The following is a 144,179-nucleotide window of genomic DNA, read 5'->3' as shown; positions in this document are numbered from 1 at the left end:
CCTAACCAGGTCTTCTATATCTCTAGTAATCCACGGTCCCCTAATCCTACCTTTCCCATCCTTTCTCCTAACCGGCACATGCCTTTCCTGCACCCATTGCAGTTTTCCCTTGAAAGACTCCCACATGCCTAACGTAGTCTTGTCTTCCAACAACCTATCCCAGTCTGTATCCCTAAGCTCCTGCCTAATCCGGCTGTATCTAGCCTTCCCCCAATTTAGCACCCTCCCCTTAGGACAGCACTCATCTTTTTCCATTCGTATCCTAGAGTAGACGGACTTGTGGTCACTATTAGCCACATGCTCGCCTACTGCAACCTCAACCACCTGACCCGGCTCATTTCCCAGAACTAAATCCAGTATCGCCCCCTCTCTAGTCGGGCTATCTACATACTGTTGCAAGGATCCTTCCAATACACATCTTACGAATTCCTCCCCATCAAATCCCCCAGCTCTAGGCACCTTCCAATCCACCCCAGGGAGATTAAAATCTCCCACTACAACAACCCTATTCTTCCTACACTTATCCAAAATGTCCCTACATATACCCTCTTCCACTGCCCGTGGGCTATCGGGCAGCCTATAGGACACTCCTAGCATAGTAATGGCCCCCTTCCTATTCCTCAACTCCACCCACACAGACTCAATTTCCAACCCCTCCATGTTATCCTCCCTTTGCACCACTGTGATCTGCTCCCTAACTAAGAGCGCCACTCCCCCTCCTCTTTTCAACCCTCCCCTATCACACCTAAAACACTTATACCCTGGAATATTTAGCTGCCAGTCCTGCCCCTCCTTTAACCACGTCTCTGTCACTGCCACCACATCTAAATTCCTCGCGAACATCAAGGCCCTAAGTTCATCCAACTTTCCTGTCACACTCCTCTCATTAAAATAGATGCAGCTAAGACCCTCAGTCCCTCTCGGATCCTCCTTCTCCTGGGGGATTTCCCTATCAACTAGACTTACCCTGACCTCCAACTCACTCTCAGTGCCTGAGCTGTCTCTCTCCTCCCCACCCCCCCCTCCATACTAGTTTAAACCCTGCCTAAACACTCCAGCCAACCTCCCAGCTAAAATATGTGCCCCCTTCCCATTTAAGTGTTCCCTATCCCTCTTATAGAAGTGCCCTTCCTTTGCAAAGACTTCCCAATGGTCAACAAAACTAAAACCCTCTGTCCTGCACCAATCCCTCAGCCATGCATTCAGCTGCAGGATCTCATTATTCTTATCCCTGCTATTGCTGGGCACTGGCAGCAGCCCAGAGATCGCCACCCTGGAGGCCCTACACTTCAGCCTGGCTCCCAACTCCCTGAACTGCGTACGTATTTGCCCCCTACTCTTCCTTCCTATGTCCCTCTCTCCTACATTTATAATTACATCCGCCTGGGTCCCTTGGCCCTTCAAGATTCCCTCTACCCTCTCCGACACATCCTGTACCCCAGCTCCAGGGAGGCAGACCACCATCCTGGAGTCCCGCTTTTGCCCACAGAACCGCCTATCAATTCCTCTAACCCTCCCGTCCCCCACCACTATCTCACATCCAGCCCCCTTCCTTCCCTCTGAGGCATTTTCCTCTTCCCCTCGTGCCCTTTCCACCTCAGTTGGTGCCTTACCCCTGCTATCTTGAGAGACTACCCCTGGGGTAGCCTTTGGAACATTACTCCTCTTCTTTTTCCCCTTCCTAACTGTAACCCACCCATTCCCCCCTCCTTGACTCTGAGATCCCCTCTTGAATCTGGTTCCTATTCATTAATGCCTCATTCTCCCTCACTAAAAATAAATCCTCCAGCCTCAACTCCAGTTGCCTAACCCGAGCCCTCAAACGCTGCAACTCCAGACATTTGGTGCAGATGTGGACTCTCTGGAGATGCTGTGTCTCCAGGAACTCCCACATATTGCACCTTACACAGCTGACACGTCTCCCCATGGTCCCTGCCATTTATTTGACTACCCTCAGACCTATGGATACACTTTGAAAAATTTGACCAGTAACTCACCTTGCCTAACCCTGCCTCGCCAAAGCCCTTGCAGTACTCACTCAGCACCCACCCACCTCACTCTGCTGCCCACTCCCAACACTGCCCACTATCTACTGTGGCCTTGTTTTTATACTCCCTCACTCCCTTCCCAACAGCCCTTGCACCTAGGACCCTCTATGGAAAGCACAAAGGGAAAAAAATCCCCACAACCCAGCAATGCAATTTAAAAAAAACACAGTACACTCGCAGTTTACACTCACCAGCCACCAGTACACTGCTCCAGAGAACAATGAGCTTGGTGTCAGGGGGATAAGCTAGGGTAAATGCATGGGGTTATGGGGACAGATGAGTTGTGGTTGATGCAGTCTCGGTGGGTTGAATGGCCTCCTTCTGCACTGTCTGGATTCTATGATCTCTGATCTATCGTTGAAAGAATTAGGGCGGTGAGCCTATTGTTGAACATACAAACACCATTCAACTGGCGCCTGACTTTGACTGGGCAGGGACACATGAGAATGACCCCAGACTGATTTTCCCTTCAATGTTCCCTCACAACCTACGGCAGAGGGCCTGACCTCACAGCATCATGACTGATATTGTGAACTCAGTAAATGGAAGATCATGAGAAGAAACTAACATGTTAGGATTTCATCATGGTAACCGCTCTGAACTCCCGCCATGGGTTACCCAACAGAGGGGGCGCGGTGGGGGGGAATTCAATGGGAAATCCTATGGACAGCGGCGGGATGAGAAGACCCCCCACAGCTGGTCAACAGTGGGCTGCCCCCCTCCATCGAGAAACCCTCCACAGGGGATAGGGAAAATCCCCCCTTTGGTTCATTTTGGGGTAGGTACATTATTTGACAAAACATGGCTGACAAATGGAAAACGTCCCTGATACTCCCTTTGTAACTTTTGAGTCAACGTTGTTTATTTGTTCTGTGTCTGGTTTTCATTCAGATTTCGATGCTGTATGTTTCAACGACAATGATCTTATAGCTGGGAGCCACAGTAATTACACAGGTTACAGCCGAGCTGAACTCTGCACTATTAGCTGCCAATGAGACCTGAAGGGTTCAGTCCCACAAGTCAGGCTAAATGAAAACCACATGCCCACTGCCAACAGGCTTCCAACATCTGCCCAAGGTAGGCCTGCTATTAATTAGTGGATACAATCGACTTCAGAATCAACCTTCTGTGCAATAAAAGGTATTGAATCCAGCCATTAAATGTGACAATGTTAGCACTATTTGAATATCACTGCAAGGCTTGCAACTGGAGACAGAAAGTGACAAGTAGACTATCACCTCAGGAAGGATATATATATATGCCTTAGAAAGAGTGCAAGAAAGGGTCACTAGATAGATTCCCGTTGTCCTTTAAGGGGAGCGTACGCTGTCGGTGGGATTCTCCAGTCCTCCCCATCAGCAGGATATTTTGCTCCTGGTGTAAGCAGTGCCTCGCCAATCCGTGGTGGAATTTCCCACGGTAGACCTGGTGAACGAGGCAAAATCCTGTAAAGTTCGGCTAGAGCAAAGAACCCGCTACCAGGAAGCACGCTGGAAAATCCTGTCCTACATACATATTCCCTAGAATTCAGAAGAACGACAGGTGATCTTCTTGTAACATATTCTTAGAGGGCTGTGAGACTGTTTCCACTGGCTGAAGAGTTTAGGATTTTCAGTCCCAAAATATGGGGTCAGCTATTCAGGACTGAGTGCAGAGAAACTTCCTCACTGACAAGGCTGTGAATCTTCAGAATTCTGAAACCCAGATGAGTGTGGAATCTCAGTGGTTGAGTATATTCAAGACTGCAGTTGGTAGATTTTTGGGGGCTAAGGGAATGAAGGGATATGTGGATACAGAGGGAAAGGCGAGGTAATGTTTTCTCCCACACTCCAAAGATGTGCGGGTTAGGTGAACTGGCCATGCTAAATTTCCCCTTAGTGTCAGAGGGACTAGCTAGGGTAAATGCATAGGGTTTTGTGGATAGGGCCTGGATGGGATATGGCTGGTGCAGGCTCGATGGGCCAAATGGCCTCCTTTTGCACTGCAGGGATTCTATGATTCTATGATAAAGGTTTAGTCATGATCATACTGAATGACAGAGGAAGTGTCGGGGCTGTAATGCATATTCTGCTCCTGCTCTTAGTCCTTCTGTTTTTATGTCCTTGTCACCTCGTACATCAGGCTCCTTAAATAAAAATGCAAGAATAAAAGAAAAACCAAAAAATAAAATGAGTAAGAGTTTATTCCCTCTGGATATTTTATAACCCTAATTAAACTATTGAATAATGCAGTTAGCTTAGCTGCACCAACAGAATTTTATATGATAAATACTAACCCTTTCTTGCCATCCAGTGGTAGGAAATAGGTTTGTGGCTGTGGTAGCTGTGCACAATGAGCACTGATTGCAGCTGAGCTTATGGTGTGGTATGGCACAAAGACAAAGCATGAGGACTGAGACATAGCAGCTATTTCTGCAACACTCTCATTTATCATCCAGTGGCCATCTTATCAGTGGTACATATACTAACTTTTTCCTTCTGAAAGGACAAAAAAAATTCAGGACAAAGTGAACTAATATAGTTCTAGTTGCTTTGTGGTACAGAACTTGAGCGTTGCTGAAAAAAAGTCACAGCCTATTAAAGCTTTTGGCCTTGCACTCCTCAGGACAGACACACGAATGCCAAATTTCAAAAGAAGCAACAGTTAATGCGGCATGAGAAAACGGTGCTATTTGGCTGGCGGGTCAACTCTGGTCAGGGCATTGCCCTGGAAATGCACTAGGGAGATAGTGTGTCCGATGCTTTTGCTCAATTCAAAAATTGTGCAATGCCCTCATGTTCCTTCAGCTTCAGAGGGCAGCTTTCTGGGTATGAATATCATTATGGACTCCCTACAGTGCAGTAGAGACCATCCGGCCCATCGAGTCTTCACCGACTCTCTGACTCACCTTATCCAAGCTGTCTCCACTGCCAATGTAACACAACACATTTATCATGGACAATCAATCTAATCTACCCATCTATGGACACTGAGGGAAAATTTAGCATAGCCAACCCATCTAACCCACACATAATATATATAGCCTGTAGCAAACATAAGTGTGTTCACAATTGCGGCAATGTCTTGACCGATCAGAGTCAACTTGCCAAACGATCAACACTTTTTTCTCAGGCAGAATGAAATTTGGAATTCTTGTATTTGGCCTGATGTGTGCAAGTTGAAAAGCTTCAGCGGTGTGTCTTTTTTTCAGCTACATTCTCATCATTGTATAACAAGCAGGTATTTTTCCCTGTCCCTCCTCACCCAATGGCCCTGGCTTTCCTGCAACATGAAAATAATAGTTCATCACTAACGATTTGTTGGTATTGGCTTTGCAAAAACACTGCAGGTATCTGGAGCTGATAGGGTTAAAATTAAATTCCGCCTGACCGCTTTGCAAGACCCGATCTGGATCCCATTTTGTTGGCACTGATTTTTTTTCTCTCACTGTTCATCACACTAAGAGAGCCAAAGGCAAAAGAAAACATTTATACCAGTCAGTGTATAAAACCTCAGGGGTTAAAGGTCAGTGGCTACAGGAAATATGGCCAAAAGTATTGTGTGCAGTTAAGGGGAGGGGGCTAGGGGATCCAGTTTCAGGCCACAGGATGTGAGATGTTAACAAGTGGGAATGGAACAATGTAAATCTTTGGTGAACTAAACCTTGGTTCACCTCTGACCCGGACATAAATATTGCAGCTATCAGTTTTAATAAATAACACAGTTTAGTAATTGTTTAAAAGACCACCCATTGTCAAAGTATAAATACCACACATTCCCTTTAAATTAATGCAGTGGAAGCATTTACTCCATTTAAATAAAGAACCTTGGTTACAAGTTAAGCAACCACTTTTGTGGTTAGGTTATGTATTGTACCTTTATACAGCCAGACTACACATGGTCACCATCTGTACAATATATTGTACAGTCTCCAAGCAGGTAACGTAAGAAGTAAAAATAGCATAAATCCTTTTTACCCATTGCAAGTTCAGTGCTTTATTTAAACCCTCCAATCCTACTCCCACACCTCCATCCCATTGTACTGAGCAATGCATGTCAGAAAGGTCCCCAGACAATGCTGTGGTTTGATGCTTGCTTTGTACTGAGTAAGCTAATCTCAGCTACACGACAGTACCCATACAATAGGTATGTGACCATGATGTTAGTGACTGCAGCTGGAAAGTGCGCACATGTTGGTATTGAATGAGAGAGAGAGAGAGATTGTTAGGATGTGATATCTTTCCTGGTCAAATGTCACGATGCTCCTAATTGTTCAGGCTCACATCTACAGTAATCACCTGAGTGAACTTTCGAATGGGGCTTTCCATCCATGGAACCTAATCCCAACCAAGGCCTGTCCCTTCAGGAGATGAAGAGAGCAAATTGGTGAAAGTCTTCCTCTTGTCTTGATTACAAAGGTGAATCTGAGCTGTTGTCGTTCAAGACACTCCTGTCCTGTGTACTCTTTTTATTATTTGTACTATTTTGCCCAATCCTGTTCCCCACAATTTCCTGTCCTCTGCTGTGTGACTGATCCTACTAGCCAGAAAAGATGCCCCATTCTTTCTCAATAAAATAAATTGAGAATTTTTTTAAAAGACAGAGCATTTGTAGCTGACAAGAAAAGATTGAGGTTTCTACTTCTACCCAGAGATAATAATTGATTGAGAATCAGCCAGCACGCTTGAGAATGAGTTGGATCAGTATGGCTTGTGTTGTGGAATGGGATGCTGAGTGTCGTAGAGCTAGCAGGGACTAGCACGATGAATATGAGGGGTTACAGGGATAGGCTTTGGGTGGGATTGTTGTCGGTGCAGTCTTGATGGGCCAAATGGCCTGCTTCTGTACCACAGAGATTCTATGACACATGTCTTGCATTGTTTTCTTGCTCTTCACTGTTTAATGGATGAACCCTGATGTGTATTAATCCAAGTTGAACCTACTGCAATAATAAAAATCATTTCCTGGTGGAAGTTTGGAGCTTAAAACTATAATCGAGGCTTATCAATTCCAGTTCAAATTGTAAGGCAGATTGTCAGAGTGCAGTTGATGCAAACTCCTTTTATCCTGTTTCATTGAATGTGGTAACAATGGAGACACAGGCACAGCTTCTGAAAATGCATTTCACAAGCTACTGAGCAGTGTAGGGATTGCCCCGCCTCAGTATTAAGAGAGGAGTTGTATCCTGGATGGCAAAGTGTTGTTTAATAAATCTGCTAAAGCAACACTGCAGTCCAAAGCAGTAAAACAAATCCACAGCTCCACCTAGTGACTGGTTACAGAGCGCACCTTGGAATGTTCCCCATGTGTCAAGCACTTGGGTATTTATTTCTAATTTGTACTTCTGGGGAGCCGGTTTTCCTCCTCCCCAGAAGGCTCGTAACTTCATAAAATATAGGAGCAGAATTAGGCCATTCAGCCCACTGAGTTCGTTCTGCCATTTAATCATGGCTGATATGCTCCCCATTCCCATTTTCCTGCCTTCTCCCTGTAACCCTTCAACCCATTACCAATTAAAAATCTGTCCAATTCCTCCTTAAAGTTACTCGTTGTCCCAGCAGCTTTCCCTAGGGTTCTGAAAGGTCTTTCTCCAAACCTATAAATCCCAGGCTATGAGTATCGTCATTTTCCTGACTCGTACTCACCAATTCTCCTGTGGGTCTGGCCAGCTGGAATTAGAAGCAGAGACCCTGGTGATTGTCCCCTTCTATGACCAGGTGCTGAGGCCAATCACAGTGCCCCTATTGGAAGTTCAGCATAGGGAGGAATTCTATCCACCCACCTCAACCCCAGAGCAAAATGTGGAAGGGCATAAAATCAGATGCTTTGGCATTTTGCCAGCAGCAGGGCAAGTATCAAATGGCCCATGAGCCCTTGGATTCACTGAGGTCCAGCTAAAACACAGGGGCATCTTTGTAAGCTGGAAGGTCCTTCCTCTTTGGGAACTCTTTATCCAATAGAGACCTTCCCCCCATCTTCCCCCACCCCAGAACTCCCAACTAACCCCCTCCCCAACCACCACACCCCCCACCTACCGCCCCCACTCTCCCCCTGCTGTTTTTTCACCCTCCTTGTTGGGGCCTGCCAGCCCAGTGAGATGCCAAACCCATTAGCCTCCATGGACCCTCCATAGTCTTGTCTGCCTTCAGTCCCACCAGTGGCCAGCACTCCCCTGGGTGCTGCTGGTACAAAAAAGCTGCCACCCATCCCATTGGACATTCCTCGCAGATGGGGGCAGGAGTCTTGCACCAAGCCATTTAATGTCTGAACACCCCTAGAACCAGCTCAGGGCTTCCTGGCACAGTGGTGACCCACTCACTGCTGACTTTTTAAATTGCTGGGGGTGTGAGGCAAATGAATGGTCATCTAGACTGGAAACGTTGACTCTATTCTCTCTCCACAGATGCTGTCAGACTTGCTGAGATTTTCCAGCATTTTCTATTTTTCCCTCAGATGTATTCCTAATCATAACCTCAGAGGCAGCACGGTAGCACAGTGGTTAGCACTGCTGCTTCACAGCTCCAGGGACCTGAGCTCGATTCCTGGCTTGGGTCACTGTCTGTGTGGAATTTGCACATTCTCCTTGTGTCTGCGTGGGTTTCCTCCAGGTGTTCTGGTTTCCTCCCACAGTCCAAAGATGTCAAGTTGATTAGCCATGCTAAAATTGACCTTAGTGTCCTGAGATGCATAGGTCAGAGGATTAGTGGGCAAATATGTGAAGATAGGGCCAGGGTGGGATTGTGATTGGTGCAGATACGATGGGCCGAATGGCCTCTTTCTGTGCTGTAAGGTTTTGTGCAATCACAGAATTGTTCAACAATGGAAAAAGACGCATTTGAAAAAATTCAATACAAGTTTTGCTCATGATTTTTGTTGGCTGTGGGGTAAAGGCTCGGGGGAACGGGGGGTTGCATTTTAGTTTTTAACTTTCCCTTTATATAGAGGTGACCCAGCAACAAGGTTTGGTAGGATGGCTGGGTACTTCTCTCAGGAAGCCACCAACAACCCAATCCCAGTCGCTGGCCTTTCATTAAATAGAAAAAAAAATCCCAAAATGTTTCAGTAAAACAGCAAATTATGCATTTTCCTGCAAGCTGTTTCAAGTGAAGATTAGTCTTGCCCCCATCTGGCCCACACATGCACCAGACACACACACTTCTTCTATTCACCTCTGCTTCCCAGAGCTCCCACCCGCCTTCAAATAAATTGTCTGCTGTATTTCCTTTCGAACTGAAGCAGGACTTTTAAGCTCAGTAATATTTCACGACAATCTAAATCCAGTCTGCATGAATTGCCTTTGCCTTCCTTCAAGGTTTTGATTGATTATTCAGTTTGCCAACTTGTCTTTAGTCTGAAAACTGAATGAAAACACAAATAAATTGTGCTTTTTCAAAAATTCCACCACCCCCCCTGCCCCCGGACACAACTTAATTTACAAACTTGTTTCCCCACACCCACTGCCCCCCACCCCAGCCCTCCATTCTTCTCTTGGTTCACAGTTAACCCAGTTTAACAATTAAATGAACCAAGATTCCTACTCCCGATTGTCCTTACAGGAATGTACACTTCTTGTCACACAAACCTTCAGCAATTTCCCTTTGGAATCATTAATCATTAATTATTTCTGCTTCCACTCGCAGCGAGTTCCAGGCCACTATCATTGCCACATGAAGAAAAGTTCCTCCCTGCACCCCTGCACCCTTTCACCAAAATCTTAAACTTATATCTCCTAGTCATTGAGGGTAGCATGGTGGCAATGTGGTTAGCACTGCTGCCTCGCAGCACCAGTGGCCCAAGTTCAATTCCTGGCTTGGGTCACTATCTGTGTGGAGTTTGCATATTCTCCCCGTGTCTACACGTCTTTCCTCCAGGGGCTCCAGTTTCCTCCCACGGTCCGAAAGACATCGTAGTTAGGTGCTTTGGTCATGCTAAATTCTCCCTCAGTTTACCTGAACAGGCGCCAAAGTGTGATGACTAGAGGATTTTCACAGTAACTTCATTGCAGTGCTAATGTAAGCCTACTTTTGACACTAATGGATAAACTTAATCAGTTACTGGGAATAGTTTTCTTCCTGTCTACCTTATTCAAACTTTTCATAATTATCAAATTTCCCCTTAATCTCCTTTGTCCCAAGATGAATAACTCAGCTTCTCCAACCTATCTCTGTAACTAGAATCCCCTATCCATGGAATTCTCCTGATAAATCCCTTCTGTAACCTCTCAAGGAACCTCACATCCTTCCGAACGTGTGGTGACCAGAAGTGGACACAATTCTCCAGTTGGGACCTAACCACATTTTGATGGAAGTTCAGCATAACTTCCCTGCATTCATATTCAATAGTCTACTTATGAAGCCCACTATCCCATCTGTTTTATTAACTATCCTTGCAATATGTCTTGCATCTACAAAGGATTATGATCGCAGCCCAGTCCATCATGCAAACCAGCCTCCCATCCATTGACTCTGTCTACACTTCTCACTGCTTTGGAAACACAGCCAGCATAATATGTCTGGGATGTGTATGTACCCCGACACACTCCCTTCCACCTTCTTCCAACGGGAAAAGATACAAAAGTCTGAGGTCACATACCAACCAATTCGAGAACAGCTTCTTCCCTGCTGCCATCATTTGAATGGGTGGACCTTATATTAAGCTGATAGTCCTCTACACTCTAGTTGTGACTGTAACACTACATTCTGCACCCTCTCCTTTCCTTCTCTATGTGTGGTATGCTTTGTCTGTATAATGTGCAAGAAACAATACTTTTCACTGTAAACTAATACATGTGACAATAATAAATCAAATTGTCTTCAAAAAGCAATGCACGTGTGCTTGTCATGACTGCTGAACTTTACAACATGGCTATGTTTTGAAACGTACCTTTAACTCAAAGTAATACAGAGAACTTCAGATAATCACCTCTGCTCAGAGTCATGGCCATGTGACCTTTTTGCTGTGGGGAGAGAAATCCAAAGCGAAACTTGTTAAAGTGTTGGCTGTCCATTTTAACACTTTGCTCAGTGGCTCACAGGAGAAGAACAGCTGCTGTTTGAGACGCACGAGGACAAAAAGGCAATTGCGTTGTATTCCCGACAAACCAGGATAATGGTGAGACTTTGGCTTCTGTTCTGAAGGAAGAGAATAGAACAGACAAAGCTTTTGAAGATTTAAGAAACAGAGTTGCCAAGGTGTGCCTTGCTGTGGACTTTTCTAGAAGTTTCAATCTGGTGTGGTAGGCTGCTGATGATCGAGGACATATACATATATTTCCAAAGTATGTGGTTCGGTGGAAGGATTTTGTGACATATTTTTCATTAGTTCTTGCAAAACCTTTTTTTTGTTGTTGATTTGATGCATTAGTTGTCTGCTAATTAATGTTTGATCTATGTGTATTTTAGTTTTTTGTTACAATAAAACTCATGAAACATTAAGTTTTATCCTTTGGTTCTTTCCATTGGTCACTGGGAAATATGTTTTCGGTTACTTGTATGGGGATCCTAATGACCTTCAGGTTCCTCTCTTCCTGCACACCCAGAAGAAGTGTCACTAAGTCTACATTGCCTCTCCATAATCTTTCTGCCAAAATGCATCATCTCACTCTTTTCTACATTAAATTCTATCTGCCATGTGCTTGCCCATTTTACTAACCTATCGATGTCATTTTGCAGGCAATTTGTATCATCCTCACTGTTTCCCTTTCCTCCAAGTTTGGTGTCACTGGTAAATTTTGAAATTCTGTGCCCCAAGATTCAGGTAATTACCAATAACAAAAATAATTCAGAACAGTTAAGGACAAAATTGTGTTCAACCTCCTGGTTGTGGGGGATCTGGTCTCTGTATGAGATGTAATAAAATCATAAGCTTGTTTCTTCTTGACCTGGTCATTGTTGTACAAAAGACATCTTCACACTTGCTAGACAAATGGACTCTGCACACCAGAGAGGGTAACATCTATGGAATTGTATCCCAGCATTAGAACATAGAACATAGAACATTACAGCGCAGAACAGGCCCTTCGGCCCACGATGTTGCGCCAACCAGTTACAAAACAATGACCCACTAACCTAAACCAATCCCTTTTCGTCCATAAACCTATCCACGGATCTCTTAAACGCCCCCAAACTAGGCGCATTTACAACTGCAGCAGGCAGGGCATTCCAATCCCTCATCACCCTCTGGGTAAAGAACCTACCCCTGACATCCGTCCTACAACTACCCCCCCTTAATTTAAAGCCATGCCCCCTCGTGCTAGATTTCTCCATCAGAGGAAAAAGGCTATCACTATCCACCCTATCTAAACCTCTAATCATCTTATATGTTTCAATAAGATCCCCTCTTAGCCGCCTTCTTTCCAGCGAAAACAACCCCAAATCCCTCAGCCTCTCCTCATAGGACCTCCCCTCCATACCAGGCAACATCCTGGTAAACCTCCTCTGCACCCTCTCCAAAGCCTCCACATCCTTCCTGTAATGTGGGGACCAGAACTGCACACAGTACTCCAAGTGCAGCCGCACCAGAGTTGTGTACAGTTGCAACATAACGCTGCGACTCCTAAATTCAATCCCCCTACCAATAAACGCCAAGACACTGTATGCCTTCTTAACAACCTTATCTACTTGATTCCCAACTTTCAGGGATCGATGTACACATACACCTAGATACCTCTGCTCATCCACACTATTCAAAGTCCTCCCATTAGCCCTATACTCGACACATCTGTTATTCCTACCAAAGTGAATTACCTCACACTTCTCCCCATTAAACTCCATCTGCCACCTCTCGGCCCAGCTCTGCAACCTGTCTAAGTCTTCCTGCAAACTATGACACCCTTCCTCACTATCTACCACACCTCCGACTTTGGTGTCATCAGCAAATTTACTAATCCACCCAACTATACCCTCATTCAGATCATTTATAAAAATTACAAACAGCAGTGGCCCCAAAACAGATCCCTGAGGCACACCACTCGTAACCGAACTCCATGATGAATATTTACCATCAACCACCACCCTCTGTCTCCTATCCGCTAGCCAATTCCTGATCCAATTCCCTAGATCACCCCCAATCCCATACATCTGCATTTTCTGCAGAAGCATTCTCTTGAGAGAAAATGGGAGAACAGAAAAAGACTTAACACATAGATTTTGAGAATTTAGTCTGACTGGCATTCTCCCTCTGCCACCATATATATACATTCAAATAATCACGGGTTGAATATCAGTTCAGGGCTTTAACACTATTATTTACTGATGTAACAACACACCATCTTGCATGATTGTCACCACAGCATTCCACTGCATGGGTTCTATTCAACTACCCTACTCAGTAATAATCAGTAAATTAAATGATTTGAAGTATTTTATTAGCACAATAAACTCCTGTTGTGATGTCTGCACAATGCAAAGTACCCCAGGCAAAATTCTAGTCAGCCTACTCCAGGAGTTTGAGTGATGCTTTCTCACATTTATCATTCAGTAGTGTGCCCGTTTGGCCTCGGATGACTTTATCTTTCACCTCCCTCTTCTTCTGTGGTGAAACACCTGTCTTTATTTTGCACATTTACGTGAGATCATGGAATGGAAAGAAAAGTTAGATAGATTCTTTCATGACCTTACATCACAGCCAATGAACTACTTTGAAATCTTACTCACTGACAAACACAGAATTTGCACACAGCAAGGTCCCAAATAGAGGCATGAGATAAATGGCATGGTGGCTCAGTGATTAGCACTGCTGCCTCACAGTGCCAGGGACCCAAGTTCAATTCCAGCCTTGGGTGACAATCTGTGTGGAGTCTGCAAATTTTCCCCATGTCTGCACGTGTTTCCTCCGGGTATTCCGGTTTCCTCCCATAGTCTAAAGATTTGCAGGTTAGGTGGATCAGTCATGCTAAATTCTAGAACCTGAATTCAAATACTCACACTTCCATGATTCTGAACTCTCGTACTCTGCATTATGAGGCCAGAATTGACTAATTATACAATCACTCTATTAACTTCCCAGGTGGAATTCTCCCCAGCCCCATCAGCATGGTCAATGGATGGCGCACAAGGGGAGAATATGGTGGGAGGCTTAGAAATCGCTTCACGCCAGCATTTATTTACAGTGGGACCATCCGCTATTGCCCACCATGGCAGGTCAAAAAACTCACCACAGGCTGGCACGAACCTCATTTGTATCCCATTAATAGGATGCAGATGTGTGCTCAACATCCCCAACGCGATTTTCCACAATGTCAGCAGGAAAATACACTGGAGTTAAACGTGCCCGAAATACGGCATGCAGGTGTCAAGACTCACTAGAACGATGGGGGCGGGGGAGGGGGGGCTGCCTCCGGGCTTCAGGATGGAGGACACAGGCCAGCAGTAGATGGGGGAGAACATCTACAGGTAAATTTTCCACATTAGCTCTTCGAGAGAGAGCCCGTCTTCCAGCCACAGAATGTTCCTGGAGTCCACCTTCTTTCTTCAATGGTGGGCCGGTGCTGTTGGGCACCTTTTCAATATGGGACCGTGGACAACATGACATCCAGGTCTGGCCCATCACTGAATATGATCTAAAATACCCGGGTGTATCATTAGCAAGGCCAGGTTAGATTTGCCGTTTTCCTGTCAGCTGCTGCAGTGGGAAACACTCCACATTTCTGACCCACCATAGGACTTGGCCTCAAAATGTCAGAATTCCACTCACTGCTTTTTGATTGAGGTTTTTTTTATCTATTTAACCTGAAAATAAATAATTATTTCTGGGTTCTGGCAACACAGTTATTACATGTGTGTAAATTTGCTTGTGAACTTACTCCATTTCTGAATCTTCACTACACTCCTCAATCATTGAAACATTGACGCAATTCCTCCTCCCCCATCCCACCCCCAACACCAGAGTATTTTTGGAATCAGTTTCCTGATTTGAAAGTTCTGACAGAGGCAGTAGAAGGAAATGCCAATATAGCATCTCATAGTTAAAAGGAGATGTGCTCTGAGGAAATCAACCCAACACAAAGTATTTCCTCTCAAACACATCAATGGAAAGACTTCCTCAATATTGGAAATGTCGATATCTATTAGCATGCTGTCGAAATGCAATAATTTTAGAGAATCCAGATGGGCCTGTTAAGCATTTAACTGTTCAGACAGCAAATTTTTAATATTAATTTCTAGGCTGTGGGCACCGCTGGCTGGGTCAGCATTTATTGCACATCCTTAACTGTCCTTGAAAAGGTAGTGATTGATGAGCCAACTTCTTGAACCACTGCAGTCCCTGAAGTGTAGGTACACCCACACTGCTGTTAGGGAGGGAGTTCTAGGATTCTAACCCAGCGACTGAGAAGGAATAACTATATAGTTCCAAGTCAGGATGATGCGTTACTTGGAGGGAAACTTCCAGGCGGTGGTGTTCCCAGGTGTCTGCTGCCCTTGTCCTTTTAGATGGTAGCAGTCATGGGCTTAGAAAGTGCTCATAGATTCACCTTCCCAGTGTTCCTGGATGTCAGGTCTGAGGAGTTCATCCTAAACACATTATAATATAACCAATGATAACATGCTGTGGGGCTGACCCAATAGACAATGTAACCAATGGCAAAATGATGTGGTAGTCAGTTGACCCGATATACATAGAAAGCAGGTCAGGACTGTGGGGAGCTTTCGTGGCGTGGTGGTGTAATGAAGTTTCTTTGATTTACTTTAAGTTAGTTCTTTTATTGCTTGCCACTGGAGTATCCTCACTGCTAGATAAGCAACTTATTCTGATAAACAATCTGTTGTCAGAAACACCTCCGCTCCTTACTGAGTTTTATTTCTAATATTCAGCAGTTTTATCTTTGACCATCAAACAGCAGGCGTGGGTACTGGCATACACTCAATCGATGACCAGCAGGAGGCCTGTTTCTGAGGAAGAGTGAGAACAAGGACAAATATGGAATTGTAAATGTCGGTGCTTTTAAAACTTGTGTACATGGAAGTAAACTCTGAGCTGGACCCTCCACCTTTGTAAATATCGGGTAAATGACTTCAACAAAGGAATACATCTGCTCAATTTAGATTTTAATGCCTACAGGATAATGGCAGCAATGTGAACAGAACCAGATTTCTGGGGCTAATGGAGTTAATTCCAGACTGGAAATAAATAAACAAAATAAAATCAAGAAAGCAATATCGTGAACGTAAGATATTAATAATACATATCGAATTCAAACAAAGTATTCAATTCAAAACACTATGAAACAAAACTGTTTAAGAGTTTAATATTTTTTAAGGATTATAAAACATTACTAAATCCAGGCAGCCAAGTACTTTGGAAAATCTCTCAGTAGTTAACTCAGTAACTGTTGAGGAATTGTTACTGTCTCATGTGTACAGGTTGCTTTGGATTGTGCTCATATCCACAAGTTGTTTCAGTATTTCTGCACTTCGGGAGGTATCCTGGAAGGAAACAAAGGAACCATTCACAAATGCTTCAAATGCCAATGCATTTTAGTCTCAAAGGACCCCAGGGCTAGGGATGATTGTACGGAGCAGAGGGAAGGGGGAAGGGAAATCAACCAACATTCCCACTCCTATCCACTGATGCTTGCTGAAAGACTGCACTGCAATCCATTCCACACCAAGCCCCAATTGTCTAACATTTTTGACCTCGCTGATTAACACTGCCCCAAACAGCCCAAATTTACAAGTCTCGTCCCATGATTTAATTCTCTGATGGCTCTGCTCCTTTCTGTGTAACCACCTTCAACGATACAACCTATCATACTACCCCTCCCCCCACATTTCTCTGTTCCACTGATTCTAGCCCTTCATTTGCCCCATCAGTGGAGGCTGTGCCTCCAGTCGCCCCAGTTGCACAGTCTGAAATTCTCTCCTTTAACTCTGCCACCTCTCCAGCTTTGCAACATTTCTAATACCCACTCATATCTTTAACCGAACTTGTGATCGCTCCTCCCAAAACCTGGCTGGCCTCCTTTCTCACTTAGACCTCTATGCAGCTCCTTGGAAGGGTTCTTAATATTGGAAATGCAAGTTGTTACACAGAAACTGTGGTGCAGAAATAGGCCATTCAGCCCATTAGCTCCATGCAGGTGTTTATGCTCCAGGTATGCCAGATGTTATATAAGCCAGGGGAGACTCAAATATGATCCTTCCAAGGTTAAGTATCCTGCCAAAATTAATTCTCCAGTCTCACTGAGGAAGAAGAACTCCTTGGATGAACAGCCGGGTAACTTTCAGCAACCACGAGGACAGGATTAATCTTGGCAATAATGCACCCTGCTTCGCTCTGTTGAATAGACTTCAGGAACACTTTGTATAAACTCACACACACCGAGCGGAGAGCTGGTAAACTATTGGAGGGCTGCTGATTAGACTAGTAACCCACTAACCGTCAACCCACTTACCGTCCCTGATCTATTTTAGAACCACAGAAAAGTTACAGCACTGAAGGAAGCCATTCAACCCATCTTGTTCATGCCAACCTAAGAACCAAGGTATCCTTTTTAATCCTACCTTCCTGCACCTTGCCCACTGCCCTGTAGCTTACAGCGCTTGAAGTGCAGACTAAGGTACTTTTCAGAAGAGTTTAGGTCTCTGCCTCTACCAACTAACACCATCTGGACTGGAGGATTAATCAAAGGGAAAAAATGGAATCTAGTTCTGGTTGTGAAGTTAAGTAATAAAGAGGATTTAATTAAATATTATTTAAGAATGCATCACCAAACAGACCACTGCTATACATGTAAATGTTTAAACGGCTTGTATGTGTTTCAAGATATATACGCAATATATTTTCCATACACAATTCTGCATTGTGCAAAGATACAGCCCCTTTACAACACAAGTAAAACATAAATAGTCCTTACTTTTACAAAGGAAATCAGACTCTTGCAGGTAAGGAGTGGCCGGAAAGCTTCTATCGTCAGAGAATCTATAGTTGTGACGTCACTGTAGCAATGATAGAGCACAGCAGGTATCTGCCGAACTTGACAATAGCTCAGAACTGGAGAGGAAATCACAGGAAAACTCAGTGATCAAAGCAACAAGTGGGCCTAGTTCCTGAAGCATCCCACCCAGGCCACCCCCAACTCTCCACAAGACTAAATTCAAGTTCCCTACTCACCCACGCAAACCAAAGTTTTTTTCCTATTCCTTCATGGATGTGGGTATCGCTCATCCCTAATTACCCTTGAACTGAGTGGCTTTCTTGGCCATTTCAGAAGGCAGTTAAGAGTCAATCACATTGTTGTGGCTCTGGAGTCATATATAGGCCAGACTGGGTAAGGATGGCAGTTTTCCCCTGAACCAGATCAATGAAAAAAGTCAATGATAGTTGTCATTAATGAGACTATGTTATAACTCCAGGTTTGTTAGAACAATAGAACCCTACAGTGCAGCAGGAGGCCATTTGGCCCATCGAGCCTTCACCAACCACAATCCCACCCAGGTCCTATCCCCATAATCCCATGCATTTATCCTAGCTAGTCTCCGACACTAAGGGACAATTTCGCATGGCCAATTCACCTAACCCGCACATCTTTGGAATGCGGGAGGAAACTGGAACACCCAGAGGAAACCCATGGAGAGAATGTGCAAACTCCACACAGACAGTGACCCGAGGCCGGAATTGAACCTCGGTCCCTGGCACTGTGAGGTAGCAGTGCTAACCACTGTGCCATCACACACACACACACACACACACACACACACACACACACACACACACACACACACACACACACACACACACACACCACATTTGCTCCATCACTGGTGGCTGTGCCTCGAGTTGCCTGGGTTGCACACTCTGAAATTCTCTCCCTTAACTCTGCCACCTCTCCATCTTCGTAACATTTCTTATACCCACCCAGATCTTTAATCAAACTTGTGTTTAACCCAACAAGGTTAAATTGAATTTAAATTTTGCCAGCTGCCATGGTGCGATTTGAAATCACGTCCATACAGCATTAGTCTGGAGCCTCTGGATTACTGGACCAGTGACATTACCACTGCACCACCACCTCCCCACAGCATTTCTACACTCCACCCTGGACTGAACTGAGTTGGCAGATTTGATACTGGGGGGAGGGGGTGTGTGTACCACAATTGGGTTCAGTACCCCTTGCGAAATAGCATTTGGGGCAAACGGGATCAAAGGTTATGGGGAGAAAGCAGGATTAGGCTATTGAGTTTTATTTACTGTGAAAATGCCCTAGTCACCACACTCTGGCACCTGTTATGGTACAATGAGGGAGAACTTAGCATGGCCAATTCACCTAGCCAGCACGTCTTTGGACTGAGGGAGGAAACCGGAGCACCCACAGGAAACCCACACAGATATGGGGAGAATGTGCAAACTCCCCACAGGCAGTGACCTGAGCCTGGAATCGAACCTGGGTCCCTGGCGCTGTGAGGCAGCAGCACTAACCGCTGTGCCGTCTCTTTTCTTTTCTAAGTGAAACTGGAAGAAAAAAGTTACTGCCCATGTGTGAAAGGAAAGAAGAATGAAAATGATTTATCCCAACTGAAAACATGACTCAATAATGGGGAATTTGGGCTTCCCAAATAGAAATTCTATATCAATCCCATTTGGTTTTGCTCAAAAGCATCACCACAGATTAAAATCCAACAACTGCAATCACTGATGAAGATTTTGATATCAACTTAGTCTCCCATTCTTGTGGAATTCATCACAGCCCATACCTGCTGCGGGGAGACCTGATATGACATTTGGTTGCTCGAGTAATGGACAACAAGGCATCTCCCGGAACATGCTAGTTTTCAAAGCTCGGAGGAAAGGCACAGTGATGCTGGAAGTGGAGCTGGAAGATTTATATTCGGTCACAGAGCAGCTCGATAATACAATCACTTCTAGATTCCTTTTCTGGATACTTCCAAAGACCTGTAATGATTCCAAACATTTCCTCCATTGAGTTGCCAGACACATAAAAATACCACAGGATAAAACTACATGGCTCATTCTGAAATGGTTACTCTCACTGTGGACATTATTATCATATCCCAACTCACAGCTGCATCAAAAATCTAGCATTCTCATGTGACAGATTGTCTACTTTCGTACGACACAGGACTTTGGAAACATAAAAAGCCCCCCATCCCCCACCCCTTCCCATCCAAGATCAAGGGTGAGAACTTCTTCAGTTTTTAAACATTTTTAACTTCAAATTTTCCTCAGAAATTGAGGCTGGGCAGGAAAAGGTCCTTAAGTGTCATCATGTGGTCAGTGAAGGGCCTTAATAGGAACAAGGAGCGAGGGTGTGTGTGAGAGCGAGAGAGAGGGTGAGAGAGAGGGTGAGAAAGAGAGAGTGAAAGAATGAGAGAGAGGAAGAGAGGCTGAGAGAGGGTAAGGATGAGAAAAAGTGAGAGTCAGAGGGGATTAGAGAGAGTAAGAACAGTAGAGAGGGAGAGGGTTAAAGAGAGAGAGGGTTAGAAAAAGAGAGGGTTAGAAAGAGAGAGAGACAGTTAGAGAGAGTGAGGGTTACAGAGAGTGAGGGTTAGAGAGAGAGAAGGGGTTAGACAAAGAGAAAGAGTTAGAGAGAGAGAAGGGGTTAGAAAGAGAGGGGTTAAAGAGAAAGAGTTGGAGAGAGGGTCAGAGAGAGAAGAGGGTAAGACAGAGAGAGAGAGAAAGAGAGGGTTAGAGAGGGTTAGCAAGTGCAAGAGGGTTAGCAAGAGGGTTAGAAAGAGGGTTAGAGAGAGCGGGTTGGCAAGAGAGAGTGGGTTAGAAAGAGAGAGTGGGTTAGAAAGAGAGAGCGGGTTAGAAAGAGAGGGTTAGAAAGAAAGAGAGGGTTAGAGAGAGACAGGGGGTTAAAGAGAGAGGGTTAGAGAGAGGGAGAGGGTTAGAGAGAAAGAGAGGGTTAGACAGAGGGTTAGAGAGAGAAAGAGAGGGTTAGAGAAAGAGAAAGAGAGGGTTAGAGAGAGAAAGAGAGGGTTAGAGAGAGAAAGAGAGGGTTAGAGAGAGAAAGAGAGGGTTGGAGGGAGAGAGGGGGTTGGAGAGGGGGTTGGAGAGAGAGACAGAGAGAGAGTTAGAGAAAGAGAGAGAGAAAGGGTTAGAGAGAGAAAGAATTAGAGAGAGAACGAGAGGGTGGGCGAGAGAGAAAGAAAGGGTTAGAGAGAGGGTGACAGAGAGAGAAAGGGAGAGACAGGATGAGAGAGAATGAGAGAGAAAAAGTTAGAGAGAGCATGAGAGGTAGAGTGTGAGTAAGAAAGAGAGGGGGATAAGAGAGAAAGAGAGGGGATAATAAACAAAAGGTTAGCGTGAGAGAGCGAGGGCATGAGAGGGAATGTGTGTGTGGGGGGTGGGGGTTGAGAAGTGCCCGTCAGCTTTCTTTTATCAATGGAAGAGGTTTGGTTATCAATGGAAAACCTGCTGCTGGGTGTTACTCTGCAGAAGAACAAGGTGGAGCACAGATAGGAGGGCAGCACCATGATTTGGATCTGGAGTCACATGCAGGCCCAGACGGGGTAAGGATGGCAGCTTTCCCTCCCAAAAGGACATCAGGAACTAGCTGGGATTTAATGGCAGTCTGACCATTTCATAATCGCTTTACAATTTATTTTAAACTGAACTTAAATGTGTGGTGGCTGGAGATGAACACAAGCTCCGTGGGTCATCAGTCCTGTTGCTGAATACACTGTCCAGCCAGGACTGAAAGCCAGCACCCAGTTCCCTAACGCAGAGCTACAACTGAAGATATAAAGCACGCCTATTCCACCTATACATCCGCGAGTTCACGAGAAAACACAGCTACAAAAACATACCTTTTCAGTCCACTGAAAGAGCTGACCTTCCGCAACGTAGCAACTGCAATGGCAGCTCAGAATCTAGTGACAGAAAGATAATACATGACAACAGTAAAATAACACTCTCAAGAGAAGGACTTGCATTTCTCTCACATCTTCCATGACTTCAGGCTGTATCACGACGCTTTGCCATCACTGAAGTACTTTTCAAATACTGTTCTGACTACAAGTTTCACACACTGGCATGGTGAGAAAGTCTCTCAGCTGGGTCATTACAGGCTAGTGAGACATCAATATGAAAAACAGCAACATGCACACACATAAATGGAATTGATGCTAATGCAGATACTAATTCATTCACAGCATTAACCGTTTTATCATGTTATTGAATGAATTTGCAGCATGGTGGTTAACACTGCTGCCTCACAGCGCCAGGGATCCGGATTCGATCCCTGGCTTGGGTCACTGTCTGTGTGAAGTTTGTACATTCTCCCCGTGTCTGCATGGGTTTGCTACGGGTGCTCCGGTTTCCTCCCACAGACCAAAGTTGTGCAAGTTGGGTGCGTTGGCCGTGCTAAATTGTCCCTCAGTGCATCTGAACAGGCACTGGAGTGTGGCAAATAGGGGATTTTCACAGTAACTTCATTTTAGTGTTAATGTAAATCTGACCAGTAAAAAAAAACTTTGGGATTCAGCCGCATCTACTAACAACAGCTTCTAACTCAACCTCGAAAGGGTAAGTTAACCACCGGAGGGTTATTCGGGATCTTGCTCCGCATTGTCAGTCAACCTCACTCAGCTTAGTGAGAGGGACATTGACTTTGAACCCAGCTTCAGCTCAGTCATCACTCTTCAGCCAATCTGTGGTGGACAGTCTGAGAAACAAAAAAAGTCAGCCCCCACCCCACTGCCCCTCGCTTGTCACAAAGTTCACACTTTGGGATACCAACCAAGGGTCAGATCAGATCTGGCTGCGATCATTCCACAATCAAATCACTTACAGGTCCGGGTCATTTATAACTGCCCAAGTAACCTGACTTATTTTCAGCAAAGACAGGTTGCGGGAGGGAATATTTGCTGGGCGTTTTTCTTGCTCGATGTGGCTGTTGCTGGCTGGGCCAACGTTATTGCCCATCCCTGAGGATATTTAAGAGTCCACCTCATTGCTGTATCTTCAGAGTCACATATAGTCCAGACCAGGTAAGGATGGCAGATTTCCTTCCCTAAAGGACATTAGTGAACCAGATGGGTTTTTACAATAATTGGCAATTGTTTCATGGTCATTAGTAGACTTTCAATTCCAGATTTTTATTGAATTCAAATGTCACCATCTGATGTGATGGAATTCGAACCCAGGTCCCCAGCGCATTACCCTTGGTCTCAGGATTACTAGTCCAGTGACAATATCACTACACCACCACCCTACAGACTTGTATAGCTAGTCTGTCATCCCCACTCAGAGTCAGTACACTCTGCAAATACAATACCCATCAGGTCAGACTGATATTGTGAAGGATAAATGTGATGCACTTGAGCAGGAATGAGATTTATATACAGTGGATTGGGCAGCTCTTTGTAAACTGTCACATATTCAGACACACTCATTCAATCATAAAACTGACCGTTGGATTGGACGTCAGTCGATAGAGAAGACATGATGAATCTACTGGGAACTGTCGATTGACAGTATCTGTACCCTTTACTCTCTCATTCCAGAATGTAACAGCTCCAATAACCTCCCAGTTCCCACAGCACTGAACAAAGGAATTCAGAAACCCTACCAGAACAAATAGCAGAAAATGTGTGGTCAATAATAAAATAATAATAATTCAACCACGGCTGTATAACGAGGAGTCGAAACAAAGGAAATCGGAAGCAGTGCTGAAAGCAGTGATCAGCTGGCTGCATTTAAAGAAAAAACCAAAGAGATAGAAAATGGCCCGAGGGGCACGAGGCAGAGGCCCGAGGGGCACGAGGCGGGGGCCGAGGGGCACGAGGCGGGGGCCGAGGGGCACGAGGCAGAGACCGAGGGGCACGAGGCGGGGGCCGAGGGGCACGAGGCGGGGGCCAAGAGGCACGAGACAGAGACCGAGGGGCACGAGGCGGGGGCCGAGGGGCACGAGGCGGGGGCCGAGGGGATCCCGGCGGGGGCCGAGGGGATCCCGGCGGGGGCCGAGGGGATCCAGGCGGGGGCCGAGGGGATCCAGGCGGGGGCCGAGGGGATCCAGGCGGGGGCCGAGGGGATCCAGGCAGGGGCCGAGGGGATCCAGGCGGGGGCCGAGGGGATCCAGGCGGGGGCCGAGGGGATCCCGGCGGGGGCCGAGGGGCACCAAACAGAACCTGAGGGGAACTAGGCAGAATTGGTTTCCACAATCCTGGAAAAAAATTGAATTATGAAATGATGCGATGATGAGAATTGTCTTCAGTGTAGCCAGGTTTGTATCAAGACTAGACGTACAGCGCAGCAAAGGCTGCAACACAGTGACTGGGCAACAATAGTGCATTGATCTGGCAAACAGACACACGACTGAAGGACAGGCACATCCAACAGCAATTCTTATCTGGAGACCCTTCGGCCCCCTCTTACTTTACTCACCTACAGCATTCTGTCCAACAGCAATGAGAAATGTTGAACAGGTAAAACTCGGCGTTTCAGAACTTTCTGTTGATGTTTTGCTGTGTGTGCTCCATTGGATTGTAATCTCTCTAATGGGGAAGATATGAAGACAGTTAATATTCAACCAGAAGAGAGACCACATAACACTGAATAAATGGTTAAACTTCGAGCTATTTGCAGAATGAATCAGAAAAGCTCAATGATGGCACAGGAAAATGAAGTATAAACACAGGTTAACTTTTCAAATCTTGTCCAACCTGGTCAGGAAATTCTGACCCCAGCAGGGCTGACCAGAAGGCAGCAAAAATTGTTTTATTATTTGTTCACAGGTCATGGGCATTGCTGGCTGGCCAGCATTTATTGCCCATCCTTGGTTGCCCTCCAAGGGCAGTTGAGAGTCAACCACGTTACTGTGGCTCTGGAGTCACATATAGACCAGACCAGGTAAGGACGCCAGATTTCCTTCCCTAAAGAACATTAGTGAACGAGATGGGTTTTTGCGACAATCGACAATGGTTTTGCGGTCATCAATTCCAGATTTTTTTTTAAATGCCGTTTAGCAATTCACACCTTTTATTCCCTCTATGGGCTGCCATTAGCAGCCTTTCCCCTTGGTTTTGTGGCGATGACTCATCTCTCATTCCCTCACCCTGCAGTATAAATATCTGCCACTTTCTCTGCCTTTTAGCTTTGACGTAGGGTCATCTAGACTTGAAATATCAGCTCTCTCCTCTCGGCCTTTGGAGTAAGATCAAGTGCAGTTTTGTTGTCTTGCACTCAACACAAGTCAATGAGGTTACATTTGAAGCAATTTTTTGAAAGCAGCACCTGGGCCTTTTGTCTAAGGTGGAAATGGGATCGAGCTCTGCAGGGGATGCAATGTCTGCTCCAATCGGCTGGGATCACATCGAGGAAGCGGCCAGACTGTCTCATCAGCTTGGATCGGGAATGTTTCATTCGTTAAACTGAACTTTGATTGGATTGAATATAGACAAAAAAAACTTTTCTCTCCTTACAGATGCTGCCAGGCCTGCTGGGGTTTTCCAGCATTTTCTCTTTAGTTCCAGATGTTTTTTTATTGAATTCAAATTCCACCAGGAGTGGTGTGGGGCATTCAAGCCCGGCTCCCCCTCCCGGGTCTGTCCCGCTGATCCGGCTCGGGCTCACCATCGATGCCCACAGCGGTGCCCCCACTCTGCCCTCAACCCCACTTTCCAAACACAATCCCAGGGCATTGCCCCTCTGCTCACTTCATAGCCGGGGATTAGCCAGGACTCAGAGAATCCACACACAGGCCACTCAGCCCATCCAGCCCGCACCAAACTATCCCACCCAGTCGTCAATATAATTGGTCCGGGATTATTCACTCAGACTCCGGGATTGATCCCAGCACGCGGATCAATCCCGGAGACTCCGGCCTCACCGGTGGCCCAACTCCTCAGCCTGGATTTCCGCATCTTCCTCCTCATCATCCTCCACCGCCCGGGAAAAAACCGGCACAACCTCCCCGAAAAACGTGGCCATTTCCCAGGCCCGTCCAGCCGCTGTACTGACTCCTCCACGCCGCCAGAGGGTACTCCAACCCACTGCACCGACTCATCCCAGCCGCCAGAGGGTACTCCAACCCATTGCACCGACTCATCCCAGCCGCTAGAGGGCGCTGCGACACACTGCAGCAACTCATCTTTTCCCGCCAGAGGGCGCTCCCAGCCGCCTGCACCGTCTCGTCTTTGCCGCCAGAGGGCGCTGCTGTCCGCCGCGAAACACCGCGGTCTACACCAACGGTGTTTTTGAAAGGTGCAATCCTATAGGTGCATCTAGAAAACGTATAGAGATTCATAACCATTACAAAGGTATAAACTATAAACAGAGTTATAACTGTTACGGACGGAGATATATAACTATTATATTAAGTGAGCTGAACTCAATAATAAATGAACTTTAATGCCTACTCAGTTATAAGTAGTCTTACATTAACACTGCAATGAAGTTACTGTGAAAATCTCCTAGTCACTACAGTCCAGTGCCTGTTCGGGTACAGTGATCAAGAATTTAGCATGGCCAATTCACCTAACCATCACATCTTTAAGACTGTGGGAGGAAATCCATACAGACATGGGGAGTATGTGCATACTCTGCACAGACAGTGACCTAAGCTAAGAATTGAATCTGGTCCTTGATGCTGTGAGGCAGTGGTGCTAACCACTGTGCCACCCAAAAGTGGCAGAGGACAAGTGCACTACCACAAGACCGACTCCAAATGTCTTACTGACAAAAACTGACCGCGATGCACGAAACAGCAAATAATAGTGAATTGGTTTCTAAGCAGGAATAAACAGGTCTCCCCACATTAAGAGCACTGTTCTTAAAGTGTATTAATGACCTGGATTTGGGTATGTAGGACTTCATTTCAAACTTCATAGATGACACATAGAAGGAAAATATGGTTTAAGCAGTCAGAACACAGATTGGTCAAATGGGCAGACATACTGATAAGTGCCATTTATTCATTAAATTTCATTGTTTCTTAAAAGAAAAGAACAAAGCAATCTGCCAAATTGGCCAATAGTGGCAGCAAGGGTCAGCAAGTATTTTTCTATCTGTGATCCAGTTTGGATTTCACAGGCTCAACTGGTAGGGTGAGACTATAGTCAGCTGGCAAGTGTGGTTCTGGGCCTTTTGGCTAAGAGTCAGATCAAGCCCAAGATGGGGAGCCATGTCTTTTCTTGTCAGCTTGGATTTTGTATGTCTCTCTTTTAGGGACTATGAATTGGATTCAATTTTAGTGCCAGGGGCTTGGACAGGTCAGAGTTTGTTCAGTGTTTCCAAGAGTACTTTGAGGGTAGAAAGTGCAACCTGGGCAGGGGCTATCTTAGACCTGGTTCTGGTGCCTGATGAAGGGGCTAACCCAAAAGCTGGTGAATTTACTATCAAATAAATCAGTTGGACTGAAACCTGGTGTTGTCAGACTTTTTACCCTGGTAAACAAGCCCAGTCAGGTGATTGAAAAGTTAACTTGTGAGCTGTTTTAAATACGTTACATCTCCAGTTCACCTCACTGTGAAAATGACATCAGACCACCATATCCACCAATATTTTGACACCACACACACATCTTGGTCTGGTTTCTACTGTGTGCACAGCATATTGCCTTTATAACTTTAAGAAAGGAATACAATTTTAAAAATATAAATCTCATCAACAAAACCTGTTGGCCTCCCATCCAAATAGTTGTTCCCAATCGAGTGTTGCATGTTGGCATATTCCAAAGCCCAGGACTATGTGCCATAATGGGGAATGTTACTGCTCAAGGCCTTTTAGCCATAGTAAAAAGAGGGGAGGGGAATTGTATAGAACACCCTTGTGCTATTTGACTCGCATTGAATGTACACAGTGAATATTACATGTATCACGATTGTATAAAAGCATCTCAGAATGCGACCTTATCTATGTAGACAACTTAAATACCTTTGTATTATTTCTAACAAGCATTTTGAAATGTCTATTGTTTCTTTGACTTCTTAAATTTTATTAGTCACAAGGCTTACATTAACACTGCAATAAAGTTAGTGAAATTCCCCTAGTCGCCACAGTCCAGCGCCTGTTCGGGTCAACCAACACGTCTTTCAGACTGTGGGAGGAAACCTACGCAGAAACAGGAAGAACAGGCAAACTCCAAGCTGAGAATCGAACCTGGGTCCCTGGCGCTGTGAGGCAACAGTTCTAACCACTACACTACCCACCTTCTTGACACCTAGGTTCAATTCCCAGCTTGGGTCACTGTCTGTGTTGAGTTTGCCTGTTCTCCCTGTGACAGCTCAGTCTTCAACATCATTATTCCTATGAAACCCATCTCCTAATTCTGTTGCCTGGGCCTTGACTTCTCCCTCTGCAACTGAATCCTGAACTTCCTAACCCACAGACCACAATCAGTAATGACAGGCAACAACACCTCCTCCATGATCATCCTCAACACCAGTGCCCCACAAAGCTGTGTTCTCAGCCATCTAGTGTACTTCTAAAAACCAATTACTTGTAACCAAATCCCTCTCCGACTCGAATTAAGTTTGCTGACAACACCACCATAGTGGGTCGGATCTCAAACAATGACGAGACACGGAGTATAGGAATCAGAGAGAGAATCTGGTGAGGCAACAGCTCTCCTTCAATGTCAACAAAATGCTGGAGATTATCATCTGGGGAGAACATGCCTGTCTACATTAATGGTCAAAAGCTTCAAGTTTTTAGGTGTTCAGATCACCAACAACCTGTCCTGGTCCCTCCATGCAGACACTATAGTTAGGAAAGCTCACCAATGCCTCTACTTTGTCAGAAGACTAAGGAAATTTGACACATCAGCTATGACTCTCACCAGTTTTTAAGATGCACCATTGAAAGCATTCTTTCTGGTAGTATCACAGATTGGTATGGCTACTGCTCTGCCCAAAACCACAAGAAACTACAAAAGGTTGTAAATGTAGCCCAGTTCATCACTCAACCCAGCCTCCCATCTATTGATTCTGTCTACATCTCCCATTGCCTTGGCAAAGCAGCCAACATAATAAAGGACCCCACACATCCCGGACATTCTCTCTTCCACCACCTTCCGCCGGGAAAAAGATACAGAAGTCTGAGGTCATGTACCACCTATTCAAGAAAAGCTTCTTTCTTCTGCCATCAGACTTTCAAATGGACCTATTTTGCATTGAAGTTAATCTTTCTCTACACTCTAGCTATTGCTGTAACATGACATTCTGCACTCTCTCATTTCCTTTTCTATGAACAGCATGCTTTGTCTGTATAGTGTGCAAGAAACAATACTTTTCACTTTGTTAATACACGTGACAATAATAAATCAAATCAAAGTATGTTCAAATCATGATAGATATCATCAATTAGACACAAACTCCCATCCTAATTCTGTACTTTCAAGTTTATTAGTATAGCACCCAGCAACTGTGTACACCTTTGGCCAAAATAACCCCTCGCATATATTCATTATTCCATTAATTTCCTTCTGTTGACAATCTCTCCATTAGTTTACACACCATTCCTGATTCAGAAATGACACGTGACAATGGTACTCAATATAGTCACAAAATATTTGAAGCAAAAAACACAAGCAGAAAACTTTTGAAATGCCTTTTATTTTTAAAGAAGGAAATCTGTGTCTTTTTTTTGTACAGGGGCAATCAGTTTTCCACATAAAACTTGGAAAATAGCATAATCACAACCACATACACTATTCATTTGTACAATATGCTATGCTGCTAATGCAAAAATTGCAGGTTTTCCAAACTTTTACATATGTACAATTTACAATAAACTGCCAGAAAAATGACAAAAATAAACTGCCAATGTTTTTCCTTGCATATCAAAGAAAACTGAAGTTTGCCATTTTGACAAACACCTCTCCCTGAATAGTTTTGATTCTTCAGTTTTTACATATAAACCGTCCTGAGATCAAAATAGAAACATTTTGGCAAAAGCAATGTCCTAGGAAAAGGAATAAACACATTCTCAATTTTTAAATCGGGGAGTGTAAAATTATTCAGAACTTTACAAGAAATCTGCACTAACAAAATTATTCATTAATCTTAACCCAGTTATTCCTCATTACCCCATCCCCAACTTGTGCAGTTTTGCCTTCAGTCACAAATGAGGAGTGGTCTGATCCTTGGATTGGTATAGAATAGCTGCTGGTCTTCTGCAGTATAATAATAATGTCCTGTTGTTTTTCTTTTATGCTTCTCTCCAAGATTAAATGTTCCACTTAGAAGCTCAACCAATAACTTATTCATAAATTTGCCTACAAAGAGAATTTAGAGACGGATCAGGCCTCAGGCACTCCAACTTGGCAATGCAGCACCATATTTCTGAACTTGTAAGATTGCTGCTTTCCTCCCCAAATAAAACTCAACGCCAAAATCACATTCTCTGGAACATTGCTGCTGTAATACACATGCATAAGTTAACAACCTCCAGGACTGGAATCCTGTGGACATATCACCCACTATGTTGCAGAGGGCTCAACACAATAAAGCATGGCACATCATCCAAAACCAATAGCTTTATTTACCAGTTCATATTAACTCAAAATCAACTGATGGTTTAATTTTTAGATCGTACTTTGTTTTTCATAAAGTGTTACAAAATTCTGTTTCTTTTTTCCAATATTGTACTTGTAATCAGAATCCCGAATGCATAGTCATTTAAAGGTTCCAAAGCATTACGAAGTTGCTGATCAAGCTAACAAAAAAGATTTCGTAGATGATGTCAAGTAAGTAAACAAAATTTTGCTGTATTCAATTTTTCTTCTGTTTTCTCAGTTTTCCTTTAAATTGTTATCCGAAAGAAATCTGAGCTTCAACTAAATAATATTACAATTCAGCTGGATATAAGATATTTGGGGGAATTACTTTTAAAATTAAAGTTAAATTCATTCCTAAACAGCTATCATTTTATAGCTTGTCTTGCAGTCAGATGAAATGCTTGCCATAATGCTCCTGTGTCAATGATGTTGGATGTGAATGCATTTTGAAATGGTTAAAGAAATGCTGCAAATATACAATAGGTCTGCAGTATAAAGAAAGGTTGATGATTTGGGTGGCAGTCTTTGGAAAGCCCGTCTCGCCTCAAAAAATAAACCTCTTTATAAAAGAGGTAGGATCTCCAAATCAACTGTGCATAATTTATATAATGCAAACTGTAAGTGGGAATCACTGTTATTGCTATTACCCTTTACTCCATCATGCTTCAGCATACAAAAAACTCAATTCAAGCAATACATCCTGAAAATTAATTCACTGCAACTATTATTTCATTGACTGACAAGTGCAAATGCTTGGTACAGTAGCTTAAAATTACATTTTCTGGGCGAGTGCATTTTTATTATATTGTATCCATAAAAGAATACTGGAAAGAGAATGACGATAATTCATAGTCAGAAAAACAGTTCTAATATTGTCACTATAAGTTACCTTGAATTTTTCCCCTTACTAAACAGAAAATAGGCAGCAAGTGCAACAATTGTCTTTGAATTATCAAAAGAAGAGTTTTAGCTGTACAGAATGGTACCTAATTGTCCCAATGTGTTTATTACAAATTAAAAATTCAATTCTTGTGCTGTTAGCCAATGAGGCAGAGTAAAGGACTATGTCAATACAACTGCTCACAGGTTTCCTGGGCAAAGGTCAGAGTTCCTATTCCAAATGGCAATCCGTCTTTTCCCAAATTGTCTGTGAACACACGGTTCAGGAAGAACCATAGTGCTGCCATTTAGCTAGGTTTCTGACACTAACTGTCTAGGTACATGTGAACAGCTCATTGCAATCAATGGGAATGTTATTACAAAGTGAGCATTCAGGATCATTCTTGGCTCTACTCAACCCACAGTCAAATAAGCCTGCTGACACTCAATATTAAGGCTAACAATTAGTGAGGGTGCCCAAGAAGCAATGAAATTGTACCTTGCAAAAGCCAGCATCTTATTACTTGGATGTTAACATGATTTTTCTACAGATGGTAGCTGACGTTTGGCATAAACTGCACAGCTTTGGGGGGAGTCAGGCACTATTTTTGTTTTTTTTCTCAAGTAAATATACATAACCTAAAGAATGTAATGTAGTAAGATCTGGCCTCTACAAACTGTGTATTTTAACTGGCAGTAGCAGTGTTAGAACAAATCCACTGGTATATATGACTGGTTTCATGCAGTACAGAATTAGAAATGGTAGGTCAGTCACAGCACACTAGTCTGATTATGGATTATGGAATGGTAGGGTTATGAAGTGTTGGAAGGCAAATATTAGCCAAAGATGTTCTTGTGCAGCTCCTTGGTATGAGAGTGTCGTAGACTACGTCATCTATCAATACACTGTTAGAAATACTGTCCCATGCTCTAAAGGGAAAATGATGTTCTTACAATCGACCAGGTTAGGAAAGAGTCACAAAGGAATTTCAAAACTAACAAGATTAAATTTCAGTTAAGGTGCAGGTTATGCACAGATTTGCAAAACATTAGATGGAAGTATTCTGCTGCTCAGCTAACTATACTAAATCAAAAGAAAACTTCAGGCTTCACTATCCAAGGATTTACTAGTGGAAATATGCAAGTTGAGCGCTGGTTGATAGCTACGATATGTGAAGACTAATTTGGGAACTCAGGCTTTACCATTTTTCTTTCAATCATCTTTACATTCATTGGAATATAGTTGGGAATAAGACAGAGAGCTTCCTGCTTCTCTACTGATGTGTTTATTGTTCAATTAAAGTGGATCAAAAGTGTTTATAGTCAGTTAACAATAACTGGATGTTAACACGATTTTTCTACAGGTAGAGCTCACATTTGGCATAAACTACTTTACACAGCTTTGGGGGAAGTCAATCTATTAGTTTTGCTGTAAATTATTGGACTTTCATGATTACACTATTGTGACATTTTCTAAATCCATCAACTGATGCAGAATTAGCATCAATTTTCCACAGATCTAAACAATGTTCAATATTGCGGGAGATTTAACCCACAACAACATTTCTAACTGGAAGACAATTCACATGTTTAGATTCTAAGTTAACACAATCAAATAAAAACATTAGATAAACGTATGGACAATTTTTAATATAACTTGCCCACCTGGAATTCGATGCCACACTAGTGATTTTACTATTGAAGGAAGGGTAATATTGGGCCTTGGATAAAACCAGAGCTTCACCTGATCCCATGAGCTTTCTGTCTGGGGAGTTAGGTTAAAATTAGCCTCAAATTTTGCATACAACCACATCAAAATTATCCCTCCAATTTAAAGTGGACAATATGTCCAAATATTCAGCAATATTCGAATTGTGGTGTTAAGGGTGGGGTTGGGGGACGTGGTGGCTGGGGTAAAACATTTGGTTTAATGTGCACCTGAGGACAACCACCACATAAAGATAGAAACATCATCTTTTATCACTGTAGGCACAGACAAAACTGAAGGCACCAATTTCTTTTTATAACATAATTCCACACTAATAAACTGTGGATGAGCTAAAAGGTCACTTGCCATTACAGGTTTAAAAAAAAATTAGACTGAACAAAACTGTCTGCTATCATAAATTACGTTGCATGTCAGAAGTTACATTCTCTCATTCAAGTGAGTTTATAGATATTTTAACCATCTCTTCTTCAGAAGTGATCATCTGGCATCCCCAAAACATTTTGCACATGACAAACGCAAAGCTTGGCTGCAATTTAAAATATATTTTTTAAAAGACAGAACTTCATAAAAAATAATTTTAAGGTGACTTGTTCAGTCTCTACCTCATACAAATATATGTATGCGGTAAAATGGGAAAAAACGTAGACAAGCTATCCCAGGTATAACTGGATCATGTCTCTAAAGACTGGTGGTCAATGGTCTGCTGTGCCCAAAATATTGGCAATTTTATAGATTCACCGGTTTGCTGTGTGCCTTTTAAAGCCTAATGTTCAAGGTTAGGATGTTTAATTTCACTGTCATCATAGATTTTTATAAAGATGAAAACTAAATAAATGAAAGGATGGGTTGGTCTGATACAATTGGTAGGAAAAACAATAATTAATCTGACCAAAAACTGGTTTCAGTACAGATTCAAAATAAAAAGGCTTGATGACAAGTAGCTAAATGATACTTACACATATTATAAAATAACAAGACTGAAACAAAACACCATAGTTTTGTATGAACCTGAAAACAGTAAATTAAAGCATATATACTTCTTGGAACAGTTAGTAGTGCATAGATGGCTTCAGTAAACAACAGCCAATTTTAGAGCAGGGAGATATAAATTTAGACAGTATTCGATAAATGGGCAGAAAAGTTAAATCAGGTGCCATGCCTGTTAGTAACTTGGAAATTTACTTAGATGCGTTGCATTGTTTTCAACGCAAACAATATGGAATTACTTTTCTTGTGGTATCTTAGTTTGTGATCTGCAAACCGTAACAGAGTTAAATATTTATTTATCAAGGGATGATCTTGTTTAGCAACTTTTGAACAGTGGTGATTGTTGTGGGTCAAGCCAAAACATTTACGCTCTGTCTTTTGTGCAAATTGGGAAGCAGTTTGGAATTAAAGATTTGCACAGGAATTTCTCCCATGAATCATTAGAGTAGCATTTTGATACTGAATGCAAGGCAGCAAAGTTCCAAGTCTGATACCTGTTAATTTATGTTGGCTCATATCAATTTGAGCAGGCTCTTTAGTTAGACTGCAGAAGAAAAACAGCCATTGTTCCTACGTTAATTTCAGACTAATGTTGAAAGATATGTGCATGTGGGGTGTGGAGTCAAGATCATGTTCCAAGATCAGCTAATATTCCCTCAACATTTTGATTGAATAAGCCTGTGAATGCTCATTAAATAGACACATTATGGATATTCAGACAAGGTATCAAATGGTCGATGGAATCACATTTCAGTGGAAATCACTTCCTTCAGAAGTGGAGGACAAGAAGAAAGTTCTTCTACACAAATCTAATGAAGTCTGTAAAAGGATGTAACTTCAGTGTAAAAATAAAGATTGAAAATACTAATAATGTACTGTACACCAGCACACTGATGATCCACAGTTTAGGAAGATGCTTTCAACTTTGACATATTATTTTGGAACATTCACACAAGATTTATCATAGCAAAAGAGGACTTCATAGTTAATCCATGCTTCCTGAATTCATTCAGATTAGCTCCCTCTTAAATAAGTATTTTAAAATTGTCTTTAATGAGTTTTTTTTTTAAAAACTCTCCCCTCTTCTAAATTTGATGGCCAGCATTAAAACATTTGGATAGGTGTTGAGATATTAACAAAAAGTAATTTAATAAGCCAAATATGATCCACTTAAAACAAAAGACAGTAAACTGGAAAGTAAATTAAAATGGGGGTAAATTTGATTTTAAACCAGACTGTCAATTAAGTATTTTGTCCTGCATATAACTTCTTAAGCTTTTACTCAACTTTGTGCCAAGCCATTCCTCACATTCCAAATAAATCCACACTGTTTCTGCACCAGCAATTAGATCACAATCAGGTCGATACTGTAAATACTGATTTTCCTCTCCACCTTTTAATATATTCGGAAAAAGGCTCCGATCAGGAAAGCCATTAGTATGACATTGTTCTTGTTCTTTGCTCAAACACAGGAAACAGCAAATTGATTAGGCACAGACAATAGCTGCCAATGCGACAGAAATTTAAAGGATTAGAATTATCCAATTTACTACAAAATTAAACTATTGCTCGTTAATGTAAGCAAGCTAGGGATAGGACAAAGAAAGTTACAGGCTTTTGAATAATATTGTACATCTACTTGAAAAGAAAATCTGTTTTTCCTATCCTTACTGAAGAAGAATGATTTCCATTTCTTCTACCCTGCACCTCCAAAACAAATCTCTGCTCTACACACTAACTTTAGGCAAAAATATTTGTATTAAACATAAATTCAATTAACGCAGAGATATCATTACAAATTAGGAAAAGAAAATGGATATAAAACTCGTGTTTCTTCCTGCTGCCATTATCCAGTGTCTAAATGTGAAAGATGACCACTGGTGAGACAAATATATGCTGTTCAGTTGGCTTAAAATACATGCAAGGAAGCAAAAAATAAATAACTTCAGCTGTAGTGCTTAATAGTAGAAAAAAACTAAATTACATATTTTTCTAGCATGATCCACGGACATTGCTAGAATTGCCTTATGTACTACTGCAGTTTCTTGTGCTGTTACTACATGTTCCTTAATGGTTGCAATATCGGTCGTGATTTTGTGTCCGAGCACAGCCAGCTGCCCCTTCTTCCCCAGAAAATAAACCCAGAAAAATATAAATATAATCCCTGAAATTTTAGAGAAAACGAATTCACAGTGGTAGAGTGCCAATAAATGGCTGCATCTCAGTCTCTCACTCTCATGGGTATTCGCCGTACCCGTCCAGACCTGGACACTCCATGGTTAGCAATCTCATTTTGTAAAACACTATCTGTATCTGAATCATAATCATCATATCTTACAGTTCTTCTGCCTTGATTTCTGGTCCTTATTGCAGATGGTCTACAAACACAATCTCGTTTTACATAATCAGAATCATCATCATCATCCCCTTCTTCATCATCGCTGTCCAAGATGTTTTGCTGCTTCTTATTTTCAAACCTGCTGGTGACTTTTTTGGAAACAGCTATTCTGCTTTTACCTCTCCCTTTAACTTTTTTAGGTCTCCCTCGCTTCAATTTTGTCTTTGCTTTCACTTTTATCTTTGATTTCACTTTAGTCTTTGCTTTCACATCGTAATCGCTGTCCAAATCAGAAACGGATCGCAGTTCAGAGTCTGACTGGGATTTTGAATCAGAACTGCAGCTTGAGCTGCTTTCAGTCCCAGAACTGGTACTGCTACGCGAACTAGGCTTTTGGCTGTCTCCATCCTGCTGCTGGCTCTCAGACAGTGAGTCATCTTCTTCCAAAACACAGGCATACTTTCTTCTCTTAACTGCACTTAACATTTCCTGTTCCTTCTCTGAATGGGAATCATCTTCCTCAGAATCACTCAAGATCTTGCGTTTCTTAGCTGCCATTGTCTGACGGACCAATTTTCGGTTTTCTCCATTTACCTGAGTACCACTTGTTTCTGTTTCTGAAACTAAAAAAAAACATTATTTTTACCTTTAAACACCTTCAGTTAGAAGAGGGTTTAAACAAACTCAAAATAAGAATGAGCTGAATTAGTACTTTTAGTAACCATATCATTAAACTTAACCCTTTCAGAGGGTCAGAATGGTAGTGAATGATGACAAAGAAAAAAAATAACAATGTGTCTCAGAAGCATTTCATACAAAAAAAAATGGACAATTTCCACCTTGTGCTGTTAATCTCTTTCTGATAATGCTGAATGAGAAGAAATTTTGGCCACTGCACCAAGACAGTTCCTGCTTTCAATCAAAATAAGTCCATAAGATCTTGCTATATCCAAATGAACCATTGGAATAACAAAGGGCTACAGTTTAAAAAGCTCAGCAAAAGAATAGCATATCATCATGTAGCCTCTCTCAATTTTGGACCGAAATATCAGCAAATACACATGCGAATTTTAATGTGTGCCTTGAACCATCAATATTCTAGTTCAGTAGAGTACATGACAAATGAAATCATACCAACACACTGACAAGATAGAAACCAATACCTCAACAAAACAGGAGAATTAATACAGAAACGATCATTCAACTCTCCCTCGGAAAAATATAACTAAACTTCAGTGACAGGCAGAGCCGAGAAATAGCAATCTGTGGTATTCAAACAATTATATCAGATGTTCTGGGTTGCTGGCCTCTACTGAACTAGTATGCAAGTGAAATGTTGTGCAAGTGAAAGTAAAAACTGGTGATACTTTTCAGATGTGTATTTAAATCAACAGATCCATGTAATTCAATCACATATAAAAAGGCTCAGTATGCTCACCTGGTTTTTGTTTAGGCGATACATGCTTTCTTACTGTCTTACTGCTGCCAGGCACAGACTCTGTCCAAGCACCATTCAGAGAAGAGGCTGTAGACCTCATAGTACTTTCATTCTCTTCAGCAGAACTTTCACTGGAGTCTTCATGTTCCGATGCTAAAAACACAACATCATAAAAAGCTCTTACTTCCATCATAGGTTATGCAATTGAGCCGTTCTCTACGAACATCAAGATATTTGTTCTGAATCCAAACACTATATTTTCACTCAAAACATTGGTCACTAGCAAACTTTACACAAAGGTGTTACTGCTCATTTTAATTTTAACAAGGCTATCCAAATACCTTCAACATCATTTCTCTAACTTTCTGAACAAAAATCAATCTCAACTTCCAGTAACAAGCACTTATCACTGAAACCTGTGTTTTGTATACAAAAAAACCTGCTCAATTCAAAGAAACCAACCCAGAGACAGTAAGGAACTATGCAATTGCCCAGAATCCTCGGCTTGTGCTGACTGGTAAATGGAAAGAATGCTAATAGCACAAATTTACAGACGGCAAGTCTGATTGTAAACATAAAAAAAGTACATCAGTATGATGATTTCTCATAAATTTTCTGAAGTTTTTAATGCAAGGATGCTGCCAGGAATGGAAAATTTTCACTACGAGGGAAGATTGGATAGACTGTGGTTGTTTACCTTGGAATAGAGGAGGGTGAGAGATGACTTACTTGAGGTATACAATTATGAGGAGCCTAGATAATAAACTGGGATGACCCCGGGTCAAAATCCAGAGGTACAGATATGAAGTAATTGGTAAAAGGATTAGAGAGATAAGGAAACAATTTTTCACCCAAAATAGGGACCTGGAATACAGTCTGACAAGCTGATAGAGACTAAAACTCACACCCTTCCCAAGTGTGGTAACTAGGACTAAATGCAAGACTCTACTTGTGGTGTAATGAGCGCTTTAAGGTTGAGCTGAACCCTCCTGCCTTTATACTCGGTGCACCCATTCATGAAGTCCAACATTTCATTTGCTTTCCTAACCACTCTCTCTTTACGCCATAGAAACTAACTGCATAGAAACAACAGACTAATGCTTTGACGACATGCATTCAAATCCCACCACAACGGCTGGTGGAATTTAAATTAAACAAATCTGGAGAAGAAAGCTAGTCTCAGTGATGGTGATTATCGTAAAAACCCATTTGATTAATTAATGTTCTTTTCTCAAAGGAAATTTGCAATCCTTATCTATTCTGGCCTAGATGCACCTTCATACATGCCTTCAAAATGGCTAAGCAAGCTACTCAGTTTAAGGCCAAGTTAGGCAACAAATGCTGGCCTTGCCAGCAATGACACAACCCATGATTTCTTTTTAAGTTCACATGCATTTCTGGAACATTATGAAGGGTTCCACTATGTTCCTAAGCAATCAAGGTTCCTGCCTCTACTACACGCTCAGTGAGCCAGATCCTGATCACCTTAAGTTCATAGAATTTCTCCTTGAATTCTCTCTAAACTTCCTACCTACAGCCAGAATTCTTGGTCTTGCATGCCCCACTACAAACAGAATGGAGAATGCCAGCTGTGGGCGATCTCAGAGAATTTCAGTCTACATCTACGGCAATAGGTCACTCCTGTGCATTATCAAGACCTTTGAATTTTACACACTTCAATTAGTTCTCCCCTCAGTCTTACTTGTTTCCAAAAAGATAATCTCAGCTCATCCATACTTTCCTCCCAACTCAAATTCTCCACGCCAGGCAACATCCTCCTAATCCTCCTCTGTATGCTCTTTTGTATGATCACATCTTTACAGCAGTGATGAGAACTGAATGCAGTTTTCTAGCTGTGAACCAATTAGTGTTTTATGCAGTCCTACCATCTTCAAAGATCTATGCACAAGCACCTCCAGGTCCCTTTATTCCTGCACATCTTTTAAAACATTGCCGAAGAATGAATATTGCCTCTTCCAAAATGACCTTGCACTTCTCTGTATCAAATTCCATCTGCTACTTGTCTGTCCATTCTGCCAGTCTATGTCCTGTTGCAGTCAACCAGTATCGTCCTCACGATCTGCCACTCCTCCAAGTTTGTTGACATCAACAATTTTTGTAATTTTGTTCTGTATTCCAATATCAAAAGTCATTTATGTATATTTTATTTAGATACTTTTTGTTTTATATCCTTATGGCAATTTTTAAAATTCAATTTGATACTGACCTTCTACGACCCTCAATTTTGTTAACCAGTTTTGGTAGTCTTATGGTACTCTTCCAAAGGTTTTCATAAAATCCACAAAGGCAACATCCACTGCATTCCAATCAATCTTCACTGTCACCACCAAAAAATTCAGAAGATTAGTCAAGCATGATCTGCCTCTTACAAATCTGTGATCATTCTTAATTACTCAGACCTCTCAAATGTTTATTTACTTTTTCCTCAGATTTTTGTTACCAAAACCTCACCCACAACTTATGTCAAATTAAATAGCCTGTAGTTGTTCAGAGTAACATAAGAACTTAATAAGTCAGAGGAGGCCTCTCCATTCAGCCTGATCTGATTGTGGCCTTAACTCCACTTTCCTGTTTGTCCCAAGAACTCTTGACTCTTTAAAACTAAATGCTTCCCAGACCAAGTTAGACAATGACCCTGCTTCCACCCTTTACTGGGCAAAGAATTTCAAACACAAGAGAGAAGTAATATTTCATCCGCCTTAAATTTTGAAACTGTAGCCCAAGTTTAAGATTATTCCATGAGAAGAAACATCTCCTAAGCATCTACTCCATTAAGTCCCCTCAGAATCTTGTATGTTTCAATAAGATCACTTCTCCTTCCTTTAAATTCCAATCAGTATAGGTCCAAGCAGCTCAACCTCTTCGCGTGAGACAAAACCCTCATCCCAGAAATCAGCCAAATGAACCTTCTCTGAACAAGTATGTCTCTCCTTAAGTAAGGAGGGTGACCAAAATGGTCCAAAGTACTTCTTACACTCTTTCATGAATAATTATGTCACATTTGCCACTCTGCAGGCTGAAGTTCTCTGTAAAGAATTTCCAAGATAGTGCCAAAGTACGGCAACTTCTTGCAAGCTGTGCTTAGCATACCCTCTAATTCTATCTTTTGCTCTCATTCTGTGCTTCTAAAACTTTATTATAACTATTTCAAACTCTCTAACAATATTTTAGTTCAATCTCTTACAGATTTCACACAAGAACAGCCTCTTCCCTGTTACTTTCTGACTTTCAAATGGACCTCTCTCATATTAAGTTGATCTTTCTCTACAACCTAACACTACATTCTACACACTCTCCTTTCCTTCTCTATGTGCAGTACTTCCCTGGAACAGAGATACTACGACATATTCTTCGAAGCCTTCTTTGAAGCATCACCGATGAAGGTGAACATCTCACCAAGGCCATCGTCACACCCACACTACTTGCTTTCAAACAACTGCCCAACCTCAAATAGATCACTGTTCGCAGCAAACTAGTAAAAAGTCTGACAACACCAGGTTTTAGTCCAACCTATTTATTTGATAATATACTCACAAGCTTTCGGGGTTAGTCCCTTCGTCAGGTGAAGGGACTAACCCCGAAAGCTTGTGAGTATATTATCAAATAAATAGGTTGGACTAAAACCTGGTGTTGTCAGACTTTTTACTGTGTTTACGCCAGTCCAACGCCGGCATACCCACATCGCAGCAAACTACTCAGACTTCAGGAGAACAGCAACCATGACACCACACAATCCTGCCACGGCAACCTCTTCAAGATGTGCCAGACCATCAACATGGATACCACCATCAGACCCGAGAACACCACCCACCAGGTACACAGTGCATACTCATGCGACTTGGCCAATGTTATCTATACGCTGCAAGAAAGGATCTCCCGAGGCATGGTACATCAGCAAGACCATGAAGGCGCTACAACAACAGATGAACAGACACTGCACAACAATCACTTAGTCAGAGTGTTTCCTTCTAGTCAGGGAGTAGTTCAGCAGTCAAGGGCATTCAGCCTCCAATCTTTGGGTAAGCATTCTCCAAGGCGGCCTTCAAGACACAAGACAACGCAGAATCACTGAGCAGAAACCGATAGCTAAGTTCTGCACGCATGAGGACAGCCTCAACCGGGATCTTGGGTTCACGTCATACAACTTGCAACCCCCACTGCCTAGATTTGCAAAATCTTACTAACTGTCCTGGCTTGAGACAATTCACATTGCTTTAACCTGTGAATATCCCTCTCTCCACACACACAAACTGCCATACCTGGAAAAACTCACATTCCAACCATTCTTCACATCCAATCTGTAATTATCTTGCAATCCTAACCCTGTATATGCCATGTTTGTGAACCTACCTCCACTTACCTGATGAAGGAGCAGCACTCCGAAAGCTCATGATTCCAAATAAACCTGTTAGACTTTAACCTGGTATTGTGAGACTTCTTACTGATCTCTAAGTATGGTATGCTTTGTCTGTGTAGCGCGCAAGAAACAATACTTTTCACTGTATACTGATACATGTGACAATAATAAATCAAATCAAACCAAGCTCTATGCTCCTTGGACATGTAAATTCAATTTTGTCCAAACATCACCATTTTCACACGTTTTGTTCTTACTATCAAAATGAATAAACTCACTCAATTCCCACATTATATTCCATCTGCCACTACCGTGTCCACTCACTTAATCTGCCCTTTTCTCTTTGGAGCCAATTTGTATTTTCTTCAGAGCTGACATTCACACCTTGCTTGTATCACTGGCCAATCTGAATAAATTTCACTTGCTTCAGTCAATACAATGGATTGCAAATAACAGAGCCCAGACCGGATCCTTGCAGCCCTCCACTATATGCAGCTGGTCAACTTGAAATGTCTCATTTATCCCAACTCTGTAACTCATGCCTACGTAAATTAGCCAATCTTCCATCTATGTCAAATATATTACCCCAACTCCACGAGCCCTTACCACGCAAATTAATCTTCTGAGAGCTTTTTCAAATGCTTTTTGGAAATGCAAATGTACAACATCAACTGGTTTGCATTCATTTACTTGTTACAACCTCAAAAAATCCTTAACAAATAATATCAAAGACAATTTTCCTTTCATAAAACTATGTTGGCTCTGTTTGATCATACGATGATTTTCTAAGTGCATTAAGACTGCTATAATAACAGATTGCAGCATTTCCCAGCAAGTAATGTAAGGCTATTGGTCTCGAGTTCCCTATTTTCTCTCTCCCTCCTTTCTTGAATTGCAGTGTTACATTTGCTAATTTCCAATTTGTTGAGACTGTTCTGGAATTTAAGGCATTTTAGAAAATCATAACCTACTATCCCTGCAGCTCTCTTTTAGATCTCTAGGATGTAGGCCATCAAGCTGATTTGAAGAAATAGTAGCTTGCTTGTACCACATGATCAGCAAACAAATCTGCTGGTACTCCCTTCTGTGTGCAAAGCTCACCAGTAGAGTCACAGAGCGAACACCAGACTGAGCCAAAAGCAATGATACTGAAAACATGCTAGACAAGGTGAGTCAACAAATTTTTGCCTCGCCCACTTTGATCTAACATGTGCAGTCATACCTCAAAACAGACCCCACATCCAGAATCAGGGGACACAAACCTCTTGCCTTTAAAGTTTTCACTACAGAGATCATTAGATGTCTCAAGGCTTTCATCAACAGCATTGGCGAGCATCCATGCAACTTCCACTATGTCAAAACTTGCATATCAATAATTCATGAAGGCTTCAAAAGTGTTTCCAAATACCGATAAAATATGATAAATGAAAACTGTAGAAGCAGTTACAGAACTACATTGCATAGCGGCTTGCATTTGTATAGCATTTTGAACAAACTAAAATGTTCCACTTAAGAATTAAGCTGAATTCAGTTTGTTTGCTCACCAGTTGTTGATCCAACTGACCCATTAGGCAAGTCTTTTCTTCTTTCTTTCTTTATGATTTGGACAGTTGTCTTGGCCCTCATGTTCCTTACTCTGGGTGATGTAGAAAAATGCTCAGAAGCATCGCTGCAGGTACTATCTCCAGTACTTGTGTTGTTCTGAGATGAATGTAACGAGGTAGATCTTTTGGAAAGGTGTTCCATTTTTGCCGGAGGCTTCAATGGTTTCCGTTTTCGTTCTGGACTAAAGATTGTATAAAAACAAGTACACAGCTCAAGATACTTGTTGGCTATATTCTTGAAATTATAAATCAGGAACAAACAGTAATGCTTTAAAGAATGCAGATCTTATGGATTTAGACACATCGACATATACATGAAGTTTTAAATCTCCTTTACTTCCTGAAGTTTTAAATCCATGCAAGTTACATTCTCCAGACCAGAACTGTATCTCTCTATCCATAATGCTCGAGACCACTGTAAAATTCCCCTTCTAAACGTCACACAGAATTTGTTCCATGTTGCCAAGTCTCTCACATGCAACTTGCTTAGAACGCATCAAGAAACCATTCGTTTTAAGATTTTTGCATTTTAAAATCACAAAATTCTTATCTCCTGTGTATAACTTTATTTACACAACCACACTTGGTTCTCTTTCCCCAGAGGCTGGGGCACCTCTATTTTGAACCAAATTCAAACTGCTCCTAATTATTAGGTAATAAATGCCTGCCATGACATAGCATAATTGACATTTGCCTCATAGCTAGCAAAAGAACAGCCATAATATTCCTAATGATTAGACTTTATGTTCAACTTGTGTGGCAGTCTGAAGATGCAATTGCGACAAATATATATCAATTATAATGGAAACATCTAACACTGACATGCCTGACAGGATGCATCTGTTATTTGATCATTCCATTTTACTACTTTAAACATTAAGCTCTCTTATCACCAGCAAGTACTTTTTGAACATCACCTTTCAAATTAATCTTCCACTGTCCCCACCAAAAGAAATAGTAGTGTTATTTTTTTCCAAAATTTACTTTAAATTTAAATAGACAAGAGGTGTAGATTTGACATGGTACACCACAAGCTGATATAACACAATATTATGTCATCATTGTGTACAATTCTCCAAAAATGAGTTTCAGAAGTGTTGTGTGCACAGATTTTCTGATCATTTGGAGCCAGCTCAATTAACTCCCCGTCCACAATCTGGCAGGGGGGATTCTCCCGGCACTGCAAAAGGAGACTTGAGCAGAGACCGTTTGGTAGGCACCCGCTGAGCATCATGGCTACTGCGAGTCTCCAGTGCTGCTAGAGATTGGCAGAGCTGTATAATTTATTCAAATTAGAAACTAAATCTTTAGCCCCCCCCCCCACACTCAGCCCCACTGGAGTTAAGGGGAGAGCCACTGAGGCCCCCAGGAGGTCGAAACTACGGGGAGAGTGTCCACTGGACATTGCCAGCCTGACCCTCTGACACTGCTGAAGGGGACACCTTGGCACTGCCCACTGGACAGTGTCAAGGGGGTGGGGTTATTGCCTCCCACTGCCACTCCACAGTCAGCTGTAACAGTGGTAGGGAAGCCAGCGATCAGGGAACGCCCACACACATCCAGTGAGCAACGAATGGGATGTGGGGGTCTGTGTGACAGCAATGCAGGATTTGTGGGGCTGGCCAGCTATCAAGAGACCAGCAGTGTGGGGCTACTGCACATGCGCTGATCTCCGCTATGACAGATCGATGCATGCGCAGTGGCCCGCTCAGTGCTGCGCTGCCAGCCTCTCTAGCAGGAATAGGCCTCATCTGCGGATTTTTCGTGAGATTCACGCAAGTGCACTCTGAAATGCACAGAGTGTGGGAGATTCATTTCGGTTTACTCTAGTTCTTATACGAATTTGACAATCATCCAGCTACATAACTAAGGCCTATCAATTTAACTGAGTGGCTTAAAAAATAAATGATCATGGCCTTTATTTTAATTGTGATCCATTTAAAGAAAATGCCACTACACAAATAACATACCTGGAAGCTCTGCTACTAGACCTGGAAGCTTCAGAACTATGTAGGCGTTTCTTGTATCTCTGCTTGTGCTGACTCCTTTTACTGTAATTTAGAGCTGTTTTGTAATCGGAAACAATGGTTCGAATTTGGTCCTCAAAAAATGCAGACAACCTCAGAGTCATACTGTATATCTATATTTTTTAAGAAAAAAGATGGCTGTTAAATATATTCTAATACAAGTCATAAGAGGGCAATATTGTATTCAAATATCTATTACAGGTCGCTACCCAATCCTTTCAAAATTAGCATTAAATGGTTTCAGTTTATAATTCTCTCGAGAGAGAGAGAGAGAGAGAGAGGGAGGGAGAGAGAGTGCTAATTAATAACAATCTGATTTCATAATTAAGAGCCTCACCCAAGTAACTGTTCTTGATCTGTGAGCCTTGACATTGAGTATCGGGAACATATTTGGAAAGGTGGAATAGGGACCTTGAAACGGGTGGGATGGACATCACTGTTGAGGCCAGCATCAAGACAAGCACAATTTTGCAGGCCACAACTTAATGAACCATCAGCACAAATCTTGGAAGGAGCAGGATAAAAGAGATGGTGGGGGGAAAAGACAGATGGGGTGCTAACAAAGAGAGAAAAAGGTATCAGTGTGTGTGTGTGCGGAGGGCAAACAGACAACAAGATAGACAGTGACAAAAGGGATCAGCAGTGAGGATTAATGTGAGGGACAGGGAGCCAAGGAGAGAAAAGGGATGGCTGGAGAAGCAACAGCAAAAAAGAGTGGTGCACACAGTGCTTCATCTATAAGCCTTATGTCAGAAATATGCTGGGAACTTCCTGATTGTGTGTTTTTTTTGATTGTTCAGTAGCAACTCACCAAGGTTACTTTGGCAGCACATATGCTCTATGACATTTAACATCAAGGAGTAAAGTAGCAGCGATGCTATGGCAATACTGAGAGAAATCTTGTTGACTGTGTTATGGAATAATATAGTGATGAACTTGCAGCCCATTCTACAGGTCCCTATTTTTATTTCCACTGACTTCAAAAAACATATGCATCCGAAAAAGAATGAAAATTTTTCCACATAAATGATTACACTCGCAAAGTGCAATATTTAGATTACCTTTGACTTTTTATTTGGGGAATAAGCTTTAGCATTGCTGAAGATTAATCGTACATCTTTACAAAGTTCTATAGGGCTTTCATAATTTTCCATTTCTAATGCTTCTTTTATAGTTGCCAAGTCCATTGGAGTGTGTATAATATTCCTGTAATCCTAGATATGACAAAACATTATCAAAAGTAAGTGATGAAACCAGCATGAAATGCTCAAAAAAATTCACTTTGCTGAAAACCTAATATGCACTCTTTCCATGAAACAGAGTTCTTGTCCCTTTAGGAGATTTTTGCATAACCACAGTGAAATATTTATGCCCATTTTTTTTTCTTTCAAATGCATTATGAATTCTGCTATTTACAGCTTTACATGAGCATTGGAACGTTGCATTGTATGCCAGTTATCCAATAACTTCAAATTGACTATTTTGGGCAGCATGGTGGCACAATGGTTAGCACTGCTGCCTCGGTGCCAGGGACACAGGTGAGATTCCTGGCTTGGGTCACTGTCTGTGCAAACTTTGCACGTTATCCCAGTATCTGCGTGAGTTTCTTCAGGGTGTCCCGGTTTCCTCCCACACTCCGAAAGACATGCTGGTTAGGTGCGCTGGCCATGCTAAATTCTCCCTCAATGTACCCGAATAGATGCCAGAGTGTGGTGACTAGGGGATTCTCACAGTAAATTCAGTGCAGTGTTATGCCTACTTGTGACCAATAAATAAGCTTTAAACTTTTATCTTGTTTTGTAGAATATCTGTGTTCATGAAAGGTGCTTATTGGGTCACAATTCTATTTACCTCATGCACTAAATTTTGGATTTCCAATGCAAACGATTAGAGGGGGAAGTCGACGTCTAAAAACATTGGAAATCCACCCCTCCCCACAAAGCCAGAAAAGTCTCACCCTAATCTTTATAAAATTCCATGACATTATTCCCAGATTTACTACGACCAGCAAGAATCCTGATGAAAACTTTACTTAAAAATTCTAATTCTTCAAAAAAATTAAAAACAAAAATATATGCTGTTTACAGAACTGTGCTTCAGTAATTTAATGTATTGTGCAATAACATGTCTGGCTGATCTGCAAAATTCTTAGCATATCAATGCAGTAGCAATGCGCAGCAAAAAAAATCTAAATTGTAGTGCTCCTAAAATCGATGCTTAAAATATATTAAAACTTTTCAAATCAAACCTTACTGAATGAAAGTTAAATGCAAAATAAGTTTTATTTAGAAATACTTTAAAGTGTGAACTTCAAGTAAAAAAAAATTCTCAAGAGAAAATGCATATTTATTGCTTTTAAAAAATCTTTCAGGTGAGGAACACTACCACATTTCCTTTTTCTTAAAAATCAGTTTTTTTCTTTCCTTTTATTTTACCTTTGTTACCCTCATTAGGAAAGGTAATAATATACTGCATATTCATCTTTCGGAGTGCCGCTCCCTTGTCCTCACCTGATGGAGCAGCGCTCTGGAAGCTTGTGCTACCAAGTAAACCTTGTTGGACATTAATCTGGTGTTGTGAGACTACTTATTGTGCCTACCCCAGTCCAATGCTGGCAATTCAGGATGGTGAATTCGGGATGGCAATTCATCAAGTCAGGATGGTGAGTGGCTTGGAGGGGAACTTGCAGGTGGTGATGTTCCCATTTATCAGCTGCCCTTGTCCTTCCAAATGGAAGTGGTTGTGTTTGGAAGGTGCTGTCTAAGGATCTTTAGTGAATTGCTGCAGTGCATCTTGTTGATAGTACACACTGCCGTTACTGAGCATCAGTGGTGGAGGGATTGAATGTTTGTAGATGTGGTGCCAATCAAGCAGGCTGCTTTGTCCTGGATGGTGTCAAGCTTCTGGAGTGTTGTTGGAGCTGCACCCATCCAGGCAAGTGGGGAGCATTCCATCACACTCATGACTAACATCTTGTACATAGCAGACAGGGTCTGGGGAGTTGAGTGAGTTACTCACCGCAATATTCCGAGCCTCTGACATGTTCTTGTAGCCACTGTGTTTACGTGGTGAGTCCACTTGAGTTTCTGGTCAAATAACAACCCCAAGGAATTTGGTAGTGGGGAATTCAGTGATGGCTACATCATTGAATGTTATGGAGCGGTGGGTCAGTGTCTCTTATCAGTGGTGGACATTGTGCCACACAAATGCCAGGCAATGTTATTTGCCACTTGTCAGCCCAAACCTGGATATTGTCCAGACCTTGTTGCATTTGAACATGGACTGTTTCAGTATCTGAGGAATTGCGAATGATGCTGAACATTGCACAATGAACATCCCCACTTCTGACCTTATGACAGTGGGAAGGTCATCGATGAAGCAGCTGAAGATTGTTGGGCCTAGGACACTACCCTGAGGGAATCCTACAGACATGTTATGGAACTGAGATGACTAACCCTTCACAACCACAACCATCTTCCTATGTATTAGATATGACTCCAACCAGCAGAGAGTTTGCCCCCTGTTACGCATTGATTCCAGTTTTGTCAGGGCTCCTTCATGCCACACTTGGTCTAATGCGGCCTTGATGTCAAGGGCTGTCACTCCCACCTCACCTCTGGAATTCAGCTCTTTTATCCATGTTTGAACCAAGGCTGTAATGAGGTCAAGAGCTGAGTGACCCTGGCAAAACCCAAACAGAGTGTCACTGAGCAGGTGCTGCTTGATAGCACTGTCGATGACCCTTCCATCATTTTACTGATAATCAAGTGTACACTGATTGAGCGGTAACTGGCCAGGTTAGATTTCTCCTGTTTTTTGTGTACAGGGCATACCTGAGCAATTTTCCACATTGTTGGGTAGATGCCAGAGTTGTAACTGTTCTGGAAGAGCTTGGCTAGGGGAGCAGCAAGTTCTCAAGTAAAGGCTTCAGTACTATTGCCGGAATGTTATCAGGGCCCATTGCCTTTGCAGTATCCAGTGCCTCCAACCATTTTTTGATATCACATGGAGTGAATCAAATTGACTGGAGACTAGATTCTGAGATGCTGGGGACCACTGGAAGAGGCCGAAATGGATCATCCACTCAGCACTTCTAGCTGAAGGTTGCTGCGAATACTTCAGCCTTACTTTTTGCACTGATGTGCTGGGTTCTTCCACATTGAGGATGAGGATATTTGTGGAGCCTCCTCCCCCAGTGTTTAATTGTCCACCACCATTCTCGATAGGATGTGGAAGGACTGCAGAGCTTAGATCTGATCGTTGGTTGTGGGATTACTGTTTTAGGGATCAAAATGGCTGTTTTTGCCATTTGAACATAAGAACACAAGAAATAGGAGCAGGAGTAGGCCATCTAGCCCTTCGAGCCTGCCCCGCCATTCAATAAGATCATGGCTGATCTGTCGTGGCTCAGTTCCACATTCCCGCCCTCTCCCCATAACCCTTAATCCCCTCTTTTATCAAAAACCCATCAACCCGCTTCTTAAAAATATTTAGCGAGGCAGCCTCCACCACTTCAACGGGCAGAGAATTCCAGAGATTCACCACCCTTTGAGTGAAGAAGTTCCTCCTCAACTCCGTTCTAAACCGCCCCCCTTTTATCTTGAGGCTGTGCCCCCTAGTCCTACTGTCTTTTTTGAGCAGGAAGAGTCTCTCCACCTCTATCCTATCCATCCCATTCATCATCTTATACGTCTCAATGAGATCTCCCCTCATTCTTCTAAACTCTAACGAGTACAAGCCCAGTTTATTCAGCCTCTCCTCATAGCTCAACCCCCTCAACTCCGGTATCAGCCTAGTAAACCTCCTCTGCACTCCCTCCAAGGCCAAAATATCTTTGCACAGGTGCGGCGCCCAAAACTGCACACAGTACTCCAGCTGCAGCCTCACCAATGCCCTATACAGCTGCAGCAAGACCTCCCTACTTTTATATTCAATCCCCCTCACTATGAAGGCCAGCATCCCATTCGCCTTCCTGACCACCTGCTGCACCTGCAAGCTGGGTTTTTGCGACTCATGCACAAGGACCCCGAGGTCCCTCTGCACCGTCGCCTGCTGCAGTTTTTCGCCCCGTAAGTAATAGTCCTTCCTACCAAAGTGGACCACCTCACACTTGCCAACATTAAATTCCATTTGCCATTTCCTAGCCCATTCGCCCAGCCTATCTAGATCCTTCTGCAGACTCTCCACACCCTCCGCACAATTTGCCGTTCCACCAATCTTGGTGTCATCAGCAAATTTCGACACTCTACACTCGGTTCCCTCCTCCAGATCATGTATATAAATGGTAAAAAGCTGAGGCCCCAGCACCGACCCCTGGGGCACTCCACTAGTCACCATCCGCCAATCCGAATAGCACCCATTGACCCCCACACTCTGCCTCCTATTTGACAACCAATCCTCTATCCACGCTAACACCCTACCCCCAACTCCATGTCCCTCGACCTTCTGCAATAACCTCTTGTGAGGTACTTTGTCAAACGCCTTCTGAAAATCTAGAAAGACCACATCCACCGGCTCTCCTCTATCCACCGCCCTAGACACATCCTCATAGAACTCCAGTAAATTTGTCAGACACGACTTCCCTTTAATGAAACCGTGCTGCGTCTGCTCTATCAAGCAATTCCCTTCAAGATGCCTCGCAATTTCCTCCTTAATGACAGATTCTAACATTTTACCTACCACAGACGTTAAACTAACTGGCCTATAATTCCCTGCCTTTTGCCTGCCACCCTTCTTAAACAACGGCGTAACATTAGCCGTTTTCCAATCATCCGGCACTTCCCCGGAATCCAGCGACGTCTGGAAAATAACCACCAAGGCATCCACTATCACCTCCGCCATTTCTTTCAGGTAGTCTGTTTAGTAACTTCAGCAGGTTGACACCTCATTTTTTTAGGTATGTCTAATGCTGCTCCTGACATGCTCTATTGAAAAAAGTCTTGACAACACCAGGTTTTAGTCCAACCGATTTATTTGATAATAGACTCAAGCTTTCGGGGTTAGCCCCTTCGTCAGGTGAATGGAGAGTTCTGGCCTCAGACAGAGCATATAAAGCACCAACAGTTTAGAGATTACTGATTAGAATGCGAATCCTTACACCTAACCTGCTGTTCAAGACCTGAAGTAAGGTTAGGTTAGGTGTAAGGATTCGCATTCTAATCAGTAATCTCTAAACTGTCTGTGCTTTATATGCTCTGTCTGAGGCCAGAACTCTCCATTCACCTGACGAAGGGGCTAACCCCGAAAGCTTGTGAGTCTATTATCAAATAAATCGGTTGGACTAAAACCTGGTGTTCAGACTTTTTACTGTGTTTACGCCAGTCCAACGCCGGCATACCCACATCATGCTCTATTGAACCAGGGTTGATCCCTTAGTTTGATGGTAATGATTGAGTGGGGATATGCCAGGCCATGAGGTTGCAGATTGTGGAGTACAATTCCACTGCTACTGATGGCCTACAGCGCCCCATGGGTGCCCAGGCTTGAGTTGCTAGATCAGTTCGAAGACTATTCCATTTAGCACGGTGATAGTGCCACACAATATGATGGAGGTTATTCTCAACGTAAATGCAGGACTTTGTCTCCACAAGGACTGTGTGGTGGTTACTCTTACCATTTGTGCTATTTTCTTATTGCTAGATCATAGAATCCCTACACTGCAGAAAGAAGTCATTTGTCCCATCGCGTCCGCACTGACCCTCCAAAAGAGTATCTTAACCATGCCCACACCCCACCCGATCCCCTTAAACCCACGCACTGACCCCATTAATTCTTCTAACCTGCACATCTTTGGACTGTGGGAGGAAACCTAAGCACCCAGAGGAAACCCATGCAGGCAGGGGAAGAATGTGCAAACTCCACATAGACGGTCACCCAAGGCAGGAATTGAACCTGGCCCCTGGCGCTGCGAGGCATCAGTGCTAACCACTGGCGATACCTGAATATACACTAAAACAATGTTTTCTTGACTCAATTTATCTCAAGAAAGAAAATAGTCTTAAGTAACTTACTGGGTATTCAGTAAGGTCCACAGGCTGCCTGAAAGGTTCAGAATCTTCACACTGAAACAGGATCTCCAACAGTTCTCTACACTGAGTTTTCCATAGGCTGACATCAAAGCTTGGGTTCCGTCCCAATTGGTGCCTTACATGGTTCTTCACAGGAAGAAAGTAGAATAGAACAAAATAATCAATAGGCTTGTATTGCAAAAACAAGCATTACAAGTCACTAATAGCAATACCAAATACACAAATAATCAATATGGCAATGTGTTGTACCAGAATTCCATGTTTAAACACAAATGTTCAGACCATAACTTAAGGAATATAATATATTAAATGAATACAGAACTGACAGCATTTATAAAGAAAGCTATGACCTTGTTAGATCATTCAACAATCTCAATAGAGTCATTACCAAAACATTCAATTTTTATCGCTTGGAAACAGCAAAACATTTCAGAAGTTTAGGAAATAAAAATCCTTCATTTATGGGAGCTCATTAGGGCTCAGGAATCAAGGACTTTAGTTATTGAACCACAAATTAGTCACCTGTCTGTTTTATTTAACAACTGGCAAAGTCACTTCAATATCATAAATACTGGGAGCATGAGAATTGTCTTCCTTAAGTTTAAAAGAGTCAAGAGAACTGCTAAAAAAAAATTAGGACTGATATAAAATGCACATTTTTTGTTGCAAGCTGCACTTCCCTTTTTCCCATTTCGCTCATAGTTAACTTTTGACATTTAGCAATATGGGTTATATGCAAAGCCAACCATCAACCATTGCATTCTCCTGATTGTGTCCAAAAATAAAATAGAATAATGTTATTTCAGAGCACTGTGCCAACTTGCCTTAGTTGAGTATTGTAGAAAGCTCTGTTGCTGAGTTTATAATATACACAGTTATTCCTTGTCTACAACCCTCAGATATTTGTGACCCTCTAGTTCACATCCCCCAATTTTTCTAATTTCATCACAGGTGGCAGTGCTTCACATGCCTGGGCCTCAAGCTCCAGAATTCCTTTCCTACACAAAAGGCAGCAAGTTCCACAGGGGAAAGACTGCAAAATGTTGAAGTGGGAATATGAATGAGTACCCATTGTGGAAGCCCTGTGAACCAAAACTAGAGCTAGACCAATAACCAAACAATATTTTTGCTAATGGTACATTTATATTACTCACTCTTCTAGCAGTAGATGTTCCAGCAACAGCATTCACTGCCTCATCATCTTCCTAAAATCAGACGACATTTGAGTTGAAGTACAGTAATTTATTCAAAGAAACACAATTGTAAAATTCCATGTTTACAGAATAAACCAAATCAGTTCAGCTAATACTATCACCATTTAATGGTAAGCCTTTTGCTTAGTACCTCATCCTCTTCTTGAGAGTCCAGTAAACAGTTCTCCATGGTATTCCAAATCTCAAGAATGTCAACACAGTCTTTATTCCTGGAAATAAATACAATTTATTTCTACATACAAAAATGCTGTACCTTTGAAAAGTAACATGTTAATCTTTAAATTATCAATAACCTCTCTTTCTGATCAATAGTGTACTACGCTGAGAAGCAGAAGTGTACAGTACAGAATTTGTTGTGCAAACTTGGCTTAGTCGAACATTGAGGAAAGCTTGCCACCATGTGTTGTGTTGATAACATACACAGTTATTCCATAGCCACAACCCACAGATATATCTATGCTCCTCCAATTCGGACACCCAATTTTCTTTGTTTCATCATTGATCAACTTACTACATTAAAGATACATTAAAAACAAACTTGCGTTTATATTGCAACAGGAAAAGCCAGGGTCAAAATACCAACCCCCTGGGGAACACCACCTCAAACCTTCCTCCTGCCCAAAAAAAATAGATGCTGCCAGATGCTACGCAATTTTCCCAGTATTTTCTGTTTTCATTTCTATTGATGAATCAGGAGTTGAGGGAGTTCAAGTCGAAGACAAAAGGTGGGACTTTCCAGCTACACTCATCCCAAAACCAGAAAATCCCACCTGAGGTGAACGGACCTTGATCACTGGCCCGCACCCACCCCCATCTGCTACGATTCCCGTGGCGGACATCATAGGAAAATTCCCTTTAAAGGCGCGGTTGAGGAGCTCTTCGAGATGTTCTTTCCAGTGATCACTGACCACATCCTTGACACTGAACTCCCCTCCATGCATGGTACTCAGTGGCTTAGGCCCTTGAGTGCTTGAGTCACAGATTACGTTGACAGTGCTGGAAGTCGCGCATGTCATTAGTTTGCACAGGTTGTCGGATTTCCCGTGCTGGCTCTACCACCATTTTGAAGGCTTGGAACAAGTTGATTCCAGGCTTGGGTCACTGTCTGTGTGGAGTTTGCACATTCTCCTCATGTCTGCGTGGGCTTCCTACGGGTGCTCCAGTTTCCTCCCACAGTCCAAAGACATGTGGATTAGATTGATTGGCCATGCTAAAATTGCCCTTAGTGTCCTCAGATGCTTAGGTTAAAGGGATTAGTGGGTAAATGTGTAGGGATTTGGGGGTAGGGCCTGGGTGGAATTGTGGTCGGTGCAGACTCGATGGGCCAGATGGCCTCTTCTGCACTGTAGGGATTCTATGATTCTAAGTCTTAGTCATCTGACATGCATTTGCATGTCATGGGTTTTTGGACAACTGAAGGACTCTCACTTTGAGGTGTGGTAAGGTTCGCAGATGCGCTGCCACTAGAAAAATATGTTTTCGCCCATGTTTTAAAAAAGGAACAGTACTGACTCCAATGAACCTTGACTACATGTCAAAGAACAAAGAACAACCCAGCACGGGAAACAGGCCCTTCGGCCCAATGAGCCCGCGCCGCCGCATCACCCTACACCTATTCTACCCTGCATATCTACGAATGGAACCCCTAACTTAGCCAGATTCAGGGGAGAATAGTGTCAATTTGGTAAAACCAATCAGCCTAAGAGCACATCTTTGGGGTGTGGGAGGAAACCGGAGCGCCCGGAGGAAACCCACGCAACCACAGGGAGAATGTGCAAACTCCCACAGACACAGGCCCAAATCCATGTATCTGCACAGCTAGCAGTGCTAGTCACTGAGCTGTTGCGGCGCCCGTCTACCGGTCCAGGATCAAGCACACACACCGACACGAAGTGCTAGGCCACTCCCGGAACTTCCAAGAGCAGCCCACGCACGACCCACCGTGTGCATGCCCCTCGTTTGACACGAGGTGGACCTCCACCTGCGGAATAAAAAGACAAAAACGTTAATCTTACAAGCCTGCTTTTCTGGTGTCTCCCGAGGTTCTAACCTTATTTAATAGCCCCTACCATAACCCTCCATCCTCGTTTCACTCATGTGTCTATCTAACTGAACCTTAAACGAGTCCAACGTTCCTGCCTCCACCACCCTACTCGGTAGCGCGTTCCATACCCCCACAACTCTCTGCGTAAAGAACCTTCCTCTCGCTTCCAAATTATACCTCTCCCCCCTCACCCTTAAATCATGACCTCTCGTGTTTGTACCCAGTCTAGGGAGCAGTCTCTCACTATTAACTCTATCTATTCCCTTCAGTATCTTATATACCTCTATCATGTCCCCCCTCAATCTCCGTCTTTCCAAGGAGAATAGTCCCAGTTTCTCCAACCTTTCCTCGTAACCCAGCCCCTCCATGCCAGGCAACATCCTGGTAAACCTCCTCTGCACCCTTTCCAGAGACTCCACATCCTTCCGGTAGTAAGGTGACCAGAACTGGACGCAGTACTCCAAATGCAGTCTAACCAACGTACTGTACAACTGAAGCATTAGACGGCAGCTTTTATACTCTATACCCCTTCCTATAAAGGCTAACATTCCATAAGCCTTCCTAACAACCTTCTCCACTTGTGACGCAACCTTCATGGATTTGTGAACCTGCACTCCCAGGTCCCTCTGTATGTCTATACTCCTAATCTGTCTACCTTTTATCACATAGCTCCTCTCTGCATTATTCCTTCCAAAATGCATCACCTCACATTTGTCAGGATTAAATTCCATCTGCCACCTATCTGCCCAACGCACCAACCTACCTATATCCTGTTGTATCACCTGACAATCCAGTTCAGTACCCGCCAACCCTGCCATCTTGGTGTCATCAGCAAACTTGCTGATCACACCACCTACGCTCTCTTCCAAGTCATTTATGTATACTACAAAGAGGAGAGGTCCCAGTACTGAGCCCTGTGGCACACCACTGGTCACTGGCCTCCAGCCCGACAAGGTCCCCTCCACAACTACCCTATGTCTCCTATTACCCAGCCAGTTCTCAATCCACCTAGCTACCTGGCCTCGTATCCCATGCGCCTTAACCTTTTCTACCAGCCTACCATGAGGGACTTTGTCAAACGCCTTACTGAAATCCATATAGATGACATCAACGGCTCTCCCATCGTCAACCGTTTTTGTCACCTCCTCAAAGAATTCCACCAGATTCGTAAGGCAAGACCTCCCTCTAACAAAGCCATGTTGCGTATCCCTAATCAGATCGCAACGCTCCAAATGCTCATACATCCTACCCCTAAGTATTTTTTCCATTAATTTCCCTACCACCGATGTCAAACTCACCGGTCTATAATTTCCAGGGTTGTCCCTACTACCTTTTTTGAACAGCGGTACCACATTTGCTACCCTCCAATCCTCTGGGACCTCACCTGTGTCCAAAGAAGAGACAAAGATTTGCGCCAGAGGCCCAGCAATTTCATCTTTCACCTCCCTAAGCAGCCTGGGATAAATACCATCAGGCCCCGGAGCTTTATCCGTCCTTACGCTACCTAAAAGCCCTAGCACTTCCTCCCTCGTAATAGATATCTCATGCAACTGATCCTCAGCTCCCTTCAAGAGACCGCATGATTCCGAACCCCTCTCCTTCGTGAATATCGACGCAAAGTATTCATTCAGGAGCTCCCCCATTCCCTCCGACTCAATACATAACTCTCCACTCTTGTCCCTAAGAGGACCAATTTTCCCTCTAACTACTCTCTTGCCTCTAATATAGGAATAAAATACCTTTGGATTTTCCTTAATCCTACCAGCCAAAGCCATTTCATGCCCTCTCTTTGCCCTTCTAATTCCCCTTTTTAGCTCCCTCCTACTCTCTCTATATTCCTCCAGCGCACTCTCTGTACCCAGTCGTTTCGACCTAACATACGCCTCCCTCTTCTTCCTGACCAAGTCTTCAATACCCCCTGTAATCCATGGCTCTCTAATCCTACCTTTCCCATCCTTCTGCTTAACCGGAACATACCTCCCCTGCAACCATTTCATTTTGCCCTTAAAAGCCTCCCACTTGCCAACCGTGGACTTTCCAGCTAACAGTCCCTCCCAATCAGTGTCCTGCAGCTCCCTCCTAATCCTGCTATAGCTCGCCTTTCCCCAGTTCAGCACACTCCCGTTCGGCCGGCACTCGTCCCTTTCCATTTTTAACCTGAAGTAGACGGACTTGTAGTCACTGTTAGCCACATGTTCGCCTACCTCTACCTCACCCACCTGCCCCGGCTCATTACCCAACACTAAATCAAGTATAGCCCCTCCCCTAGTCGGGCTAGTTACATACTGCTCTAGCGACCCTTCCAAAACACATCTCACAAACTCCTCTCCCTCCGTACCCCCAGCTCTAGGCCCCCTCCAATTCACTCCTGGAAGATTAAAGTCACCCACTACAACCACTCTATTCTTCCTGCACCTGTCCAAAATGCCCCTGCAAATGCCTTCCTCCACCGACCTCGGGCTGTTGGGTGGCCTATAGTACACCCCTAGCAATGTGATCTCTCCCTTTTTATTCCTCAACTCCACAATCAGTTGTCGTATAAGGGGTGGTTAATTAGCATAGTCAACCACTGATGATGACGGACGTAAAACGATGAGTGGCAGATGGGAAGACACCAACTCCTTTACAACTGGATCTCCTTGAAGATGGATTTTAAGCTTGACCAGGCACTACAGACACACTGTAGATCCTGGGGGCCAGAGGTTAGCAGATGCTGAGAACAGCTGCCTTGGTGGAATCTTTGACGTCTTCAGTGTTAATTTTCTTGTGTAATTGCTTCTGTTGCCTCCATTGCTTGGGGGTCAGGCTGATGGAGATAGTTAGTTAGATAAGGCCAGCAGTCAGTGTCTGTCATGGCTTAGGTAAAGTGGACATTTCCTTGGTCTCTTGCGTGTATGGATGATGTAGATGCAGTCAAGCAGATGCCAATGATTGTCATAAAAATTTATTGGTTTGCTAATGCGATTCAGGGAGGGAAACCTTCACACTCATACCAAGTTTGACTTATAGGGGCAGCAGTGATTAGCACTGCTGTCTCATAGCACCAGGGGTCCAAGTTCGGTTCCAGCTTCGGTCCCTGTTCGTGCAGAGTTTGCACGTTCTCCCGTATCAATGGGTTTCTTCTGGGTGCTCCGGTTTCTCCCACAGTCTGGGAGATGTGCTGGCTAGGTGCCGGAATGTGGCAACAAGGGAATTTCACAGTAACTTCATTGCAGTGTTAATGTAAGCCTTACTTGTGACTAATAAATAAACTTCAAATGTGTCTAGGTGTAGGGAGAGAATTCTAGCGCTTGAGGCCTGTGCAATTGAAGACATGGCACCCAATAGTGGAGATAATAATGCTTGCTAAAATGAAACAACAAAGCCAGTCGATCAGATGGATTCCCTGCTGAAATTATGAAACATTTCAAGGATGCACCTCTGGCACTGCTACAAAACCAGATTTCCCTCAACCGGAGGGGGCTGCATGCCAGCGGTTCTCAAGGATGGAGTGAACATGTTCAAAGGGGAGACGTCCAACTAAAATAACAAAAGAGCTTCCCTGTTTGTCTGCCACAGGGAAAGATCATTGCAAGGATCATCCTCAACTGTCTCCTCCCACGGACTGATGAGCACTTTCCAGTGCATTTTTGCCCATAAGCACCACCACAGACTTGATCTTCAATGTGTGGCAATTCTAAAAAAAACCGATTCATGGGATCAGAGTGTCATTAGCTGGGCCAGTATTTATCCCAACTGTCTTTGAACCGGAACTGAATGGCTAGACCATTAGAGGGCATCTGGAGTCCCATGTAGGCTAGGTCACGTGGGGTGGCAGATTTCCTTCCCTACAGGGAAAAATCCAAGAAAAATGTAAAGAGCAGCACCAATTGCTGTACGTGACCTGATCAACGTGTCTAAAGTTATGAGGGGCTTGGGCAGGGTGGATAAGGAGCAGCTGCTCCCCTTATTTGAAGGGTAAATCACGAGGGACAGAGGTTCAAGGTGAGGAACAGGAGGTTTCAGGGATGTGAGGAAAAACTTTTTTACCCAAAGGTTGATGACGGGCAGGAATATGCTGCCTGGGAGAGTGGTAGAGGTGAGTTGCCTCACATCCATTAGAAAGTATCTGGACGACTGGCACATCATAACCTTCATGGCTATGGGCCAAGTGCTGGCAGATGGGATTAGGCAGGAGTTCAGATGTTTCTAATATGTCGGTACAGACTTGAAGGGCCTCTGCTGCGCTGTATGATTCTATGACATGATCCTATCAGAGCTCACAAAAACCCTTGGCTGTCAACCAGGCTTATGGAGTACCTTATATTTGGCTGCCTTGGAAATTTGTCACTATCCTCTGCCCACTCCTTGAAGACATGCAAGCCACAATCCTCACCAACAGAGCGACTATGGACTCTATTTCAGTGAAACTGAGGTCAAAAAAATACTGTGCAAAAGAACCAACCCTCTTCTTCAGCTTCCTCACTGCAATCCTGCATTGCACCTCACCTCCAGCAACCTTCCCACAGGTGTGGGGATGATTTACAGAAGTCAGGAAACTGCTCATTCTATGCCAGTTCAATCCTAAACCAAAATCACTTCAACCTTGGTCATTGATCTGTAGTATATAGATTGTGCTAGTGTGCACACATATGCCTTGCAGCTCGCGCACTGGGCGTATCAACTATCACTCCATATCAGAATGGAAGAAGTCATCCTTTGATCCTCTTTCCCAAACAATCTAGCTGCTTCCAGAATTATTATCTGGGCTAGTTTGCGAACTATTCCATTATTGAATTCAGTTTCATACTTGCTATGATAGAACTTGAACTTTAACCTTTTGGGAATAAAAATGAGATTACTCACTCAATGAACTTAAGAAGCAGGTCAGTGATTTTTCTAGCCGATGTAACAATAGGACTGTCTGGTTCGTTGAAAGTTCTTGCATTATGCTCTATGTACCTCACCTCCCACACAAGTGCACTGATCCTCCTGCAAGTTATAGCACAAGACATACAAACTACTATTTCAAAATCTCAGTATAACAGTACTGCAACACAATTTATTTGCAGGATACAAAGATTGATTACAAAAATGTCAGCCTCTCAAGTAATTTCTAAATACACGTAAATCCAATACAGAACTACAATCAGCAGTCATTGAATATTTCGCTCATGTGAAATGGAGATTTTCCACTGATAGTAGCCATTAATTATTTTATCACAGAACATCTCAGTTTGTTCTTGACTAAAAAAATTGCATGGAGCACAAAACTTTTCTCCTATTCTCATATCTAAATATGGTAAGTAAAATCATAACTGTAACTATAATTGGGGGAATTCATAGCTGAGTGTTTTGTCAATTATAAACTATGGTCAGATAACAAATGGACAAAAATGGCAAAAATCAGTCTCCAAAGTTAGTCCAGCTAACAGCAAACTCCAAGTAATTAAAACAAGTCATCAGCAAAGCTGCTGGGAAGAATTTTTGAATCACTGCAATATGTAATCAGCACAGTTACCTTTTCTCTTCTTCCCTCAAACAACCTGGCTAAGACTGACAATATTTATTTACTTGGAAAGACAAACAACAAATGTCAAATCAAGATTCAGATTCCAATTTAATTCTTCTAATTTCCATTTTTCAGTTAATTGTTTAGTTGCTAGGTTAACAAAAAGTTTAGATGTACTCAAACATTTGCGGCCTTGACAACAATTTTATTTATCTTAGCTTTGTCCCTCTTCTTCCATGATCACCAACCCCCACCAAAGAAAATGCAATATATACATAGAATTCAATTCTTCTCCACTGTTATATTCTCTTCTCATTTCCTGAAAGCTATAATTCAGCTCAAATGCACATGAGCCAATACTTTACCCAAATGATCATTGCTCAGGTGAGCATCAGTATTTTCATGCTTGGGCACAAAATTACTGAAGAACCAAATTATGGCCTTACTTGGTATCCACACTAGATACAAATCAGACACAGAAACCTGAGGAATTTTCTCTTGTAGGCCAAACACACAGGCACATTGTTGTTTCTCCATAACAATCTAGCTGACAATTAGTTAACTCCACAGGCTAGAGAAGGATGCTGGAGTATTTTTGGGCTGTAAATTTTCATACATATTATCTAACTGAGCATGGTGGCACAGTGGTTAGCACTGCTAGCTCACAGCACCAGGGATCCGGGTTCGATTCCCGGCTTGAGTCACTGTCCATATGGAGTCTAAATGGGTTACCTCCAGGTGCTCCAGTTTCCTCCCACGGTCCGAAAGATGTGCTGGTAAGGTGCACTGGCCATGCTAAATTCTCCCTCAGTGTGCCAAACTGACACTGGAGTGTGACGACTAGGGGATTTTCACAGTAACTTCATTGCAGTGTTTTTTGTAAGCTTAATTGTGACACTAATAAATAAACTTTAAAACTTTAAAAACAGCATTTGTTATACATGAAATACGAACATTTCAGATAACGAATGGGTATAAAATTGCTATTTCCCTTCAAGCCATATTAGAAAAAAAACTGTAGCCATGTTTATACCATGCCAAAGCAGCAAGCAATACCAGATATTTCAAAACTCGTAGCCAATAATAGCCACTAGAATCAACATTGCTGGCTCCTGGCCATTGCAAGTCTGGCAAACTGGTCTCTGATGTTACTGCAGTAGACCTTCACATGACATATTAATGACTGTTACTCATAGGTTTTGTTTAATGATCTTTTATTCACTATCAAAAAAGGCGGCAATATTCATTAACAATGTTTGTAGTTTTGTTTTAAACTATTAGATGATTTTTGCAACTAATAAGAACATACATACTTTATTTTTGAACAAGGAACGTCAACAAACTCAGTGTAAGGATTTTTAAGAACTGATAGGTTACAAAAACGTATATAATTTCTACTTTAATACATGTCCATATTTAAACTTCCATTCTTTAAACCTTCCTAGAACAAAGAACAACACAGCACAGGAAACAGGCCCTTCAGCCCAATGAGCCCGCGCCACCGTTTTAACATTGTGAGTGCCCTCCTATACCTATGACCTTTGTCTGCGCCTATTGGAAGATTGAGAAAAGACTAATTTAGGGACAATTTGTTACACCAATCAGCCTAAGAGCACGTTTTTGGGGTGTGGGAGGAAACCGGAGCACCCAGAGAAAACCCAGCAATCACGGGGAGAACGTGCAAACTCCCGTAGACACTGGCCCAAATCCACGTATCTGCATAGCAAACAGCGATAGTCACTGAGCTGTCATGTTGCCCATCAGAAGGTCCAGTTTAAGCATACACTAACAATGTGAAGCACTAGGCAACTCTCGAAACAACATCCAAGAGCAGCCCTCGCACGACCCACCGCGTGTAAGCCCCTTGTTGAGCAACAAGGCCGACCGAATCACCGGATTCTTGAAACATCTTCTACTTACAATTAACATAACCTTAAAATTAGTTACGCAAACTTTGAATATTCAAACATTGTTAAAAAACATTTATTTATAGTAGTGAGCACTTTTATATCTCTATGTGGAGAAAACACACATACCTGTAAAACCTATTGACCAGCCTCATTCTGATGGTGCTGAGGTCTGTAAGATAGGAAACCACCATACAATAGACAGGATATGTCCGAAGATCCACAGGAGCATTAAAGGGGGTTGCTATTTCTGTTAATAAAATAGCACATCCATTTCTGTTACTTCCAGTAGTACTGAATAGTGGTATTACACTGGCATAAGCCACTCCAAGTATCAAAGAGCTAGTCCAGAAAATAAATGCTATTAGTGAACCCACCAAGTGTTAGAAGGTCATCAATGCCCCTTATAATACGTTCACATTCTTCATCTCGTGATCTTTCTCCCCACTCTCCCTCTTGAGGTTTGTAGAGCAGGGATTCTAACTCTTCCACGGTCACAGGAACACCGGCACTAGGATCATCAGGATATTCAGCTACAATTTGAACAGTAGTATAAAAGATAATCAAGCCAATACAATGGACAGTTATCAGAAATTTATAGGGTCAACTAAAGCAACTTTGAGAGGAGCTGACTGTTTTTGAGCATGCAGTTATGATTTGGACATTCACTATATGCCTCCTACCAATACTCTACATGTGAGCACAGCAAGGCAAACTTCAAGCAAAATTCATTAGATTCAAAACATACAATCTTGTTGATGAAGTCAATAGTTTGGTGTGAACCAAAATGAACAAGCAACCCGTTCAGAGATATTTTATACTGGAAGTCATTCATGATGCCTATCTACACTGCTAATAAGCAGAAGAAAACCAAGACTCGGTCAGGCCATTTGAACAGAGTGCTAAGTTCAAACATTTCCAAGTGCCTTAACCCACACTATGGGGGTTTCAACTATTGATATAAATGCTCTTGAAGGGCAGATAAAATCAGTTTCATGGCAATGTTTTTTAAACTCCCTACTCCTTAAAATAAAAAAAAACAGGCTTTAAGCTGTCAATGAGAGTTAAAACAAGTCTGCTGGAGTACTTTCATTGACTTATAGGTGCAGGTTAGAAAAAAAATTCTGTCCATGAAGTTCTACGTTCGTATTTCTCAAGAGTTATTATGTCAATTTGACTGCTTGCCTTTCAAAGGCTTCATTATGTCAGAATTCAGTTTGACATTTTAAAGATGCTAGTAAAGATCTTTGATGTGGGATCCAAAATAGAAATGTTTGTTTTTAATGAGATGTGGAACAGTTGAGGAAATTGAAAAGCTTGGGATTTCATGTATGGCAACATCAAAAAATGTTATACTTATGTTGATTTGAATTCCAGTGGATATCATAATTGACTCAATCCGTCCACATGCACTGTCCCATCATCTCAGGAATCAGTCTGTTAAACCTTCACTGCAGTCCCTCCATAGCAAGAGCATCCTTCCTCAGAAAAGGCGACTAAAACTATGCACAATATTCCAGGTGTGGTCCCACCAAGGCCCTGTATAACTGCAGCAAAACATTCCTGCTCCTGTACTCAAATCCCCTCTCTAGGAAGGCAAATATACCATTTGCCTTCTTCACCACCTGGATGATAACTTTCAGTGGCTGGTGTACAGAACATCCAGGTCTCATTGCAGATTCCCCCCCTCTCAATCTGTAGCTATTTAGAAAATAATCTGACTTCCTGTTTTTGCTGCCAAAGTGGATAGCCTCACACTTACACACATTATACTGCATCTGCCATACATTTGCCCATTTACTCAATTTGTCAAAACCACACTGAAGCATCTCGTCATTCTCCCAAGTCAATCTCCCACCTAGTTTTGTGTCATCTGCAAATTTGAAGATGTTACATTTAGTTCCCTCATCTATATCATTAATGTACATTGTGAATAGTTGGAGTCCTAGCACTGATCCGTGCAGCTTCCCTTTATCAACTCTACAAGTTACATCCTTGAAGAATTCCACTTTGGTGAAGCAACTTAGGATGTCTTATAACATTAATATAAATATAAGTTATTGTTTTTTCTACTCCCCTTGTAGTGGAACTGTTTCTCATTGATAATTTTGTGGAGCCTGTGTGCTAAACATAAACAAAGGATTTCAGCTGGTTTACCATTTTCAGAAATAGGTTCCATATCCCAAGGACTGAGCCTTTCAATTTCATTATTCTCCCAGCTGTGGAGACAAAATAAAAGAGACACACAAGTTATTCATCATAGATAGTACATATTCACTCCCATTAAATATATACTAAGGAGGTTGTATGTTCAAGTCTTGACTCCAAGGCTTGATGCATATATGTTTGCTTTTCAGAGTGACATCTGGAGAAGAGCTATATTGTTTTGTCCAAAAGGTAGCAACTTCATGCATTTACTAAGACCTTTCAAATAGCAGGAAGCTCTCCTAATAGTCTGGTCAACATTCCTCCATCAACCTAAATGAACAAAACAAGTTAACTGGTTATTTATTGCCTCAATGTCTTTGGGACCTTAGTGGGTACAAATTGGCTATTATGTTGCCTACATAAGTGACTACACAAAAATAATGCATTTGCTGTGAAGTGCTCTAGCATATGGTAGCTGCTCCAAGGTTAAGTATTTCTTTCACAATCTTATTACAATAACAGAGTTTCAATGTATTATGTCAGAGTAATAGTGTTATACCCATAACTACTCAAAGATGATTTACTGATCTCGACCTACTCCAAAAAGGCAAAGGAACTTGCACTGCATCAGCTCACCCTCCCCTTTGTAGATTGCTGGCTAAAGCCTTAGTGTAGGCAGTTGACACACTCATATCAGGGAATATTTAGCCTGGCAAATCCAGAAAAAAAGGAAAATAGGGAAGAAATATAATAAAGTGAAGTTCAGGTTACAATTCAAAAAAGTTAAACCAGAATAAAAACGTTGGTTTAATTGAATGCCAAATATTTCTGTTTGCATGCAACTTCTGAGCAATTCGTAACAGACTTGAGGGGTCTTCTTCAAGGAGCCTAGAAATACTCATCACACAAATGCAATGAAAGTAGCAAGTTCCTACAAGAGTGGCTAAAGAGACAAAGTATCAGTGTTTTGTTCCAGAAGTTGAATCCAACTCAACTGAGATAGCACAATGTCCAATGGCACTTCATCCAAGTTAAAATGCACAATATAAATGCAAGCTGTTATTGATAGATTGGGAAAGTTATTCCTCTACTAGCTTACAAGTTGTACAAGTTCAGGCAACCTAAGCCCTGTTTTAAATGGGATCACATCAACCTTCTACAAATCATAACTGGTCACTACTAATATGAATCTTCAAGTGGCAATAAAAATGCACCCTGCAAATTGTCAATGTTTCCAAGACTGAATATAAAAACACAAGAAAAAAAACTTGGTAAAGTTGGGAGTGAGGCGAGTAGCACGATCTGTGCCTGCCTCCCCGCCGGTTCCCCTTTACCAAGTTCCAAAAATGGCCTTGATTGGGACCGCACTGGAAACAACTATTTAAATGCATTTGCATGTATTTAAATTGACTTAATGGGCTCTACATCCAACTATACCAGGACTTCTCCCTTTATCACCACGTTCACCCATCCAGAATCAGCACGAAACAGACATGCTCCATACAAGTCAAATTCATGCGCTCCAGTTAGTGAGGAGTTAAGTGCCAAGTATCTGACAGCTCTCTGCTTGAGATCAGTTGGGATGAGGAATCCACTGCCACTTTGCCCAAGATCAGTGGGGGGTCCACTGCCACTTTGCCTGAGATCAGTGGAGCAGAAGGGGGGTCTGCTGCCACTTTACGTGAGATCAATGGAGGGGAAGGGGGTCCGCTGCCACTCTGCCTGAGATCAGTGGAGGGGAAGGGAGAGGAGGAGCCCATGATTGGTCTGGGTGGCAGCGGGATGGGTGGATGGGGGTCTGAAATGTTACTGAGGTGAGGCAATGACTTTGGGGGCCGGAGGAGGCATTATCTGGCCCAGGAGCAATGTGGTGAAGGGGCAGCATTCTATCTTTTTTTTCTGCACATGTGCAGTTGGAGGCACTGATCGGAGCTGCAGGGTTTCAGGCATGTTAAGCCCCGCAGTACGACTCAGAATCGCTGATTTTTTTTTAGGCAGAGTGCGTGTAGGGGCGCCTGAGAACGGGTCTAAAAGTCGGATATGAAACCAGTTTCAAGTCTGCAGAGCACTTAGGGCCCTATTTTACCATTTTGGGTCTATGAGTGGGATTTTATGGCCTCACTCATCCCAGAACTATAAAATCCTGCTCAAGGTCAACTGAGCTTTCCATTGTCCATCCCTTGCCCGATTGAACTCCCATAGTGGGCAGGGTAGTAAAATTCCAGCCTATAAAGGCCAGTTCTAGACTCTCCAGCCTCAGCTTCTATTCTGTCAAGCCCTCCAAGTATCTTCTATGTTTAAATGAGATTGCCTCTCAACTGTTTCTTGCCTCACCCATTGTTACTGCTGGCCCCATTTTGCTGGTGAAATCAGCTTGGGGGCAAAGTTGATTTCAATATTAATAACATGATTATCATTAGCAAGTCAAATTTCCATATGATAACCAGTTCTGTGCCAATTTCCAGCACAGAGCTGATTGCACTAACAAAAAGTGCCTGGGATGCATGCGACCGGTGAACCTCACTGCTGTCTCCTAGCCAGCTGCACCACTCGAGCAGCGCAGTGGGCCAGGAGAATCCCAACCCAGCCACATTCCCTCCCAACTTACCGAACAGTGTAACACTGGAAATGACTATCAGGGTATGCTGACTGGAATGGTTCCTGACTTAATGCAGTGCCAAACCACCAAACATCATCTATTATAGATCGAAATTTGTCACCTGTAGCAACAAAAGGAATACAAACGATAAATTAATTATTTTGATGACGTGATAATTATCTATGGTCAGAATGATATCAAGCTTAAAATATTCAACAATTTATAATAAATGCAACTATAGGCTTCCAATGTAGGAAGTGACAACCTGTAAAAATGTGACCATTACATTCCTGTAGGAGACAGTTCCAACAAAAGATCAGGCACACCCCTTCAACCTGAAGAGGAGCGCTGGCTGAAATTTTAGCTATTGTTAGGGGAGATGTATGCATCAAAGAGCACATTAATTATTTTCCAAAACCGCCTTCAGGTTAATCATCTTAAGATACAAATACTGAACCCAAGCAAAAACTTTTAAAGGGTATTTCTCAAGAACTGTACTGTGTATACAATTAACCATTTCCAGCCTTATCCATACATGTACCGCAATAAATTTCAAGGTTAAAAATCACAAAAGTAATGTTTAATAGCATTCATGAAAGATGAGTGCATTGTGGACTGACTGAATTAATTGAATATGGCCACAACTGTGATGTTGTGCAGAAGAACCAAGCTGAGAGGTCGTCATTGGAAGGCCTTCTGGAAGTTGATTATATCATATCATATGTGAAAGTTGTGGAGCAGATCTTGAGCTGAACTTCCAGACAAATGACAAATATCCTGTGCGAGGTAACCTCACAACAACAGAAATAAAATTCCAGACTTTAACATTACTAAATATATTTATGTTAGATTTACAAGATCACATTCATTTAGCAGATTTAAACAAGGAAACAGAATTAAAACTTACTGGCTTTCCAATTCCTCTCCCTTGCTTCATCATAAAACTGACGTAATACAAGGAAATCAATCACATCAGGCATGTCATGATACCTGAAACAGAACAACATCATTCTACTTTTCCTTAAAAAAAACAATCAGGTTGATAATAGATAACTGTCCCTAATTATGCACTTGAGGGTTGGTGGGAGTGGTACTTAAACTAAGATTGGGATTAACTGGAGCACAGTGAAAACCTATGCTCTGCATCTTATCTGATTTGAAATACAACAAAAACAAAGAAAAATTAAAACAGACAGCCAAGTTAAAAATAACAATAAATTCATTAATTCCAGCAGAAGTGCATACAGAGAAGATCACTGAAATAGAAGTGGACTTTACAGATAATGTATTAATGAAATATTAAATCTAGAACATTGAAATTGGTGAGGTTATCAACACTCTCTGATGCCGTGGAACAAATCAGATGTCAGTTTTCAGGGTCCACATCAGTTCAGTTAAATAAGGAAATCAAGCTGTCTGATTTCCCCTGCTTCTCCACAAACTTTGCTACATTGGTAGATCACTGATCATTGCTGAATCACTAGCTTGCAAATACTCCAGCAAAAGTTAAACCTTCTCCATTCAAATCTAGGGGCAGCACAATAGTTAGCACTGCTGCCTCAGTGCCAAGAACCTGGGTTTGATTCCAGGATGACTATCTGTGTGGAATTTGCACACTCTCCCCATGTCCGAGTGAGTTGCGTCTGGGCGCTGTGGTTTCTTCCCACATTTTGAAAGACATGCTGGTTAGGTGCATTGGCCCAAACAGGTGCCGGAGTGTAACAATTAGAGGAATTTCACAGCAACTTCATTGCAGTGTTAATGTAAGCCTTACTTGTGGCTAATAAATAAACTTTAAGTACTTTAATTATTGGAGGTTTTTAAAAAGCTACTTTATTCTCTGTAAAACAGATCTCACTTTCCCTTACTTTGTTTCCTCTACATGGTTAAGCGCGGAATTAAATAGTCTAACTTACATTTGCTGGTATGGACTCAAAGACTAACTCCCATTTTTTGGGGTACTACAAGCAGTTTCAGAATGGTGCGCGCTTGTGACTCAGAGTGCCTAATGCCATTAATGTACACCCATCAATTCCTTTACCAGAATGCCAAATGCCACTTTGGTAAAGGAATTAATGGACGTACACTTGCAACTGCCAGATGTGGAAGCAGCTGAGATTATGTAGAATGTTAATTTTATGCCAATGCTGCCATTTTGGAACTTCACACACCAAATGACACCATCTCTGAATGAATGTGCAGCTACAGAAGATTAAGCTACACAAAGAATGTCACCCCATTCACTGTCCCACTCACAAACAGCATATTTAAATGAATTATCACTACTTGCAGGTTAGTTGCTGTTTAATTTATTCTGGCTGTTAAAACTTTACACGTTTTTGGTGCTTTCTGTAGCTGCTTCAAGTTTCAAAAGTCTATAGGGAACGGTGGACAAAGCTTGTATATGGAACAAGGTCACAGCTTATCCATGACTGAATGGCAGAATAGGCTCAATGGCTAAGTTGGTCTACTCCCATTTCTTAGTTTCTATTTTTCACACGTGTAGATTTTAAATTTGCAAAGAGATAAATGCTGTGCTTCTCATTGTCAGTGGTTGCACTGGCTAACTTCAATGCATCGATGGTTCTCACTGAAGAAGAATTAAGGAAGGCTGATAAATCAATATCAGCTTCAAAACAAAGGATAATTTCACAAGCTCCTGAATATCAGTTCTCAAAAATGGATTTGTGGTCATGTTCTTAATTGCAGCAACAACTTATTAAGATCATGTTCATATGTACAATTTTGTTAAATTAAAACAGTTAACCAAAAATATTAAGACACAGTGAACATACTTCAGAGAAAATGACTTATCCACAATTTTGCCTGTATCCTGGTCTATGAAGGCAAGTTTTAGGCAGCATAGGGTAGGAGGGCCAACTTCATATTTTAGTCCAACAATTTTTAAAAATTCTTGATCCTGTTTATAAAACATAAAGAAGTTCAAAATTCCCCCAGGTTTGATAAGTAAATTAATTCCTGATAGTAGAAAGTTATAGATTCAACATATTCAAATCTCAGCCAACACTTGATATACAAAATGCTACTTAGCTGGTTAATAGTCTAATAACATTTTATTGATACTTCTCCCATTAGTAAAAACATAACTCGTAAAATGATCCATCAGATTTAAAAACAATGAACAAATGGAGGAAAACATTTGTCAATTACAAATTATGACTCGCCTTTATGACCTAATGAGTAGAAACACCATAAAATCTGACCCTTCTGTTGATGTAATTTCCATTTTCTATTTCATTTCTAATTTCAGCATCGTAGGCTAAATGATCAGTAGCCAGCAATGATGAAAGCTATTATATATTGAGTGATACAATGTCAGGTACTGAAATGCAAGCATATTGATATTGGTTAATGCTCACACAATGGTTATATGTATAGAATGATTGCCAGAAGTGCACCCCAGTTGGCATCTTCAGTTGTGAGAATTCTAACAAAAACACGTGTACCACAAATTTCAAGAAAAAAAAATACAGATAACTGCTGTCCTTAAAATATTATTCCTGACTTGGCAGTGGTAATGAAATATCCACATTCAAAAAAGTTTAATTTTTAAAAAGCTGATATATTTAATATCTTTGAGCATCTAGATACTATAAAGCTACACATGCATAATACATTATTTAGCATTAACTAGTAAAATTTTGCCATTATATACAATGTGTTGTGAATTTCAATTTTTATTTTAAAACATGTCAAACGACTGCAAAAGTGGCTGCCCAATGGGTCACCTGACTCTGTGGATTGAAACTACTCCCCTGTCTAAAGGGGGAACAAAATTGAATAGACAAAACAAAGACATTGGTTGTCTCAAACTCAAGGTCTGAAAGGCATAACACAAGACGTATATATAAATCAACATAATTATTAGTAACCTTATTTGGAAAATTTGTATGCAAGCAGCATTTAGCTGGTTTAAAAACAGACAATAAATATGGCTATCTTATTGTGAGACATTTTACAAGCTCAACGTTCCACCAAAATCCATCTAAGCTGCAAGTCATCCAAGCAATAAAGGTAATAAGCCTTGAAAGTGAAAGATCCTAAAAAGAGAGGACTCTTCAACCAGCTGCACATGAAGTTCACATGAGATCCAACTTCCTGGAAATGAGACAACAAGAAACTTCACAGCTTATGAGAATCCTTTGCTTTATACCAGGCCTTCATTTCAACTAAAGCATCATCTTCATCCAAGAAATTAGAGGTCTGTCACGAAAGAGACTAAGATAAGCTATAACAGTCCATTATTTTCACCTGAATCTTATAGTATGTAAAAGTATGTGCCAGATGAGCAAGTGAAACGTTGCACGAAATTTGGAGTAAACAAGAGATAATAAATAACCTCCTTTATTTTAAGCTTGCTGTTAAAATTTAATTGGGACACTCAAGAGGGTACGAAAACACACTCCTCTTTCATACAAACATACTGATCGTGGGCAGAAAACAGAAACATAGAAATTGTGACAATTCTTAATGCATTCTTCATGTCAAATTTTAATTCTATAAATTCATTCTTTCTTCTTACCCTAAGTTCCAGTTTATGCCATGGCTGCTTTCGTAAACTAATGGTGTATATTTTTGCTTTTTTGACAGCTTCAACATAAGCCTCATGGCCTTGACGAAAGTAGACAACCTGTTGAAACAAATTATTCTCAGGAATGTTTGAAATGGCCCAAAGTGCATGATTTTTAAATGTTACTGAACGATAAATATACTAGGTCATGCTACAGTATGTTCTGTCAAACAAATTTTTATATTTTAAAACTGAACATATTGTCCTTCTGTGGGTGAATAATGAACATCACCATTGGTTTTCATCATACTTTACAGTATTAGCTGAAGCATAGGATACATGCCATAACTGTACAAAACACTAATTAAGCCACAGCAAGAATACCAGGTATAGTTCTGCTCACTCCATTATAGAAAGCATATAATCACATTAGAGAGGATGCAGCAGAAATTTACAAGAAATGCTGCCAGAAACTTAGTATGAGGAAAGACTTGAAATGGTGTGGTAGCTTTCTGTGGAACAGAGAAAGCAAAGAGATTAAAGTGAGGCGCACAAAATTACAATAGGGTGGGTAGGAAAGATTTATTTTCTTAGCAGGGGGTGTGATCATAATTGACATTATTAATTACAAATAAGGTCACAAATTTTGAAAACACTGATGAAAAGAATATCACAATTAACAAAATTATTGGAATACACAAATAGATACTGAATCATTCCACAGGTATAAATGTGAAAAATTGGGATACCTAGTAGACATGACATTAGAGGAGATCAAATAAATAAAAAACACTTAAGATAAATGGCAGGGGGCACACACACAATTTAATTATTTTGTGTAAACAAACAATCTCCACAAAATTCTCTTATTTACACCTGAGATCATTTCCTCACGTATAAACATAGTAATCTCATGTCATTGTTTTCTTACCTCATCACCCATCTGTGGAACATAAGGTGACCTGCGCGGTACTGTATCTGTGATCCATTTTGGTGGATGCCATTCCTCTAAAATTGTACCTTCCCCAGTTGGCACAGGATTTGGTCTCTGCAATGCAAGGAGGAAAACAGAACTATGTAATTGCAGAGACACACCATTGTGCACATGACTATTCTCTCCCCAACTTTAAACTGTTTATTTGTTGAAAACGATAGTTTCTTAGCACCAGCTATAACATTATATGCTGGTGCGACATTGCACATTGGGAATTTGCATTGTCATTAATGGATACAGGATTTAGATGAACATACAAACAGCTTTTTAGAGGAGTAGGCCACTCAGCTCTTTGAACCTGCTCTGCCATTCAATGAGATGATGGCTGATCTGATTGTAACCTCAACTACACTCTCCTGCTTATCCCAATAACCTTCTACCCCTTGCTTACCAAGGATCCATCTCTGCCTTAAGAATATTCAAACATTCTGCTTCCACCATTTTCTGAAGAAGAGTTGAAAAGAGTAACAAGCTGCAGAAAAAAAATTCTCCTAATCTCCGTCCTAAATGTGCAACCCCTTATCTTTAAGCACTGGCTCCTAGCACCAGGTTCTTTCCTAAGAGACAACAACCTCTTCACATCAATCCTGTCAAGACCCCTCAGGATATTATATGAGCAAAATAAATGATCCAATTTATAAGACTTCATTAGTGTTAGCCATCTGTATTTTAGCTCTTTAATGCAGGAAACAATCCTGTTTGTCGCACTCCATCCGAACAGTCTCATTCAAATGAGGGTGTAAAATAATCCGAGCAAATTTTATCAGGAATAGAAAAACCATAATGAAAACAGAAGAGTGGAAACATGTGATAGGCTTGCCAGCAATAGTAGAATGTAGCAGGCCTGAGTATTTTCAGCATTGTTTTTATTTCAGATTTCCAGCATCTGTATAGCAATATCGTATTCATGGGAAGATGAACTAACTCAACATTTTTAATTTCACAAAAGGAAATTGATTTTTCAGGTTAATGGCCCTTCAGCAGCAGCTTTTGCCTCACCCAGAAGAGTCACTGATCTGAAACCACAATGCTATTTCTCTCTCCACAGATGTAGCAGGACTGAGTATTTTCAACACTGTTTTAATTTCAGATTTCCAGCATCTGCTGTACTTGTATAGCAATATTGCATTCACAAGAAAATGAACTAACTCAACATTTTTAATTTCACAAAGGAAATACTGTGGGCACAGATGCACTTAGAAACTTTAACCCATGTTCGGTTTATTTGTCATGCAATATCTTAGCAAGTGTCAGGTGGCTATTTGACTGCAGGAAATATTCCAATCAAAAATCAGAACCCTACCCTGGTTTGCACGGCTCAGTACAAAAGTAGGATGTACATTAATTCACAAAACTATCTGGCAAGTTTTGTTTTGAAAAACTCATTTAAAAGTTATAACTACCTTTCGTGGTCTTCCTTTGGGTTTCTTTAGCTTTTGATTCCACAAATCTTTAACTTTATCATCTTGTTCATCCTCTGAGCTGCTCATTATGCGTGGGGCTCGCCGTCTGGTTGGTCTTTTGGGTGGCTGAAGATTAATTCCTGCATTTGCTGTCCAATCTGAATACTCACTCGAAGAATCACTAAAGACAAAACAAAAGCCAATTTAATTTCTATTTATGTCCAGAGTGGAGGTTGGGTTTTTCAATGTTTTTAAACAAAAAAAATGTAATTTTTAATTTATTTTCTCTTGGACACAATATACTGAAATATTTGTTAGTTTGACTTACCAGGACAGCTTATTACCATGGTCATCACAGCAGAACTCAAGACAAAGCAATATTTTCATATGCAACAAATCCAAAGTTACAGTGCCATTCTCATAGGAACACAAGAAATAGGAGCAGAAGCAGGCAAATTTAGGCCTTCGAGCCTGCTCCGCCATTCAGTCAGGTCATGGCTGATCTCTCCCTGGTCTCAAAACCATCTGCCACCTGTTCCCCATATCCTTTTATCTATTTTTTTGAAAAATATATCTATCTTCTTATTGAAACCATTCAACGATTCATATTCTACTGCGCTATGGGGCAAATAAATTCACCACCCTCTGCAAGAAGTAGTTCTTCCTCATCTCAGTTTTAAATCTACTGCCTCTCAACCAACAGCTGTGACCTCTTACTCTAGATTGCCCCATAAGAGCAAACACTTTATCTACATTTACTCTTATCGATTCCTTTTAAAATTTTATATATCTTGTTCCGATGTCCTCTCATCCTCCCCCCTCACTATGCTCCCTCCATCAACTTTAGTTCAACCAAAACACTGCCGCTGATGTCCTAATTTGCACCGAATCCATCACGTGCTCAGTAATGTACACTGTCCCCCATCTTGGCAGCACTTCAATTTTAAATTCTCACCATTGTTTTCAAATCTCTCCATGGCCTTGCCCTTCACTAACCTTATCCAGCACTACAATCCTTCAATATTTCAGCACTACACTAATCCTATGCTCTTGTGCAACCCCAACCTTCATCGGACACTGCGCCTTTAGTTGCCTAGATCCTAAGCTCTGGAACTCCTTCCCTAATCCTCTCCAGTTCTCATCTTCCTTTAGGTCAATCCTTGGAAGATATCTCAGACTAAACATTTGGCCATGTCTCAACAGCTCTGTATGTGGCTTAGTGGAAGTTTTGTTGCTAATACTCCAATTGAAGCACATTGGCAGAGACTATTTCCTCGGGTGGAGGTAGCTGTTACTAGGGGACATAACTTTAAGGTTCATGGTGAGAGACATAGGAGGGATATCTGAGGTAGATTCTTTACTCAGAGTGGTTGGGGTGTGGAATGCACTGCCTGCTGTGATAGTGGAGTCGGACACTTTGGGAACTTTCAAGCAGTTATTGGACAGGCACATGGAGCACACCAGAATGATAGGGAGTAGGATAGCTTGATCTTGGGTTTGAACATAGCTCGGCACAACATCGAGGGCCAAAGGGGCCTGTACTGTGCTGTACTTTTCTATGTTTCTATTAAGAAGTTTTATTACATTGAAGATCCAACACAAATTATTGTGGCTGCACCAAATACCCACAAAAGCAGTACATCTATGCAAGTAACCCAGATAAAGAAATTTCACAATATATTTTTCCTTGCTGGCAATTTTGCAGGGCACTCATGATTCTGAGTGCCAATCCTGAAAGCTTTGGGGCAATATTTGAAGAGTGCTCATCATTTTATCAACACCATCTATTTCTACACAGAGAAAGGAAAATGCAACTTAAAACGAAGTCTGTACTTGACAACTTAAACACCTAAGAATGAAAATATATAGTGAATTGTTTGCCATATTACCTTGAGCTGTTAGATTCACTCTGCCATTCCTCTGAAGAACCTCCACTGCCCTCTGCTGAATTACTTTCCTATATATAAGAGACACATTTAAATATATATTCTTCATTATTTCCCTATAAATTTGAATTGAAATACATTACTTATTTTCTTCCCTTCATAATCTCACATCTCCAAATGAAGTGTCAAGTTATAACAGATACAGCTTTCTCTTGTCTGCTACCTGCAAACATCAGAAGCAGTCCCACTAGCTTATTTAATGTCCGCTATGCCTTCATCCTCACCAGACCTTGGAAAATCTGTTATCCTAAACGAATCCAATGGGATACAACCAGTTGCATGAACTTGGATGTGAGGATCACAGACTTTACACAAAACTTGTTTTAAGAGGATATACGCATGCTATACATGTACCAGAGGAACGAGGATGTAAAACAGCATGTGATCAGATAGTGGTGTGATGGTTACTGCTGTTGCATTACTAATAGTGGTTGCTGAATCCCTAGAATAGAAATGTTTGCTGAGCTATCCTGCAACAAATCAAACTTACTTCCCATTTTCCGATCTGTGTGGATGATTGGTGAGTTTGTATAAAGTAGTTAGGGATGCAACTGGCTGAGACTTGAGCATTCCTATTGCATTGTCCCACACTTTGTGGCCAAAACGCATTATTGGAAAAGGAAAAGGATGTCAAGTTGCCTTTCACCATTAAACACCTTCACTACCTCACCTCCTCAACTGACTTGATCTTCTTCTGAAACTTAATGCAAGAAATTCACAAATCGATTTTTTTTTTGAAGAGGAGATTAATGAAGGAAATGCAGTGGATGTTGTTTTTAAAAAAAACTGACAAGGTAAAAAGCTAGTTTAACAAATTTGAGGTTTGTGGCATAGGTGGGTCAGTCCATCGATGATAGATGGTTGTTTTTTGGACTTGGGAGAACAGGAACACTCCTTTTTGTCTTGGATGTTAAGAATACGGAGTAAAATGTCAAAATTTGCTGATGATACCAAGCTTGGAAAAATGATAAAAGGTGAGGAAGATACAAAATTGCCTGTAATAAACATCAATAAACTAGCAGGCTGGGCAGACAAGTGACATGTGGAATTTAAAGAGAAATGTGCTGCAATACATTTTGGAAAAAGGGGGAGAACCAATATACATTTGATGGCACAGTTCTAAAAACGTATGTAGGAACAGAGGTACATGGGTGGGGACGGTGCATATGCATCGATCTTTCGAAGGTGGCAGGAAATTTGGTGTGGTTAGCGAAGCAGAAGGGAGTTTTGGCTTTATGGAGGCATTGAGTACAAGAACTAATAAATATACGATACAAACATTTTAAAATTACAGAAATTGTCATACAAATTTAGCATGAATCAAATTTTGCAACTGTCTTCATAACTAAACTGTGTCATTATGCTGTCAAAAACACATTAAATGCAATAGCTGGATCTAGAATGAAAAACATGACTCATGTCACTAACCTCTTCAGAGCTAACCTCTTCTGCTTCTTCATGGAAAAATTGAGCTAATTCTTCAACAGCAGCACGCGTTCGATATTTATGCTGCTCACGACGCTGTGCCCTCATTTTTCTTTTCGTGTGTTCAGAAGAGTCCAAGAAGTCATTCTAAGATGAAGATACGAGAAAAAAGGAAACCAAACCATAAAACTCCCTTATGGAGGATACACGATCTCAGGAGTAGAACATCGCACACAAGAAGTATGGTAGAAGTATTTCGCAGAAAGCATGCTGTACTGGACTGGCAATGGGAGCAGAGCACCATGAGGGGTGTCAGGCAAGGGAACTTAAAGCAGCAACGAACAACTAACACAAACAACTGGAAAAAAAAATTCAGGACAACATATTACATAAACAGAAAGCAATGACTGAACCATAAAATCCCTATAGTGCAAAGGGTCATCCAGCCACCTAACCTGCACAACTTTGGACACGAAGGAGTAATTTAGCTAAACTGCATATCTGCAGGCTCCAGCAAGAAATCAACGCGAACATGGGGAGAATGAGCAAACTCCACACAGACAGTTAGCCAAGGTTGGTTTCAAACACAGTTCTCTGGCACTGAGAGGCAGCAGTGCTAACCACTATGCCCCTGTGTCGTCCAGGGGAACAGAAGTAAAATGTTCTATTACTTAGTCACAGTTTAATATTTAACTATAAAATAGATTGAGAGGCTAGTAACTTAAAAAAATGACAACAGAATAAACCCTGAATGATCAACTTTACGTAAATAGACAAAAATGGGCTATTTGAAAAATTGAATATAAACCAAATTAAATCTGATAATCATATTTTAATATTGAAAGCAAATCAGAAATAAGCAATAAAGAGGACGTATCCTAATTAGCAGAACCTAAATGATATTTTCCAGCAACATGGATTTTAGCTTTTCATCATACATGTAATGCTTTCAATCCACATCAAAGTCTTCAGAACGCACTCGGATACAAGAAACAGATAACCTAGTCCACTTCTCCATTATACCCAACACCTCTCCCATCACTCAAGGCATCTTCCCATGCAATTGCAGAAGGTGCAACGCCTGCCCCTTTACCTCTTCCATGCTTACCATCCAACATCCAAAACACACATTCCACATTAAGCAGCCTTTCACTTGCACCTCTTTCAATTTGGTGTATTGCATTCGCTACTTCCAATGTAGTTTCCTCTATATCAGAGAGAGGAAGCATAGACTGGGCGATCGCTTTCCTGAGCACTTTTGGTCTGTGTGCAATTCTGATCTTCCGGTTGCTTGCCATTTGAACAGACAATCCTGCTCCCAAGCCCACATGTCTGTCCTTGGCCTACTGCAATGTCCCAGTGAAGCTCAACACAAATTGGAGGAACAGCATCTCATCTTCTGGCTAGGCACTTTATAGCCTTCCGGTCTCAACATCAAATTCAACAACTTCAGGTGATGAGCTCTATCCCATCTCAACCTCTGTTTTCATTTTATTTTTTAATTTTTTTTCTGCTGTTCTCTACCTTTTATTTCTTTATTGTCTTCTTTCATTTTTCCCCCACCACCCACCCTTTATTCCCCCTTTGCCTTTTTTCTCAATTTTACCTCTCTTCCATTCATTCCCCCCCTCCCCCACAGCTTCATTTGTAACAGCTTACTCCTGATTTTAGCTTCTCTGTTGTTTGGCCATTCAGATGCATTATTCTCGCTAATAACTGCCATTAGCAGTTTTTCCCCTGGTTTCTGTGGCTATGACTCATCTTTCATTCCCTCACCTTGCAGTATAAATATCTCCCACTTTCTATGCCTTTTAGCTTTGACAAAGGATCATCTGGACTCTAAACGTCAGCTCTTTTCTCTCCTCAGAGATGCTGCCAGACCTGCTGAGATTTTCCAACATTTTCTCTTTCGGTTACAAGAAACAGTAGATTGTGTAATGAAGTTATTAATTGCTTTCACTCCTTCAGACGCTGTGACTCCACAACTTTAAATTTGCAATCATCACTCTTGAGGGCCAAGAGGAGAAGCTGAGTGGGTAGCAGTTCAATAGGAGTAAGGTCAAGGAATCAGATGATGGATCCCATGCTCAGAGGACAAATTATAGAAACACTGCCACAGTTCTTCACTTTATATCCAGTAATATTCCAATTAAACTACCCACCCTTTGTGTAGAATGAATTGGACGTCTTTTCTTCTCTCTTGCATACAAGGCAATTTCTTCTTCACTTTTGGCAAACCTAAAATCTTCCTGCATTCTATAAAAAACAAATACATGATCTCCATCAGTCAAAAGGATCAAAGGAAAACTCCATAATTATTTAGGAGTAGGTGGGGCTGAAGGGAGAGAGGAAATAAGAAAAAGGCTTGCACTTTAATGACACCTTTCACAATTACAGGATGCCCAAAGCATGTTATAATAAAGTACTTCTGAAGTGCAGCTTCTGTTGTAATGTAGGAAATACAGCAGACAATTTGGCAAGCTCCCAATTAGTGTTAAGCACTAGATTTTTTTTTAAAACAGTGATTTGATTGAAGAACAATTATTGATTAGAAATTTACCCTGCTCTACCTCAAAATAGTGCCATGGGACCTACTCCAAAAGTTTGAGTGCACAATCTCACAGCATGTCCACCTGGAAGACAGCATCATAGCCATTTTGAGACCAGGTTTATCTACAACTCAATGCATTTGACAGAGACAGCAGGAGCTCTACGGGCTCAGGAAAGAGAGATTGTTTTGTTCTGCAAGCTACACAGGAGTCAAAGAGATGCATCAAAGAATTCTTGGATATTAATCATAGCTTGACCAAAGGGCAGAAGAATCATCAAAAGAGGCCAATGATGATGGCTGAGTCAGTTAGACGTTGTTAGCTTAGCAATGTCCATGTTGATTTCAGCATCAAGTGACAGATTGGTCACAATTGTTTTAAAATAAGCTCTTAAGCTAATAAAATATCCAGAAGATCCAGGGGGCTTCCTCAACATAAGTATGATGTGAAGCTTAATTTATGTTATTTTCCCACGGTCAAGTTAAAGCAACTTCTCCGAGGGTTAATTCACAACACTCGCTCATATCCACACCTAACACCAGAGATGCACTATTAACTTCTGTACTCCAAGTCAAGCACTGGATAATATAGAACATTATTCTTACTTTGGGCATCTAACCTTAAATCTACTCCACAGATGGACTGAAACCTATGCTTCACAAATGGACTGAAACCTATTTTTCAGTACCTCTGAACAGCCCTAACTGAAATTCCAGTAGATTCAGTACTTAGTCAGTGACTGTCTATGGCCTTAAAATTATCCTTATACTAAGTACAATTAACACTCACCAGGAAATAATATGACTATAAAAATCATGGTAGAAAAGAAATAGGAAAATATCGTAGTAGTTTAACAGAAATGTCTTTCAGTTGGACTTAACTGCATTTAATGTTTGCTGCAGAACAGAAGGGAGGAAAAAAGCTCACTCCATTACATTTGACTAGGAAATGAGGCACATCATATCCAACAACCAATTTCAGACATTTGCTGTAACAGCTTTATACCTGTTCACACTAGGTGGTATATCTGGAACTACTACCCTTCTTTTCCAAGCCATGATATCTCTTTCCGTGGCTATCTGACTACGGGGAGCATTGTGATGCATCTGACGAACACCTTCAATCTGCCCACTACGACGAAGTCCCACATTTGGTGGTGATAGAACATCGGAGCTTGGGTTCCTCATAACTAGAAAGAGAGCAAAACATTAAATTAACAAGAATAAAAACATCTTAGCATCATAATTATGTTGCAACGCGACTTACACAGGTAACATTTCAATATCTGCGCTTCACAATTCAGTTGGCCGAATATGCACTCGATAACAAAGTAGAATCCATAATTAGCCAGCTAAAGGTCCAATAATACACCCTGATATTGGTTTCCTTTCAAGTAATTAATTTTCTACAATTGTTTTAAGAGATTTAACTATCGATTGCAACAGCATTTTCACAGAATATTCACTAAGACTGGAGTACATATTTTAAGATGCAAGTTTGACATTTGACTAATAACGTATTACTATCACTTCCATATTTTAGGGAAAAGAAATTTTGAATGGAAAGGATTGAGAAAAGAGTTACATTTAAAGGTGGATTTTTTAAAGGAAAAGTGCTTTTTCACAATTAATTTGCCAATGAAACGCATTTCAATCACTCTAAACACTACGCCAGGAATATAAATAGAAAATACTAGAAACACTCAGCAGGTCAGGTACCATCTGTGATCTCGAAGGAAAAGTTAAGGTTTCAGGTCAATAACATGTTATCAGGATTGAAGCAATTAGTTATCTAGTCTTAATAATCGTTAAACATTGCACATTAAGTACACTTGGAACTCTCTGGTTCCCAGCATTTGGCAGGTATCACAGCAAACATTTTTTTCCAGCTATAAACAGAGTACATTCAAAAAAGACAAAAAATCCACAATAATTAAGGCAGTAAAAACAATAGCATCTTTGATTAAAATAGAAAGTGGTTTGCGCAAGCTTTTAACATGGTGAGAAAGAGAATGAAGGAGTTCTGTTGGGAGCTACCTCATTTAAATTTAAGATTTTTATTCATGGGATCTGGGCATCCCTGGCTAGGCCAGCATTTACTGCCCATCCCGTCCTGCCCTTGAAAAGGTGGTGGTGAGAGTTGTCTTCTTAAACTGCTGCATTCAATGTGCTGTTAAGGAGAGAGTTCCAGGATTTTGACCCAGTAAGGAATTGAGATACACTTCCAAATCAGGGTGGTGTAAGAATACATTTGATGCTGTAATTTGATCATTATTTTGTAGCATTATGTGAAGGCAAGTTATGCTCTGGGGTAAATGAACCTGATCATGCCTGATGCTCAGCATATTGACTTGCTGTGAAATAAAGCAACCTGCTTATCTGTACCAGTCCTTATCCCACTAAGTGTTTTATTTGTCATCCTGCAAAGAGATTGACATACATATGCAAAAGATGATTTAAAATCACAAGCTAATACAATTATTACACCCCAGCTCATCATTCAGTTTGATATTGGACAGCTTGCACACACCATTATAAGATTTTCAGACTATTTATGAGAGTGGCTGCTATTACTGTACTCAGGATAATGATTAAGGCAATGTCAAAACATCACAATGATATTAGCAATACACAACTGCATGGGTGGAATACTGCATAGTGTACAACTTGACCCTTGCCTCAAAGTGAACCAATTTTTAAAAATATAAGTTTGCACACTTTACAAGAAACCAAAAGCAACAACTAATTTCAGTTCTGATGAAGGGCCATCCTGACTCAAAACATTAGCTCTATTCTCTCCACAGGCGATGACAGATCGACTGAGATTTTCCAGCATTTTGTGTTTTTGTTTCAGATTCCAGCATTCGCAGTAACTTGCTTTCATTTTAAATGAATTTCTAGGTAGTTTGTATTGAGTATTCTTTGGGCTGGCGTTTTGTTTTGTATTAAAACGAAAATAAAACATGCTAAATAAAGCTACTGACAGAAGTAGCTTCATTCCTGCATTAACATAGGAAAACTAAAGCAACAATTTTAAATAAAGGCATTTGTTTTTAGTCAGTCAGTTTTTCCATCCCCCAAATTGTTTTGTACATTTAAGCATTTAATGAAAGTATAACACTTTAATTAGTTTTGATTAAAGATAATTTCACACAACTTCAAGTCTTTTTTGTACCAAAGTGCAAAGCCATATCAAAGCCAGTCAAGTTTTCTAAATTACATTTTAAATATATTTTAAAGTACATATAATGTGTGTCTGCACCTTTTACATATATACATACAAGATATCAAAGCAAGTGGAGTTAATATAAAGTGCACCATTTTAAAATCTCAGAATTAAATAGCACAATGCTACTCAGTTGTGCAAAGTTAAATTGCTTACTATGGGCTACTTTGAGTAAATAAAGCACATAAATTCCAAAATTTAAGTGTGTTTAACACTTCAGTTTGTTATTTGCAAAAAATAGATGTTCTAGCAACAATTATTCAAAGCGTAAGCTGTACCTCTTGCAGGTGTGCTGATCCTGTTGGGTGGATTATTTGTCCCATGCTGCTCGGCTCCTATCCGCTGGTCTTGCTCCAGTTGTAAATTTCGGATAATGCCATCCAGAACACTAAGTTCCATGTTCTGCTCATCTTGGTCACTTGTTTGCTGCCCAATCACTTGTTCCACAACACTACCATCACCTATTAATACACCAACATTAGGCAGATAGTTAAAAGAATATTGGTTCTTCTTAAGGCTGAGGTAGTGAGTGGGAAGGGGGAGCCAGCTAATGAAAGCTATTGGGGAGCAAGAGATGGTCAGAGGGATTCTATAAGAAAACAGGATAAGAGAAGCGAAGCCTTATAGCCCTTACAGCATATTTTGCTTTTCATTAAGATTTTGCTTATCTATCTCTACTCCACTAGTACTTTATCTCGATTCCCTCAGTCTCCAAAAATCTATCAATCGATCTTGAATAAACTCAACAAATGAGCATCCACAGCCTTTTGGAGTGCAGAATTTCAAAGGTTCATATATGCCAAGTGAAGACATTTATCCATTAAAATGGCTACCCTGTAACCTGATGAGCCTGAGTTCTAGTCTCCCTAGCCAGGCAAAATAGTCTCTCAGCATCTAACCAGTTATGGTTCCTAAGAATCTTACATTCTTCAATGAGATCACCTCGTACTATTCTAAACTACAGAGCACATTGATCCATTCTACTCTACCTGTTCTCATATAACAATCCTCTCAACCTCGGGATCACTTGAGAGAATCTTCAGCTGCACCCATCTGAGGAAAGTGTATCCTTCCTTAGGTAAGGATATACCAGAACAGAACAGAATAATGCAAGTGTGGTTTCAACAACACATATTTATAAAGTGCCTTTAATGCAATAAGATGCTCAAGCTTCTTACGCCAGTGGTTGCTACTACCATACTCAGGATAAGGTAAGACCAGAAATACCACAATGATATTAGGAATATACAATTGTGTGGATAGGATACTGCATGCCATGTACTATTTGACCCTTGTCTCAAAGTGAACTTTTTTTTTAATTTTAAGTTTGCACATTTAACAAAAAACCAAAAATAACAATTAATTTCAGATCTGATGAAGAGTCATCCTGACTCAAAACACTGGCTCCATTCTCTTGCCACAGATGCTGTCAGATCTGTTGAAATTTTACAGCATTTTCTGTTTTCATTTCAGATTCTAGCACGTGTAGTGATTTATTTTTATTTAAGTTAAGGAATACAAATTGTCACGTCCAGTAAAAATATCATATTTCTAACTTTCAAGAGGTGCACTTCATTCAATGTGAACTCTATGTCCACGTTTTTAAAGAGTCAACTTCAATTTACTGCAAATGGCTGCCATAAGTCAAGTGACCTTCTTAGACAGATTAATACATGTCTGAACATGTTTTTCTGAACATGTTTCTGGAACGATATTAAAATGCAAACATCCATGATAGAAGAAGCTTTCTTGAAAAGATATTCAAAACTAAAACCCTTAGAACTATTTTCAGGATATTTACCAAAACCAAATTTAATCGTTTTCCCCCAGACTCTTTCTGCAAACTCAAAATTTAAAGAAAGATGGAGTGAAACCAGTTATCACAAGCAAGTGTGAACAGCCACCATTCAGCCCCCATTGTGTAGTAATGTCTTCTAATTTCAAATCATTTGTGACAGCAATCATAGAATCCCTACAGTGCAGAAGGCGGCCATTCAACCCATCAAGCCTGCACCAGCAACAATCCCATTCAAACGCAAGCCCTGTAATCCCCCTGACACTAAGGGACAACTTAGCAGAGCCAAACCACCTAATCCTCACATCTTTAGACTGTGGGAAGAAACCGCAGCACTCAGAGGAAATCCACACAGACGCTGGGAGAATGTGCAAACTCCACATAGACAGTCACCCAAAACCGGAATTGAACCTCAGTCCCTGGTACTATGAATCAGCAGTGTCAGCACTATTCTACAATGCTGCCCTCAGAAGTATTGATAATGTGGTTATGATCAAAATGGACTTCAAATAACAAATCTTATTAACTCCAAGAACAGGCCATAAACAAGGCATCTTGGAGATCAAGAGGAACCGAGTGTTTTCATCACAATTACATTTTGGGCGTTCTGAGACTAAACGCCCACATTCAGATTTAACTCATCAGAAAGCCCACCTACATCTTTTACTAAAAGCTCAACTTTCAAATGTCTTTAAAACATACGCTCAAAATTTCACATCCTGTTGCAGAAATTGAGAAGTGAGCAGCAATGGAGAAAAAGTTATTCCACCATCTCTGTCCAATCTAACAATATATAAACAAAGTAATGTTATGTTCTTAATGATTATAAAAGAACCAAAATTCATTTTTTGAAGGTCTATCTATGATTTACTACAAAACTAAGCCACTTACTTGTTGCCACATATCCTAGTTGTGGTATGAGCTGCTCATCCAGACAGTTCTCACGGCCTGGCACCAATCGCTGGTATTCTGTTCGATGGGGATTTCCATCCACATCCACCAGGAACGGTGGCGGCATGAGATGGGGAGCTTGTTGAGTTTGCTCATCTAAGACAAAATTGTTCCCATCACGAATTAGCGGACGATAGTCGGTATGGAAAAACATTTGTTCTGGAATCTGTAAAGAAGGCAGAGTTTTATACATCTGTTTCCGAACAGCAAAGTGTCTGCTTTTCAAATTGCATCATGATATGTTTTGGCAAACAAATCTACTCTTCTAAGTAATGCAAATACTTTAAAGATGATTTTCATTTTGACTGTCCAGCTTTATATTCTCTGATGATTTTATTAGCATGCACAGAGGTGAGAATATTTAAATATGTGACAATCCCCAAGTGAGGTGTCACAAAAAGTAATTTGATCTGGACAACCTGTTAACTCCACACTTTTAAAAGTCACAATTCTTACTGCAATTTACTTAAAGTCATTTTCACATGAACTACAAATTTGAGATTTGCAAAGTTTTGTCTCCTTTCTTGACAACTAGTGATGAAAAATAATCTAACAAGTACATTGCCAAGATGTCATTTATTTAAATACAAATTTCACACTGCCCAAAACCCTGCCAACTACATCTTAAAGTCCCATTCACTCATCAATTCTGTCCAGACCTTTCTTTCATTAAAATAAAGATTTCTTTATAAATCCACTGTCTTGTCACACCATACATTTCAACCACAGACTCCTGATATTTTCATGTGTTCGGAACTATAAACTACTTCGGCCCCTGCAATCCTTTCCAGCTTTCGAGTGCTGCTCCTTCATCAGGTCCTTCTCATCTGATGAAGGAGCATTGCTCCAAAAGTTCATGACTTTAACCTGGTGTTGTGAGACTTCTTACTGTGCCCACCCCAGTCCAACACCAGCATCTCCTCACCATACCTTTTAGACTGCCCTCACACAGGATTCAAAAATCCAGCAACACTCTGATTAGTAAGGTCTATGACAATTAGGTGCTGCATCTATGGAAATTATTATCCTGACAAACCCTAGCCTCAAAGTTGCTTTCAGGAAATAAAGAATCAAACTGCAATTTAAAAAACATATGGTGGGATGCTCCATTCATCAGATATTCACATCTTCAGAATGACTTTCTCAGGCCAAAGTGCAAAAGACGACACTGGCAAGTGAGGAATTAATATTGAAAGATATATTTACAACATCCTGTTAATTACATTAGCAACTTAATGGATATTATACAATTTTTATGCACATGCAAAATTGAGAAGTGAAATAATACTAGAACTGCGTTTCAGCATTCAAGGTCAAAATGATTCGAATGTTAGAATTAGGATTGTATTAAGTACAAAATCATTATTGCTGCATCTGACATTGAGAAACTGCAGACTTTGCAAATTAAAAGTATACAAATAATTCAAAGATTACAAAACAAAGCAAAGGAATACTGGTACCTTTTCATATATTTTACTGCATCCAAATCCAAATATAAGCAAATGTCCATGCGAGTCTGTGCAAGCAAAGTGCTGGCCATCTGGTGAAAACTTACAATCAAATACAGCACCATGACCTTGGCCTTCAATCTGTGAAGGGATCCGAGATAATTGATTGTAAACTTGCATCACACCAACAAACACATTTTTAAATTTGGAAAAATAGACAATCAGAAATTAATTTAGCAACAATTTTATTTAGAATTTCTGGAGTTTCTACTTTAAAACACAAACTTATGGAACAGATTTGGTCCAATGCAATAGCTATGCATTTTGTATCCCAAGCAATTTTTTTCCAAACATAGACAAATTAAGAACACCAAATTAAAAGATTATTTGTCTGTCTAATGAACTGCAGTGAATAAAGTGACAAGTACAATTGAGAACATGCTGCAGTTGGAGAAAAGCAAGGTTGCCAAGTTATAATCCTGGAGTAAATAAAATGTAGTTCAATAAAGATTTGATGTAATTTTTGATAAATTGTTAACCACTCCCCCAAGCATATAAATGAAAGTTATTTTGGGGAAGGGTGAAAAATAGGCACTAAGTAAATGCTATATTAATTAGGACATGTAAGTTTAAAGGCCTAAAATTTTGGGATGACATGCTTATTGCTGTGATTTAACTGTGCCTGTAGATGTTTAAATTTAGACCTGCACATTTAGCACTTGAGTGCTGATTAGGAGCAATTTTCAAAGTGGTACATGTAGTCTCCAGGCACACAATTTCACTGAAAGTGCATTGGCTAACTGATAGCAGCAGAAGGCAGGACGGATAAGGAACCAAGAGGGTGACTCAAAGATTGAGCCTGGTTGTGGAGACAGAGGAGGAAAGATGTCCGCACCACCACAACCAGCAGAGTCCCCTTCCTCCCCGCCCTTGGCATGTCTCCTGTTTGAGGGAGAAGTTAAACAATTTGACATGGGTTGTCAAGCAAGATCCATTTTACAAACCCAATAACTGAACAATCATAATCTCAACTCACTTCATTGTTGGTCTATCTATACAGTAAAATTTACAGAAACCAGAGTATTGTATCATCCACAGGCATAAAAGATGAGACATATCACAATTCAAAATAAAACACTGAAAAATGGGAGCAAAGTTAAGAACAAGTCATCGGATTCAAAAATTAAGCCCGAAAGCCTATAAAGTGCTCAATCGAAAGATGGAGTGATGCATTCTGCTTTAGAGTATGAGTAGCTAGAGGGTAAATTGAAAAGGAGAATGTCAAAAGCCATGAGCAAATTGGCACGGAGTTAAAAAAAATTAGACAGTCAAATGCATGGCTTAAAGACTGGGTTGGGAGAAATGCATTGTGATTTCTGAGGCATCAATATTGGGGAAAGTGGGAGTTGCATTGTTGGGACAGTCTTCACCTCAACTGTGCTGGGATCTGTGTTCTGGCGAGTCTGTAACTAGGACAGTGGAGAAAGCTTTAAACTAAATATTGGGATTGAGGGAAGATGTAGTGAATAAGAGAGAGAGGAAAAGGTAAAAAAAAACAAGAAAGCAATAAACTAGTTGTCAGACTGAGTGCATAAACATTCTTGCACCGACAATTAAAGCTACAGCGTACAAAAAAAGACAGAATTAAAGGCACTCTTGCTGAATGCATGCAGCATTTACAACAAGGTAGATGAACTGACCACACAAATAGAACATGTATGAACTAAGTTGCCAATACAGAGATGTAGCCACAGGGTGGCCAAGGCTGGGATCTGAAAGTTCAACAGCATTCTGCATTTAGAAAGCATGGGTAAAAAGTGAAAGGCAGTAGGGATCTCATTTAATAAAGGATGGGGTCAGTACGTTATTGAGAGGGGTTAGTAGATCAGAGATCTAAATATAGAATCAGTTTGAATGGAGCTAAGAAACAGTAGTGTTAACATAGGGCATAGTTTAAAATCAGGAAGTTAGAGGTGCTTGCAAAAAGGATAATACAGCAACATTCAACTCCTCCCAATTTATCTTTCCCATTTTTATTTTGTTTCAATATCAAGCTTTTCTTACCTACTACATCATGCCATAGTGTCCATTCCTTTATATTCCTATGAAAGATCACGGGACAATTGTCTACATTTAAGGCCCTATACAAACATAAGCGGTCATCATGCCAGGATCATCTATAACTATTACTAGTGAAGAATATTTTTTTCAAGCAAAGTATTCATTGATAGGACAAGGGAGTTGCTGGCGAGGCCATCATTTATTGCCCATCCCCAGGTGCCCTCGAGAAGATGGTGGTATGCTGCCTTCTTGAACTGCTGCATAGAAACATAGAAGATAGGAACAGGAGGCAGCCATTTGGCCCTTCAAGCCTGCTCCTTCATTCATCACAATCACAGTTGATCGTTCAACGCAATAGCCTAATCCTGCTTTCTCCCCATACCTTTGATCCCGTTCACTTCAAGTGTTATATCTAGCCACCTCTTGAATACATTCAATATTTTGGCATCAATTATTTCCTGTGGTAATGAATTCCACAGGCAGACCATTCTTTGGGTGAAGAAATCTTTCCACATCTCCATCCTAAATGGTCCACCCTGCATCCTCAGACTGTGACCTCTGGATCTGGACATCCCCACCATGCAGTCCATGTGTTGCATGAACTTCCACAATGCTATCAGGCAGAGGTTTCAAGATTTTGATCCAGCTTCAGTGAAGGAACGATGATGTGGGACTTTGAGGAGGGCTTACAGGTGGTGGTGCTCTCATGCATCACAGGGGGAGGGGAAGTCTGACCCCAAGAGGGTTGGAGCCTGAACATCGGGGCACTCCAGGACCGAGGTGGGGGGTGAGAACTGGCCCAGGAATTGTTGTGGAGGCCGCGATCGGCCATGGGGGGCTGGAGAGGCAGCACTGTGGGGGTCCCGGGCTGGCCAGCAAAGGGGAGTTTGACAGTTTTGGGCCACTGCGCATGCACAGAGCTCCAGATCTATCAAACTCTAATGTGAACAGGACCCCTCCCACACCCCACCCCCTGGGTTTTTAATGATATTCATGACTGGGACCACTTCAGTGCACAGATTCAGGTAAGAAGCTGAACTGTCAGAACGGCCAGGATTTAGAACAGTTTTCCTGCCAATTCAGCACTTCTGGGAGAATCACCCCCAAGGATTCTACCTGGTAGATACAAGAATTCTAATTATATGGAAAGGTTCAATGTTTTCCAAATGAAAGAGATGCTGAACAAGTCCCTATATTTGCTTCGTACACTTACCATGTTAAAGTAATGGTGAGATTTTGTGCCTTTAGTAATATCCCAAATAAAGATATTGCCATCATGGCCAGCAGATAAAATAATTCTTGAGTCAAATGGATGTGGCTCCAAAACAAACACTTCATCTTCATGACCCTAAAATTTTAATAAAGATTTATCAGATTATAACACTATTTAAAATGAAATTATACAATTTAACTGACAGGTTTTCACACCATCAATACATTTGAAAAAGGGAGGTTGCCAACTGTGATTAAATGCATTACTATAGGATTCATCACCGTGACTTGCCCTCACTCCAGCCATCAGTCAACCAACACATCCTATATCCTCAGACTGTGACCCCTGGTTCTGGACATCCATATCATGCAGTCCATGTATTGCATGACTCTCCACAATGCTGTTAGGCAGACATTCCAGGATTTTGATGCAGTATCAGTGAAGGAACAGCAACATAGTTCCATGTCAGGGTGGTGCGAGACTTTGGAGGGTGGGTGGGGGGTGGCGGGGGGAGTTGCAGGTGGTGGCGCCCCCATGCATCTGCTACTTCGTCCTTCCAGGTGGTAGAGTCACAGGTATAATCTTTTGATTATACTTTAACAACTTGCAGTTGTTGAATGAATTGCATTCATGTTTACAACTGGATTAGACTACAGACTGTTCACAAGTTGATTTTCCCTGCATTAAAAATGGCCTTCATGTAGCCACAAGTTTAAGTTTAACCCAAGGTATGAAATATTTATTGCATAACTAATATTCAATTTTGCTGACTCCAATTCAGTAAGCAAGGTTTAGAACTCATTCTAACTATTATAAAATGCTACGCATAATGTCACAATACACCCATCATCCCTTAGAAGCAGATCCACTTGCACAGGGTAAGCGGAAGAAAAAGGAATGTCAAAATGCATACATGCATAAATTCTTGCTGCTTGATGCTTCAAAATAGCAAAATGGAGAAGAATTTCACCAAGTGGTCAGTATGGCATTGCCTTTCTAAAATCAGGCAATGATTTGCAATGTAAAAGCAGCTTTTTAAAATGTATGTAGAGGTTATACGATGCCACTCCAATTACAGCATCATTTTATTTGAGTTGTCTCAACATTTTTATACATCTTTCATAAATACGCCCAAAACATTTACACCTGAATTAATTATACATCTTTTTAAATCTTATGTTGCAGTATTTAAAGGAGAAATTATGTAAATTCAGATTTTAACTCAATGGAAAAGTAAAGAAGAATCTGGTTTATAATGCAAGTAACAGAACTTTTATTGGGGAGAGAAGACACTAAGCTTTTAAACCGCAGTTTCCATTTAATTGGGTTTCCTCAGGATTAACTACAAACTGATCCCTGTAACTGCCTCTGCTAAAAACCTTCCTTGGTGATCCCCACAGTAAATACAAGCTCTCTTTTCATACTACTTTCTGTATTCTTTGTTCATGTCTGATTGGGTTAAAGAAAATGCAGGATGCAAAGACAAAAAAAAATAAAGACTTGCACCTGAGTAGCATCTTTTGCAATCGCAGGACACACAAGTACCTTTGAAACTTGATCACTGTCATAAAGCAAGAAATTTGGCAGTTAGTTTGCATATCCCTAACTGCTCTTGAGAAGCTGACAGTGAGCTACCTTCCTGAATTACTGAAATCCACCTAGTGCAGGGACACCCCATAGTGCTGTTGAGAAGTTTCAGGATTTTGACCTAGCAACAGTAAAGCTGCAGTGATTTAGTTCCAAGACAATATGTTGTGTGGCTTGAAGGAGAATTTGGCAGGTGTTTGTGTTCCTGTGCATTCACTACCCTTGCCATTCTCAATGGTAGAGGTCAGAGATTTGCAAGGTGCTGTTGAAGAAAGCTGGACGAGTTGCTGCAGTACATCTTATAGATGTCACACTGTTGCCACTGTGCATTGGTGGTGCAGGAAGTGAATGATGTAGAGATGCCAGCGTTGGACTGAGGTAAACACAGTAAGAAGTCTCACAACACAGTGAATGTGAGTGGTGGCTAACGGGATGATGACCACATACACAGGCTTGAGAGACGACGTGCAGTTAGTAAATGATGCACGCAAGAAAGTGACACAATTTTTCTACAAGAAGAAAAGCTCACTGCAAAAAAAATCATGCTTTCACCTAGCAGGGGAAGAGTTCAGAAGAACCATGAAAGTATGAAAGTTTTGTTATAAGGAACTCAGTATTTTCAATAATAGAAGTGGCTACAAATGGTTCAGAATGTCTCTCCACTATTTTTCAACTCAAATGGGCCCAGTTAACGTTATGAATATCTATGCTCCATTACAGACTTGAAAGTTTAGTCTTATGAAGCACTTAATATGGCTAACAAAATCCCCAAGTCAGAACCTCTTTAGCTACTAGAGACTTTCAACACAGGAGTGCACCTGGATCACAAGGCATGGCCCTCCTGCCTCTGACATCAGCCTGGGAAAGAAATTAAAACAAACAGATGGAGCTTTGCTGGTGCTACAAGTTGTGTATAACTAAAACCTTCTTTCAGAACAAGTCATGCCGTAAGATATCCTGGAGTCATCCAAGATCAGGATACTCACACCAAATGGACTGGATCACCACCAGATTTAATTCTTTAAACAGCAATCCCATCACATGCAGATACCACAATATTGACCCACTCCCTGGTGTGCATCAAGGTTATGATGGAACCTTTGAAACCTTTCTTTCAAAACAGAAATGTCATTCTTTTACGAATGTCAGACATTCTACCCACCCAGATAAAAAAATAATTCCCGCAGTCTGACTGAACAGGAGCTCTCCATCGTTCCCATATACAGCGCAAAAGCAAAATGGAACATACCCCACGGCACCACTTATGATGTCACATGGTCAGCATATGGGAAGCAAGAGCAGAAAAATGCTGACAGGCTCCAGGCTAACCCCACTGTGATGGAACCTGTCATTTTTATGCCAACCGATCTGCTTCAATTATAATACTCTGAATGCACTAAGAACAGTGCACCAATGGAGTAAAGTCCAACAGACTGCTAGGCAGTGCCCCAATGATCACTGATTACAACTTTGCCAAATCTTCAGAATATATGAAGGAATCAAAAAGGCAACAGGTCCATTAGCAAAGAAAACAGCACCATTGACAAAGGTAGGGGAAGTCATCTCAACTGCAATAAATAGAGGAGATATGTGGAATACTAACAGGAGTTGTATCCTTAGGAGAACCCTTGCTGAGGAAGTTCTAGACACCATAGAAACTCAGATATTGAACCACAGTGGAGGTGCTTATCAAAGCTATTGACTCATTCGCCACGAGCGAAGTTCCAAGTGCCGATGCTCTCCTGCCTGAACTCTCAAGCAGGGCAAACCAGCAGTCCTACAGCATCTGCGCAAACTTCTATCTTTACTGGAGGGAGGGGCAGGGCTCCAGAATACGTTTGATGCAAAAATTGTGGCCCTACAAGGAACAAGGGCACCACAGTGATTGCAGTAACCATTGATGTAGCGTCTTGCTAAACATTGTGGAAATAGATTTGCCAGTGTTGTTTCTGACAGACTGCTGCTCCCAGCTGAACACATCTACTCAAAAATTCCAGGGTAGTTTCAGAACTGGAAGATCTACAATTAAGGTGATCTTAGCAATTGTTGCAGATGAAAGAGAAATGCTTGTACAAAGGAAATCACTATATATTGCCTTCATCAGTCTCACCAAGGTACACAAACATATGAACAGAGGCAGTCTATTTAAGCTGCTGCCTGCCAAAGCTGCTGAAATGTGATCTGCTTCTTTCACAAGAACATGATGGGTATCATCAGCTATGATAGGACAACATTGGGCAGTCAGTGAAATGTCACTATGATAGCAATCCAGGCATCCAGACCAATATCCTGGGAATATGGGCATATAGCCCATCATGTCAGCTGGTGGAATCTTTAACCACAGAGAAGGTATGTCATTTAGGACAAGATGAGAAATTTCTTCAGATGGTGGTAATTTTTCAGAATTCTCTATCCAACAATTGTGGTGGCACATTGATTTAGTCTGTTCAAAGCAGTGATCAATAGATTTCTAAATATCAAGAGATACGTGACAACATGGGATGGAGTTAAGGGAGGTCAGCCATGATTTAATTGACTAATGGACCAGGCTACACGGGCCAGATGGCCTACTCCTATGTTCTGACATCAGAACCCTTTCAGATGAGCGGAGTGAAGCATGGCTGTGCTGTGGTACCAATACTCTCTGACATATTCTTCTCTTCAATGCTGTCATTTGCCTTCAGGTCATCTATAAAAATGTCTACTTGCACTTATAACAGCACTGACAGAAAGCTGCTCAACACTGCTCACGGGTCCAAGACAAAGGTGCACCAAGTTGCCATCAGTGAGTTGCTGTATGCTAACAATGCCACAGCAGCATTCCATAGCGAGGGATATCTGGAGTGGCAAATGGACAGACACTCACACCAGTAAAGCAATGTCTTCTTAATGCTGATGGTCAAAGCAATGACATGGTCCACAACATTGCCATATTGTCATTTAAACAGCATTCATAATATGACACTGGAGGCTATTATAGTTTTGACTATCTAAGCCCCACAATCACCAACAATCTGTTACCTGATTCTGAAATTAACACACACAACAGTTGAGTACAAGAGTGTGTGGAAAACTAAAAACCCGACCAAGTGCACCAAACCACAAGTCTGCCAAGCCTACGTCCTCAACACACTCATCTTTAATATTGAGACTTGGACAACATATACAACACGCGAGAAAAGGGTGAACAGCTTCCACTTTTGCTGAATCAGATGTATCTTCGACATTTCTTAGTAGGACTAGATCATCAACTCAAGAAATCCTGGAGCATGTTAATTCCATCTGCGTACTCTTGCTGCCACACCTGCATCTGCAGTATCAGATGGACGATGAGCATATTACCCAAAAGCCGTCTGTACAGTGAACTGGTCACAAACTGCTTTTTTTTGGAGGCGGAGGGGAGCAGCTACAATTTTGTTTAAATTTTACATTATATCCCATTATACACAGACTGTGGCAAATGAGTTACTTTCTGCAACTATAATCAGGAGTAACTAGGTAGTGTACACTCAGTAATTCATGCTCAAGTAATTCATGCTTGAAAGTGAAAGATCAACCCAGCAAATCAATGATAAGAGTTCTAACTATCAACTGGAAAACAAACTAAAATCCTTTTCTGTGCCCACCACCAAAATGAATAAACTTAAATTTTGAAGAAACAGAGGGAAAAAAGATACAGAATGAATATGTTAGATTAGAAACAAAGCAAAAGGAGGGAGAAAAATGTAGAAAAGAACGGGACAGGAAAAGAAAAACAGCATAGAGTTTTTTTTTGTATTTCACTTTAATGTAAATGATTAATTCTATTCGCGTAGGATTATCACAACGCTCAAGTAGCTTTCCACAATGGAGATTCGAGTAAAGATACTTACACCATTTATTGTGACAATATTCAAGTTCGCACAGATAAGACAACTTCAAACACACCCATGTTACGTAACACTTCTGCTCTTCAGTCATTGAACACAGGTTCTGTTTTTTTGTCAATATCATAAATTGAATCATGGCACATTCCTATTCTTGGCTAATGAGCCTGAACCAGCCACAAGAAAATGACCAAATCCAATTCTCCCTCTCCATGGAAGAAGAAAGCCGACTTCCATACACCAACCACCTAAAAGCACAGCCAAGATTGTGACCTACGTGCATGCTAACATTCCATCTATTATTACCTGCACTAGCAAGAAAAAAAAACAGAAAATGCTGGGAAATCTCAGCAAATCTGACAGCATCTGTGGAGAATTAATAAAGCCAATGTTGAGGCTAGATGACCCTTCATTCCAGCATCCACACTATTTTGCGTTCATCTTAGCAAGCAAGAGCATTCTTTCTGGCTGTATCTCAGTTTGGTATGGCTCCTGTTCCTGTCCAAGACTGCAGAAAACTACAAAGGGTCATGAACAAAGCCTAGTTCATTAGGCAAACCCGCCAACCATCCACTGACTCGGTCTACACTTCCCGCTGTCTCAGAAAAGAAACCAACAAAATCAAGGACCCCAGATATACTCTCTTCCACCTTCTTCCATTGGGAAAAATATACAAAAATCTGAGGGTACATACCAACCAATTCATCCATCATCAGGCTTTCGAATGGACCTACCTGGTATAAGTCGATCTTTCTCTACACCCTAGCTATAACTGTGACACTACATTCTGCACTCTCTCCTTTCCTTATGTACAGTATGCTTTGTCTGTCTAGTGTGCAAGAAGCAACACTTTTCACTGTATACTAATATTTGACAATAATAAATCAAATCAGTCTTGGATATTAAACTAAGTCAAAGCTGAAATTCACAAAAGCTAAGGAAACAAAACAGGACATTAATTTCAAAGCCTCACAAAATGCATCACAACATTAAATCATTCCATTCTATGATGCAATGTTATATCATAACCATGCCTCTGTCAGTTGACTACTTACCATTAGAATGTGCAGCAACCGCCCAGTGTATGAATTCCACACCTTTAAAGTATGGTTATTCACAGCAGTGATGACATTGTTGTCATGACGGTCCCATGCAACCATTGTCACTTTAAGTTTTGTGACCTTATCATCCCCTGGACAGGAGTTGGTTCTAAAAATAAAGATAATGACCTCCAGTTGCACAATAAGTAAAAAATAAAACATTGTGGAACACCAACACACAAAGACAGGTGTTGGGAAGTTAAGTCGAAATATTAAATTCTGAAATACCTATCTGATGTTAATAAACTTTGTTTTTCCATAATTTCATGATCTGTACAATATATGTAACAAACTACTTATCATAGTATCTATATTTCCAGACGTCATCAAGGATCCAATCAAATCTGTTACATCAAGTGAACAGTTTGTTCAAGTTTGAGATCGTTACAGATATCAGAAAGACAATTTGCCTGTGTTCTTCTGTTTTCTGCTACTTTCCTTTTGTTCTTCATAGTCACTTGCAAAATATCTTCAAAGTTTCATCAAGAACACCAATACATCAAAACTGAACTTCACAGCACAGTTAAATTGTGCGCAACATACAACTCTAAAATTCTGGACGTCTTTGGCTAAGTATTTCACAACCACTTGCACGCAAATTAAGAAATAACAACTGTGAACTGAGAAACTCCAAAACGTACCCTGGCAATTGAGCACCCATGTCCAGCAAGATACTTTTCCACTCCTGATACTGGTATTGCCAAATCCGTGCTGTTCCATCTCTACTCCCACTGACCAATCTATTTAATATAAAAATACTAACATCAATATCTATAGGATTACTCTGTTGTATAGTTTGGATTTAAGGTCATTCTTTGATAATGTATCTTATAAAGTTTAGGGATTGAAATCCTGGGCTACTAGTCTATTCCAAAGAAAAATTAAACAACTCCAAAATGAGAAAAGTGCACAAAATGCTCATAGAATACAAAAGAATCACAGGAACTAAAAATATTCATGGCAGTGAAATTAGGGACTGAAGGAGACAACAGGTGGCATTACTGCCCAATATTAGTTTAATGGGGCAACTAACCACTTCAAACTAAAATAATCAGCTACAAATTATATTTTGAAATAAAACTCATACACAATTATACATTATAATTTCACTATCAAATTAACTACTACTTAACCTAAAGCAGAGTAGCTTATTTTAAATCTAGTATTTGAAATGGAGAGTGGCAAAGTCCCCTCTGAATGATAAGCTTGTGAAGAAAGGAATTTTATACATATATTCAAATTGGGATATTTCTAATCAAATGTTAAGACCTTTGCAATGACATGGTGATACTACTTCAAGTTTAGCCAGCGCGATTTCAAGATTAAACCGGTCTTCAATTTTAATTTACTTTAGGTACTTTTAATAGTACCATTTTCTTAAAAGGAAGTATTAATTTGGACATTCATACACAGATGGCAGCTCTGATGCGTGCTTTTAAACTGCAGCAGAACTTGACCACAAAACGCATGAATGAAAGATTCACTCATAGGATAAAAATTGTTTACCGCAACTGACAAATTTAACTTTCCCTTTATGCAGCATTTTCTCTCACCTATACAGGTCTGAAGACCCATCTATGATGAATGGTTTCAGCCAGTATTTAACACAATTGTCAATACTTAGAAGTTGACAGATGTTTATTACTGAAACATTAACGCAATGACAATGTCCACTTATGAACAATCAATAAATCATTAATATGCATATACTGGCATTCCCCTAGAAGAATTATACAAAGTTGTGAAATAAATGTAAATTCTTAACGATAACTGTAAGTAAAATATTTACCTATCACCATTGTTGGAGAACTGAATACTGTCTACTTTGTCCTGAAAGGGTGAAAATAAGTATGAAATTAATTGCAGTATGCAAATAATTCTCCTCTTACTCAGTGCAGAACATTCACTAAAATAAAAGCAGAACTTCACTGCTGTATATCATCACCATACCAAGGAACACCCAAACAAGTCAATAAGGATTAAAAAATGAAAGACAACTAAAAAGTAAAAACAAAGGCATACTAGAAATGTGAGTTTTTCAATATGTAACCAAACAAATCTGTTCAGCTGCTTTCCTTTCCAGCATTAGTTAATTTCCTTTTTACTTCCAGCATACAACACTGATTAAATCAGCCACAGCTCAGAGATCGCATTCAGACCCAAGTCAGAATTTTACAGGTTCGACACATACTCCAAGCATCCCTGGTGAGCAGAGAAAACAGTTACAGTCTCTGGTTCACATCCAGCAGATACAACATCTGTTGGAAATGGAGATTTGACCTCCAGCCTACATGCTAGTCACTCCTGGTCAGGCTATTAACCTGTCCACACATATGGGGTCTTTGTCATAGAAACAACCCACATCATGATCAACTGTTTCTAAAAACTATGGAAGAAATGAGTTGTTGCCTGTGCCACCCAGAAATGGAAGAGAAGCAGGAAGACAGAACATAGGCCTGCTCCTATTCCATTACTGTGTTAAATGTAAGGAAGACAACAACACTGGGCCTCTTGAACAACTCATTAAATTAATATTGCCACTATTAGCTATCACATCCTTGAACAGAATAAAAAGGTACCTTGGATTTACATTAAACAATGCAAATTATTTTAAATGAAGAAAACTACAGTAATGGCTTTCCCCATCAAAACCAGGTTCACCTGGTGAAATTGCATCTTCAGTTTTAACTATTCAAGTTCTTTTTCTCTCCTTTCATTGAAAACTATTCTACTGGACAGAACAGATAATGAGGTGAAAGGTTAAAAGTTAACTATGATATCACAAACAATAGCAAACTTGGTAAGAAGAGGGTTAGAATACAATCTAGTTTAAGCAATGGAGGTAAAGTGCTTTATATAATATTAAAGCTAACACTTATAATACCATGTGCCTGAAAATAATGATGGGAATTGCTTGTGAATAGAGGATAGAGTGGATAGAGGAGAGCCGGTGGATGTGGTCTTTCTGGATTTTCAGAAGGCGTTTGATAAGGTACCTCACAAGAGGTTACTGCAGAAGGTCAGAGGACATGGAGTTGGGGGTAGGGTGTTAGCGTGGATAGAGGATTGGTTGTCAAATAGGAGGCAGAGAGTGGGGGTCAATGGGTGCTATTCGGATTGGCGGTTGGTGACTAGTGGGGTGCCCCAGGGGTCGGTGCTGGGGCCTCAGCTATTTACCATTTATATAGATGATCTGGAGGAGGGAACCGAGTGTAGGGTGTCGAAATTTGCTGATGACACCAAGATTGGGGGAAAGGCAAATTGTGCGGAGGGTGTGGAGAGTCTGCAGAAGGATCTAGATAGGCTGGGCGAATGGGCCAGGAAATGGCAAATGGAATTTAATGTTGGCAAGTGTGAGGTGGTCCACTTTGGTAGGAAGAATGGTAGGAAGGACTATTACTTACGGGGCGAAAAACTGCAGCAGGCGACGGTGCAGAGGGACCTCGGGGTCCTTGTGCATGAGTCGCAAAAACCCAGCCTGCAGGTGCAGCAGGTGGTCAGGAAGGCGAATGGGATGCTGGCCTTCATAGCGAGGGGGATTGAATATAAAAGTAGGGAGGTCTTGCTGCAGCTGTATAGGGCATTGGTGAGGCCGCAGCTGGAGTACTGTGTGCAGTTTTGGGCGCCGCACCTGCGCAAGGATATTTTGGCCTTGGAGGGAGTGCAGAGGAGGTTTACTAGGCTGATACCGGAGTTGAGGGGGTTGAGCTATGAGGAGAGGCTGAATAAACTAGGCTTGTACTCGTTAGAGTTTAGAAGAATGAGGGGAGATCTCATTGAGACGTATAAGATGATGAATGGGATGGATAGGATAGAGGTGGAAAGACTCTTCCCGCTCAAAAAAGACAGTAGGACTAGGGGGCACAGCCTCAAGATAAAGGGGGGGCGGTTCAGAACGGAGTTGAGGAGGAACTTCTTCACTCAAAGGGTGGTGAATCTCTGGAATTCTCTGCCCGTTGAAGTGGTGGAGGCTGCCTCGCTAAATATTTTTAAGAAGCGGGTTGATGGGTTTTTGATAAGAGAGGGGATTAAGGGTTATGGGGAGAGGGCGGGAAAGTGGAACTGAGCCACGACAGATCAGCCATGATCTTATTGAATGGCGGGGCAGGCTCGAAGGGCCAGATGGCCTACTCCTGCTCCTATTTCTTATGTTCTTATGTTCTTATGTGAATAATTGTTTTTAAAATGGAATCTAACATCTGTAAATAGTATATTTAAGTCTATTTCAAAACCTTAATAATATTTTTACCAGATGAGACTCTAATTCAGAAATCTTCTCAGGGGTTCCAGATCCAAGGTAATATATTCTGATCACATGATCACTGCTTCCAGCTGCAAGGAACATGCCACCTGTTCAAGATAAAAAAATTCTTCAGACCAAAATTTAAGTCAGGAACCACAAATAATTTGAACTACTGAAATATAGCAAGACATGTTTGCAATTGCAATTACTCCATCTAGAAGGATGATAAAAGTAGCAGTATTCCAACTGCAGGTTTTGACCAAATGTAGTAGCATAAAAACTACATGTTCCAAGACAACAAAAGTTTATGCATCACAGAAAATATCTAATAAACTTAATTATTTGCAGAATGAATTGAAAATTAGAACAAAATGAACCATTCACTTGGTGTTATTTCCAAATAATCAACAGCAGAAAAGGATGTCAGGGGCCAGGTTTGCAACAAAAGGTCCAGGATTCGGCACCCTGACAAATTCTAGGTGCCAACCTCGCGCTTAAGCTACTTTTCTGTTTAAATTTTATAATTGGCCCCGAGGCAAACTCGGAGCCCAATTAAAGGCTCTGAACACTTCTAGCAAGCGGGAGCAACCCACCTGGCACCAGCTGCAAAGGTAGATGGCAGCCAATATGAAGGCTTTACTGATTAAAGCAAGAATTTCATCAGAAGACCGAGAGCTGTAAAAGTGGCCAAACAAATTCAACATACAACACTGCACTAGCACTGGCTGGTCCATCATGCTTCCACATTTAACAAATAAAAATATCTTTGTAATGAACTGGGCACTGGTGCAGAGTGCTCAGATTCACTGAAATAAAATCACATTCCTGACTGCAAAATACAAGAAGAAATAAGAGCAGGAGTGAACCAGGTGACACATCAAGACTGCACTGGGTCTCGACCCTGCAGCCCTTTGAAAATCCCAGTTCAGAGCTTTAACAGTGAAGACCCTGTCAGAGAATTTAGTGAGAACTACATGCTTAAGCACCTGAATGATGCAACGAATGAGCAAAAGATGGGGAAAAGCAAAAAATATTTATCTGTAGAAAATGTGCAAGTTGCCTAATTGATTTGCTGCACGGCATCACATCCTATACACACGAAACAATAAGCAACCCTTCCTAAAGGCGAGGAAATAAATTCATGAAGGAATTAAAACACAAAAATTTACAATTGAGAGGTTCTGAGTCATTAAATACAGAAATGATGGAAAAGCACATTTTGTGCAGGATATGGGAGGCAGCGGTTTGGATGAGTTAATGTTTATGAAAAGCTAAGGAAGAAAGGCTGATCAATAAATCATTTGAGCATTCCAGTCTAAACGTGAGGATTTCAGATGGGCTGAGGTGAAAGCAAAATTGAAAAATATTATGGAGGTGGAAATATGTAGTCTTTGCGACAGGTAAGTTAGGAGCTCATCTCAGAGTCAAATAGGGTGCCAAAGTTCAGAGCAGTCAGGTTCAGCCAAGGACAGCTAGTTATGGAGTCACTGGCAGGAATATGGAGTCTGTGGTCAAAACTGAAGACAATGGTGTCAGTCTAACAAATGTTTAGCTGATCCTTGACAGGCAGTTTAACAACAAAAGATAATGGTGCAGTCGAAAGAGGGCGTACAACTAAATGCTGTCACTAAATATATGGAAACTGATTCAATATCTGTAGATGATGTCATTAAGAGCAGCGTGGAGATGACCACTAATAAGTGTTCTATTCCAGAAAACCAGAGGATGAATAATAAAACTGGAGTGCAATCTTTACACAAGTATTTATTCACAAAGATATACTTTCCAAACATGCATTTCCTCAACCCAGCCACCAGAATTTCCATCTGCTCCTTCGTTTTTCAAACATGCATCTCCAAAACCCAACCACCATAGTTTAAATCAGCTCCTTCATATAGTAGTAATGAATCACCATTCAATACCCACCACCTGTATACAATTAAACACAATATAGAATTAACACTCAACTCTTGAGGGTCTTCAGAGTCCACAGAATGATAGCAGATAGAAAAATCTCAATTCTGACGAAAGGTCACAACCTGAAAAGTCAACTCAGTTTTCTTTCCACAGTTGCTGCCAGACCTGCTGAGTATTTGCAACATTTTCTGTTTTTGTTTCAGATTTCCGGCAAACATAAGATTTTGCTCAAGAAAAAACACTGATGCTTCAGATGGAATAGATTTGAGTGCAATAAAGTTAGTTCACTTACAACAAGTTACATAACAGAACAGAGGCACTGGAAGAAAATAGTAATCAACTATATCAAAGGCTACAAAGATGCAGAAAAGAACAGGTACAGAAAATTCACCAGGTCATAGTCACAGAAAACATTGTTCGTGATTTTGCTTGGGGTTTGTTTTGATGCTCTGGATAGGACAGAGATCTGATTGGAAATATTCAAGTGGAGTTGCAGGAAAAATGGGCATGAATTTAGAAGAGAACACATTCAAATATGGTGCAGAGAAAGGCAGGTTGTAGATGAAACAATAGTTTGTAAAGACAGAAGTGAAATTTTTGAAAAGGGGATGATGAAAAATGAGAACAAGCCATTTAACCAATGGGATTTTTTAAAAAGTGAATAAAATGTAACGTGAATGTTTTCCTTTGGCAGTCAAATATTTTCTGTTTTTGGATATGAATCACCAGGGGTCTCAGCCACCCTATCCCCAGTCCACTTTAAACTTTCTCAGCAGAGAAAAAGAAACTCAAGCCATTCAGAGATAATTTGATTGCGGAAGGAGATTTAGTCATCTTTTTTACACAGTCAAAAATATATTAAGGAAATTGCAAATACTGAGACAAAGCAGTGTTCTTGCCCTCTTATCCTTCCTACCACTTGGCCTAATTGATAACTTTGTACCAGGAGCCCTCAAGCTTCCACTTAAAAAGTTGTCGAATTGCTATCAGAATATTTGCATGTATAGTTGCACACTGACAGACAACTTTCCTAGTACAGCATGCTATAACTTAGAATTTCTGCCACTTCTTCCCTCTCTCAGGTTCAGATATACCAATTCATTTACCCTTCTACCATAAGAAAATCGCTTCAAAGCCATGTCCAATCAAACTCAGCAGATCATTTAAGTGTCTTCGGGATTTTTGAACTTAATTTAAATCAAAAAGCAACAGCTATTTCTGTCACTTACCAACACTGAACGAGGAACATATCATTGGAGAACCTGGTCTGGACCGCTCCGTAAACTTCAATGGCTGATTACTTATTCAAAGAAGATATTGGTCAGTGCATTCAGAAAACAAATCGTTTTCAACAGAACAAAACTATGCACTGACTAAATTCCACTAATTCTTTTTGTTGAACTGTTTATAAGACTGATGATTTACAAAATGTAAACTTTGCAAACAATCCAAGCTTAGCACATCAATAGTTACCAATCATATTTAATAAACATATCTTAAAGTGTAAGTGGATAGAATTTACAGTGCTCGTTACTCCACTCATATTGACTTTGGGAATCTGCACAAGAACAGAATAACATGAAAACACAAGTTGCTGTAGTGCATGTATGCTTCTCCACAGCATGCTACTGAATTACCTCCAGGCTGTAATTAATTAGAAATCATTGCACTGGAGAGAACTTACACTCTTACATTCTCAATCTTACGATAAAAAACGTTGGAAAAAGTCAAACCTTGTTGAATGAAATGTAACTGGATTTTTAACAGCAGACAAAATTCATTACTGCTGAACAGCCTTACTCAGCCTGAAAAGCTAATTAAACATTTATGGAATGTGTCAATTTCTCCATAACAATTTTTATAGTCCATCACTAATTGCCCTTGAGAAGGTAGTGAACTATGTTCTTGAGCCTCTGCAATCTAAGTGCTGTAGGTACACACACAGTATGGGAGGGAGTTCCAGGGTTCTGACCCAGTGACAAGTGAAGAAATGGCAATATAGTTTGAAGTCAGGATGGCATGTGGTTTAGAGGGGAAATTGCAAGAGGTGTTTCCCTTGCATCTGCTATCCTTGTCCTTCTGCATGTTAGATGTTGTGGGTTTGGGAGGACGCTGTCGAAGAAGCCTTGGTGCGTTGCTGCGCTGCATCATGTAGATGGTACACATAGCTGCCCCCAAATAAGAGACAGAGACAGATAATAAGAACATAAGAAATAGGAGCAGGAGTAGGCCATCTGGCCCTTCGAGCCTGCCCCGCCATTCAGTTCCACATTCCCGCCCTCTCCCCATAACCCTTAATCCCCTCTCTTATCAAAAACCCATCAACCCGCGTCTTAAAAATATTTAGCGAGGTAGCCTCCACCACTTCAACGGGCAGAAAATTCCAGAGATTCACCACCCTTTGAGTGAAGAAGTTCCTCCTCAACTCCGTTCTAAACCGTCCCCCCTTTATCTTGAGGCTGTGCCCTCTAGTCCTACTGTCCTTTGAGCGGGAAGAGTCTCTCCACCTCTATCCTATCCATCCCATTCATCATCTTATACGTCTCAATGAGATCTCCCCTCATACTTCTAAACTCTAACAAGTACAAGCCTAGTTTATTCAGCCTCTCCTCATAGCTCAACCCCCTCAACTCCGGCATCAGCCTAGTAAACCTCCTCTGCACTCCCTCCAAGGCCAAAATATCCTTGCGTAAGTACGGCGCCCAAAACTGCACACAGTACTCCAGCTGCGGCCTCACCAATGCCCTATACAGCCGCAGCAAGACCTCCCTACTTTTATATTCAATCCCCCTTGCTATGAAGGCCAGCATCCCATTTGCCTTCCTGACCACCTGCTGCACCTGCAAGCTGGGTTTTTGCGACTCGTGCACAAGGACCCCGAGGTCCCTCTGCACCGTCGCCTGCTGCAGTTTTTCTCCACGTAAGTAATAATCCTTCCTACCAAAGTGGACCACCTCGCACTTGCCAACATTAAATTCCATTTGCCAGTTCCTAGCCCATTTGCCCAGCCTATCTAGATCCTTCTGCAGACTCTCCACACCCTCCGCGCAATTTGCCATTCCACCAATCTTGGTGTCATCAACAAATTTCGACACCATACACTCAGTTCCCTCCTCCAGATCATCTATATAAATGCTAAATAGCTGAGGCCCCAGCACCGACCCCTGAGGCACTCCACTAGTCACCAACCGCCAATCCAAATAGCACCCATTGACCCCCACTCTCTGCCTCCTATTTGACAACCAGTCCTCTATCCACGCTAACACCCTACCCCAACTCCATGTCCCCTTACCTTCTGCAATAACCTCTTGTGAGGTACCTTGTCAAACGCCTTCTGAAAATCAAGAAAGACCACATCCACCAGCTCTCCTCTATCCACCGCCCTAGACACATCCTCATACAACTCCAGTAAATTTGTCAGACACAACTTCCCCTTAACGAAACCGTGCTGCGTCTGCTCTATCAAGCAATTCCCCTCAAGATGCCTCGCTATTTCCTCCTTGATGACGGATTCTAACATTTTACCTACAACAGGCGTTAAACTAACCGGCCTATAATTCCCCGCATTTTGCCTGGCACCCTTCTTAAACAACGGCGTAACATTAGCCGTTTTCCAATCTTCCGGCACTTCCCCGGAATCCAGCGACGTTTGGAAAATAACCACCAAGGCATCCACTATCACCTCCGCCATTTCTTTCAGAACCCTCGGATGCATTCCATCCGGTCCTGGGGACTTGTCCACAATCAGCCCCTCCAGTCTGTCGAGCACCGCCTCTCTAGTAACAGTAATGTCATTGAGACCCTCCAGTCCTACCACCTTTCCATCGCTAACACCCGGCAAATTATTCACGTCCTCCTCCGTGAAGACCGAAACAAAAAAGTTATTCAAGACCTCAGCCATATCCCCATCCCCTACCACTAAGTCCCCCTTCTCATCCTCTAAGGGTCCAACGTTCACCCTAGCCAGCCTCTTCCTTTTCATATACTTATAAAAACTCTTGCTATCCTTTTTTATATTAAGCGCTAGCCCAGCTTCATAGTTTCTCCTACCCTTCTTTATCAATTTCTTTGTCAATCTTTGTTGACATTTAAACCTCTCCCAATCCTCTTCTCGCCCACTACTCTTAGCTACTCTAAACGCCTCCGCTTTTAATTTAACACTTTCCTTCACCTCCTTCGTTATCCACGGCTTATTACCTCTCCTCCTACGGTCCTTTTTAACCATCGGAATAAATTTCTGCTGAGCACCAAGAAAGATCTCCTTAAAAATCCTCCACTGCTCCTCAGCAGACCTACCTTCCAATGCGCTCCCCCAGTCCACATTCGCCAATTCCTCTCTCATCCTACTGTACTCCCCTCTGTTCAAACAAAGGACACGTGTCCGGGAACCCACTTTGTCCTCCTCCATCTGCACCAGAAACTCCACCATACAATGATCACTCTCCCCAAGAGGATCCTTCACCGCAAGGTCCCTGATTCTACCCGCCTCATTACATAACACCAGATCCAAGATAGCTCGCTCCCTCGTCGGCTCCAACACACACTGTTCAAGGAAACTATCCCGGCAGCATTCCAAGAACTCCCCCTCGAGCCCACCGCGTCCAACATGGGTCAACCAATCAATATGCAGATTGAAATCCCCCATAACTACGGCCGTCCCATTCCTGCACGCCGCACTTATTTGCGCGTTAACAGCCCGCCCCACCTCCAGATCATTATTCGGGGGCCTATAGACGACACCCACCAGCGTCTTCCTCCCTTTGCTGTTCCTAATCTCTACCCACAACGATTCCACTTTCTGCTCCTTGGCTCCAATATCATCCCTTGCTACCACCCTGATGCTATCCTTAATCAGCAGAGCTACACTCCCCGCTTTTCCCTCCCGCCTATCCTTCCTAAACACTTGATATCCCTGGACATTCAGCTCCCAGTCCCTGTCACCTTGCAGCCACGTCTCTGTAATGGCCACCAGATCATATCCATTTGTGCTGATCTGCGCCACCAGCTCATCCACTTTATTCCGAATGCTTCGTGCATTCAGATAAAGCGCCTTCATCCCAGCCTTCCCCTGGACCTTATTCATACTCACACCCCCTACTCCCTTTATTATTGGGACATCCTCGGCCTCCACCCTTACCTGTACCCTCTCCTTAACTTTAGGCCTCGTAATGAGATTGAAAGATCCAAGTTAAAGGGGGAGAAAAAAGCACAGAAAAGGCTCCAGCTAGAGAAAGACTGTGGATAGCAGATTTCAATATGAAGTGGGCTCAGAGATGGTAATCAACGAGGGCTCAGAAGAAGCCCTGAAGATCCACGGCTGCACCTGAAAGGCTCCAGGCTGCGGGCTGTTGAGGCGAAAGGTACCACTTTGGAGCAGGAACATTCTGTTTGGCACAACCGAAGAGCTGAAGTTGTACGTGAGTAGTGGTTTGAGCATACACTCAGAAATCCAGAGGAACAAAATCTCGGGAGATGAGATTAAAACCCACCCTGCAAGGTGGACCAACACAGTCATCCAAGTTTTGGGCAGAATTCCATGATAAGATCTTCAAAGATGAAGACTGCAATCTTTTGCAAGGGAGGCAGAGTTTCAGTGAAATTGGTTAACTCAATGTAGTAGGAGTTGTTAAGAAGTCCATGTTCTCAGCCTCGGTCACATCACCATTTATTGTGTAGTGCAGTGTATTCAACTGGAATTGGATTGATATTTTGCAATACACCTCACACTTTCCCTGAATGTTAGAGCACAAGATAGATATTGGAAATTGTTTTACCTTTCTAACCTTGTAAAGTTTATTTTTGTTTGTTCAAAACTCATGCAAACTTGAGATTTAATTCATTTAGCGTCTTGGATCTCAAATTTTGTCTACTTTAAACAAAACATTATGGGTTCCTAACAGATCTCACCAAAAGCCGCAGAGTACAGTCAAACAAAATAATGCAGGGAAAAACCATACACATGACCATAATAAGATTTCACATCTCCAGCATTCTGTAATATTGAGGGGAGGTGGTGGGTCAGTGGTAAAGCCACTGGGCTGGTAATGAAGAGACCTGGGGGCCCAGATTTGAAACCCACAATGGCAGATGGCAGCATTTAAATTTAATAAAAACATCTGGAATTAAAAGTCTAATGATGACTATTAGACCATTGTGGATTGTATTAAAAACTCATCTGTTTCAGTAATATCCTGTAGGGAAGGAAATCTGCCATCTTTACTTTGTCTAGCCTACAAGGGACTCAATTATCTGGTTTGATTCACACTAATGTGCTGCAATTTCAATTATCTGTGGGCTCATTTTTTGAATTGCCAATTAAGTCTGCGAGGAAATCTGACAAAGACCTAATCTCTCTCATTTTCAAGCAGAGAAAACGTACTGGAATCAATTAGAAAAATATATCCACTAACAGCGAATAAATGTCCCCATGTCTAGCTGATATCATTTCAACCCCCATTTTGAAGATCTTCTACTGTGCTTTGATAGATAACATAATATAATGGCACTGAAATAGTTTAACCATTATTATTTGGAACAAAAGAAAACAGCACCTTGCATAAATACCAGTGGGAACAGAAACTGTCAGCAAACATGGGAATAATTATTTGCAAAATAGAAAATGTATTAGATTCTTCATCACCTCCTCATTCCTTCTAGCCAAATGAGACCCAATTATGATGATAATTAAATGCTTTACTTCCATATTCAAATTTGCACCACTACCATGACAATTCAGAAATGTCATATTATATCACAGCAATGAAGGTGAATGGAAAATATCAATATCTTTTTTAAAAAAACCAATATTTAAAATCATCACTGCAAAACAACTTACAACACTGAGGCAATTAAACAGAAAATAAAGTTTAAAAAAAGTTTAAAGATAGTTTATCTTTATCTACCTTATTTCCACTAGTTGGAGATTCTAGAACTAAGGGCCATAGTCTAAAATTTAGAGACGGACACAAGTTGAGGAGTGTGTTAGGAACACTTCTACACACAAACATTGGTGCAGATTTGAAACACTCTTCCAAAAATGGCATAGTAAGTAGTCTCACAACATCAGGTTAAAGTCCAACAGGTTTATTTGACATCACGAGCTTTCGGAGTGCTGCTCCTTCATCAGGTGAGTGCAGGATTTGTTTCACAAACAGGACACATGTAGACACAAACTCAATCACAAGATAATGTTTGGAATGGTCTTTACAGGTAATCAAGTCTCAAAAGGTACAGACAATGTGAGTGGAGAGAGGGTTAAGCACAAGTTAAAGAGGTATGAATTGTCTCTAGCCAGGATAGTTAGTGAGATTTTGCAAGCCCAGGCAAGTCGTGAGGGTTACAGATAGTGTGACGTGAACCCAAGATCCCAGTTGAGGCCGTCCTCATGTGTGCAGGACTTGGCTATCAGTTTCTGCTCAGCGATTGTGCATTGTCGTGTGCCGTGAAGGCTGCTTTGGAGAACGCTCCCCCAAAGATCAGATGCTGAATGCCCCTGACTGCTGAAGTGTTCCCTGACAGGAAGAGAACACTCCTGCCTGATGAATGTCAAGCGGTGTCCATTCATCCGTTGTCATAGCATCTGCCTGGTCTTGCCAATGTAACATGTTCTGGGACATCCTTTCCTGCAACATATCAGGTAGGCAAGGTTGCCCGAGTGACAGAAGTATGTACCGCATACTTGGTGAATGGTGCTCTCACGTGAAACAACGGCATCCGTGACAATGATCCGGCACGTCTTAGAGGTTGCTGTGGCAGAGTTATGTGGTGTAATGGTCACTCTTCTTCTAAAGGCTGAGTAGTTTGCTGTGTACAATGGTCTATTTGAGGTTGCACGGTTGTTTGAAGGCAAGTAGTGGAGAGGTGGGGATGGCCTTGGCGAGATGTTCGTCTTCATCAATGACACATTGAAGGCTCTGGAGAAGATGTCGTAGCTTCACTGCTCTGGGGAAGTACCGGACGACAAAGAGTACCCTGTCTGCAGTGTTCCGAGTTTGTCTTCTTGGGAGGTGAGTGCGGTTTTTCACTGTGGCGTGTCAGAAGTGTCAATCAATGATTTGAGCATCATATCTGTGTTTACGAGGTGGTCTTTCAGCATCTGGAGGTGTCTGCTGCAATCCCCCTCATCTGAGCAGATCCTGCGTCTATGGGGAGCTTGTCCGTAGGGGATGGCTTCTTTATAATGGGTTTACGGTGGAAGCTGGAGAAGTGGAGCATCGTGAGGTTATCCATGGGCTTACGGTATAGTGAAGTACTGAGGCGATCATCCTTAATGGAGATGTGCGTGTCCAAGAACGCAATTCTGGAGAGTAGTCCATGGTGAGTAGTCCAATGGTGGACAGAACTTATTGATGTCATGTAATTGTTTCAGTGAGTGTTCATCATGAGTCCAAAGGAAGAAAATGTCATCAATATATCTAGTGTATAATGTTGGTTGAAGGGCCTGTATGGTGAATAAGTCTTGTTCGAACCTATGCATGAAGATGTTGGCATATTGAGGTGTGCATCTGGTCCCCATGACTGTTCCATGTATTTAGATGAAGAATTGGTTGTTGAAGGTGAAGACATTGTAGTCCAGGATGAAGCAAATGAGTTGCAGAATCATGTCTGGAGATTGGCAGTTGTCGGCGTTGAGCACTGAGGCAATTGCAACAATGCTGTGGTTGTGAGGGATGCTGGTATAGAGTGCCAGATCATCAACACGGATGCCATCATCTCATGTGAGAACACCATCCACCAGGTACACAGTACATACTCTTGTGATTCGGCCAACGTTGCTTACTCCATACGCTGCAGGAAAGGATGTTCCAAGGCATGGTACACTGGCGAGATCACGCAGGTGCTCCGACAGCGGATGAACGGACACCGTGCAAAAATCACCAAACAGGAGTGTTCCCTTTCTGTCGGGGAACACTTCAGCAGTCAAGGGCATTCAGCATCTGATCTTCGGGGAAGTGTTCTCCAAAGCGGCCTTCACGATAACGCAGAATCGCTGAGCAGAAATTGATAGCCAAGTTCCGCACATGAGGACGGCCTCAACTGGGATCTTGGGCTCATGTCACACTGTGTAGCTCCCCACGATTTGCCTGGGCTTGCAAAATCTCACTATCCTGGCTGGAGATAATTCACATCTCTTTAACCCTCTTTCCATTCACATTGTCTATACCTTTAAGACTTGATTATCTGTAAAGACCCGTATTCCAACCATTATCTTGTAATTGAGTTTATGTCTACATGTGCCTTATCTGTGAAACAAATCCTGCACTCACCTGAAGGAGCAGCACTCCAAAAGCTTGTGCTACCAAATAAACCTATTGGACTTTAGCTTGGTGTTGCAAAAGTGGCATAGTTGATGCTAGATCAGTTGTTACCTTCAAATCTGAGAAGGCTAATTTTTTGTTAAGTAAACCAATAAGGGGTATGGGATAAAGCCAGGTATCTAGCTCACAGATCAACATTGTTCACATTGAATGGCTGAGCAGGCTCAATGAATTGAATGGTCTACTCCTGTTCCAAAGTTTCCTCATCTGGTAAAACTGGAATTTTAAGAAATTAAAAGTGCAGCAAAACCAAGTTAAAGCAATTACCACAAACTTGTTTCAGTACTGTGAACAGAGCACCTGAATTCTAAAGCCAGCTCTTTACAATTTTATTTCCGTACTTAAAAGGATTTGCAAAAAGCAACTATGTTTACCTTCAATTAATAAATATTTCTCAATGATTTGAGCACTTTAAAACTCACTTGAACTTCAGAGTACTTGGATCCCACTGCCAAAAGCAAACACTTCCATCAGATCCTGTAGACGCCATGTAACGCACAGAACCTTTGCCCATAGGACTAAACTGGAATAAATGCAGAAAGAGGCAAGGTATCACAAACATCAGTTTTCATTCACATTTAAAAATCCACATTTTAACTTGATTATACAAGCAAAAATAAACTTCCTCCCATTATGACTATTTTAACAAAATGAAATTCATGCAAATAAGCTTGCCTCTCTTTGTCCATAAGTCTCAAACAAAACAGCTCAACTATATTTCCAACGATATACTTTTAAGGTAACTGCATTTAATAACATTTAAATACAGAAGTTTAAATGCAAACAGCATTTGTTTTCATTTCAAGTTCAGCAGCTGAAAAAAACTGTGCATGCGTACGCAGAAGTTCCTTTACTATCAATGTATTCTCAGAATTGATTCACAATAAGTTGTCCAAAGTTTAAACACAAGTAAATGAATACTTTGCATCAGAAGCATTGAACGTGCAGATGTCAAAATAGTCATTACTTGCTGAGATAAGGCCAATGAAACAACACTTCAACAATGAAAATAAGACATCAAAAGCGTAACGGCAGAATTAAGGAAAAAGTTAAAGTCTTTGAAACCTCTGAAGGCACAAACGACCGCAGGTTATAGGTTTAAGCAAAGTTTTATAGATAATTTTAAAATTACCTGTAGAGAGGTAATGGATCCCGTGTGTCCTTGAAGCACAGCTACTGGAGCACACGTTCTTAAGCACCAAATTCGAATTAGTTTATCACAGCTGCCAGCAGCCAGCATAGTGTTCTCATAATTCACAGCCATGTCAGAAATCTCTGTAGAGTGGCCACGTAGGGTGGAGAGTAATCGACCAGTGTGTGTGGCCCAGATCTTCACCAGACAGTCATCAGAGCCCTGGAACATAATCAATCTTTTAACATGGCGCTTAATAACCTCTATATTGTACAGACTTTCAAACCCTCCCATTTATTATATCACTCAATTTTCCACCCAATTGAAAGTGTATGCTTTGGATAATTTAAACTACTACAGTAATCTAACATCTCGGCCTTCTGACTAAGATCAAGTCTAATATCGACATGCTGCGCTTGGTTGCGGTCATTAGATGACATTTTAGCTTCATTTGAAGCAATTTTTAAAAGCGGCACTTAGGCCTTCTGGCTAAGATGCAAATGAAGTCGAGCCTTGGAGGAGGAGCTATACCTACTCCAATCAGCTTGGATCATGTAGATCAAGCCCAAGGCAGGAGGCGAGAGCCCTGTCTTGTCAGCTTGGATCGGGAATGTCTCAACTTGTTGAGACTCTGAATTGGACTTGATTGGACTGAATTGGAATAAAAACAAAAAAAAAAGTATTGCAACATTTATAAACAGAACTTTGCACAGTAAAAAAAACCCAGGATAGCAGCAAATGAAAAATGTTATAAATGTAAAATTAATTTTGAAGGATTCATTTTTATCTGTTTGGAGCTCAAATCAAACCTTAGTTAGGTGTTCCAGCTAGGACGAATGCTATAAAGACTAAATTATAATTTTCCTTGACACCCAGAAAACAAGTTTGCAAGAAAACATGAAAGGATGCCTTTAGATTTCAGTTAAGGCAAACAGCAATTGCAAGAATTTAAAAAGAATGTGCTCATCTCTGATTCCCTATGTCTGGTATACTTTGTATAGCACACAAGAAACAATACTTTTCACTGTATACTAATGTGACAATAACAAATCAAATCAAAATAAAATAGAATTGAGTAGAATTCATACTGGGCTTGTATGTCTATTTCAAGTGTTAGACCTTCTTGTCATTAGATATTGTGAATATTCCTCTAGATACTCTCCAAAACCACAGCCACAACCAAAACCAGGCAGAGATCAGAAGTTAATTTAGGATTTCCACAATTACAACTACTGAAAACAAAACTGACCCAAGGTTCAGGACAAATATTCAAATTTCAACGTAGATTGCAATTGTTGAATTAGAATCTCAGAATGGTTACCGTATAGAAGGCAGTCATTCAGTCCCTTGTGTCCATGCTAGCTTTCTGTAAAAGCTATTTAGCTGGTCCCACTTTCCCACGGTCCTGCAAGTATTTTCATAAGAAAACAGAAATAGGCCATTGGGCCCCCCAATCCTGTTTCAAACATCAAGATCATAGCTAATTTATGGCCTCAACTTCCCTTTATAGCCTGCAACAACCCTCAATTCTCTTGGATCAATCAGTTGAATTCGTTACGTATCTTTAATGATCTAGCCTTCACTGCTGAGAACCCTCAGAAGAAATTCCTCCTCATCTCAACCTTAAATAAGACACCCCTTATTTTTAAGCAATGCTCCCTAGTTCAAGAGTTGCACACCCAATCCCCATGAACCCCTCCACCTCTCAGCTCTACCCTAGTCTGACATGTTTCAATATCATTTTTCATTCTTCTGAATTCTATTGAGTATAGGCTCAACTTTTTCTCCAAAGACAATCCCTTCAACCCAGGAATCCACCTAGTGTACAGTCTCGGAATTAGCTCCAACATAATACATTCCCTCCTTAAATAAGGAGATAAACTGTACGCAGAAGCTTTAAATGTAGTCTCACCAATGTCCTGTACAGTTGTAACAAAATTTCCTTTCCTAACTACTTACACTACCTGCATGCTAATTTTTGTGGGAGATGTTTAATTAACTTGTAAATTTTTTTGAAGAGGTAACAGAGGGTTGATGAGAGCAATGCAGTCATGTATGTGAACTTACAAAAGACACTGACTGATACAGTGCCACTCAACAGACTTGAGAAAAGTTTAGCTCATAGGATAAAAGTGACAGTAATAACTTGGATACAAATTTGGATAAATGACAGGAAACAAAGAGTATTGGTTAATGACTGGAGGAAGATTTGCAGTGGAGTTCCCCAGGGGTCGGTATTAGGACCCTTGCTTTTCTTGTTACGTATTCATGATCACAAGGAACGATTTCAAAGTTTGCAGATGAAGCAAAATTTGGAAGTACTGTGTACTGCACGATGGACAGTACAGAAGTTACAATAGGAAACAGGCAAGTTAGTGGAATGGGAGGATAGGTGGCAGATGAAATTAAATGTGGAAAAACTTGGTGGTACATTTTGGGACGAAGAACATGGAGTGACAGTATAAAATAAAGGACACTACTCATTAGTGAGTGCAGGAGCAGAGGGATGTGGCTGTGTAGCTGTGTTGGTGCACAAGTCATTAAGGGTGGCAGGACAGGTTGAGAGCAGCATGCACAATCCAAGGCTTTATTAATTGGGGCACAAAGTGCAAGAGCAAGGAGTTATGTTCAACTTGCATAAGACATTAAACCTTGCCTGGAGAATTTTTTTACAATTCTGGGCATCGCATTTTGTGAGGTATGTGAAAGCATTGGAGAGAGACAAAAGAAGTTTACGAGAACTGTTCCAGGTATGAGAAACTTCATTTCAGAAGGTAGATTTGAAAAGCTGGGACTCTTTTGAGGTGGTGGGGTGGCGTTGTTAGTTAAGAGCACATCACAGCAGTGTAGAGGGAGGATAATATAAAGGAGTTAGGGATTGAGTCACTGTGGGTGGAGTTGAGGAATAGGAAGGGAGCAATTACTATGCTGGGGGTGTACTATAGGCCACCCAACAGCCCACAGGCAGTGGAAGAAGGCATATGTAAAGACATTTTGGATAGGTGCAGAAAGAATAGGGTTGTTGTAGTGGGAGATTTTAATCTTCCTGGAGTGGATTGGAAGGTGCCTAGAGCTGGGGGTTCGGATGGGGAGGAATTTGTAAAACGTGTGCTGGAAGGGTCCTTGGAGCAGTACGTAACTAGCCCGACTAGGGAGGGGGCTATACTGGATTTAGTTTTGGGTAGTGAGCCGGGTCAGGTGGTTGAGGTTGCAGTGGGTGAACATTTGGCTAACAGTGACCACAAGTCTGTCTACTTTAGGATAATAATGGAAAAAGATGTGTGCTGTCCGAAGGGGAGGGTGCTAAACTGGGGGAAGGCAAGTTACAGCCGGATTATGCACGAGCTGATGGATACTGATTGGGAGAGGTTGTTTGCGAGTAAGTCCACGTTCGGCAAGTGGGAGGCTTTCAAGGGAAAACTGAAAAGCTTACAGGAAAGACATGTGCCGGTTAAGAGAAAGGATGGGAAAGGTAGGTTTAGAGAGCTGTGGATCACAGGGGATATTGAGGACTTGGTCAGGAAGAAGAGGGAGGCATATGTTAGGTCTAAGCAACTGGGAACAGAGAGAGCACTGGAGGAATATAGAGAGTAGGAGGGAGCTCAGAAGGGGAGTTGGAAGGGCAAAAAGGGGGCATGAAATGGCTTTGGCGGATAGGATTAAGGAAAATCCAAAGGCACTTTACTCTTATATTAGGAACAAAAGGGTGGTTAGAGGGAAAATCAGTCCTCTTAAGCACAGTTCCCCTCCTCTGTCCCTAAGAGTCTGAGGGAATGGGGGAAGATCCTGAATTAATACTTTGCGTCAGTATTCACGAAAGAGGGGGGCTTGGTGTCTTGTACTGTCTTGGAGGGAGCTGTAGACCAGTTGAAAGAAATATCATTACGAGGGAGGAAGTGTTAGGGTTTTTGGGTAGCATAAAAACTGATAAAGCTCCAGGGCCTGATGGCATTTACCCCAGGCTACTTAGGGAGATGAGAGATGAAATTGCTGGGACTCTGACGCAAATCTTTGTCTCTTCTTTGGACACAGGTGAGGTCCCAGAGGACTGGAGGATAGCGAATGTGGTACCGGTGTTTAAAAAGGGTAGTAGGGATAACCCTGGTAATTATAGGCCGGTGAGTTTGATGTCAGTGGTAGGGAAGTTGTTGGAAAAAGTTCTTAGGGATAGGATGTATACGCATTTGGAGCATTGCGATCTGATTAAGGATACGCAGCATAGCTTTGTTAAGGGGAGGTCTTGCCTTACGAATCTGGTAGAATTTTTTGAGGAGGTGACAAAAACGGTCGACGAAGGACAAGCGGTTGATGTCGAATATATGGATTTCAGGAAGGCGTTTGACAAAGTCCCTCATGGTAGGTTGGTTGAAAAGGTCAAGGCTCATGGGATACAGGGACAGGTACCTAGGTGGATTGAAAACTGGCTAGGTAACAGGAGACAGAGAGTAGTAGTGGAAGGGTCCTTTTCTAGCTGGAGGTCTGTCACCAGTGGTGTGCCGCAGGGCTCAGTACTGGGACCTCTTCTATTCGTAATATATATAAATGACTTGGAAGAGGGCGTACGTGGTGTGATCAGCAAGTTTGCAGATTACACAAAAATGGCAGGGTTGGCAGACAGTGAGGAGTGTCAGGCAACACAGCAAGATATAGATAGGCTGGTATATTGGGCAGATAAATAGCAGATGGAATTTAATCCTGATAAATGCGAGGTGATGCATTTTGGAAGGAATAATGTAGAGGGGAGTTACACGATAAAGGGTAGACCTATTAAGAGTATAGAAATGCAGAGGGACCTGGGAGTGCAAGTGCACAAGTCTTTGAAGGTGGCACAGGTGGAGAAGGTTGCGAAGAAAGCTTATGGTATGCTAGCCTTTATAGGAAGGGGTATAGAGTACAAGAGCTGGCGTCTTAATGCTGCAGTTGTACAGAACATCGGTTAGACCACATTTGGAGTACTGTGTCCAGTTCTGGTCACCTTACTACCGGAAGGACGTGGAGACCCTGGAGAGAGTGCAGAGGAGGTTTACCAGGATGCTGCCTGGAATGGAAGAACTGGGTTATGAGGAAAGATTGGGTAAATTGGGGCTGTTTTCCTTAGAAAGACAGAGATTGAGGGAGGATCTAATAGAGGTGTATAAGATAATGAAGGGTATAGATAGAGTAAACAGTGGCAGGCTTTTTCCTAGATTGGAGACAAATATCACGAGGGGCCATGGGCTTAAGGTGAGGGGGAAGAGGTATAATTTGGATGCTAGAGGGAGGTTTTTCACAGAGGGTCGTGGGGGTATGGAATGCACTGCCAAGTAAGGTGGTGGAGGCAGGCACACTGGACTTGTTTAAGGTTTACTTAGATAGACACATGAGCGAAATAGAGATGGAGGGTTATAGCAGACTGCTTTAAATAAGGATCAGAGCCTCGGGACATTCCTGGAAATCAACTGTTACATGTGTTGATGTTTTTCTCTTTTACTCCACAGGAGCGTCAGTCCACCTTGTTGTCTAACGAGGGGCATACACACGGTGGGTCGTGCGTGGGCTGCTCTTGGATGTTTCAGTAGCTTAGTACGTTGCTTCATTTGTGTACGCTTAAAACTGGACCAGCAGATGGGCACCACAACAGCTCAGTGACTATCACTGTTTGCTCTGCAGATACATGGATTTGGGCCAGTGTCTGTGGGAGTTTGCACATTCTCTCTGTGGTTGCGTGGGTTTCCTCCCACACCCCAAAGATGTGCTCTTAGGCTGACTGGTGTAACAAATTGTCCCTAAATTATTCTCCCCTTAATCTGGTTTCTAATAGGGGTACCATAAGCATAGACATAGGTCAAGGGTGGAGGAGGAAAAGCACATTGTTAAGATGGCAGCGTGGGCTCATTGGGCCTGTTTCCCATGCTGTGTTGTTCTTTGGAGAAAGGCAGCTGAGAGAAGATTTGATAGCACTGAAAATCATAAGGGGCCTGCGCAGGCTAGACCGGGCAGAGGGAGGGGACTGTTCAATTCACGGAAGGATTAAGAGGGCACAGATTTTTAAAAATTGACGAAAGGAGTAAAAGTAATATGAGAACATTTTTTCCCTCCCATACTGAGTGGCTAGGTCTGAAATGCACTGCCTGGAATTGTGGTAGAGGTAGGTTCAATCAAGGTATTCAAAAGGGAATTAGATGATTATTTGAAATGAAACAATCTGCAGAGTGATGGGGAGAAGACAAGAATGATACAATGTAAAATGCTCACAGGTGATACAGATAAAATAGGCCGAGTGGCTTCCCTCTGCGCTGTGATACTGCAATACTGTGATTCTGTAATGCTAAATTTAGATGAATTGATATTTCAATAATTTTAAGCAACAATGGTCATCCTTCTCATTTTAGAAATTTACAATAACACCAAAAAAATTTCTTTGAAATGTATACTTATTTATTTCAGTCCATAACTACTACATCATTTTCATGTTTTTCAACTCCGTTCACAGTACGCAAGCAAGGCCAGTACTTGTCATCCATCCCTTGACCAGTGCAGTATGTGCTGTAGCTACACCACAATGCAATTAGGGAGCGAGTTCCACGAAGAGAAGGAATGATTATATCATTCAAAGACAGCATGAAGCTTGGAGGGGAACATGAGCTGGTGGTGTTCCCATGCACATGCTGCCTTTGTTCTTCTGGGTGAGGGACCTGTCACGTTTGAAAAGTGCTGAAGGTCGTTTGTCGAGTTATACTGGCACTAGTGTGGCACAAATATTCTGTCTTTCATCTGTCCTCATTCCAAGGGCTGGCCAATCTTTCTCCATTGGTTTCTATTCTCCACTTCCGTCACTGCCTGTCCCATAGAAAAGTCAATCCACATTCTGATATTACCCATCCATGCCCATCCTGTATGTTTTCTAGGTATTATGTCGTATATTACCTGTTTCTCACTGTCTTCTTCCAAATCTGTTCTTGGATGATCTTGAGCAAGATTTTGCCAGTGTGGGAGATCAAATCATTTGTCCTTTTCTTTGAGCACTGTTTCACGTCACCTTTCTTCAGATGAAAGTAGAGACCACTACTGATTCTCCTCCCATTTTAAGGAATTCTGCCAGTATATAGTCCAGAACCATGGTCTTACAGCTGGCTGTTTGATATATTGGTTTGCTACACTTCAACTCAAAGTGGAGGAGACTCGCATTCAAATTTTAAATTCTGTCATCTTTCTAATGATACTCTTGGCATTCATGCTATCAAGTAGCAATTTTTCTTTGCTGCCATTTTATTCTTGGGAGAAGGTGACGGAAGTAGTGCAGGCGAGTTAGAAACTTGTGTTTTTGAACAAACCATTTGGAAAAGTTTCCACATATTGCCTTTCTCCAGTTCAAATTCATTATATTGCAATTCTGTTTCTCTTTATCTGCTCATTACTTTCTTCTAATTTCTGTTCGCAAATCCGTTACAATTCACATCTGTTCTCTTTGCTTCAATCAGAGAAAAGAATCTCATCAGATTCTCCATGACTACCCAAATTCCACCACTTACTTTGCTACATCCAGAACAGTACTTTCTTATTTGTCAAAGCTCATCCATCACCGTCTGTAGAGCTTTAAATTTGTTGATGATTTTCACTGTATACTCCCTGCCTTACCCTATATTTATCTAACTTTCTCCATGTCATTTAAACCTGTTTTGTCCTTTTGCCCACTCAGACATTCAATATAGCCACCAGTAAATGATGATCAGTGCCACAATCTGCTCTTCGTTACATCTTACAATTCATCATTTTGCTACTGCAATTTAATCAATTTGATGCTTAGTTTGTCCATTTCATGAGGTCCAGGTATACAATCATTTTTGATTATGCTTAAACTGTGTGTTGGACAGAACTAAACCATGTTCTTCATAGCCCTGAAGGCTTTCTCCAGTTTCATTCCAAATGGACCAATCGCTGTCTGGTCCCTATCCCACCTATCAAATTTAAACTTAGCCAATATGACATGCTTATTTTCAGCCTTCCATTGTTTATGAAGGTTTGTATCTTGGTGGTCAATTAGTATTAAACATCACTGCGTGGCTCAGGAGGCCTACTCTGACATGCCAATCTTTGCCAGCCCGTTTCTCCACCCTCTTTACGGCTGTTTCTTTTTGCCTATTCCAACACCCCACCAGCCAGCCCCCAAGGTGATGTCATTACTGATGGTCTCGCAGTTATCAATGTCAATGCCAGCACCTTCAGCACCAATTTGCAGGTGTTCATTTAGTGGAGTTATAGAGCCCAGGACATTGTGACCCAGTGTCTAATACACTTGCACAACGTTTTTGTGTTTCAGGCAAATGAGTGCATGTTGACACAGTAAGCATGCTCCAGGACCTCCAAGTGAGTAACCTTGCCCTTCCAAGGTTTGCCAAAGAAGTGCTTGAGACAGCAAAGGTGGAAACTGATCAGCCTTCCCACATGCCCAGCATATGTTGTCCAGATCTCACCTTTGGAGAAGAGCACACAGGATTGGCTGTTTTGCTTTGTTTCACATTCTCTTACTCAGCTTGAGCATATCAGCTGCAGTTTTTGTGATGCATTCATTTTGGCTGGTCTTATTAGAGCTAAATATGTAACGCTGTCAACACTCTCCAGCGTCACATTGTCAATGCTAATTGATGGTGCATGGCAATTTCCTAGACCACAACATTTAACTTTCTGATACTGACGATCAAACCAAACTCTTTACCGGCATGAGAGAATCTATCCATTTGCAACTGAAGGGGTCCCTCAAAATGGTATGCTGGTCCATTGGAAGAGAGAACTCTTGAATAAGGATGTGTCTTATCTTTGACTTGGACCTCAGTCAAGCAAGACTGAACGGCTTTCTGTATGTTCTAATGCATCAGCAAATAGTCTCCATAAAATACCTGAAGGCAATTTCTAGCAACAAAGAACATATCAAAGAGTGTCAGTACCAGAACACAACAATGTTTGATCCCACTGCAGATCTCAAAGGGTTCCAAAGTTGCACAGTCATAGCCGACCTTACCAATTAAGTGTGAAAAGAATAGATCATATTAAACAATTTTAGCAAGCCAAATTTCAGTCAAATGGATCACTCTGCTTACATGGTCAAATGCCTCAAATGGACAAATTTCTCCTGCAGTTGTCAGACTGAGGAGATAATGTCAACTGTAAATCTTCCAGTTCTGAAACTCTTTTACATGCCACACTATTTGATATGCAATCAGCATCTTCAATTATCAAGTGAACAAAATTCAAAGCAGAACACAAAGTAAGTATGTCTTCATAGAAAATTGGTACTCACAGTAAAAATCCTGTGCCCTGTGCGATCAAAAGCAACACAGTACACAGAAGACAGATGTCCAAGAATCCTACGGTGCATCTTTATGTGCTGATATGTACTGGCTGGAAAAATGGAACTAAAACGTCCACTTCCTGTCAACCGTCTGCCACAGACAATCTCCACTGCAATAACAATTTTGCATAAGGTTGCATTTTCTGAGAAAGCTTCAGTCAAATATACAGCATTATCACAATAGAACTGCATTGATCTCACACTTACCAACACTAGGTGGGCTCCCATAGGTAATGGGCACTTCTGGTGGTCTACCTCTATGAAGGGCTGCAAAAGCTGAGCCTCTCCATACGACCTGCTTGCAATCTTAAATTAAGAAAAGAGGCTTCAGTATTAATAAATCAAAAGCACTTAAGACAAGATACAAGGAAATTTGTGAATACGGCTTTTCATTTGTTCAAAGTACATTGAAGTATTAGCCTCCACCACTTCAACAGGCAGAGAATTCCAGAGATTCACCACCCTTTGAGTGAAGAAGTTCCTCCTCAACTCCGTTCTAAACCGCCCCTTTATCTTGAGGCTGTGCCCCCTAGTCCTACTATCCTTTCTGAGCGGGAAGAGTCTCTCCACCTCTATCCTATCCATCCCATTCATCATCTTATACGTCTCAATGAGATCTCCCCTCATTCTTCTAAACTCTAACGAGTACAAGCCAAGTTTATTCAGCCTCTCCTCATAGCTCAACCCCCTCAACTCCGGCATCAGCCTAGTAAACCTCCTCTGCACTCCTTCCAAGGCCAAAATATCCTTGCGTAAGTACGGCGCCCAAAACTGCACACAGTACTCCAGCTGCGGCCTCACCAATGCCCTATACAGCCGCAGCAAGATCTCCCTACTTTTATATTCAATCCCCCTCGCTATGAAGGCCAGCATCCCATTTGCCTTCCTGACCACCTGCTGCACCTGCAAGCTGGGTTTTTGCGACTCATGCACAAGGACCCCGAAGTCCCTCTGCACCATCGCCTGCTGCAGTTTTTCTCCACGTAAGTAATAATCCTTCCTCCATTCTTCCTACCAAAGTGGACCACCTCGCACTTGCCAACATTAAATTCCATTTGCCAGTTCCTGGCCCATTCGCCCAGCCTATCTAGATCCTTCTGTAGACTCTCCACACCCTCCGCACAATTTGCCATTCCACCAATCTTGGTGTCATCAGCAAATTTCGACACCATACACTCGGTTCCCTCCTCCAGATCATCTGTATAAATGGTAAATAGCTGAGGCCCCAGCACCGACCCCTGAGGCACTCCACTAGTCACCATCCGCCAATCCGAATAGCACCCATTGACCCCCACTCTCTGCCTCCTATTTGACAACCAATCCTCTATCCACACTAACACCCTACCCCCAACTCCATGTCCCCTGACCTTCTGCAATAACCTCTTGTGAGGTACCTTATCAAACGCCTTCCGAAAATCCAGAAAGACCACATCCACCGGCTCTCCTCTATCCACCGCCCTAGACACATCCTCATAGAACTCGCTAAATATTTTTAAGACGCGGGTTGATGGGTTTTTGATAAGAGGGGGGATTAAGGGTTATGGGGAGAGGGCGGGAATGTGGAACTGAGCCACGACAGATCAGCCATGATCTTATTCAATGGCGGGGCAGGCTCGAAGGGCTAGATGGCCTACTCCTGCTCCTATTTCTTATGTTCTTACAAGTATTAAAATGGAAATACTGAAGTTTATCATACATTGTAAATCAGAATCGTACAATACAGAAAAGGCCCTGCAGCCCTCAAGTCCATGCCAACATGCGAGAAACACCTGACTTCCAACCTAATCCTATTAGAACATAGAACATTACAGCGCAGAACAGGCCCTTCGGCCCACGATGTTGCGCCGACCAGTTTTTAAAAAAAAACACTGACCCACTAATCTAAACCAATCCCTTTTCGTCCATAAACCTATCCATAGATCTCTTAAACGCCCCCAAACTAGGCGCATTTACAACCGCAGCAGGCAGGGCATTCCAATCCCTCACCACCCTCTGGGTAAAGAACCTACCCCTGACATCCGTCCTATAACTACCACCCCTTAATTTAAAGCCATGCCCCCTCGTGCTAGCATTCTCCATCCGAGGAAAAAGGCTATCACTATCCACCCTATCTAAACCTCTAATCATCTTATATGTTTCAATAAGATCCCCTCTTAGCCTCCTTCTTTCCAGCGAAAACAACCCCAAATCCCTCAGTCTCTCCTCATATGACCTCCCCTCCATACCAGGCAACATCCTGGTAAACCTCCTCTGCACCCTCTCCAAAGCCTCAACGTCCTTCCTGTAATGTGGGGACCAGAACTGCACACAGTACTCCAAGTGCGGCCGCACCAGAGTTGTGTACAGTTGCAACATGACGCTGCGACTCCTAAATTCAATCCCCCTACCAATAAACGCCAAGACACCGTATGCCTTCTTAACTACCTTATCTACTTGATTCCCAACCTTCAGGGATCTATGTACACATACACCTAGATCCCTCTGCTCCTCCACACTATTCAAAGTCCTCCCGTTAGCCCTATACTGAATACATCTGTTACTCCTACCGAAATGAATTACCTCACACTTCTCCACATTAAACTCCATCCGCCACCTCGCGGCCCAGCTCTGCAACCTGTCTAAGTCACCCTGCAAACTATGACACCCTTCCTCACAATCTACCACACCACCGACTTTGGTGTCATCAGCAAACTTACTAATCCACCCAACTATACCCTCATCCAGATCATTAATAAAAATTACAAACAGCAGTGGCCCCAAAACAGATCCCTGAGGCACACCACTCGTAACCGAACTCCATGACGAATATTCACCATCAACCACCACCCTCTGTCTCCTATCTGCCAGCCAATTCCTGATCCAATTACCTAGATTACCCCCAATCCCGTACATTTGCATTTTCTGCAGAAGCCCACCATGGTGAACCTTATCAAACGCCTTACTAACATCCATATATACCACGTCAACTGCCTTACCCCTATCCACCTCTTTGGTCACTTTCTCAAAGAACTCAATAAGGTTAGTAAGGCACGACCTACCTGCTACAAAACCATGCTGACTGTCTCTAATCAATTCATTACTCTCCAGATAACTATAAATCCTATCCCTAATAATTCTTTCTAAAACCTTGCCCACAACAGAAGTAAGACTCACCGGTCTATAATTCCCGGGGAAGTCTCTGTTCCCCTTCTTAAACAATGGGACAACATTCGCTGTCCTCCAATCTTCCGGTACTATACCAGAGACCAACGATGACCTGAAGATCAGAGCCAGAGGCTCTGCAATCACCTCTCTAGCCTCCCAGAGAATCCTAGGGTAAATCCCATCCGGACCAGGGGACTTATCTATTTTCAAGCCCTCTAGAATATCCAGCACATCCCCGGTTTCAACTGCAATACTTTCTATTTTACGCCCCTGCACCCCAGTGTCCTCCACAGCTACATTCATGTCCCCCTGCGTGAACACCGAAGAGAAATATTGGTTCAATGCCTCTCCAATCTCTTCCGGTTCCACACACAACTTCCCTCTATTGTCTATAACTGGCCCTAATCTTGCGCTAACCAACCTTCTGTTCTTGACATACCTATAGAACGCCTTAGGATTCTCCTTAATCCTATCAGCCAAAGTCATCTCATGTCCTCTTTTAGCCCTTCTTAACTCCCTCTTCAACTCCCTCCTAGCCAATCTAAAGCTTTCTAATGCACTACCTGAGCCCTCAAGCCTCATCCGAACATAAGCCTCCTTTTTCTTCCTAACCAACGAATCAACTTTTTTAGTACACCACGGTTCCCTAGCCCTACCAAATCCTCCTTGCCTGACAGGGACATACCTATTGCAGACCCGCAGTAGCTGTTCCTTGAAAAAATTCCACATTTCGGACGTTCCCAGTCCCTGTAATCTCATAGTCCAACTTATGCTTCCTAATTCTCTCCTAATAGCCTCATAATTACCCTTCCCCCAGCTAAAACTACTGACCCGAGGTTCATGCCTATCCCTATCCATCACTAAGGTGAACGTAACCGAATTGTGGTCACTATCACCAAAATGCACACCAACTTCCAAGTCTAGCACCTGGTCTGGCTCATTACCCAGCACCAAATCCAATATAGCCTCACCTCTAGTTGGCCTATCAACATACTGAGTCAAGAAACCTTCCTGCACACTTTGAACAAAAACTGACCCCTCTAACGAGCTAGAGCTATAGCAATTCCTAGCACTTATTTACCAGCACTTGGCCAATAGTCTGGAATGTGCTGCGCTGGGAGGTGATAGAGACGAGTTTCCTCATGTCCTTTAAAAAGTACCTGGATAACACTTGGCATGTCATAGCATTCTCTTTCAGCAGAGACAAGGGATAGGAACTTTCACTAGACTACATGACTCAATGCCATACTCAAGTCATTTGCCAAAATATTCACCTCAATTACCAGAGCACTGATTCTCTTATTATATAGCTCATTTTGTTGATTTAGATTTTAAAACATTATTGCATGATACAGATTTTCAATCACTGGGATAAATCACACAGTAGAATATACCTTAAACCAAAGATGGAAATAAGAGAAGCATGGTATGCTGAATGTTCACTTAAAATTGCTTGGCAATAATCATGATGAAAATAAGAAAATAAACAACAATTTATTCAGAATTTAAAGGGACTATGGATATCTAACAGCAACAAGCAGACAAAATAACCTACCATTTTGGAAGAGGAGCAACAAGTAGGCAGATTGTTGATAATGAAGTTAGAAAAGGAGCACAGTATGTAAATCATACATTGTTAATTTCTCAGAGGAATAATATGCAGCTATAAATATTGTATGCCTCCTTTAACTTCTATATGAGTGGAACACTGCATTAAGCAATCAACAACTTGACCTACCAGTAAACATCACTTGCAAAAGCAGTACCATGAGAGAGAAAAGTCAGAGTCCCAGAGGACCAGTACGTCCCTCATGTTGGATCAAATGTACCATTTAGAATAAATTAATTATAAGAATTGTATGGAGACAACGTAGTCACTTGGATCATCCAAAACAGGAATACAATTGATGCTCTTCACACCATACAGTACTTTTGACCTCGCAACCTTTGCCAGAAACATAAGTACCAATCCAATGAAATTTAAGTGGTTTATCAGTTTCCTTGATGACTCGTGGTACATAATACAGCACAGAACTAGACATCCCAGTCAATTTTAGTGCGCATCCATAGTCCACTGCAACTGATTATTTCTAACTTGTATACAATTATAGACTGTCACAGCGCAAAGAGAGATCATTCAGCCAATCATGTCTATACTGACTCTTGAAAGAGCTATACAATGTCCTACTCCCCTGCTCTTTCTCCCTAACCTACATTTTTCTGTTTATATTTAATTGAAATTGCATTGCTTACCAAAATTAATCAAAATAAAATTTTAATCTGCCTTTTTCAGCACTCTGTCTCTCTCCCCTCCTTACTGTTGTCTACCATTTCCAGGTTTCGTGTCATCTTCAAACTTATGTCCAGATCATTGACATATGTCAAAAATTGGTGGTTACAACGCCAATCCCTGGGGGATACTATTAAACAACTATTATTAACATAATAAAATATCCTGCGGTACTTCATAAGAGCATTACAAAGACCCCCGGGGGCTACCAATAAACCCTAGGGTGATAAACAACTGTCACTAGTGTCATTTGACCTTCCACCAAATTGAAGCATAGAAAAAAAGCCACAAAATTACTTTGCAACAAAGTCTGCTTCACAGATTTCTACAGCCATTATTACCAATGCTTAATTTAGCAGGTTATTTTGTCCGTGATATTTAGTGGCATTGGACAATACCATTCAAATCCAGAACAATTAGGCCCAATTCAATAAAAAGGCACTACTAACATACAGCTTGTACAAACTAAAAATCTGTGCAATCAAGTTAAATCAAGACTTTGAAAAATCACAGTCTTGAAATGTTAGTACAAAAGTAAAGAGGTTATGCTTCAATTATACTGGGCATTAGCGTACCACATCTGGAGTACTGTGTACAGTATTGGTCTCCTTCCATATGAACTTAGGAAATAGCAGATGTAGGCTATATGACTCCTCAAGCATGTCAGCCATTCAATAACATCATGACTGATCAGTTTGTGTTGTGAGCTCCACAGTCCAATCTACCTTAATAACCTTTGATTTCCTTGTCTGACAAGAACCTCCCACTGCCTTAAAAATATTCAATGACCTTATTTCCACCACCTTCTGAGGCAGAGGAGTTACAATGTCACAAGCCCCTCAGAAAAATTTCTCCTAGTCTCCGTCTTAAATGCACAATCTCTACTTTTAAATAATGGCCCCTAGTTCTAGATTTCCCCACAAGTGGAAACATCCTTTCCATGTCTACCTTGTCAACACCATTCAGGATTTTGCATACTTCAATCAATTCACTCTTCACTGGGATTCAGAAAGGTGCACGTTTAACTAGTATTTACTTGTATCTGATAGTCACTGATGAACTTCACTATGTTTCACTCAATTACAGAGACAAAAGCACGAATTTGGCAACAGAGCACAGCCAAACCAATAACATGATTACTGACCAAAGCAGTATGCCAATACTGACCAATGTCACAGACAAAATAATCTGCTAAATTAAGCATTGGTAATAATGGCTGTAGAAATCTGTGAGAATTGATGAAAAAGAAGGAAAATTGTACAGTTAAGTGAAGAACAATCTTTATTAGTCACTTGCACTGAAGAGGAGAGAAACAATCAGTATTGGTCATTCACATTCAAGGGAAAAAAAACCAACATCTCTATTTTATTAAAGAGCTATTGTGATGTTCAACTGAGCCATTAAGTTCCAGGTTCAATCTCTGGTCTCAGGCTTACTGATCTAAGCACAACATCAATATAGTTACCACAAGTGAATGCAGAATTTATTAGGTTATTACTTAAGAATTTTGTCCAAGATTTCTTCTCCCAATCAGTTATCCGGCAACTGTTATTAAATTGTGTGTGATCTCAGCCAGTCAAACAGGCTGCCAAAATTCTCAGAAATACTGGCTACTTGGGCATGTTACAGAGCCCATGAACATTCTGGTGCTGAGCTTAACACAAAGAGTAAGTGATACCTTACTGGCTGAACATGTAGCTGCACACAATTTCAGACTCCATACAATCTTGCTAAGCAGTACAATTGCTATCAAAATTACTATGAGTGGCTGTCTGGCTGCAGTCAATCAATAGTATTCCCATTTCTAAGCAATACAATCCAAACATCGTATTCTGTACATCATCGAAGTTAATCAAAATCTATACCTTTTGCAGTTCGAAGTAGGGATTGCCGGCCTGCACCAAGTAGGGACTGTACTCCAGATACACTTGAAGGAACCTCTTTATCCAGTAGTGTGCCAATTCGCTGGCATATCCGCAGCAGATAATCAGGGGGCACATGCTGATTTGATAAAACCTAGGATACCACAAAATAACGAGTTACAGTTTCATTAACTAGGAAGATGATGCAATGCACTGGGGTGCAGTAGACCCAAATTGAACAAAGCGGTTTCATTTATCATTCAGAATTTAGCACTGTCCAACTGGGCTGTTTTCAGGATTATCAGAGACACAACAGAAATGAAGCAAAGACAACACATTTGGGTCAAGATGATCTGGAGAGATGGCTGATCACCTGCCTGCTGAGCTAGCATTTCAGGATGTGTGGCACAGAAAAGAGATCAGCAATCTTTAAAAATATGAATTGTCAGTTAAAAATGTCAACATTTAATTCCTCTTGAATTAATCTGTAGAAAGACACACATCAACTGATCACAGAATAATCATACCTAGATTGGGATAATTATGAAGAATAAGCAGCAAGAGACAAACCTCAAACATGGCAAGGCTAATCGTCATCATAACGTGAACAACAGTGAACCATTAACCGGCAATCTAAGACAACAGTGGTAAAGCAAAGGGAAGAGAACTAGAAAATGCAGAAAAACTAAATAATGTTTCACTTTTTCTACCTTGAGAGGGGTAACACTTTTCATATTTAAATTCTGACATGATTAACTCAATTTCAAAGAGATGCCAAGCATAATTTAAAAATGTAGCAAAACTTGAATCACAGGCCAGAGCATCTTAAATTAGAAGATCGAGATCTGATTTGTTAACAACTACAAGCATCTTTAACATAATAAAATGAAACAAGGTGCTTCACAGGTGCATGATAATACAAAGATTATCTCAAGCCACATAAGGAAATTTTCAGGCAGACAACCAAAGAGCGACAGGTAAACAAGACTTAGTGCAAGTCAAAGACAGGGGCAGTGATGATCTCAGTTACAGAGGGGCAGAGATGTGAGACATTACTCTGAGGTGCATTGGAAGAGTCAAATCTAGTGGTAACAAAGGCATGTTTGAGGGTTTCTACAACAAATGATCACATATTTAGATAACAGCAATCCTGTGAAATGGAAAGGATAAACTTTAAAAAGTATTTTTGCATCACAGGTGAAATTTCAGATTGAAAACTAGGCTAATGGTGATCATCTCTACTTGATTTGATTTATTATTGTCACATGTATTGAGATGCAGTGAAAAGTATTGTTTCTTGCATGCTATACGTTCAAAACATGAGGAAAGGATAGAGCACAGAATATAGCATTTTTGTTAATATTTTGTCATTTCATCTCAAGATATTTGCTAAATGAAACTTACAATATGCTGAAATGCATCAGGCTGGCGAAAAGCTAGCTGGCAGCTTAGGAGAGTGTTTTCCATTACAAATGTCATTCCAAAGCTTTAATCTATCCTCTTCCCAAAATTGTTGCAATAGCCTGGCATACATTTCTAACATATTAATGATTTTATTTTAAATTTCCAACATTTGGGAGTTTATTTTTTTCCCCAAAAAATTGGGCAGGATGATGGCACAGTATCTCTCAGCGCCTGGCACAAGCGTTCAATTCAGGCCTTGGGTCAGCATGTGGAGTTTGCGCATTCTGCCAGCATTGGCATGACTTCCTCTGGTTTCCTCCCGCACTCCAAAGATTGCCCATTGTCAGGGGATTTGCAGGGTGAATATATAGGGTTATGGGGATGGGGCCTGGGAGGATAGTGCCAAGTGACCTCCTTCAGTAGTGTAGGGATTCTACATCTTCTATGAAAGAATTTACCAGATTTTTTTATTTCAAATTTCACAATCTGCGATGACAGGACTGAACCCAGGTCCCTGCACCTTGCCCTAAGTCTCTGGATTAGTCATGATGTGGAGATACCAGTGTTGGACTGGGGTAAACAAAAGTAAGAAGTCTCACAACACCAGATGAAAGTCCAAGAGGTTCAGACCGCTTGCTGCTCCTTCGTCAGGTGAGTGGGACAATTAGTGACAACACCATTTGGGTGACACAATGGTTAGCACTATTGTAGCAGGGACCTGGGTTTGATTCCTGGCTTGGGTCACTGTCTGTGCAGAGTCTGTATGTTTTCTCTGTGTCTGCGTGGACTTCCTCCAGGTGCTCTGCTTTCCTCCCAATGTACCCAAACAGGCACCAGAACATGGCGACCAGGGGATTTTCACAGTAACTTCAGTGTTGTTAACGTAAGCCTACTTGTGACACTCAGAAACTAAAAAGAAAACTAACCCATCTGACAAACACTTGGCTGAGAAAGTAACCAATAAAGTTATGAGCATGCGCAGTATAGGAAACTAGTTTTTCCTTCCCGACCAATCAACGACAGGCTCTCGAGTTCGCCCCTGGCCAATGAAAGCGGCATTCTGATTGGGTAAGGGCTAGTTATGCAAATTGTTTACGCAATCACGATGACTCCAAGCCACGCCCACTTGAGGGGGAAAAACTCAATTTATCACTTTTAACACCTTTTACCCCAAAATAACCCTCAAAATAAAAAAAATCACGGGAATTGAGGGAAGAGGGCAATTGTTCAATTTTTTTAGGGTAAACATAAATTTCACCTCCCAAAAAAAATTTTGAAATAAAAAATTTCTTCCAACCATCAATTATCACCATATTAATAAAAAAAATTACTTACAAAGTTTACATAGCTCCTGTGGTACTCGTTACCTTCCCAGTCTAGACGCTTCGGGAGTAGCTGCAAAAAAATAAAGTGGGGGGGGAGGGCGAGGGAAAGGAAAATATTATATAGAGGGTAACAAAATGTGTTAAGTCTTTAAATTTCTTCTATCTCAGGTGAGTTTTTTTATTAATGCGGAGAGAGAGAGGGGGGAGAGGGGAAAAAAAAGAACCGTCAAATCAGATAGCATTAGAGTGACATAAGAGGCCGAATAGGAGCAGCAAACGGAGTAAAGGACAGAGAGAGGACAAGCTGAGCGGCCGCTGCTGCTGCTGTCCGCCCGCCGGTACGCACCTCATTCTCTTCCAGCTCCTTCACCAGCATCTGCGAGAGAGAGAAAGATAATATTATTCTTCGACATATTATTTTACCCTTTTGTTTAGAAAAAAATTTAGCGTGTGAGGGGAGGAGGAAAAAATTCACTCACCTCCGCGGACTTTTGGCAGGGACCCGCCGAGAGAAAGCGAGCGATGAGGAAGTAGAGTTCTGGAGAAAAGAGGGGAGAAAAAAAAGATAATTTCTCTCCCAATAAAAGAAGTCGTCTCTCTTTTTTGTTTGTTTTGGTTGGTAAAATTAAAACGGTCGAGGTCTCCAGTGTCGCTCTTACCTGATTCTAATGGAGAGACTTTGGGAGAGGTAGCGGCTGTCTCGGCCATTTTTCCCTTTTTTTCTTTTAATTACATACTACAGTGATGGGTTTTTAAATACATGATTTTCTGGTTTGCAATTTGGAAAGGTGTGGTGGTTTTTTTTGAATAAAAGCTCTTTTTTTCGTGTGTGTGTGTGCTCGTGTTATTTAAAAATAACAAAGTGTTGTCCCCGCCGCTGTATGTGTATGTGAGAGCCCCAGGCCCGGCCGCCTCCGCTTCTCTCTAATGAAGATTTTCGGTCGCCATTGGAGTGAGTGCTGAGGCCGGCCTCCAACCAGCTGTACACATGCGCAGAGGAAGAAGAAAAAGAGTCCCATTCTGTAAGGAGGGGGAGGGGAAATAGTGAAGTGACGGAAGCGATGGCTAACCGCTTCAATTTCTCTTTTTAGTAATGGCAGATTCCGGGACAGCTGTAAGTACATAAGAAAAGTAAGGAGAGGGGTCCATTGGAGATACTTTATTTTTTTCCCCTCTCTCCCGCCACACACACTCTGAGGTCGGGTGGTTGAAGGATTGACTATAAAATGGAGTCGCCGGGCTAATATCGATCCGCCCCAAGATGGCGGCAGTGGACTGCTGGTGGTCGTAGAGCCGGCGGGGTTTTTGAAAAATAAACGGTCATCGCTACACTGCTTTCCGAGTTAGCGCATATTTCTAAGTCGGCTTGCGTTAATATTGCGATGAAGTTACTGTGAAAATTCCCTAGTTGTTCAGGTAGACTGAGGGAGAATTTAACATAAGCAGTGCACTTAACCAGCATGTATTTCGGACTGTGGGAGGAAACCCACGCAGATATGGGGAGAACTGCAGACTTCACAGTGACCCAAGCCGGGAATTGAACCCGCGACCCTGGCGCTGTGATGTAGCTGTGCCAACCACTGTGTTGCTCCCACATGATTTTTTACTTTGAAGTATTTGAGTGGCCGGCGCTTAGATGGCCTGTTAGATGAGAGGTCGTACAATGTTTAGCACTACTACCTCACAGCGCCAGAGACCCAGGTTCAATTTTAGCCTTTGGGCGACTGTGCAGGTTTCTTCCAAGTACTCTGGTTTCCTCTTGAATGCCAAAGATGCATGGGTTAAGTGGATTGGTTATGCTAAATTGTGGGGGTTAACAGAGTAAACACTTGGGCGATGGGGCCTGGGTGGGATTTTTGTCAGTGCACTCTGAACAGCCTCCTGTACTGTAGGGATTATATGAGGCACTGCCTATTTATGGTGAAGTAGACGTGTGGTTGACTTCCTTCATTTATCAATCCTTCACACTCACACAAATATTTACAAGCTTCTTTTGTGTTTTCTACTTTAAAAAAAGTCACCAAATTGGAAAATAAAAATAGTCACTGAAAGGGCAAGCAGAATGTCCTGCATGATTCCATTTCCCTCATTTATTTAATTCACTGTCACACTTACTTTTCCTCCCTGGATCAATAATCTTGCATCCTCATTGTGTGTGACATCAGTCCTCTGCCCCCTACCTAGACCTCTCAAAGTACTAAACCTCCCTCCCTACCCATTCTAGCCCAGTTCTTATAAGTAGGCGTTTGATAGGTCTACTTTCCAACTTTTTTTTGACCCTGTAGAGTGCAAGATTGTAATTTCTAAAATTGTATAAAAGCAAGTTGCACATTCTCACCAGTAACTGGGAAAGGGGTTTTCGTAACTCACAATTAAATATTTGTGTGGTGTTATTTATTTAAAGTTTGTTAGTATCACAGCAATGAGTTACTGTTAAAATCCCCTAGTCATTGCGTTCTGGTACCTGTTTGGGTACACTTGAGAATTTAGCATGACATACCCAACCAATACATCTTTTGGATTGTGGGAGGAAACTGGGAAGAACGTGCAGACTCCACAGAAAGTGACCCAAGCCAAGAATTGAACCTGGATTCCGAGTGCTGTGAGACAGTAGTGCTACCCACTGTGCTGCCTCTAATTCTGGACTAGAATTCACCAAAATAACCTACCACAGAGAACTTATTATTATCTCAATAACTTTAAATAAAATTGCTCTTTAAACAAAATATTTCAAAGTATTGGTCAAAAGAAAATGAGAAAAATTAAAACATTAAAGATCACTATAATTCATGAGCTGTCTTTTTATAAGAGTTCTGTTACAGCTCTCAACCCAAGCAAAATGAAATCTGGAGTGAATAATGACAACTACAATACTGATTCACATTGACTTATCAATCCACTTGATCATGTATCAAGTTACCAGAGATTTACAAATATGTAACAGTTAAAGTAAAACTGTTGCTCCTATTAATCAACCTTCCCTATAACATTGTAAAAATTCTCATTTCACCCATGGTTCTAGCTTTTCTGAATAGGATGACCAATTTGTGCCTAATTGTGGCTAGGTGTCTACTGTTATTTAAGTCAAAACTCCTTAACCTCATTTCACATTTGATCTTCAGAATTTTACAGCCTGGATAGGAAGAGAATGCAGATTCTCTAACTTCACAATGCAAGTCATAAGAACATAAGAAATAGGAGCAGGAGTAGGCCATCTAGCCCTTCGAGCCTGCCCCGCCATTCAATAAGATCATGGCTGATCTGTCGTGGCTCAGTTCCACTTTCCCGCCCTCTCCCCATAACCCTTAATCCCCTCTCTTATCAAGAACCCATCAACCTGCTTCTTAAAAATATTTAGCGAGGCAGCCTCCACCACTTCAACGGGCAGAGAATTCCAGAGATTCACCACCCTTTGAGTGAAGAAGTTCCTCCTCAACTCCGTTCTAAACCGCCTCCCCTTTATCTTGAGGCTGTGCCCCCTAGTCCTACTGTCTTTTTTGAGCGGGAAGAGTCTCTCCACCTCTATCCTATCCATCCCATTCATCATCTTATACGTCTCAATGAGATCTCCCCTCATTCTTCTAAACTCTAACGAGTACAAGCCTAGTTTATTCAGCCTCTCCTCATAGCTCAATCCCCTCAACTCCGGTATCAGCCTAGTAAACCTCCTCTGCACTCCCTCCAGGGCCAAAATATCCTTGCGCAGGTGCGGCGCCCAAAACTGCACACAGTACTCCAGCTGCGGCCTCACCAATGCCCTATACAGCTGCAGCAAGACCTCCCTACTTTTATATTCAATCCCCCTCGCTATGAAGGCCAGCATCCCATTCGCCTTCCTGACCACCTGCTGCACCTGCAAGCTGGGTTTTTGCGACTCATGCACAAGGACCCCGAGGTCCCTCTGCACCGTCGCCTGCTGCAGTTTTTCGCCACGTAAGTAATAGTCCTTCCTACCATTCTTCCTACCAAAGTGGACCACCTCACACTTGCCAACATTAAATTCCATTTGCCATTTCCTGGCCCATTCGCCCAGCCTATCTAGATCCTTCTGCAGACTCTCCACACCCTCCGCACAATTTGCCTTTCCCCAATCTTGGTGTCATCAGCAAATTTCGACACCCTGCACTCGGTTCCCTCCTCCAGATCATCTATATAAATGGTAAATAGCTGAGGCCCCAGCACCGACCCCTGGGGCACCCCACTAGTCACCAACCGCCAATCCGAATAGCACCCATTGACCCCCACTCTCTGCCTCCTATTTGACAACCAATCCTCTATCCACGCTAACACCCTACCCCCAACTCCATGTCCCCTGACCTTCTGCAATAACCTCTTGTGAGGTACCTTGTCAAACGCCTTCTGAAAATCCAGAAAGACCACATCCACCGGCTCTCCTCTATCCACTGCCCTAGACACATCCTCATAGAACTCCAGTAAATTTGTCAGACACGACTTCCCTTTAATGAAACCGTGTTGCGTCTGCCCTATCAAGCAATTCCCTTCAAGATGCCTCGCAATTTCCTCCTTAATGACGGATTCCAACATTTTACCTACCACAGACGTTAAACTAACCGGCCTATAATTCCCCGCCTTTTGCCTGGCACCCTTCTTAAACAACGGCGTAACATTAGCCGTTTTCCAATCTTCCGGCACTTCCCCGGAATCCAGCGACGTCTGGAAAATAACCACCAAGGCATCCACTATAACCTCCGCCATTTCTTTCAGAACCCTCGGATGCATTCCATCCGGTCCTGGGGACTTGTCCACAATCAGCCCCTCCAGTCTGTCGAGCACCACCTCTCTAGTAACAGTAATGTCATTAAGACCCTCCAGTCCTACCACCTTTCCATCGCTAACACCCGGCAAATTATTCACGTCCTCCTCCGTGAAGACAGAAACAAAAAAGTTATTCAATACCTTAGCCATATCCCCATCCCCTACCACTAGCTCCCCTTTCTCATCCTCTAAAGGACCAACGTTCACCCTAGCCAGCCTCTTCCTTTTTATATATTTATAAAAACTCTTGCTATCCTTTTTTATATTAAGCGCTAGCCCAGCTTCATAGCTTCTCCTACCCTCCTTTATCAACTTCTTTGTCAATCTTTGTTGACATTTAAACCTTTCCCAATCCTCTTCTCGCCCACTACTCTTAGCTACTCTAAATTCCTCCGCTTTTAATTTAACACTTTCCTTCACCTCCTTTGTTATCCACGGCTTATTACCTCTCCTCCTACTGTCCTTTTTGACCATCGGAATAAATTTCTGCTGAGCACCAAGAAAGATCTCCTTAAAGATCCTCCACTGCTCCTCAGCAGACCTACCTTCCAACGCGCTCCCCCAGTCCACATTCGCCAATTCTTCTCTCATCCTACCATACTCCCCTCTATTCAAACAAAGGACGCGTGTCCGGGAACCCACTTTCTCCTCCTCCATCTGCAACAGAAACTCCACCATGCAATGATCACTCTCTCCAAGAGGATCCTTCACCGCAAGGTCCCTAATTCTACCCGCCTCATTACATAGCACCAGATCCAAGATAGCTCGCTCCCTCGTCGGCTCCAACACACACTGTTCAAGGAAATTATCCCGGCAGCATTCCAAGAACTCCTCCTCGAGCCCACCTCGTCCAACATGGGTCGACCAATCAATATGCAGATTGAAATCTCCCATAACTACTGCCGTCCCATTCCTGCACGTCGCACTTATTTGCGCGTTAACAGCCCGCCCCACCTCCAGATCATTATTTGGGGGCCTATAGACGACACCCACCAGCGTCTTCCTCCCTTTGCTGTTCCTAATCTCCACCCACAACGATTCCACTTTCTGCTCTTTGGCTCCGATATCATCCCTTGCTACCACCTTGATACTATCCTTAATCAGCAGAGCTACGCCACCCCCTCTTTCCTCCTGCCTATCCTTCCTAAACACTTGATAGCCCTGTACATTCATCTCCCAGTCCCTGTCACCTTGCAGCCACGTCTCTGTAATGGCCACCAGATCGTATCCATTTGTGTCGATCTGCGCCACCAGCTCATCCACTTTATTCCGAATGCTTCGTGCATTCAGATAAAGCGCTTTCATCCCAGCCTTCACCTGGACCCTATTTGCCGTAACGCCACCAATTGGGACATCCTCGGCCTCTTCCCTTACCTGTACCCTATCCTTAACTTTAGACCTCGTAGCGTCACCTACCCTCGCACCCTCCCCCCCCCTAATTAGTTTAAAGCCCTGTCTACAGTCCTCTTTACTCGATTCGCCAACACTCTGGTCCCAGCACGGTTCAGACCCACCCCATCCCACCCGAACAAGTCCCACCTACCCCAGTACTGGTGCCAATGCCCCATAAATTCGAACCCATTCCTCCCACACCAATCCCTGAGCCACCCATTCACTTCCTTTATCCTGTCAACCCTACGCCCGTCTGCACTCAGTTCAGGCAGTAGCCCAGAGACGACCACCTTGTCGGTTCTACTTTTTAATTCCATTCCCAGCTTTTCATACTCCCTCCCCAGATCCTCAGTCCGCACTTTGCCTATGTCGCCGGCACCCACATGTACTACAACGACCGGGTTCTCACCCTCCCACTCCAGATTCCTCTGCAGCCCAGCTGCGACATCCTGTACCCGAGCACCAGGCAGACAACACACCCTTCTGTGCACTTTGTCATTGTGACAAAGGACAGTGTCAATACCCTTCACCCCACTATCCCCAATCACTACTACGTTCCTTTTCCCCTTCTCTTTGCCTATGTCCTGCTGCATCACTGTACCGTGTGCAGTTTGCTCACCAACCTCACCTGCCTCGTCCTCTTCCAGACTGGAAGCAAGAACCTCAAACCTGTTATGCAGATTAAGAGGCTGAGGCCTCCGCTCCTCACCCCCCTTCCTCCTCCCAGCAGCCCCCTTTTGTCCCTGACCCTTAGATTTAGCCAGTCTAGCAGGGGTGGATGTCACTTGCACCCCATTGACAATGGCACCCTCTCTCCCCCTGATGAGCCTCAGTGTCTGTAGCTCAGAGGCCAGCTCATCCACCTTGAGCTGGAGCTCCTCCAGCAACCTGCACTTACTACAGACATGGTCACTGGGAAGGACCCTGGGGTCCACCAGTTCCCACATCATACAGAAACCACACATCACATGCCCCTCCATTATTCACTGTAATTTTTTATGGGGAAAAAAATTTTTTTCCTTGTTTCCTGCTGTAGTAGTTTTGAAAAAAAATTTTTTTCCTTGTTTTTTCAAACAAACTCACCTGGCCTTTTTTCCTCCAAGCCCTTTTTGATATTAAGCCCTATTAACTCACTCTGCTTCCCACTCACTCCGCTGCCCACTCAGACACTGCCCGCTGTCTACACCAGGCCTCCTTTTAAACCTGGCGCTGATTTAAAGCAGGCTGGTCCACAAATGCCTTTTAACCACTCCTTCAGAATTCTTAAAGCAGTAAATACAATAAATAAATGCTTTAAACAGTTCTACAAAGAGTAAAGTGCTTTAAACTTATTTTCAACAGGTTTTTAACAGGTAAAATCTTAGCTCTCTCTCTCTGCTTCAGCAAACACAGCAATATGTAAATGTTTAATTCAGTCACTAAAATAGCTGATTACTTACCTTCACTACTGTTATATTCAGAATAAAAGAGACTTTAACTTTCAGTTAAAAGTTAGAATAATTGATTTATTGTTCAAATTTATTTTAAAGCACATTGTAAAACTGGTTAGCATATGATTTTTCATCCAGAAATGTAAAGATTGGCCCTCTTTTTAAAATCCCAACACATACAGACAAACAAACCAACAAGACTAATGTGGCCTCTGTAGAGAATGACACCAGTAAGAAGTCTCACAACACCAGGTTAAAGTCCAACAAGTTCATTTGTTAGCAAAAGCCACTAGCTTTCAGAGCACTTCTCCTTCATCAGAAGAGTGGGAGTTCTGTTCACAGAGCATATAAAAACACAAACTCAAAACAAGGATGACACCAAGCAGCCAATCCAACCATTTTGCCCAAGTGGGGAGGGCATATTTGAATATTGTTTCATTCATGGGGCCAATGAGTAATTTTCAGAAGAATGAGTTTTTGCACAGCAATAAGCTCAATTTCAAAAAGAGTTTGGCTTACAGAAGGAAATTTGTTGAACAAAAGTACAGCAATAAGAAGTTTAAAAAATAAAATTCAACAGCATGTGAGAGTGTGTGATAGGTGCATGTTGGGGAGAGCAAATGAAAAGTGAGACACACACACACAAAGTTCATGCTACCAAATAAACTTGTTGGACTTTAACCTGTTGTTATCAGAGTTTTTAATTGTATATATACACACTCACTCTGTCTTATGGTCATTCACTCCCCACACTCATTCAGTGCCTTTCACTAACCACCACATACCCAGTGTTATACACTCCCCTCCATTCAGTCACACACTGAGTTACACTCACCTCCACACACACACACACATAAACATCACCAGGCCAGACATGACTTTGTTCTTCATTTGAGGAAGAAAATTGAGGTCATCCAAGGTTTGGGCAGCCATCAGTTCTGAGCACTCAGCAGTACCATCAACTCATTTTTTTTTTCACCCACAAACTTTCATTCACACTCTCTCCCATACATACACACCAGCAGTCAGTTCTTATAGCAAGCATCACACCTCAACCCAACAAACCAGCACCTGGTTTGTATCCCAGCTTGTTAGTTGCTCCCCGCCCCCACTGTTGAAAGTAAATTTGTTTGCTCTGCCATTGCCTGAGGCCAAGGTGGTCCTCCAGAATTAATTAGGCCACCCCCTAGCTCCCCATACCCTCCTAGCCTACCCATCTGTCCCCCCCATTCCCGATCTACCCATTCCCATTGAATTTGATTTCCACTCAAGCTCCCTGCCGTAAAAATTAAAAACTTACGTGGCAACTGATGACATTTGCTCATCCTGTCAGAGGCTGGTTTCACCTTGTATTGACTTGATAGGCTCATCATTGACTAACAATCAGCAGCCAATGCATGGAAAAAACAGCCTGTGATTGGCTAAGCAGACTCAACATGAAGTGTTTCTATAAAGCCATCATGAACAAGGCAAAGGCATGTCTGGTGAGTGGGAGGCTTTCAAACGTGTATTAACCAGGGTTCAGGGTGAGCACATTCCTTTTGGCGTGAAGGGTAAGGCTGACAAAAGTAGGGAGCCCTGGATGACTCGGGATGTTGAGCCCCTGGTCAAAAGAAGAAGGAGGCACATGTCATGCATAGGCAGCTGGAATCAAGCGTATCACTTGAAGAGTAAAGGGGGTCTAGGAGTAGTGTCAAGAAAGAAATCAGGAGGGCAAAAGGAACACAAGATTGTTTTGGCCGATAAGGCAAAGGAGAATCCAAACAGCTACAAACACATAAAGGGCAAAAGAATAACAAGGGAGAGAGTTGAGCCTCTTAAGGATTAACAGGGTCATCTCTGTGCGGATCCACAGGAGATGGGTGAGATCCGAAATGAATATTTCTCATCAGTATTTACTGTTGAGAAAAGCATGGATGTTAAGGCACTTGGGGAAATAAATAGTGATGTCTAGAGTGTACATATTACAGAGAAAGAGGTGCTGGAAGTCTTAAAGCACATCAAGGTTGATAAATCCCCGGGACCCGACGAAGTATATCCCAGGACATTGTGGGAGGCCAGGGAGGAAATTGCGGGTTCCCTAGCAGAGATATTTGAATCACCGATAGTCACGGGTGAGGTGCCTGAAGATTAGAGGGTGGCAAATGTTGTGCCTTTGTTTAAAATGAGCTGCAGAGAAAAGCCTGGGAACTACAGGCCAGTGAGCCTCACATCTGTGGTGAATAAGTTGT

At 41.8% G+C, this 144,179-nt stretch overlaps 2 protein-coding genes across 3 annotated transcripts; both read right to left on the bottom strand.

Moving 5' to 3' along the window:
* Nucleotides 1–16,055: 16,055 nt before the first annotated feature.
* psmg1 (proteasome (prosome, macropain) assembly chaperone 1) lies at nucleotides 16,056–25,961 on the bottom strand. Its single transcript, XM_080203714.1, has 7 exons — nucleotides 25,816–25,961; nucleotides 24,372–24,481; nucleotides 23,398–23,552; nucleotides 21,794–21,856; nucleotides 19,718–19,916; nucleotides 17,881–18,017; nucleotides 16,056–16,450 (listed from the first exon to the last, which is right to left on the bottom strand). The coding sequence occupies exons 1-7, from the start codon at nucleotides 25,914–25,916 to the stop codon at nucleotides 16,376–16,378; spliced, it is 840 nt and encodes a 279-aa protein (XP_080059840.1). The 5' UTR covers nucleotides 25,917–25,961; the 3' UTR covers nucleotides 16,056–16,375.
* A 3,559-nt stretch (nucleotides 25,962–29,520) lies between these two features.
* On the bottom strand, nucleotides 29,521–135,285 carry LOC145353201 (bromodomain and WD repeat-containing protein 1-like). Of its 2 annotated transcripts, XM_080203712.1 has the most exons (40): nucleotides 135,010–135,285; nucleotides 134,830–134,888; nucleotides 134,697–134,726; nucleotides 134,361–134,420; nucleotides 131,625–131,775; nucleotides 124,533–124,631; nucleotides 124,275–124,435; nucleotides 114,998–115,219; nucleotides 114,288–114,388; nucleotides 105,778–105,848; nucleotides 102,638–102,738; nucleotides 100,178–100,218; nucleotides 99,030–99,128; nucleotides 98,344–98,497; nucleotides 91,836–91,970; nucleotides 88,574–88,702; nucleotides 87,054–87,279; nucleotides 84,646–84,828; nucleotides 82,148–82,331; nucleotides 80,756–80,849; nucleotides 78,597–78,740; nucleotides 77,112–77,179; nucleotides 75,223–75,403; nucleotides 73,757–73,873; nucleotides 72,838–72,945; nucleotides 71,090–71,214; nucleotides 69,202–69,284; nucleotides 68,304–68,415; nucleotides 65,705–65,766; nucleotides 63,925–64,080; nucleotides 63,677–63,797; nucleotides 60,995–61,120; nucleotides 54,236–54,314; nucleotides 54,046–54,096; nucleotides 52,874–53,017; nucleotides 46,925–47,077; nucleotides 45,807–45,976; nucleotides 43,777–44,018; nucleotides 37,855–38,007; nucleotides 29,521–37,039 (listed from the first exon to the last, which is right to left on the bottom strand). In XM_080203712.1, exons 1-40 carry the CDS (start codon nucleotides 135,056–135,058, stop codon nucleotides 36,300–36,302), a joined length of 5,484 nt encoding a protein of 1,827 aa, XP_080059838.1. In that variant the 5' UTR covers nucleotides 135,059–135,285; the 3' UTR covers nucleotides 29,521–36,299. The 2 variants fall into 2 exon arrangements, with proteins under 2 accessions (XP_080059838.1, XP_080059839.1); XM_080203713.1 differs by lacking the exons at nucleotides 29,521–37,039; nucleotides 37,855–38,007 and adding an exon at nucleotides 39,867–40,192.
* Between the last annotated feature and the right edge of the window lie 8,894 nt (nucleotides 135,286–144,179).

This window comes from Carcharhinus amblyrhynchos, chromosome 15, assembly GCF_965287045.1.
Source record: "Carcharhinus amblyrhynchos chromosome 15, sCarAmb.v2.hapA, whole genome shotgun sequence".
Taxonomy (NCBI): domain Eukaryota; kingdom Metazoa; phylum Chordata; class Chondrichthyes; order Carcharhiniformes; family Carcharhinidae; genus Carcharhinus; species Carcharhinus amblyrhynchos.
This window is presented reverse-complemented; position numbering and strand designations above follow the sequence as displayed.

Coding starts and splice junctions, on each gene's coding strand:
- psmg1 (XM_080203714.1), bottom strand. CDS start 25,916: ATGGCCACGTTTTTCGGGGAGGTTGTGCCGGTTTTTTCCCGGGCGGTG. Junction 24,482..25,815: donor GCTGAGGAGTTGGGCCACCG/GTGAGGCCGGAG, acceptor CTTCCCCATTAG/AGAGATTACAATCCAATGGA. Junction 21,857..23,397: donor GACTGACGTCCAATCCAACG/GTCAGTTTTATG, acceptor TTCTGTCACTAG/ATTCTGAGCTGCCATTGCAG.
- LOC145353201 (XM_080203712.1), bottom strand. CDS start 135,058: ATGGCCGAGACAGCCGCTACCTCTCCCAAAGTCTCTCCATTAGAATCA. Junction 134,727..134,829: donor CCTGCCAAAAGTCCGCGGAG/GTGAGTGAATTT, acceptor TCTCTCTCGCAG/ATGCTGGTGAAGGAGCTGGA. Junction 91,971..98,343: donor GGTTGCTGCACATTCTAATG/GTAAGTAGTCAA, acceptor TTAAAATTTTAG/GGTCATGAAGATGAAGTGTT.